Source organism: Diuraphis noxia, unplaced genomic scaffold, assembly GCF_037042655.1.
Source record: "Diuraphis noxia isolate RWA-SAM2 unplaced genomic scaffold, SU_Dnox_SAM2 contig0001, whole genome shotgun sequence".
In the NCBI taxonomy this organism is placed as follows: Eukaryota; Metazoa; Arthropoda; class Insecta; order Hemiptera; family Aphididae; genus Diuraphis; species Diuraphis noxia.
The window spans coordinates 27,516,518-27,642,780 of record NW_028301711.1 but is presented as its reverse complement, the minus strand read 5'-3'; the positions used below and the strand labels follow the sequence as shown (position 1 = coordinate 27,642,780).

General features: G+C 30.9%; 9 protein-coding genes, 1 long non-coding RNA gene and 8 pseudogenes across 11 annotated transcripts; 3 read left to right on the top strand and 15 right to left on the bottom strand.

Annotated features, from left to right (window-relative positions):
- The first annotated feature begins 14,152 nt into the window (after window positions 1–14,152).
- On the top strand, window positions 14,153–16,187 carry LOC149060481 (uncharacterized). The gene is made up of 3 exons (XR_016189554.1): window positions 14,153–14,548; window positions 14,640–14,779; window positions 14,851–16,187. It is a non-coding gene; the product is annotated as an uncharacterized LOC149060481 (long non-coding RNA).
- A 145-nt stretch (window positions 16,188–16,332) lies between these two features.
- On the top strand, window positions 16,333–21,896 carry LOC107172337 (uncharacterized). Its single transcript, XM_089216830.1, has 10 exons — window positions 16,333–18,460; window positions 18,854–19,031; window positions 19,116–19,360; window positions 19,430–19,694; window positions 19,764–19,930; window positions 20,074–20,283; window positions 20,417–20,612; window positions 21,145–21,300; window positions 21,390–21,655; window positions 21,735–21,896. Exons 1-10 carry the CDS (start codon window positions 18,209–18,211, stop codon window positions 21,861–21,863), a joined length of 2,064 nt encoding a protein of 687 aa, XP_089072956.1. The 5' UTR covers window positions 16,333–18,208; the 3' UTR covers window positions 21,864–21,896.
- LOC149060480 (uncharacterized) lies at window positions 16,759–35,291 on the bottom strand. Its single transcript, XM_089216834.1, has 2 exons — window positions 34,913–35,291; window positions 16,759–16,877 (listed from the first exon to the last, which is right to left on the bottom strand). Exons 1-2 carry the CDS (start codon window positions 35,289–35,291, stop codon window positions 16,759–16,761), a joined length of 498 nt encoding a protein of 165 aa, XP_089072960.1.
- LOC107171955 (52 kDa repressor of the inhibitor of the protein kinase-like) lies at window positions 30,914–34,238 on the bottom strand (annotated as a pseudogene).
- A 440-nt stretch (window positions 35,292–35,731) lies between the features above and the next one.
- On the bottom strand, window positions 35,732–36,247 carry LOC149060479 (KRAB domain-containing protein 2-like). The gene has a single exon (XM_089229299.1). It carries the CDS (start codon window positions 36,245–36,247, stop codon window positions 35,732–35,734), a length of 516 nt encoding a protein of 171 aa, XP_089085425.1.
- Window positions 36,248–43,814: 7,567 nt separating this feature from the next.
- LOC107172378 (uncharacterized) lies at window positions 43,815–44,225 on the bottom strand. Its single transcript, XM_015522665.1, has one exon. The coding sequence runs from the start codon at window positions 44,223–44,225 to the stop codon at window positions 43,815–43,817; it is 411 nt and encodes a 136-aa protein (XP_015378151.1).
- A 2,201-nt stretch (window positions 44,226–46,426) lies between these two features.
- Window positions 46,427–48,467, bottom strand: LOC149060478 (uncharacterized; annotated as a pseudogene).
- Window positions 48,200–61,877, bottom strand: LOC149060475 (uncharacterized). Its single transcript, XM_089229270.1, has 10 exons — window positions 61,456–61,877; window positions 60,444–60,636; window positions 60,226–60,348; window positions 59,995–60,150; window positions 59,725–59,919; window positions 59,409–59,528; window positions 59,072–59,307; window positions 58,854–58,995; window positions 58,635–58,778; window positions 48,200–48,494 (listed from the first exon to the last, which is right to left on the bottom strand). Exons 1-9 carry the CDS (start codon window positions 61,474–61,476, stop codon window positions 58,660–58,662), a joined length of 1,305 nt encoding a protein of 434 aa, XP_089085396.1. The 5' UTR covers window positions 61,477–61,877; the 3' UTR covers window positions 48,200–48,494; window positions 58,635–58,659.
- Window positions 51,438–54,275, bottom strand: LOC149060477 (uncharacterized). The gene is made up of 6 exons (XM_089217338.1): window positions 53,796–54,275; window positions 52,858–53,141; window positions 52,257–52,388; window positions 52,105–52,188; window positions 51,945–52,037; window positions 51,438–51,868 (listed from the first exon to the last, which is right to left on the bottom strand). The coding sequence occupies exons 1-6, from the start codon at window positions 53,915–53,917 to the stop codon at window positions 51,585–51,587; spliced, it is 999 nt and encodes a 332-aa protein (XP_089073464.1). The 5' UTR covers window positions 53,918–54,275; the 3' UTR covers window positions 51,438–51,584.
- LOC149060476 (zinc finger MYM-type protein 1-like) lies at window positions 54,730–58,526 on the bottom strand. Its single transcript, XM_089217440.1, has 3 exons — window positions 57,908–58,526; window positions 57,746–57,826; window positions 54,730–57,646 (listed from the first exon to the last, which is right to left on the bottom strand). Exon 3 carries the CDS (start codon window positions 57,103–57,105, stop codon window positions 54,991–54,993), a length of 2,115 nt encoding a protein of 704 aa, XP_089073566.1. The 5' UTR covers window positions 57,106–57,646; window positions 57,746–57,826; window positions 57,908–58,526; the 3' UTR covers window positions 54,730–54,990.
- Window positions 61,878–78,753: 16,876 nt separating the features above from the next.
- LOC149060474 (uncharacterized) lies at window positions 78,754–79,650 on the bottom strand (annotated as a pseudogene).
- A 6,470-nt stretch (window positions 79,651–86,120) lies between these two features.
- Window positions 86,121–87,827, bottom strand: LOC107170788 (uncharacterized). The gene is made up of 6 exons (XM_089217405.1): window positions 87,532–87,827; window positions 87,343–87,475; window positions 87,094–87,273; window positions 86,916–87,019; window positions 86,355–86,852; window positions 86,121–86,294 (listed from the first exon to the last, which is right to left on the bottom strand). Exons 1-5 carry the CDS (start codon window positions 87,817–87,819, stop codon window positions 86,844–86,846), a joined length of 714 nt encoding a protein of 237 aa, XP_089073531.1. The 5' UTR covers window positions 87,820–87,827; the 3' UTR covers window positions 86,121–86,294; window positions 86,355–86,843.
- Window positions 87,823–89,941, bottom strand: LOC107170786 (uncharacterized). Its single transcript, XM_089229254.1, has 4 exons — window positions 89,486–89,941; window positions 88,126–89,341; window positions 87,945–88,055; window positions 87,823–87,842 (listed from the first exon to the last, which is right to left on the bottom strand). Exons 1-4 carry the CDS (start codon window positions 89,939–89,941, stop codon window positions 87,823–87,825), a joined length of 1,803 nt encoding a protein of 600 aa, XP_089085380.1.
- Window positions 89,942–90,469: 528 nt separating this feature from the next.
- Window positions 90,470–104,323, bottom strand: LOC149060472 (uncharacterized; annotated as a pseudogene).
- Window positions 91,315–93,627, top strand: LOC149060473 (uncharacterized; annotated as a pseudogene).
- Window positions 100,488–104,034, bottom strand: LOC107172848 (52 kDa repressor of the inhibitor of the protein kinase-like; annotated as a pseudogene). Its single transcript, XR_016189567.1, has 11 exons — window positions 103,578–104,034; window positions 103,333–103,464; window positions 102,999–103,244; window positions 102,820–102,938; window positions 102,609–102,730; window positions 102,179–102,538; window positions 101,600–102,103; window positions 101,357–101,515; window positions 101,098–101,287; window positions 100,671–100,993; window positions 100,488–100,601 (listed from the first exon to the last, which is right to left on the bottom strand). The product of XR_016189567.1 is annotated as a 52 kDa repressor of the inhibitor of the protein kinase-like (transcript).
- Window positions 104,324–107,208: 2,885 nt separating the features above from the next.
- Window positions 107,209–107,753, bottom strand: LOC149060471 (uncharacterized; annotated as a pseudogene).
- A 7,188-nt stretch (window positions 107,754–114,941) lies between these two features.
- Window positions 114,942–125,928, bottom strand: LOC149060470 (uncharacterized; annotated as a pseudogene).
- Window positions 125,929–126,263: the final 335 nt, after the last annotated feature.

Genomic DNA, 126,263 nt, shown 5'->3' with positions numbered 1-126,263 from the left:
TATACGCTTATTTAGAAATACATATTTATGTTAATATTAAACACGCAGTACATACTTATTGACTTATTATTATAAACAAGTAAAAATAGAAAATAAAAAAAAATTTAAATTGTAATATTTATATTAAAGTTAATATATTTTTTCACATTATAAATTACAAGCTATATATAGCTTCTTGTTCTAAGACGAGCTAGAAAAAAAAATATTAAATTATAGCTTAATTTGAAATTTTCGATAATATGTTAACAATATTGAACTAAAATTATAAAATTCTTACTTCCAAATTGATTGGTTTTCTTCTTGGCGCCCTTGGTTTGCTTTTTTGCTATAAAACATAATTTAAAAAAACATTTAATTAGATTATGTAGGTAGATTCTATGTTATAAACAAGGCAAACTAAAAAACCTACTTTAACTGGCTTAGGCATATTAAAATTCAGGTACCTTGGATTACAACAGTAATTTACAACGAATTTCATCCAGCGTCTGGCTACTTGGGTGGAGGGATAAGATAAGTTTTTATTACGCCATGGTAATATTATTTTAATTGTATCTATATTATTATAAATATACTTGGTGATATCTCAACTCGTGTATAGTGTGTAGATGTGTTCATAAATTAGAAGTAGTACATTTTAAAAATCTGTCTCCACCGACACCACCCACCACCGTCCACCGCTATCACCAACCCAAAAAATCAAAGGAGCCGTGGCGAGTTTTTCGTAATAGTGGTCATTAAACTATTTGCTACGCTTTTTCTAATATTTCGTATTCATATACATTTTTTTTTATTATTCGTTTATAATGTAATCAATATTCTACAATTAATGAAAATAATAATATTACTTACGTATTTTTTTTTTAATTTTCTTATAATGTTCAAATAAATATACAAAAATAATCATCATGAAGCAGTTTCATTGTTCGGACTTCAGATCATTGGTAAACACTTCACCAATCAGCTGATCAAGTTTCGCTTCTATATTATATGCTATAACATCAGTGTGTTACGACCATAGATATAATAGAATGTCTATTATGTCTATGGTCACAATGGATATTATATTTTTGTGTTTTCATCAGTAATCTCTTATCATATAATGGTTTTGCGCATGCGCAATGATGACTTCGGCTGCCATGACTGCCATGCATCAAGATTTTAAATCAGCTCTATCCAGTGTATATGATTTAAGGTATGTGGCAACCGCTATAATCTAAAAAACTTGTATAGATAATAAAAATTGCCTCACAATTGAGTAAACAAAACAAACATCTCGCAATGTGACATCATTGCCGTATACCACGACCATCATACGAATATAATATTCCAGATACCTACGCCATAGATTTCATTGATGTGTACACTCCGCGCACGATAAGATGATGACCAGTCGCGCATCCAAAACCAGTTCCTCCACCGCACCGCTCGCCATGGCGGCCCGATCCACTTTTGTTTACGTAATGCGTGCAGTGGCACGCGTTAAAAGCCGTGCACATGTTTATTAAAACGCACTCCACCACGCTGTATAATTGTTAAATTATTTTACGGCGGCGCGGCGTTGCGAGACACAAGTCTCGCAAACAAATAACAATACAACTCAAACAGCCAAACACCCAACCAAGTTGTAATTATTTTACAAATAATATAATCATTAATAATAATTGTTATAATTATATTATAAAACAATGAATTAGATTAATATTATAATGAAAAAATATTTTAAAATAATTACACAAATTTACAATTTATTGATGAAGTACATAATTTAATTAATCAAATACATTCGTAATCAGACGAATCTGAGGTATCGCCAGTTATTGTTAACCTTTCAATGCGCGATTTTTTATTTTTATTTCTTTATTTTTATTTCTTATATATTTTTAGTGGTAGATTTATGTAAAAATGTTAAAAAAAATCCTACTTCAATATTTTCCCGAGAACTTGAGATTTTCAGATTGTTGCATATTTGCAACATTGCGCATAAGAATAATATAAATTAATAATTATAACACAATGTAATTAATTCAGATTTCACTTTATTTTTATTCTTTTCTTTAAAACATAACATGACATATTTATTATTTATAAAATACCCTTTTAAAATTAAAAACTTAATCATTTAATTTAACAAATTTATAATATATTATATAGGAACAATATAAAGTTAATATTATAATATTTCTCACTGAATTGTTTGATATCATACCTTGAAATTATTATATAAAATTGCACATTAGTTTCAAATTATTAAAATCCATTACACTGTTGGATTATAAAATATATATATAAACGCAAATTGGTTAATTACATAGTATGATAATTTGTAAAACAGTTACAATTTTTTTTTATGCATAAATATACCTCACATTTTTTACATTTAAAATATGTGTAACCACTACAATTAGGATGTTTGCATCGTCCTTTTTTTTCTACTGAATCCGGCCAATGGCCAATACAGTCTTTCCTTACATCTTGAGAAGGCAGAGGGGTTGGTCTTGTTCTATTTTTCTTATTTATATCTTTTTCCAAACACGGCCGTCCTCTAGTCGGAGTCTGGACATTACCAATATTAGTCAAAGTATGAGCTAAAGTTTTTCGCCATTCTACAAGAGTATACTCAATAGGTTATTCAATTTGTATTCTAGCCCTTTTATATAATAACCACGAATTTACTACAGATGTATCGATAAGATGATAAAAAATTCTCATGTACCATTTTCTCGATCGCATTCGAATTTTATATCGGCCAATAAGACTGTCTAATAGGTCCACCCCACGCATGAATCGATTGTATTCTTTTATAATGTTTGGACAGTCGATATCAATTTTTTTTTTAAATTTTTTGTCGAATCTTTTTGCAGATTGCATTGGTAGTATTCCACAGTATGTCGATAATAAGTTCACTTGTTTGTTATCTTTCCAGGAAGTTACAGAAATTGGTGTGTTTTCATATACAGTTAAATATTCATAAGATTTTCCCCGCGGGTCATTTTTTATTGTTCTTTCATCTGGAATTTTATTATTTGGTAAGCGATCTTTCCTGATTGTCCCTAAGCACAATATTCTATTCTGCTTTAGGTACGCAGCTAAAGGAATACTAGTATAAAAATTATCGAAATAAATTCTATGATTTTTATTACGTTCAATATTTCTGGTGAGCCGTACTACTATATTTGAGCTAGCACCAAGATCAGGCTCGTGTGGTAAACGAAATCTACTATCATTTTCTTGGCCTGAATAAATTTCAAAATGGTAAGAAAATCCTTTCGAATCACACAAGACAAAGAATTCAAACCCCCATTTGTGTGGTTTAGCCGGCATATATTTTTTTAAATAACTTCGTGCTTTTGTTGCACATACTCGTATTTGTTCGTCGAGCAATAAGTCCCTTGGATACGGAATTGAATTAAATTTATCATTTAAATAGTCAATAAGTGGACGTATTTTATGTAATCGATCAAAATTTGGATGTTGTTTATCTAAAATTTTACTGTTATCATTGAAATGTAGATATCTACGGATTTCTTCGAAACGTTTTTGACTTAACGATTTATAAATATGAGAAATACCTAAATGGTCGCTCCAATAGTCTCTAACATTTGGGATTACACAAATTGAATTATAAATCAAAATGCCTATATACCTTTTGAGCTCGTTTATTGAATCCGTAAATGCTTTATTTACATTTATCTGTGTAGCGAAGAGTTCAGTTTCATATTTAATATTAGTGAGAAAATCGTCATTGAAAAAATATGTGAAGAATTGATATGGGGTAGTAAGTTCTGTAATATTAATGGGCAACATATTTTCATTATGTGTGATTAATTGAGGTTCGTTTACTAAATTACCATTTTTCCATTTTAGGTTTTGGAATTCTACAGTTTTTTTTGGATTTTTTTGTGTAGGATTCTTGTCAGTCATACATAATTCAGAATTAAGCAAAAAAGTTGGACGAAAAGTTTTAGTTACATGCGATTCTGCTGTAGACTGTATATCAGATGAACATAAATTATAAGACACTGGAGTAGGAAATGTATTTTGTTGAATATTACTTGTAAGATGTACGTTTTGAGGGATAAGAATATACTCACCTTCATCGCCAAATTCAATTGGTAAACTATCTATATCAATTAAGTCTGGGTCAAATAGAGGATGTTCTTTACTAGTATGATCTTCATTGATAAATAATTCATTATCGTCATCAGACAATTCAAAATCGTCTCCGCTTTCATCCCAATTATTAACCAAAAGACAAATTTCTGCGTCATTAAGAATTTTATTCATAGTTTACGCGCAATGTTGCAAATGTGCAACAATCAAAAATATGTAAAAAAAAATATATATAAAAGCAATTTTCAGCGTGAAACAGCACCTTACAGTTATTAAAACACACTTAGTAATATAAAAACATTTTTTTTTTGACGTTCTAGCGTAAAATTCAAGAAATTACGGCATTCGTAAAAACTCGAAAACGGATAATTGGATTATAGCGACATTATCAAAAGTAAACAGTAAATACGGTTGATAACGTAACTATCAGCTGATCCAAACAATTATTTTTTACTAAACAGTTGTTAAGCTATCCACTAGATGTCAGCATAAATCGAATATACAATATATATATATATAAATTATGACAAAAGATTGTTGCAAATGTGCATCACTGCGCATTGAAGGGTTAAAATATGTCGCGAATTGGTCTGGACTTCATCAATCAGCTCGTCGGAAATGAAGTCGACATCCCAAAACTTCTGTTCCTCGCCTTTCACATGTCTTATGAAAGACTGCAAATCTTCTGGTTTCACCCTGTCAATGGCTTGGTGAAGCAGATGTTTGACGTCGGTAATCTTGTAAGTTGTGTTATTAGATTTTACAAACGACTTTACCATTGACCATACCAATACGATTAGGTCTTAAAACCGTCTTTCCGGAATCTTTGGCCATCTCATCGATTACGTACAAGTTGTAGGGGAGAGCGGGGCAAGTTGGCGATGTTAAGATTCAATTTTTTTTTTTATGTAAATATTTGATGTGAAGATGTGAAATTTTGTACACACATTGTATAAAATATTTAGAATCATTAAAAAAAAATATTATGATTTTATACTCAATAGTTTAGAAGTTAATTGAGTTCTATTTTATTTTTTCAATTTCGTCATCTTGCCCCATGGTTGGGGTAAGTTGACTTTGTGCCGGGGCAACTTGACTATATCTATTAGAAATAAGTTTCATTACTTCAAAATAGTTTTTGTAGTTATATTATTTAAATCATTTAATAGTAATTATTTAAATACTTAAAAATATTCTTACCTTTGACTTTTTATTTATGTATCTACGTAATGTTGCCTCCGGTATATTAAATTTCTTTGCTGCAGAATTGCGAGAAATAGATTTAAGCCTTACTTCATTTATTGCTCTATTTAAATTACTTCTGGACCATGAACCTTTAGTAGATTTTTTGACATAGTTTCTGACCATTTTAACAGCCAAGTAAAACTAAACAATTATGTATACTCAATTATAGGTGAAGGTAGATTTTACAAACATTTTAACACATATTTATATAATTTTAATACACATTTAGTAAATAAATAATAATAAAGATAATTCAATTACCTAATAATAACTACAAATTACACATCGATATTGAATTACATAAAAATATGATAAAATGAATATCTCCTTACTATAAAGATTGGAGGCGAGTTGACGAACTCGTCATCTTACCCAAGTCAACTTACCCCAAATGATGATCATACAATAAAAATATTATTTTTGTATTTAAAAAAAGACTGAGTTAAATTGTAAAGCAACTAATACAAAGCTCAGAATATGTACTTAATATAAGTATCAAACAAACTGAATGAATACTTTTTTTTTTGTTCATAAAACCTTATTTTCTGACTAAGAGTTACTAGAGTCCCGTGAATGTAACTAAAATTTTACTACTACATATTCTATGATTCCCTTTATTTGTTATATATTTTGAATATAATTGATACTTATAATGTTTGTTCTAATATTATCTATAGTCCGCGATATGAAAAGTGGCCGATGACTTTCGCGAACCTAGCGGACGATTCGCCTTAGTGGTTCATAATGTAATTAAATTAATTGCCGCGTTTTTTTGAATTAACCATTTCAACGCGTAATGTACGCGGTAACTCCTAAACTCCAAAGCTCCTATACAAATGATTTTATATTTCAATTTTAAAAGTGTTACCAAATAAGTTACAAACCATAACCATTATTTATTATTATTTTATCATTTTGTTATTTATTATCTATTTATAATTACTTTTTTTCACCATTAGGAATTTTTAGATAAAAATCAGGACTGAAAGAGTTAAACAAAATTTACTAAAATTACTGTAAAATATTTTATAACCAATTTTTTTATTCAAACCAAACATTAAAAAAAATTTTTAAATAAAATTACAAATACAACATTTTTTTAGTTAAATATTATTTAAGACATATCTTATCCGTGGTTTTCTTCGTCAATATCTTCGTCATCGCTCCAGTCACTGTCATCTGGTGATATTGTCATAATTATTAGTTCCATCATGGTGTCTCTCATCATTTCTTTTTTGTTGTCCTCGTCCTGAATTTCTTCTGCATGACGAACGCATTTCGTCCAGTCGTCAATTGTTACTGCATCTAATGCCTCGTGTGTTAACCGCTCAATATCAACCATTTTAAAAGTATTATTGAATTTCGCTACTTGGCCCTTAACTTGAGCCCAAATTAATTCGATTGGATTATACTTACAGTGGTATGGTGGAAGATGGATTACCTCATGACCCATTTCAATTGCAATGTCATCCAGCTCATATTTTTTTTCACGTGGTAATAGGTTTTTAACTTTTTGTCGAAGTTCAGGTAATGTTTCCAATGGATGGAACTCGATATTTTTTTTATTTAACCAGTGTTGTACTTCGGCTTTTCTCCAATTACTTTTAGGATATTTGTCTCTGAGGATTGAATGGTAAGGTGCATTATCCATGACTATGACTGATGGCTCTTCAAGATTTTTTAGGAGTTGAATAAACCACTCTTTGAACACTTCACCATTCATCTGATTATGATAATCCGTGGTATTTCCGGTATTGCTTCGAAATACCAATTTTGACCCTTCTATAAACCCGTAGCGAGCACATCCTGCATGGCATACAATAAGTCGGCCTCCTTTACCTCGTCTGAATTATTTTCATTTTGCCAAATAAGGGTCCGTGAATGGTTTTGGTTTACCCACGTTTCGTCGAGATAAACCACTGGCCGATCGTCTTTATTTTCTTGCAGCGTACACATTTGTCGTAAAAATTACGTCCGAAGTGCGGCGATATCATTCCTCTCCATTAAAAACATACGACCATCATTACATCTTTTGTACGTAAATTTTAAATTTTTTAAGAGCCTTTGCATTGATCGAACGCACCCAGTGTAATTTGTTTTTTTTTTACGACATTTAATATTAACTGAGCCGTTGGGTACTCACCCCGGTCGTAAAACTCGTGGACAGTTCTCCTCACAACATCGGAATCGAAATCATCCATCTCTGAAACAGTTTTTGCACGTTCATACCCTTTACGTGGAGAAACAAACGTAGGATCCGCACTTGGTGTTTCTGGATTAATATTATTTTTTCCTTCAGCACAAATCTGTCTTACAGTACGATAACCCACACCACAAGCTTCGGCAGTAACAACTTGTGCATTTTTAAAAAAATCAGCAGTTAAATCTGACTTCTTTGATAATTGTTTTAAAAATAAATACACACTATAAACAATTTTTTTACTCTGTCTGTGAGTATCTGAATCAGAAAACGACATTTTTAAATGGATTACACGGTAACGCAGGAGAAAAAACAGTGTAAAAAATAGTTGTTTACGAGTGCGCAGTACACAAATACAAAAAGATAAACACGAGTGCCATAGAACGTGTTTGTATTATGTGCATTACTGTATTCCCTACCACAATACATTCTGCAGCTGCCCTCCGGCATTCCAGAAGATCCGCTAAGGGTTCACAAAAAAAACCAGTCTACTATAATGTATGGAATACACGTTACGCGCAGATGCGTGGCACTACAATTGCCGGCGCCGGGCAGGAGGTGGTATAGGTTGAGAACCAATGGCTCATAGGTAGGGAAGCCGGAACGGGTCGCGGTACAAATCGGCCATTTTTCATGTCGCGGACTATAATATTTCACCTTTTTTTATAATTAGTTTTTTATTAATTAATTCCTTATGATAATTCTTAATAATATTATGATAACTGTTTACAAATAAATCACATACATTTTTTTTTTTTGTAGATGGCGAAGTTTCTAGATCTAACCAACGTAATTTAAAAAATGGATGAGACGTTGTTGATAAAATTGCTTGATTATTTACTTTAGGAGATAGTTAAAAATAGTTTTTAAAAAATTTCATAAGACTTACTAAAATGTCTGAAATTAAACTGGTTTGGGGTCTGATATTTAATATTTGATCTAGAGAACGGTTTTTAGTTGGATTCATACTTCCCGGCATACATTATAAACCTTGCATTTTTTCGTACTTCATTTTAAGAGCATAAAATGTTGGAATGAGTTTCCCGTAATAACAATTTTGACCTTGGAGTTTATCTAGCGCAATTGATAAAGGTTTTATAATATCTACCTATGTAATCGGATAAATATTATAATTCATTACTTTTGAACTGAGTATTGCTACCAAGGGATTCTAATACAGAATTCAGTTTTTCTTTAGCTTTTAGAAAAGAATCATACAATGAATTTTAGCGTGTTACACAAAGATAGTTTAATTTAAACCCCAATATCGAATAAACTTTAAGCATTGTCAACCTCAACACTTATCACCTTGTCATATTAAGTTTCTTATCATATTTCTATGTTGTAATGAAATACAAAAGTAACCAGTAGTTGTAATCCACTGGTTACAATTTTACTTTTACAATCAGTGTTTTTATTTAATTATTTTATCACAAATTTGTATCTTATTTGAGTCATGAACATATCCACTTTCTTAAATAATTGAGGCAAATATTAAATCAAGTTAAAACAATTGTATGCTTGTTAATTCAAAAGTTGTAGTTTTAAGGTGAACACTTTTGATAACATATTTAATTAATAATTGGAATAAATAACGTATGGTATACTTTGTTTTTGAAATGTAATTTAAAGTTTTGTACATTAATTACATTTAAAATATTTATTTGTAATTCAAATTTTTTAGAAATTTACGTAATTATCATATTACAAATAAACTATTAGTTGTGTATACTTTTAATAGCTATTTATTCTTTGCTTCCACATTTGTGCGTTACATTGATCCAACGTGTTATTTTTTAATAAGAAAAAACAATTATACGTGTTATATTATTGTGTATGATTACTGTGATTTAACTACTGAACATGGATAATTTAGGTATGATAATATATATTATCGACAAATGTATATGTATGAGCCTCTGGCGTGATGTAACCATTCGTAAGCTCATAATTGTAAGTTCAAATGAATGTAATAAATCACAACCAATAATATCAACATAAATGATGAATAATATGAGATTATACAATATAATATGTATATGTATATATGTGATTTACATGTATGCACAATTAGATTTTAGCTTACACGGTTTATTGGCTAATAGATGGTAACAAACTCATAATCAAATGTGTTGGAAAAGAAAACCAAGTAGTTGTTATATTGAATACATAATTATTTTTATCTATAATATATTTTTGATATAATATTGGCTATCAAAATATGTTATACGTAGGATTAAATGTTATTGAGGATTAATTAATCAATTGGTAATTACGTAAACTTCACAACATTGCTAGAAGAATTGATACTTTCAAAAAAAAAAAAACATCATTAAACTGCTTTTGAATTAACAAATACATATACCTATATATATATATATATATATATATATATATATATTAAACATCTTAAACTAAACACTTATTGAGCATAAGATGTTTTCTTATTAGAAATAACGATAAACGATTGATAATTAATTTTTAAAATTTGTTTTATGTAATTATCATGTATTTCTCGTCAAAATGAAGTTATTCGCTTTCGATTAAGTTAATTTTATTGTTTTGTTCATGACTGAATTACTTATTTTTATTTTTTTAGTCTTCCTAAATTTTACCGTATAAACCTAACCTTTACCATTATGCTTAGAATCGATTATGATTTTAAAAATCTAAAAACTTAGATTTTTGTGTTGTGTGCTCCTTTAAAGTTTCTGTCGTTAATGTGTTTTCGTTGCTGTCTATTGACTTGTTATACTCAATATGTCAGGGCTTTTAAACTCCCAAAACCTTTTGATCGTGGTAAGGACAACCGGTGCCCTTTCAAACGAAATTAATATTTCTGTTATTATTGTTGTCTACGATTTCCCATCACTGAAATCACGACACAGCATTTTACGATCGCGGTATAAATATAATGATCAATTGGGTAATGAGAATATTTACAATATATCTGATAATGCTGATATTATATATAATTATTGTCGGTCGATAATGAATTCAAGAAAACTCGACAATATATCTCCAGACATAACGTGTGAAAATTTTGATATTAACCCAGACTTGACAACTCAGCAAAAAGGCAAAATAATACAATTACTAAATAAATATAAAAACAATTTTGCAATCTAAGTAAGATCTTGGTGAAGTAGACGTGGAACCTTTAGAAATAAGACTAACGGATGATACTCCAGCACAATTTTGGTGCGTCTAAATTACAGAGCAATGTTATGGGTGTTCCAACCTTAAAAAGATATGAAGTAGGTATCATTTCATGTATGAAAATTATAAATAATATTATTCAGATTAACTATGTTAGTGTAATAATAAAATATACTACTATGCCTACTTTTAATTTCAACTCATGTGGTGGGAAACCAGGTGGATGAAGAAATTTAGAAGGATTGTTCACAGATTGTTCAGGATCTGGTGTTGTGTCAATTGAAACAATTTCTTTCGTATTAATACAATTTAATATCATATAATTAATTAAAGTGACTTGTGAGTTTATTAGACATAATATAGCACGTTCACACTACCAAGAATGATTATATAAAGTGACATCGGTTAAGTCAGGATAAATACTATTTATTAAATCAGGGATATTCAAAATAATTTTTCCAAAGTCATTGGTCAATTAAATTTGATTATTTTCGTCTATCGGTAATTTCCTCTCCAATATCCAATAAAAACTCATTAAATTCATCTGAAATTAAAATATTTCGCCAATAAATTCATTTGAAATTCACGATTACAATATAATTATTGAAGATAATATTAATAAATATTAATATTTACATTAAGTTTACAGTGATAGGGCGGCAGTCTCAAAATCGTTTTCCCCGCTTCTTTTGCAATATCATCTATTACATAGCTGTTGTATCTAAAAAAAATATAAAAAATATAGGTAATTTATTTTGTTATATAGAATACTTTTTTTGTTTCATAATTACTTGGTTTTAAGACGATTCACGATATCCATTAGATCACTTTTAATCAGCATTGATGGATCCGCTTCTTCACCTTTAGAATGTATCCAATTGACAATATCTGCCTTTTTTCAATTCATTGTTGGAACTCTTCCCGATTTTACCGAATAATACGGTGCATTATCCATCACGACAACCGCATTATCCTTGAGCAATGGCAATATTTCTTCGAACCATTCTTTAAACGTCTGCCCATTCATTTCATCATGGTAATCGGATGTATTTTTCTTTGACTCGAAACATAATAGTCCACCACGTACGAAACCATCAACAGACCCAATGTGAAGTACAATTAGACGTTTACCTTTGCCGGTAGGATTTGGTGCGCCTGTAGATAAACCCTCCAGGAATGCCATTCTATGGAAGGTGGCCGTCTGGTCGACCCATACTTTGTTAGCGCAATCCCCTGTATTTATCCATGTTTCGTCTAAATAATAGATGGGTTTTCCTTCTTCCCGAAACCCACGAATTGATGATAAATAATTTCTGCACCAATTAACAAGGTCACGTCTTTCCGTTAGTATACTGATTATCTTGCGTTTTGTAAACTTAAATTTTAAACTCTTAAGTATGATTCTTAAAGAAGTCTCTTTAAGAATTGGCATGGTTTCGTCTTCATTTATTGCAATTAAAATTTTTTGCAGTGTTGGAATTTCTCTGTTCAACCAAAATGAATGCACCTTTCTTCGAATTGCATTTTTGTCAAAGTCGTCTATTTTATCAACCACACCAGGTTTTTGCCTTTTTCGATTCGGCGATTTCACACATTTCGTAGTTTTTTACTCTGCTATAGTTTTACGCACTGTGTGGTACCCAATTCCAGTAGTCTTAGAAATATTTGTGATCATCTCACGAAACTTCATCCCACTGCCATTTTCTAAGATCGATTTATAGTGGTTGACAATCATTAATTTCTGGCCACTGCAAACAGGATAAAAAATAATTACCATTATTTAACTATTGTTTTTCAGAATTATAATTCTATAATAAAAATTGGTAAATGGAAAAAAAAGATTCGGAAAAAAAGTCTCCGGTGAAAAAGTCCCACGAAAAAAAAAGTCTCCCGTTGCAGTATAAATAAAGCGATATTTGGCGTAGGCTGAAATAGGAGAAATTAACCAGAGAAAAACAAAAGCTGGTAAAAAAATTGAAGTACGATTGAATATTTTATGTCAGCGTTTTGACGAAGACAAATCTGAAGATATTCCTAATTTTTCAAATCAAATCGGTCAAAATATAAGAAAAAAATCATTTTATTAGATTTTTTATTATTTTATGAGGGGCATATATCTGAATAAAAGCATTTTTATATTTTTTAATTAATATTATTATAAATGTTTAAGATATTGAAGTGTAGTCCACCGTCGAATGACGTTCAAAGTTTGGGTATTGGTGTACAATGTAGAAACACGAGGATTGAATAGATGTATACTTATCGATTTATTGAATTAAACACGGTATAGAATATAAATGAATAAAATATTAACACTGATAAATTAATACTATGAGAGGCTCTGATTAAAATATACGTGACGCTCTGTAATAAAACTTAAAAGATGCTTTGCAGAGTAACGCTGGTGTCGTTCACTCTTCTCCTCAGACTTGACTCGACCGACTCTCGGGCACCGCCCGGGCCCGTCGCAACGGTCTGTCCGGGGACTTTGGTATGTGCTGACCCAGCCGAAATGGTCACGTAGGCCATCGTGAGAACCAAAATGGTCACACACTCATTTTCCCCTGAGTCAACACAACTGAGCGTTTATATGCAAGCCTCCATACACACTACGTACATACATGTATACATAATATATATATGTACACACATACATACTTGCCTACATACACACTCACCCATATACAACAATATTAAATTATTATATTATTTTGTACATTTTTGTACATTATTTACATTATTTACATTATTAGCCCAGTCAAATTAGATTTTCAGTTCGGAAAAAATCCCATCAAGCTGAAATTTGGCATACACCTTTATAACGTCGTCATAAACAATGTGTAAAAAGTCGACCACGAAATCACGTGCGCGTCAAAGGTTATTCGTGGTCAAAGGTCATGAAAATAGCCTTTTATTTAATATCTCGCTTGTTGCTGGTCGTACGATAAAATGTTTCACACAAAAGTTGTAGAGGAGGTAATTCCCTACAAAAAAGGAATTATGACATTTTCACGTAAGAGTTAAGTTATTGAGCTATAAAGCCTACAAAATATATACTTTTAAAGAAATTTGTTTTTTTCACTAAAAACAAACAGCCTTTGCGTTATCATCTCGCTTTGAGCTTGTCGTACAAAAAAAAGTTTCAAATAAAAATTGTAAAGGAGAATATTGCCTACAAGTTTCTTTTTTTTAATATTTATAATATGTAATTTCACTTGCAGTATTCACCAATTAGAAAATTACGATTACATAACGATAATAAAAATGCATTCGTTTCCACACCACCATTGAGGTAGAAGCTGGGCGCGTTTTTTTTTACATGGTTTCCCCTATAGGCCCTTTTTTTTTTTTTTTTCTGGTTAAATCACTGCATGGAGGCCGAACTGTTTTCACATTGCTAAACCCCCTTGCAGCATCGTTTATTTATATAAGTCATAAATTTATACACGAAGAAGTAGTCATAACAGTTTTGAGATACCCATTCCTCAGTAACCTGGTATATATGCGAGTGCCCCAATCCTGTTATGACTTTACAAGTACATCAGCGCTGAGTAGAGATAAGCAGGATGCCCGCTACTCCCCACACAGTAAATTACACATTTATTAGTTTGTGTTTTTTTTTCCTTAGTCTGTCTTCTCGGGCCGACCAAGTCCGCCACCCTAGACATCTCGTTCTGTCGCCTATTCTCGGACCGGGCTAAGCCAGCCATCCTAGACATCACGATCTGATATCCTCTTCTCAAGCTGGCCTAAGCCCGCCACTTTGGAGTCCCGTACTGATATTATCCATCATCTTCTGCGGCCTGTCGAGCCCTCTCCTCCTCTTCCTTGACGGTAAGGATGTTTTCTACCATCTTGTAGAAGAGTCTGAGGGTTTCTTCCGCGTCGTAGAGTAAATCGCCCTTTGTTGGCTGTCTGCCGGCAGGTCTTCAACTAGGGGACCACAGAGTATATTCCGGTTTCCTACCCCTAGGATCAGGAGTCCTGAGAGGCATGGAGGCGTCGCACTCGTCGGCGATGTATTTGTCCATCACTTCTGCAGCATACAAGGCCTCGTTAACTCCGGTGGGTGTTCTCGTGAAAGCTAGGCTATTAGAATTGATATGGTTGTGAAAATCGATGTTGAACTTCTTCAGCGCCCATCCTGGGTGTCCCGGGACTGCAGCCGCCACCTGGGGCCAGCCGGGGTGGTGATCAGCGGGAGGAGGGTCGATGGAGAAGGTCACATAAGCGTGGTCGCTCAAGTTCATTTCGTCCAGGACCGACCAACCGTGAATCTCAACGCCTTTGGAAAAGGTGACGTCGATGGCGGAAGTCGCTTCGCCTCTAACGAAAGTTGGAGTATCGCCGGTGTTTGCTAGAGTGAGGCCCAGGCTGGTAACCAAATCGGCGAGAAGCTCGCTTCTCGGGTTTTTGCAACGAGAACCCCACTCTACGTTCCAGGCGTTGAAGTCACCTCCGACTACCAGCTTTTTGGTGTTACAATTTGTATGACACCCATAATGTGAACTGTATTATGCCCATCAATCGTATACACATTGATATCTGCGTTGTCAGCAGAATATTGTATAAAAGCGCCTGTTTCAGGTAATAGAATGTTCGGTTGAGGGTGTTTAACAATATCAGCTTCATATAACATTGCTTCATGATATGTGTTTGAAAATCCTAAGTATGCTGGACGACCATACGCTTCATTTAACAAACCTGTAACCTGGGATTGAGAAATGGTTTTACCATAATTCTGTCTTAACCACTTTTCTTGACTTTGTATGTAGTATAATCCCAATGGTTTGAAAAATGCAACGTCGAGAGGTTGTAAACGATGAGTGGTGTGCCCAGGTAGTTGCAATAAAATGATACCATGTTCCTTAGCAAATATTAATGTCTCCAAATTTTTGCTGTGTGTTGTGTGTCCAGTCCATCCAATAATAATAAAACTGGCTCATCAATTGTAGATTTTACACATGAATGAAAATGTTTTAACCAAGATACAAATAGTTCAGAATTAATGTATCCAGTGTCAGAAATCTCAACTCTTCATATTCGCCTTCAATACTGAAACTTGGAGTTGTAAACATGCTCCAATTCCAATTTTTTGCCAGGCATCCTCTCGCTTGTTTTTATTGTGATACGCCTTTTCTCGCGAATTCCACAAAAAAGGATATTTTTTATATGTTTCAATTAGTTGAATACATTTAATTTGATCCATTTTGATGATGCGCTCAGACAAATAATTCAAACGTTTACACGGCGCGAAACTAAAGCGCGAATAGCGGTACTGATCTCTCGTGGGCCAGAGTATAATTAATAAAAATAAAAATAAAATAATTTATTTTCACATGTACTGCTTGAATGGCATTTTGATGTGAGTACATAGTTTATTTGCTGCTTATCACTTACGTTTTCGTGTTTTTCACTTTTGCATTAGTGTTTAACCAAAGGATAGACGTAGCATATAACTATTTATACTTTATACGAGAAAAAATTATATATAAAAATCATTTGATAAAACATAATATTAATATATTATATTATGTACCTACCTAATATTAATAATTAGCAATAAAAACATAATATATTATGCAGATAATTTTGTGTAAATATTTCACAATTTACATTGTCCGAATTTTCCACATTGCCCGTAACATATACACTAATAGGCAACCTTTGAATTTCATTGCATTGCAATATTGACAAATTACATCCATTACACCGATACAGACATCATCGTTGTCATAATATGGATGCTTAGGTTGGTATAAATAGGCAGACAGGAATTCTACCCACTTGAACGGGGTATCACCTAAACTATATGCATTTATAATAGTAAATGGATAATGTATCGTAAACTTATAACTTCGGTACAACATGACCAACGCATCAAACACTTAAAATGGTACAGATTATACAAAGTGTTTCTAGTAGCAAAAACCAAATTATACTAATTCAAAAAAAAATATTTATTATTATTACTATTAAACTATAAATTATATATTTGAACAATTTTACTATTTACCTAATTAAAATTTAAAAGCGAAATACAATTATTTATTAGAACAATTTGAGTTTGGATGACATTTAGAATTACAAAGTATTCCCCCGGATTTGCATTTACATTTATTTGTTAAGCATTTAGTTTTACATAACAGTGGCGTATTTGAGCCTTCACCTAGGGGGGGGGGGCGATATTAAGAGGAGTAAACTACCCCCACCAATTAATACAATTTTTTTTAGACATAAAAAAACAACGCATTTTTATTATTGATTTAAGCACTTTTATTAAAGAATTTTTAATTTTTATTTACAATACAAAATCTATATTTCTTTTTTTTAGACTTGTGAAACGATTAATAACATCATCAACATTTATTACAATAGATTTATGAATGTTTAATAATGCCAACCCTGTAAATTGAAATATAAATAAAATATAAAATATAAAATATAAAATATAAAAAATAAAATAAAATAAAATATAAAATATAAATACAACTTGCGAGCTGCTGGAACTGGAGCTTTAATCGAACTGATTGTAGCCGAACTGGAACCGTAGCCGAATCCGAACTATCCAAACGATGATAGAACTTATCTTGAGCTGCAGGGGAGGGAATACATTTTTTTTTTTTTTTAACAATTGAACAGCTGTCCGTAACTATACAAAACAAAGTGGCATTTTATAATACAAAAGAATAAACAACATGAGACATATCCTATTAACATAACAAAATGAATATAATAATAAAAAAAAAATGAATAAAATAGCAAACATTGTCCTGGCCCAAGGACGACCGAATTAAGAACCAACCCGAGCCCAAGGAGTCCTAGCACGACATTATATAAACATCATACAAAAAAAGAAAAAAAAAAATATTAATTATGCGGAATTATGTGTATACAAGAAAATTGAATGTGTTATTAATGAGCAATTATAACATTATGCAAGTAAACCTTAATGGTAATAATTTTAGAAAATTTAATTATTGATTAACATAGCACTAAAATATAAATATCTAACTACATATTAAAAAAGGAAAAATAGAAAAGTGAATGTATACTGAAATAAAAACCAGGGCTTGAAACCGGTATTGGATACCGTTTTTGAATACCGGTTAAAACCGTTAAAAAACGAAAACGATATCAAAACCGAAATCGAAAACGAAAAAAATCAATAGCGGTATTCAAAACCGAAATCAAAATCGGAAAAAATAAATACCGTTATCCGAAACCGAAATCGAAAACGGAAAATATAAATACCGTTAACTATAGGGGCCAATACGCCATGACATAATAATATTATTGTACAAATAGTTATTATTGTTATTGGGATAATATCTAGCTGGCGATCATTCGAATTTCGAGTTATTACTTCGTAGTTCGTAGACCGTCACTCGTACGCGTTCGTTCCTCCGATCCTCCGTAATTACTAATTTCTATCGTCTCTCGTTGCCATTGTTTATAAGTTATAAGTATAGACGTATAGTTTAACTTATTAAAATGGGAAGAAATCAAACTAATCCTGTTAGTAAGTTATTCTATACTTATAATATTCAAAAAAATGAATCGACGTGTAATATTAAACAGTGTCGACGACCAATACTAAAAGGTCGCCATAGTTACAATCTCGAAACGCACATAAAATGTAACCATCCTGAAGAATATAAAGTCTTGAAGAGCAAGAAAAATGAAAATACACTCAAAGACAAACGTCCGCTTGATGACGCTACTATAGCACTTCCATCATTAAAGGTAATTATAAATTAAGTGCATATACCTACTAGATATTTAAATATTATTTTAATGAATTTTATTGAGGATTGTATTTGTATGTGTTATATGTGTTTTTTTTATATCAAAAATTATAAAAATATGTAGTATTTATAATCAATGGTTATACCAAACTAAACTTAAAAGATACCTACCTATTTAAAAAATAGTACATTAATACCTACATGCCTAGTATTTGTATTTGAAATCAATTTGAAAAGTATATTTTACTATAGACTTAACTTATAGACTGCCTATTTTTTATACTGTTACTACTAAATAGCTATTAACATATTTATAATAGAAATTACTAATTATTAACCTTGCATATTTTAAATAATATATCTGATCAATAAGAAAAAAATACTTTCATAGAAACGTGGTCCAATAGATGATATGGTTATAAAAAGAAGTTTAAACATTGAGATGGACAAGAGTACATTATTAAATGCCTGTACGGAACTCGTTACTGTAAATGGCCGTCCTTTTACAATATTCAGCGATTCTGGGTTTAAGAAAATTTTAAACCCCTTAACTGAAGCTATCGGTAAAGGTAATTATATAATTTTTATCTAAGTTATAATATTATGTTATAAAATTAATCCTAAACATACTAATTTTTTGTTAACCATTTTAGGGTTTACTATAAATTCACATAATATTAAATCCCATATTTTATCAACTTCGGCTATAATAGTTGATAAAATAAAGTCTGATATTAAAAATCAGTTAATCAGCTTAAAAATAGACTGTGTAAAGCGACATAGTCGTTCAATTATGGGCGTTAATGTTCAGTACATTAAAGACACTGAATTATGTTTGTATACAATAGGAATGGTAGAAGTAAAAGAACAACATTCATCAGAAAATTTAAAAAAATTGGTAAATATAATATTTAAAAGGTTTTAAGTATTTTATACTTGGTAATGTTTAAATTATAATCCATTTTAGCTTCTTGAAATACTAGAAACATATAAATTAAATAAAGAACAAATATACACAATTACTTGTGATAACGCGGCAAATATGGTAAAGTTAGCACGAATAGTAAATGATAGACCAGAAATATTTGTAACGACGACTGAAAATGAACAAGATGATAATGATAGAGATACCATTGATGATGATGAGTCTGATGTTTATGTTAATGAAGGAGAACTCCTTTCATGTACCGATATTGAAAATGAACTTGAAAATGGTGAAGAACCAACAAATGGTAATTCAATATAGATAATTAATTTTATTACAATTTTCATAGTTTAATTATTATTTTAATTTTATACAGATGATATTAATATGAATATTGAAAATTTAGAAAATAATGTTTGTAATGCCCTGAATCCAGTAGCTATTACATCCTGTGTGCGATGTTCAGTGCACACATTACAGCTATGCATACTTCAAGGTTTTAAAACTGCACCAATTATGAATACTATCTCACGGGCTAGGGTTGTAAGTAATAATATCGAATAGTTGATAAAAAAAAATATATATAAATACAAATACTAAAAATATAAAAAAACAAATATAAATACTTACCTACATAAAAACCTTTTTTTTTTTGTAATATTTACATCATTTATTTTGTAAAATAGATTGTAAAAAAACTTAGAACTCCTAAGTATTCTTGTTGGTTGGCAAGGGAAGAGTTTAAATTAGCGATTCTGGATAATGAAACAAGGTGGAATTCATTATATAATATGCTGTTTAGACTATTAGAACTGAAATCGTTTTGTCAAAAATACGATGAAACAAATTTAGAGTTGAAACTTCAAAATAGTGAGTGGGAATGTTTACAAAGCATTGTAAGTTGTTTAATCCAATTAAATAATATTTTTTCTAATTCAATATGGGGAAAATTCTTTTAAAATCATAAATTGGGGCATTTCTTGTTTCCATTAATATTTATATAAATTATTTAATTGTTGCAATATTTAGGTTGATGCTTTGAAACCTGTGAAAATCGCTACAGTAGCTCTGCAGAAACAGGATTTAAATTTAGGAGATTTTTTTGGAATTTGGTGGAAGGCCTCTAATGGTTTGAAATCAAACGGCTCGATACTTTCAAAATCAATTTTAAAGGCTATGGTCGAACGTCAAGCAATTTTGTTAAAAAATGATGTTTTCTTAGCAGGTAATGTATATTGAATAAAAATAATATAAGTGTTTTATAAATTGTAACTGTTACATTAAGAAGCCAAACGAATTCTATTATTTGAGCAGTAATATTATCTATACAAGCGGTTCTTAAACTTTTTAGGACACATACCCCTGGTGAAACACTTAATCACATACCTCCTTAATAAACAAAATATCATGTTATCATAATCAATATATTATATTATAAATTAGTAATTACAGCTTAGATCATATCCTATGGGTATAATTGCTCTTACACCGAATTGTGTTCAACATTATCCCCATCACTTCAAAATTTTATTTAATATTAAAAACCTGTAGAAATGATTTATATTATAGGTACTTACTAGTTACTACATTGTATTATTCATTTTATAATTGGGGTTTTTGTATTGTGCCTAACCTAATTTTTATCTAAATGTTTTGATCACAAGCAGTTATTCTATGATAAATTATAACCTACAATATAAAATAATAAACTTGATAAACTATCTGTATACATTTTATTGGATTTTTTTTCATTTTAGCAATATTCCTTGATCCAAGATATCAATGCTTATTGGACGAATTTGAAATAAGCAATGGAATAAACCATTTAGTGTTAACTTGGAATGCTTTGCTCCAGCTCAGTAAATCTGAAGATGATTTAGATGATGAGATTAATTTTAATGACTCATATCCGGGTAAAAATAATTTAATGTTAATTGTATAAAGAATAATATTCTTGGTACCTAATGATGGCCTTAATGTGATTTAATATTATTTTGTTTAGCGAACAGTATTTCCGAGACTGAAATTACTGATGATGTTAATGATGAAGATGAATTTGAGTTGTTCTTATCTTCACAATCATCTGTATCCACCATACATAGTGATATAGAAAATACTAATAATATAAGATCACTTTTAAACGATTTTAAAAATGTTAAACGTGAACCTTATGCATCAAAAATTATGAACTACTGGGAAACACAAAAGTTAAGCAAACCGGAACTTTACAAGCTAGCCTGCATCGTCCATGCTGTGCCGGCCACTCAGGTTCGTAATGTTTTGTAAACATAACAAATTAATTACATTTGAAATATTACTTGTTATTGATGTCCTAAATATTTTATAGGTGAGTGTTGAAAGAAGTTTTTCGGGATTGAAGTTCATACTTTCTGATTTAAGAACTTCATTGTCTCCTGAACAGTTAAATGCGATCATGATAGTTCGTAGCAATACCAAATTCAATAAATCACTGTAATTTGTTACAATAAATTTGTTTTTAAAATAAAAATATTCTGTATTAATGAATTATAAATGTATAATAAGCAATGCTAATAAATTATATAATATCATAACATGGTCAGTTTCATAGAGTAGAAACTTAGCTGTATACCTACTACCTACTTATTAAAATGTATTTCTGAGTGGACACGCAGTGGTTAATGCTTATAAAAATATAAACTAAAAAAAGGACTGTGTCACACACTCACACTTATGCCTATAATAAGCTGTATACCTATATATTAAACCCTGTTATGCTGAGAATGTATTGACATTTAGGAAATTATTTTATAAGTCATGAACAACATTCTGTTGTTGGATTTTGACTTTTTTCAGAGTTGAGATGTTTTAAACATATTTAATACATCTAAATTAATCAAACATGGTTTTGTTTTAAACATTTAAAACAAATGATTTAAACATCATAAAAAAAAAACAGTTGTTTAAAACAGAAAAATGTATACTTATAAATTAATAATTAGTTTTACTCCATCATTAATGAAAAAAATATATATATAAATTAATATAAACTTGATAGGTAACAAACTATTTAAACATCACAATAGTATTAATTATTTGTTACAACTATTTAAACTTTTAAATACAGAGACTAATTTAGCAGATTTCTCAATACCTAAACGGTTTCTTAGTTTTGTATGAACTATACCATAAGTTGAAAATATTCTCTCGATGCCAGCTGATGAAGCACATGATGTGAACAGTTGCTTAACCATATCATTCATTTCCTTGGTTAAGTTTTTTTCCAATGCTGACCACCATGTCAGTGGTTTAATTTTTAAAACTACATTTTCATTGAACAGATAAAATTTGAAAGGAAATCCCTGTACAGTGTACTTAAAAGGTACAACCACGATTAACATGTCTGAAAACGTGGTTAAATTATACGTGGTTTAACTATAAATTAAAACAACTTTTTTTTTAAAATAAACAACATATTTTGTTTTAAACTCAATGAAATCATGTTTAAAACAGTTGAAAAAATCATTTTTAAAAAATCATGTTTTAAACCAAAAAACCATGTTTTAAACGATTAAAACAGTTTTTTTGATTTTTTTAAAAAAATTATAATTTTTATCAACTCTGATTTTTTACACGAACAACACAAAATATGTTATTGAAATATTTTGCTAAGTTCAAATATTAAAACACTGCTCTAGATTTCTGATTTATTCACAAAAATCTTAGAATAATACCAAATGTATATTATGTATTAATATAATTTAGTGTTGAAGTTTTAGTGGCCATCTCATTAAATGAAGAACTCTCTTTGGGTGCGTGTTGCACCCCCGCACGGTGAAATAGGTAGCTTAATATTTTCAACAAGTGGCGACCACGGTAATCGAAAAAAAATTAAAACCGAAAACGAAAACGGAAAAAAAAAATACCGTTATTCAAAGCCGAAAACGAAATCGAAAAAAATAAATACCGTTATCCGAAACCGAAATCAAAATCGAAAAATATAAATACCGTTATCCAAAAGCGAAATCGAAATCGGAAAATATAAATACCGTTATCCAAAAGCGAAATCGAAAGCGGAAAAAATAAATACCGATATCCAAAACCGAAAACGAAACCGGAAAAAAAAATTTCGGTTTCAAGCCCTGATAAAAACTACTGAGTAGGGAGCGGAACTAATTTCACTACGGGTCTTGTAGTGATACCTTGCTTAGTAAGCAACTTGACTACTCTCACGATCCCGTCTGGACCGGGTAACAGTTCTTGGACTCGACCTAGTCTCCAAACTAACGGCGAGGAACAATTCTCCCTAATTATTACCAACTCGCCAAGTTTTATATTTTCTTCACCTACTAACCACCGCCCTTTGGTCTGTAGAGTATGTAAATACTCATTAGACCAACGGCGCCAAAATGCTTGAAAAACCTGATGGAGGAGCTTCCAACGGTTTCTCAGATTCGTTGAACTGGTAGGGATCTCTGGCTCTGGAACTGCGCACAAGGGTCGACCGATAATGAAATGACCGGGCGAAAGACAATCTAGATCATTCGGGTCATTGGATGACGGTGTGAGTGGCCTAGAATTTAGAACTGATTCTATCCTACACAACACTGTCGTGAACTCCTCATATGACAACACCTGGTTGCCGACCACTCGCACCAACAAGAGCTTTGTGGAGCGAACGGCGGCCTCCCAGAGCCCACCAAAATGGGGCGCACTAGGGGGGTTAAAATGCCACGAGCATGGAACCACCGAACTGAACTGTTCGCGGTTCCTTGGATCATTAACTAGATCAAATAATTTTTTCGACGCACCAACAAAATTAGTGCCGCAGTCTGAGTAAACTGCCGCTGGCATTCCTCGCCGAGCTACGAAGCGGTCGAACGCCGCCAGAAATGCATCTGTCGTCAGATCTGAGACAAGTTCAAGGTGAACTGCCTTGACGCTCATGCAGACGAACACCGCAATGTAGACCTTACATTGTCGTGCCTTTCTCAAACTCGTCTCCTTCACGAGAAGAGGACCAGCATAATCGATACCCACACTAGAAAATGGATGGCATTGTTGAACTCTAACATCAGGTAGATCGGACATGATTGGCTGAATGTTTCGAGCAGATAACTTAACGCAAATGGTGCATTCGCCAATTGCACGACGAATAACATACCGATCACCAACGATCCAATATTGTCGGCATATCAGATCTGACATGAGACGAGGACCTGCGTGACAAGCAAACTTATGCCAATGCCGAGCAACGAGTAACGACAAATGAGAGGACTTGGACAACAGAACTGGATACTTACGCCGATCTGACAACAAGGAATGCCGAAGCCGACCTCCTACTCGAATGACACCATAACTATCAATAAACGGCGACAGTCGAGCTAGTGGGCGAGAAGAAATATCCTTGCCAGAGGAGAGTTCTTGAAGTAAAGTTTTCAAGTATGTAGCCTGAGAACATTTTACAACCGCCAATAGCGCATCGCTATAATCTTGATACGAAAACATACTTGTATCTACTGGCACCTTGCGACACAGTTTTGCAAAACGTTGTAAACGAATAACAACCCTCAACATACGATTCAACGAGGAAAAGCGTGAGAACCACTCAACGGCCTCCCCCGTTGTCTCAACAACACAGGACACAGGTCCGGAGACCTCAGGTAACTGGTCTAACGGAATCAATGTAACCTCTGGCGACCAACTTTCACCGAACTGGCGAAGAAAAGCAGGCCCCGACCAATAGAGATCATGCTGAGCTAATTCCCCAGGACGTAACCCTCTGGAGACACAATCAGCTGGATTCATATCCGTACTGACATGAAACCAACGACAAGACGGTAATAAATCCAAAACCTTGCTAACGCGATTCGATACAAAGATCTTATAAGACTGATGTGGTGTGTTTAACCACGACAACGCTACTGACGAGTCTGACCAAGCGAAAACATTGTCGATAACGAGCTGAGACGACAAGGTGATCTGGATACGACTTAACCAACGAGCAAGTAAACCAGCAGCACATAATTCGAGACGAGGTATGGACATGGGTTTGGTGGGGGCCAACTTGGTCTTACTACCTAGCAAGAACACCGAAACTTGGTGGTGACGATCTGACACACGCAAATAAACAACGGCCGCATAACCTTTAGTCGACGCATCTGCAAAACCACACAACTCATAATGGGAATCTTCGGATGTACCAACGAACCTCGGTACCCGAATCGCGGATAAAAAATGTAGCTCATTGACAAACGACATCCAAGACCTTTCTAACGCTGACGGAAGCTGTTCATCCCACGAAACACCGGCTTGCCAAACGCGCTGCAGCTGATGTTTAGCATAAAAGATCACTGGGGCCAAAAACCCAAGTGGGTCAAAGATCCGAGCGATAACCGATAACATACTGCGTTTAGATGACACAAACTTCGTCGAACTGACGTTGTAGTTGAAGGTGTCCTCATCGGGATTCCACTTCATGCCTAGAACTTGCACTTGTGGCGAGTTGTCGTCGTTAAACGGAAGAGAACCGGCTGCCCTGTCTTCTGACGGTATCTGATCCAATAGTTGAGATGAATTGCTCGCCCACTTCTTTAATTCCAGGCCGAACTGACCAAGAATTTTAACTAGATCTCTTTGAAGAACTTGGGCATCACTAATGCAATCTGCACCAGTACATATGTCATCCATATAGGTTTGATAAAGTAAAGCTGACTGGACCAAAGGAAACTGTTGACCATGGAGTCCTGCTATTTCCTTCAACACCCTTAGAGCTAGATAGGGAGCTGAAGAGACGCCGTATGTGACCGTGTTCAATTCAAATTCTTGAACCTGATCATGTGGAGAAGCCCGCCAAAAGATATGTTGGTACTGACGATACTTTGGAGCCAACGAAATCTGCCTGTACATCTTGCAGATGTCAGCAGCGAAGACAACTGCATGAAGACGGAACCGGAGCAGAATATTCACTATATCCTGTTGAAGCTTGGGGCCCACAAACAGAGTGTCATTGAGAGAGGGGTTAGATGGCGGTCGAGCTGACGCATCGAACACAACTCGGAGCTTGACGTTGTCCCCTTCCATCTTGTGAACTGCATGATGAGGTAGAAAATATGTACCAGGAGACTTAGCAACTGACATGTGGCCAAGTGATTCATAATCAGACATAAACTGCTTATACACCGAATACAAGGCGTCATCCCGCACCAGCTTGCGTTCTAGATGCTCAAACCGAGTAAGAGCCAATTTACGGGAGCCATTGAAAGTATGAGAAGTAGGTGGGGTGCGAAACGGAAGTGGAACAACAAATCGACCGGACCGGTCACGATAGGTCTCCTGAGAAAAAATCTCTTCACATCTCCCTTCTTCTGTGAACGACGATGACACTTCTTCGGGTTCTTCAACTTCCCAAAATCTTTCAACTAAAGACTCAATGGAAGTGACCAATAAAGAAGTCATCACAATCTGTGGAGGAGCTATCGACGGATGATGACCAATTGGACCAAGGATAATCCAACCAAAGATAGTCTCGAAGGCTGTAGGTAAACCGATACCTAAGTCGACCCTTCCGCTACGGAGCACTTGAGCAAACATATCCGCGCCAAGCAGTAATTCGACCGGAGCTGGTGAATCGAACTTAGGGTCTGCCAAGACTAGATGAGAACACTTGTCACGGACAAAGGCAGGTAACTGAACGGACGGCATCGGACCGGTGATTTTGGGCATAGACCACGTGTCCAAATCTATCATACTACTATCTGTAGCCGGCTGGATGCTGATCTGCACCTTACCATCGATAGACTGTACCAACTGACCCGCCAGTCCCTCTACTGGCACCGTCCATTGCTCACGACGTAGGCCAAGACGCTTGACACACGCTGATGTGATGATGCTCACTTGCGAAGCAGGATCAATTAAAGCCCGAACTGGCTGCATACATCCGGCTATATCGCGAACCTTGACCGAAGCGGTACCCAACAACACCGAGCGAAAACGTTGAGAATCCACCAACAATGCAACTGGGCCCTTAGACGACGATTTCTTTGCATGGGTGTTGTCACGATGTAATAAATGGTGATGGCGACCGTGACAAATGGAACACGACGATTTGCACTTGTTTGCCCAGTGACTATTGTCAAAACAAATCATACACAATCGATGCTTACTCACTAGAACGTAGCGATCATCGATGGTCATACCCTTAAATTCAGAACAGGACGCTAACGAATGAGAGCTATTACATTGCCAAAAACGGCGTGGATCCTCCTCTTGTTTGTTGGTAACTAACGCCACAGGAGAACTCTGATGCCCTCGGAAGGCCTTTGCAATTTGCGATTTAGGGTTTGTTGACTTAGGTAGACTTATTATCGCCTTGGTCGGGGGTTTAGCTGAAAAATGGGTCGGAGCTGATCCAGAATTTTCTAGTATTTCTACCCGATCCTTGACAAAACACAATAAACTGTCGACCGTAGGAAAGTCAGCGGAATTACCTTGTTCAAATAAACGACGCGTAGTTGGTGGCAGACAACGAACTGAGACTGCAAATAATAAAAAGGAACCTAAATCGGCGATGTTCAACGATCTAAGGAGCGCTATATTTTCACAAAATAAATTTAAAAACCTTATCAATACCGCCGGAGATTCTTGATGACTGTTCGAAGCATTTAAGATTTCGTTTACCAAGTTAGTAGCCAACTGACGAGGTTTATCATACCTCTGGACTAAGGCAGACCAAGCAAGATCATAGGTGGTCTCCGAAACAGTAATACCCTTCACTACATCAGTAGGGCCAGCCTGCAAACATCCTAATAAATAGTAAAACTTCTCTATATTACTTAGATGAGACCGTTGACCTACCAAGACGGAAAACCTATCCCTAAAATCAGGCCAAGATTGAAGACGACCATCAAAAGTAGGCAGTGGAATCTTTGGCAACTGAACATTAGAACCAGAAGACTCCATGCTGGCAATAACAGGACCCACCTGAGCTGTTGGGTTCACTAATACTCCAGCATTATCATCTATAACTGCCGCATCACCCTTATCACTATTACTAGCCTCACTGACTGAGATATGGCTATCCGAACTGGATTTGAATTTATTCACTAAAGCCTTAGCATTAAGGAAAGTACTATGAACCTCCAACTCCACATTATTTGAAAATTCATCATCCGTTCCCAACTCAATCATAGCCTCCAATAGTGAATCATTTTCAAGGGTAAACTTGGACCAATAGCTCTGAAGATCTTCAGCAGCTAAAAGAAACTTTGATACACTAGAACTGTCCGTTGACGCAGCGATACCTAAAGAGTAAATCGCCTCAATATGGCTAGCAGCCGCATCACGCCTTCTAGAAGCGCGTTGCTTGTCACGGTTCAAGCGATCAGTGTCAGCCATGATAAACCAAAATAAAATAATCAGACAACACCTGTGATAATAGAAGGATATAGAATGATGTTAAGTATTAATCAAGTGAGCCACCCGAATAAATAATATCAAACAAAAAAATAAATAAATAAGATAACAATGAATAGCAACACAAATAAAACAATATGATAAAAGGAAGTATTGACTCTAAATCCAACTAGCTAGATTCAAATAATAGAATAATAGTAAATTAAACAAATTGGTTAAGATCAATAGCAAAAGTACCACAAAAAAAATAGCATAAACCTGCTATCACTCAACAATGGCAAAATAAAGGCTGATAAAATAATAAACAACTAGAACAAATCAACCACTTAAATTAAATTTGAATAGTAAATACTAAACGGTAGTAAATAAACACTAAGAAACTATAACAACCTTAGGAGAAATTAAAGAAATAATAATAACAAATATATCAATCACAGAACTATGACTTGACTGAAATATTAACAAAAGGAACCAACCAAGAATCAAATATAAAAATTATTAAAGAACTATCAATAATAAAAAAATATTACAACAACAATACTATTGTAAACACAACATCAAATATTAATAACTGATGAATAATATAACACCAAAAACAAATTAATAATATAACAACCAAGTTATAACACTTAAGATATACCCAAATAATTATAATATATAAAATAAGACACCCACTCAAGAACCTTAAAAATAATTGAACAATATTAAATAAGGGAGTGCCTAATGAACTATTTAATATTTTGTAAGACACGAGCTGTGCTCACAATTGATTTTATATATTAAAGTAACTATTAACTATTATAAGTGAATATTAAATATTAAAACCTAATAATAAATAATATAATTAGGTGTTAAATATTCAAACTGAATATTAAAATATATTAAATATTGGATATGAGAATCAAATATTGTAATCAACTATCACAATCAAATATCAAATATATTACAACTGAACAGATATAATAATTTGATATTAGATGTCAATCAAACATAAGCCTATGAATATCAGAATTCAATAAAATATTATACTATAGTCAACCACTAACTATTATAGTTGAGTACTAAATATTACCTATAATTAACTATTAATATATAAACATTAAATATTATGTGTAAAAACACCAAGATAATGTTATAATTGCTTATTAAACTAATAACACCTAACTGATGATATTAAAAAAAAAATTGGTAAATAAAGGAATTTAAAACTTGTATGATATTTATAAAATAAAGTACCTTAAATCCGAGGAAGTGCTGCACAATAAACTTCAAACCACGCTCTGCTACCAAATGTTCGCACTAGGAGCTCCTGTCTCTGCGGTTAGCACCTAGAACTCGCACACCCTGGACTAGATACAATGAGCTAATAAATATAATAAATGTACAAGATAATTATAACAACAATATACAAATGGTTTATTACACATGAATAGCAATATTAATTTAACCGAGGTGATCAGTCCCAGTTAAAGAATACAAATTAATAATGACAACAAATATTCTGTCCCATACCAGAATATTGATTTATTTACATATGGCCAATGCCAAAGATAACGAACAACTGAACAGTACAATATATATATATATATATATATATATACAAGGGAGAAGATGTTGAACGTTGTCTTGAGTTGGCCGGAACAAATATTATGTTTTCCACTAGATATGCAAACTGCAACCAATAATGAACAGTGAACTGCTGGAGCGAAGCGAGCTGCTGATGGTCAACAGACCAACAACTAAATATAATAATATTTATTTGTTATGAACTGGTAAAAGAACCACGAGGTTTAGATCCGAGCTGGACGGTGTGAATAGGATCCGCCTTCACGCTGCGAACTGCAGTATGTGCACGAGCGGACTAACACCGAACGTGCGTTATGGTCAACGAGACCGACAACACTTGAACTATAACGAGTTCGCAAGTGGACCTAGCAATTTTGCACGGACCAAAATGACTATTATATCAAAAATGTAATACAAAAGCAGTTGCGAACGGCAACGAGCATAGAGACTTGCGTGCTACAACAGTAAAGAACGACGACGCACACACACCCGGTCGAAAACACACCCGCGACCGTTGCGAGTTGCAGACCGGTGACAGGGGTGGAGAGGAGCGTCTCTCCGGCAGTGTTACCAACCTGGGGCAGAGGGACATAACAGCGTGAACAGGTTGACGAAGTCCGAACACCGATCCTGGCCCATTTTTGATCTTAGCCAAGTTTTTAACCTATTGACAAAATAATATAAAGTAGCAAATATGGTTAATATAAGGATATAAATAATAAGAAGTGGAAAAGCCAAAAAGTGGATGTGTGAAGTCGAGGAGAGTAGTAAACGAAAATAACAAAGAGAGAATGTAACTACTATTACTAAAAACTAAATACAGAGCGATTAAGCATATGCCACATTCCGAATAATTAAAACATTTGTTTAAAGGTTGTTAGTAAGGCTTTATACAGTCGAGATAACTCGAAAAACTTGACAACTTGATTTTTTTTTTTATTCCCCTAGAACCTCGTTTACCCTAAATTCGAGTAAAATATCCCAATTAATACACATTTCGAAGTAAAATTGTATCCCCCTTCAAGTTATCGCGACTTCACTGTATATCAAATATGTAAATATCAAGGCTGGGCATTAATGAGTTAATAAGTTAAAAGTTAAGTTAATTTTAACTTATTAACTTAACTTACTAGTTCTTTGTTTTAATTAACTTAACTTTAACTTAACTCATTTATATCTACGTTAACTCAAAAACAACTTCTACTTTTTTAATATTACCAGTTAAGTTAATTTTGAATTTTCACTTATTTTAAAACCTTTTTAATGCATTTTTTTTTTTTTTTTATTAACTTAACTTATTAATTGAAGTTAAGTTAAGAAAATTTGTTAACTTAACTTTAAACTTAATTGATGTATTAAAAAAATATATTAACTTAACTTTTAATTTAATTGAACAAAAAATATTTAACTTAACTTAACTAAGTTAAAAAAAATCATTAACTTGCCCAGCCTTGGTAAATATTATTGCTTTTTAATTAATACATGCATTCAAACCTTCTAAGAGTAGAGAAGCTGCGTTCAGCAGAAGCCACACTAATAGGCAGAGAAGCGATTATATATAATAATTTGTGCACATTAGGGAATATAATAGAATTGCAGTTATCAATTGATAACAAAGCGTCTTGACAAAGTTCCTGGCCTGAAAAAAAAAATATTCAACAAATTATAGAATATACAAAATCTATCTAGAAATTAATATTGATATTAGGTACCTTCATTTTTTACACTCTGCCATTTTGTTTTCCATAGTTCCAATTCTGTCTGTAGTTCCAATTTATCATCAAGTACTGTTTCATTGAAATTATATAACGTTGTGGCAGCCTCAATTATTTTTTTAAAATCTTCAACAGTAATATCTACAATGTATCGTGGAACTAACAGGCATAGATTCAATAACAACTTATTTTCTTTACTCAAGAACCGTGATTTTAAATCTTCAATAATGCTATCAAGTAATGGAATATAAACAGAAACTCGATAATATTCTTCTGTTGTTTTTGCCGGATGGTTAGCACGGTTGGTTTGTTTTTTTGATAATCTAGGCAATTTAACGTCAATGTCCAATTCAACCATTAACTCTTCGCATTCTTTAAATATCTCTTCAAATATTAATTGGCAATTATTACGTTTATTTTCTAAATTTGAAATAATATTGTCAATACAGTTTTTAGCACATAACACATCATTATTTATGCCTTGAAGAATACGACTCATTGGAGCTGTCACACATAAAATATTCGATAAACATTGAATTGCGATTATAAATTCGCAACTGCACATAGCTGTTAATAAACTTTTAGCTTTAGATGAAGAGACAAGTTCATTCCATTCAGAAATTTTAGTTAAAGCATCAATCGTATAGGGTATAGATTTTTTAAATATCATAACACTGTCATGGCGTTCTATCCAGCGGGTCTCACATAAACTTTGTAAGCGAGGCTGACCATCCAGGACAGTTTTTAAGATAAAATTTCTTTTAGATGAACAATTGAAAAACTCTATTATTTCTTTCATTAATCCTACGCTGTTCCTAATATTTTGGACTGATGATGATTTTGAGATAGAGAGATTCAATGCATGATTTGCACATGGGCAATGAATAGCATTTTTGGCATATGATTGAATTTTTTGCACAGCTCCTCGCACTAACGATACCATAACTGAACAGCCGTCTGTTCCAATGCCCACGCAGTATTTAAGATCTAAATCAAATTTTTGTAATAATGAAATTACTGCGTCACCTAAAACTTCACCATTTAATTTTGGTTCTAAGTTTTTTTCTGTATCTGTATTGTAAACATATGCATGACAATCGATAAACGCAATAAAATTTTCTTTTACAACTGCTTTATGTACGTATCGTATAACTAAACTCATTTGAGATGAATGACTAATGTCAGTAGTTTCATCAAAAATAACGGAATAGAATTTTGATTCTTTTATTTCTTTTAAAATTATTTCTGTTATAATTGTACTACAACAATCAATTAGTTCATTCTGAACAACAGGACTGATATATGTAGCTTTAGAATGTGTAGTTTTCAAATGGTTTTCTAGAATTGAATCCCCAGAATTGATTCCCGTAATGTAGAAGTTCACGAAAGTTACCTTTATTGACTATAGAATTTTTTTCGAGATCATTTTCAAAAAAATTACCGTGATCACGGTGGCCCCGAAAGGGAATATTCTGTCGACCTAAAAATATAATAGACTCCACAATAGGTTTCAAACGATTACGGTTTTCTTCAACCTGTTTTTTTCTCTCGGTATTTATCAAATTTATAACTTCCTTTTTTGGATTATTAAAAGTAGTCATAAAATTATCTGCAACTTCAACACAAGCTACATGATAATGGTTTTTACTATGAACTTCTAGATCTCCGTCTTTACCTAGGAGCTTGGCATATTTTTTAAGCGGCTTAGAAACAAATTTGCATAATTGAATAGTTTTATATCGACCACCTTTATCACTAAACAAAACACAATATTTACAAAACAATCCAGACATCTCTTTAGAATATGTCAACCATTTATATTTCTCAAAATAAATTTTACTTAGGTACCTTTTTTCTTCTTTGCCTTTTTTGGAATGTATAGAAAATGGATAAACAAAATCAATATCAGGTATATTACTCGATTTTATCAATACAGCACGGTCATGGTCAGTTATACTAATGTTAGATTCTTTTAAAAATTTTGCTATATCTAAATTAAATGTGGTAGTGGCACTACCAGATGAAATACTAGTTACTGCTGTATTCAGTGATGATGAACTTGCAGATGTCGGTGCGGTTATCTTTGTCGTAGTGTCATTTTTCATTTTTTTGCTGTTATTGTCAGGATCATTGTCAACATCTTTGCGTTTTAACCATTGACTCAATAAATTGGACATGGTAGTTAAAAGGTAGTTAAAAGGAAAGATTATTATTTAACTGTAACAGCAATTACAACAACTGGTGAATTTCGCACGAGTACAAAATAATACTATACACGACGACCGTGTGAATGTGTGATGAAATTAATGACGGTACAATGGCGATTATATAAAATAGCGTGAACGGGGAAACGGGATAACGAATAACGATTGTATATTTGTATGGCGAACAGGCGAACGGAACGGAACAGTCGAACAGACACAACACATTTTCATAAATATCATAATTAATTATTTCATAGATATAAGTATCTGATAAGTTATCAGTTTATCACAATGACGAAATGACCCATCGTGACCATTTAGGTAACCATTTCGACAGGTGACGTTCCGTTCCATCATTCGTTTGGCAGGACTACGTCACCCAGTCCTCGGGCCAAATGTTCCATCTTTGCGTATCATAGAGCAATCACTAATCAGTAATCCGATTTATCCGATATAATATGTATTATCAATTGACAGTTATCACAAAAATTTCTCATAAAAAAATATTATTTATTTATTAATTAAAATATTTAGATACACTTATAAGTTCAACAATCATAAAATATTATTTTCAAAGATCTCTCGGGGGGGGGGGGGGCGATCGCCCCTATCGCCCCCCCCCTCAAATACGCCACTGTTACATAAACACTTCTTAAAACCTTGACCACCGGAAAAAGATTGTTCATTAGCTATTTCACGCAAAGATTTTTTTGTGGCTAAAACTTCTAAAATATCTATTAATGGTTCAGAGCATACAGTGAATTGATTTCTGGAATAAAGTTGATGAAGAGTGCCATTTTTATTACCGAGTTCGTAATATTGATTATCACTTATAGACACAACCGCAAAGAGTACATTCTGTGGATCACCCTTACTTCTGTCTACTTCTGGGAGTTTGACTCTAACTGTGTCGCCAACATTGCATGGTGGGAATTTGTTGATGGATCTGAACTTCATTTTTTTTGCTTGTTGCTCAAGCGATAATTTTGAATTGCTTCTCTCAATTTCTATGGTGTTCTGAAACATTTTTAATAAAAATAAATAACATTTTTTCCTAAATAAAACTTGTTTTGTAATAATTACTTTTTTATCACATAAACCACAAATAGATGTTTGTTCATTACCAAGAATACAGCCACACGATTCACAGCAATTAGATACAGTACTGTCCTGTTAACAAAAAAAGTAGAAGTGATTAAATCTGGTATAACGACTATATATTGCCAACAATTTACCTCTTTATCGGAAACACTATGATTTTCTCTCTGTTCATAGTTTGACACAACACTTTGCAATATTTCTTCCAATTCTTGTTCAGTGGTTAATTTTTCCACTGTTTCAGCTGGTAGTAAAGATGACAAACCAATTTTCACATCAGTACCAAACATGGCCATGTATGGAGATCTTTTAATGCCATCGTGGTAGGCCCTATTTTTCATTAGCTGTACAAATCGAAGTCCCTCTGATCATGATTTACAGTTATTTGTTTTCATCCATGTTATCAACATGTTTTGTATGTCTTGGTTTGCTCTCTCGACACTTCCTTGTGACTGACTGTGGCGTGGCTTTCCGTGAACGATTTTCAGTGTGTCCCACATTTCTTTTAAGTCTTCTATTATTTTATTTACAAACTCGCGGCCATTGTCAGATTGTAATATCATCGGAGCTCCGAAAATACAAAATATGTCGATAAGGTATTTTGCAAATTCTGCTCTCTTTGTTTTTAAGGGTCTTAGTTGAACGAATTTAGTAAGGTGATCCTGATATACCATAATAAACCGGAACTCTCCATCCCCCTGCGACTGCATATCAATCAGGTCCACTTGGCACCTACGATTCATTTCCGAAAACACCATTGGTTTTATCACTAGACCCTTGTTTTTAGATTTTTGTTTAGATTGACACGATTCGCAAAACTTTAAGTAAATAGACACTGCTTCTTGTGTTATATTTTTATACTTTTTTTTAACTTCAGCATTCATGCGGTGTTTTCCACCATGCCCAATACTCAAATGTACATCGTGTAGCACATCATAGATATTTTCATTAGTAATATAGTAAAAATGTTTGTATTACCTTCCAACAACGGCAATATTAATTTATCTTCTTCTCCAATAGTAATGAGGTCGTATCTTTTCAAAATTCGATATGCCTTGTTACTTTTTATTCCACTTGATCTCACATTTTTAATTTCCGAAACTATTTCGTTATACTTAACTGCCGATAAATAAACTGAATTATTATTTTTTTCATTAACTATTTTATAAAAACATTCATAAATTTTTTCGCGTGAAGTCATTTTAAAAACCTATTATATGTACGACGCGTGTATTAAGACGAACTAGCACTGTACTAAATATTATTGCGTGTGTTTCTTCATAAACATTTATCTACAATCGTTATTTTCTCATATACATTTTATCTGTACATAAGTACATTACCCACTCAGTCGTAGATAATGTGTAAAATACCCGAGTAAAGTACGAAATAAACGTTTTATAAATAGTATTTTTACTTTATCCAATAGGTACAGGTAGTGTACACATTACCCGGATAATGTGAACACTAACCATATTTTGTACTTTACCCGTAACATATATATTATACCACATACCAAATACATGGTGTTCGTCAATTGCGCCGGAACATATGGCAATGACACAGACTGTCATGGTTAGTTTTAATTTTTATAATAATTATATTATATTATAATATATTAAGTAAATATTAATTTATATTATTATTAATATTCATTATATTATTTTTATAATAATTTGTACAACAATAAACAAAATTACACAATATTTAAACAATTTATAATCTAAAAGTCGATGACTGTTAAAGTTTTAAAACATTTGATATAAAAATGACTTATCTGGCAACATCAGCTTCATCATATTGTGAGGCAATTAAAAATATGCCTTATATATTATGGTCAAATATCATATTTCCTTACACACGTAAAAACCATAGTTGCAAAACCTATTTTTAAGTTCCTTATTTATCAAATATACAACATTGCTAATCTTTAAGTTTTGTTTATATAATGATGTATTTAAGAATAGATCGGCGCAATTGACGTACACAATTTATAACATTGAAGATTCGATCGGCGCAATTGATGTATTTGACCTTTTTCCTATCCCATAATTTTTCTTTTTTTACCTGTGATTTACGGCGCAATTGATATGTGCTCAAAAATATTGTGTAGTTCATTTTGATGAAATGAGTCTTGAAAGTAATCTTCAGTATAATGACATTATTGGTTCAATTACTGGGTTCGAAGATAATGGTGTTTCAAGAACTCAAAACTTTGCTGATCACGCACTTGTTTTCATGATAAGAGGAGTTGTAAATAAATATAAACAACCCTTTTCTTATACTTTTTGTAAAAGTATAACCAGCAGCCATGATTTGGCAAATCAAATACGTAATGTACTTAACCCTTTCTCATAATTTTTCTTTTTTTACCTGTGATTTAGGGCGCAATTGATATATGCCTCTTACGCTATGTAGTAAAAAGCATATTGGTTTCAAAGTGACAATTGCGCACTCTTAAGTTTTTATTATTCGTACGAATATTGTTTTCACGTTCTAACAAATCGGTCCTGTTGCAACTATTAAGCCACTGTATTAACCTATAAATATTTAAATCATTAGGTGGGTACACTTTATAGAATTATTAATTACAATTATTAAGTATTAGGGGTTATTAAATACCTCTCTCCTCCATTTGGAATTGCATACGATGAAATTGCTTGATTGCAATTTGAACGATTTTCACAATGGAAAACGATGCACCTCTTATTACTCATAATAATAATAATTATTATTTAAATAATTATATATTTAAATAAAACTTGACAAATAAAAAATGTATAGTATAATGCTGACAAGCAAATGAACGATTGGAGTTGGAGCTGTCGATCTGATCAATCGAATAAATAAGGGAACGCGCATGCGTATTTTTGTACATTATTATTGGTTAATGATTATAAAATAAACAAACAAAAGAAAAAAAAGAAACAACAGATATCGTCATTCGTTATTGGTGAATCTATGAAAATAATTGCTAATTAGTTAATTATTATTATCATTATTATAATGCGGGTTCAAAACCGGTTTCCTTCGTCCACAAAATCAAGTTAGATTCTTATTATATAGATAACGATAAACGATTGATAATTAATATTTAAAATTTGTTTTATGTAATTATCATGTATTTCTCGTCAAAATGAAGTTATTCGCTTTCGATTTAGTGAATTTTATTATTTTGTTCATGGCTGAATTGTTTATTTTTATTTTTTTTAGTATTCCTAAATTTTACCATATAAACCTAAACTTTACCATTATGCTTAGAATCGAACATGTTTTTCAAACTCTACATCTCTCACGTCTCAATCTCTACGTTTGTAGTCGCGCAAACAAACGAGTATTGTACGAATACAATATTCCTACCGTAGTAAACGATACTTGTTTATTTTCATTGATCTTTCGATTTTCGTACCTACTAAAATTTTTAATTACTGTACCCTTGGGTGGGGCTAGGTACGTAATGCTCTAGGTGTATAATAAAGCTATTTATCTAAAAAAGACAAATATTTTATAACAATATCTATTGAACTTAATTTATAAATACCTTTTCTGGCTTTTCTATACTAAATATTTTTCATTATATTTATGTAAATGATTCCTAAAATTATAATATTTTTATTAAATAAATTGGAGGAGGTAGTATTGTTATAATAAAATAAAACACAGCCCATAAATACAGAATATACAAAAACATTATTGTTGCCGCCATAAATTAATATAATATAATATAGTAAAATACTATCGGTTACGGAGGAACAGCCGATCGACACAATCACACACATACACAAACACTCGCGAGCACCAGCCGTTATTTTTATATTTATTTTGTTTTAATTATATTTTGTGTCTTGTGAATTATATAATATTATGCGAATTTAGTATCGGCGCGTTATCTACTGCCGCCGGCTCACCGGTGCTTAACACGGCCGCCGCAGTTTTGTTCTCCTCCGTCCGTCGTCGTGATGCTAGGCCGTTGCGAATAATATATTCTTTTTTATGCACGAATTGCTATTTCTTGTTATTAACTTATAATTATTTTTTGTCATATTATTATGCCTTTTATATTTGTTGCGTGAATTTATATACGCGTAATCGCCATATCTTTTACTTTATATTATATACGTGTGCGACATTACTAGTCATTAATTTCATTGTAATTATATTATATTTATTGGGTGTGAATTTTATTTAGTGTATATAGGCTTAGGTAGCAGCTGGCCAGCAGTGCACCGACAAGCCGTGAGTTATTGTTTATTGTTATTTATTTATTATTATTATATTATTAAGTATTGTAACATCTATTCTGTTGAGCCAAAAGGGCTATGTATTTTTTATATCAATTACCCGAGCTTTCAGCTCTAACAGCTGTTTTTATATATTATAATTGTGTTATTGAGCCAGAAGGGCCTTAACTACTTTTTATTATTTATCATATACCTGTATACTAATATTTTATTCTATTCGGTTATAAGGACCATATAGTTATCACGTTTGTTTTTTTTATACCTTTTAGTGTGATTTTTTATATAATTGCACTTTTTTCATATCTATATACACCTTTTATACCTGGTTTTGCCGAACCGGCATTTTGGTTTATTATATACATTTTTTACTTGTTGGGCCAAAAGGGCCGTAATTTGCTTATTTTATTATTATATCATATTTTATACCATATTTGCATTTGAGTTACCATTATATTTTATTATAGAGTTACTTATTCGTCTTAGATTTAAGTATACACACAAACATATATACACACTTACACACCACCACATTACATAGCTCACTAGTATTTGCGCGGCGAACCCAACCAATTCTAGTTGAGCTATATACAACTAACACAAATTTACAAAGGTCGGTCGGTGTGTTAGTATAATACTTATTAAGCGCGAAGTATTTTGGTAACCGGGCGCACGGCCTATTATTGTCCGTTCCCGGCCCATACAATTATAATTATTTTTATTTAAAAACACAATACAATAAACAAATATAAAATTATATAAATTTTCAATTCATAAGTTTTCTCAGCTTTTGAAGTTTTTGTAATTGTGGGGCGACAATGCAAAACGTACTATTTGCATTTTTGTCAAAATGGAGTTATACATTGAATTATATGTTTGAAATGGCGGCGGATCGATTGGCATCATCAGATTAGGTAAAAACGTACTATTTCCCATTCAATAACCGTTTTTAAAATAGTAAATTGAAGCAAAACGTACTATTTGCACAATATACATTTTGTCAAAACGAACTATTTACTGTTTGATGCAGAACGTACTATTTGCTATAGATTCCGTAATAAAAAGTAAAAAAAAATTTGTCAAAACGTGCTAATTACATCAATTTTTCCAAAACGTACTATTTCCATTCATAATGCAAAATGTACTATTTCCAATGTACACGGTATAGGACTAAAAATGTATTGATGCAAAACGTACTATTTACAAAAACGACTGTGTTTTAAAATTTGTTTTTATTGTTACATTTTATTAAATTATATAGATTTAATATATGATATACGTATTTTGTTTAACATATTATCTACGTGCTAACCTAAATTATAAAAAAAAAAAATCGTTTATAACTTTGAAACATTAATTATTATGCGCGCCAAAACTTAGTGATAAGGTCTAATCAATGAAACTATTTCATTAATTCATTTATGATAACACATATTCTATTTTTAAAGTACCTTACTCTTGCAGCTTGCTATTTAGGTACTTAATGTTTTTTATAATTATTATAATTTATTATAATTTACCATGTCGAAAAGAATAAAATTGATGATGGACAAGGCGAAAAACAAGGTAGGTACATACATCTAGTAAAACAATATATATTATTGTACTATTTAAAAAATAACATGAAAAAACTTTTAATATTTTGTATACTACCAATTCTATAATACAATAATCAATAACTATTTTTTAATTTCTATAACTCATATCTTCAGGTAGTTGATGCTAAGAAGCTGTAGAGCATCAACATTCTTAATACTGCTAGAAATAAGGTAATGCTTACACCTATACAAATTGTTTTCTAACCTATTAGAAAACTACTATTTTATACTAACTTATTAATTTATTATATGTATATTTTGTCTAGAGTAGTAATAGTCATCTACATTTTTGTTCTAATGCAATTATAATAATTACTAATTATTATATTATAGATACCTATTTTAGTTGCCAATGATTCAAATCATGGACCACTGACAGTAAGTTCATTAAAAAAAAAAAAGTTATGATTATGAATCACAACAAGCTGTATCTAATGACAAGATATGTGCACAATGGTTACAGGTATCAGATATTTGTATTTGTATTTTATAATAGTCACCTACTTTATTTAAATTAAATTAAAGTTTATAAATATAAGGTTTTAATTCAGTTAAAAGTTGTATCATTATTTTGTTTATATTCTTAGATATGTATGGTAAACTATTTAAATACAACAGTGCTTTTATTGGATATAACACTAATTCATTATTATTTTAAGAATATATTTTTCTAAGCATATTATTTATACTATTTTTAAACAACCTATTTTTGAAAAGGAATATATTATTATAGATTTTTTACAAATTAACAGTTAACACTAAAATTAAAGATTATGTAATGCACTTAATTACTGCATATTATATTATGTTGAGTTAATTTTTTTTATTTTAATTTATAATTTTCTTCATCACATGTAAGACTAAACTTTAAAATAATACTGATGGATGACGTACATTAAGAACTATATTTTGATTTAATTGTAGATAGGTACAAAATATTATTTTCCTAACAACACTATGTTATCATTAACTTAATAAATAGGTACTTAATAGATATTACTTCTAAATAAAAACTTAATTATACTTCATAACTTAACTAGATGTATTCTATCATAATACAGTACCTATTAGTTGTTTTATTTTTAAAAATTTTCAATTATAAGAACATTGTCTAAATATATTTTACACAATTTTTACATTTTAAATATTTAAAACTTGATATTATATTATTCTTTTTTTTTATTTTTTTAAGTGTTCTTTAATCTTTTATTTACCTTGTTTTAGTTTTTATTAATTAAAAGTTATTAAAAAAGTGTTTTATTAAAATATATTATACCTAACTTGTATTCCTTTCACCTATATGGATGCTACCATCGGTTCCCTATATGTTATATATTTTCTTAATTTAAATAAACTTAATTGAATAAGTATAAGTAACTAGTAAGTGTAATATTATTACACTTAGTTGAGTCAAAGTATTTTAATTTCTTAACATATAATTATATTAAATTATATTTATTGTAAAATGTAATTTATGCAAATAGAACGTTTTGTAAAAATATTGGTCAAAACGTACTATTTTGGTTAATCAAAGCAAAACGTACCATTTGTTGTAAATAGTACGTTTTGATCCAATTCAAAATTTAAAAAGTTATATTTAAGTACAAAAAATACATTTTAAAATACTTTTACCTGCAGAAATTTATTTCATAGTTTTTTATCTATTTTTAAACATTTTCACAACATGTATATCTCAAATATTTAATGCACAGCAGAAAATGACCTTTCCTGAAAAATATGTAAAACGCAAATAGTACGTTTTGCATTGTCGCCCCACAATTGTAATTTTGCTTTCCTTTTTGAAACTAGAATTTGATGATTTTTATTTGCATATTTCATACGAATAAAGATCCTTTGCCTTACAAATGTATGTTTAACTGGTCTATACTTTTCTTCAATATCCATTCTATTCATTATTTTATGTAAAAGTTGTTTTACTACACCTGGTACTTTAGGGGTTTTCTGCTTGGTAATTTTTTTAAAATTCTTTCAGCTCTAAAAATGTGTTTTTTAAAGTTAATACTATGGACTATCAGGCCACTATATGATAAATCATCAATCCACGAAGGAAGTAGATATAGTCTGTTCAAAATAAGAAACGTAGACGGCGGACGACTACTGCGCATGGGCGTGGCCTCACTACGAATGTCGAGCTTTGACACTGTCGCCAGCGAGAGCGTCTCCTCATTCTATTGTTGACTAGTGACGCGAACAAATAACTTAAAATGCTTTGTTTCCTATTTTGTAGCATTCGGCGCGGAACCGGCACGGCGGCGCTGCGTTGGGCCATATTTACCGTTATCAGCGCAGCATACAACCTTTTTATTATTATAATGAAACCATTTTTTTAAACTAATTTTTTTTTCGAGTTATTACCAGGTATATTACGTAAAAACGTAAAATATAAAAGCAAATTTAAACATTATAATTATTTATTACAAGTCATAAAAAGATAAACAGAAATTAAAAAAAAAAAATAGTCAGTCATAAAAAAAATATAAAAACATAAAAAATAAATTAATCAGAATCAGAATCAGTGTCTCCCGTTATTGTTAAAACACAAGGTTCCATTTGACCAATTAATTCGTCCATGATATCGTCGAAATTTTTATCTTTCAAATTTTCTCTTCTTCTTCGATAACATGTTTGATGAAATTTTGCCAATTTTCTGATGTCACCCTTTCAATTGCCGTATGAAGAAGTTGACGAACGTCGTCGATCTTAAACGTTGTGTTTTCGCGTTTCGCGTAACCTTTTACCATAGCCCATGCCAATTTAATTGGATTAAATTCGCAATGATAGGGTGGTAATCGGAGTACGGTGTGACCTGTGTCTTCTGCAATTTTATCGATTACGTAAGATTTATTACGTGGTATTTCGCGTACTTTGGCCATCAGTTCATGCTTCAAAAATGGTCTGTTAAGAATAACACCTTTTGATTGAAGCCACTCCGATAATTGGGCTTTATTCCAACGCGTACTTGGATATTTTTCCAATTTGACGGAATGGTATGGTGCGTTGTCCATTACAATAATGGCATTAGGTTCAAGTCGAGGTAGAGTAGCCTCAAATCATTCCTTGAAATTATCACCATTCATCTCATCGTGATAATCGGCGCTATTTTTTTTTTGATTCAAAGCATAATAATCCACCTGGCAAAAAACCTTTGTCCGAACCAATATGGAGTATTATGAGCCGCTTGCCCTTGCCAGTTGGGTTGGTCGACCCGGTCGTTAGTCCTTTGTTGAACGCATCGTGTTTGGAAAGAACAGTATTGTCCTTCCACACGTGGTCCACACAATTGCCAGCATTCAACCACGTCTCGTCACTCATAAATTGGTCGACCTTCCTGACGATACTTACGACTATTGTACTAATAGTTGCGGCGCCAAACAATCAAATCTTCCCTCTCCGTTAGCACACTGCACCTTTTTCTTTTTTCGAACACGAAATCCAATTTCTTGATGGTACTGTACAAAGTAGTTCGTTTGAAATTAAGAAGCGATGGATCTTCATTTACTGCAATTAATATTTTGTCGATAATAGGTAATTCACGACGCAACCAAAATAAATGAAATTTTTGCCGTAATCCATTGCGATCCAGATCAACAATTTTGTCGAAGAGAGACGACTTAACACGCTTTTTGTTGGGAGATGAAACCGTATTTGTACGTCTGTACTCAGCGATAGTCTTACTAATTGTTTCACGACCTAAACCCAAAGCCTTTGACAAATTAGTAACAAGATCTTCGTACTTGATGTCCGGCGATTTCATCAAAATATCTTTGTACAAATTTATGACCATTATTTTTTGACGGCTGTATATATACTGTAAAAAAAAATTATAAACCTATATGAACAACTGGTGTATAATAATTATTTAATAAGCAAAATGACACATAATACAATTATTATTATTTATGTAATATACATCGACGAAGAATATAAAATATGAAAAATGTTGTACTTACTTTTCCTTAGGATTGTTTCGTTTTGGAGAAATAGTAGACAATTCATCTGGATCAGAAATATCACCCAAATCGTTCATGATGAAAAAAAAATGTCTGTAGAAATAAAATTGTGAACACACGTAACGCTAAAAACAGTCGGAACACAATGAGTCCGAATTCCGAATTAGACCTAATTCTACAGACTACAACGAACGTTAATACGTCGACAACGGTCGTATGTCAGCGGTCGCCGTCGGTAAAATAGATGCACGGTGGTGGAAACATCTCTCCGCCGCCGTCGAAAACTGGTCACCGCCGTCTACGTTTCTTATTTTTAACGGACCATAGTCATGTTCATCTATTGATCTAATCTTTGTTGATTTAATCTCTTGTCATTTGTATTAGAAGAAGTTGAGACAACGCCTGGGTTTTTGCCTAAAATAATCACCCTTAGTCTGTACCCTGTGTGCAAAAATTAGTGCCATAAATATCACATAGACTTCTCTTTTGTAATGTGAAGTTCTAAATTAATGCCTATTTACTTCTTTGAGATGTACCTGGTATGCCAAACGCCAGGTTGATTGATGTTATTAATACAATATTAAGTTATAAGAGGTATTATAAACATCTCTATAAACTCACATAGTAATTATATTTAAGTAACAACAATGGTCAAATAGTAGTTATATTCTACTGTTGAATAAACAACTATGTAAAATCTATTAAATGCTTACATTTATATTCACATGGATATCACATTATTAACCTCTTATGGCCATGCTTTAATTTAGATATATATTATATAAAGTTTATATATGAATAAATAATAATAAAATATTTATTTATTCATTATTTAATAATGAATAACTATTTATATTGTTTGTAATAATTAAACAACTACTTATATAGCATTAAAAATAAATATTGACTTATTTAATTTTTATACCTATGTAAATTTAGTTAAATTTATATAAAAAAAAAATAAACTACCTTTTCACTTTGTTTTAAATTATGATTTATGTTATTTTTAAATCTTCAGTGGCTATAACTATTGATAGGTAAATAAATATATTAACATACAGTAACAAGTGATGATGACCATAACAGAAATTATAGTTTAATAATAAATCATAAATGTAAGAATTCTATATAAGGATCTAGTAAGATTATAAAAAAAATCTACACTAATTATTCCCATTAACATAAAACATTAAAACATAGTATATAGGAATAATAACAAACAACAGTATTTTATTCATGTAAAAGCATAATTTTATTTAATAAAGATCATGTAACAAAGTAATTGCAACTGCTTTTACATTAGAAATATTAAAAAATAAACATTTATGCTTAATATCACACATATTAATAAGAAAACTATTTGTTTCATTAAATGTATCTACATAAAAGTCTCCAATAATATCAGACACTAACAGATTATCAAAAAATGGGATTGTATTATACTGGACAACTTCAAAAATATATACTTCCATTAGCCCTTTTTATAATTTTTTTAATACAAATAATCCCATTGTTTTTCAATAAAAAGTACATATCTTTCTTGTTTACAGAACTCACGGTAAAATGTTCAGTAATTATATTTTCTTAAAGAGTATCTGTAGGATCAGGATGAGATAAAAGATTATAATCAATTTCATTTTTTTAAATTGGGTAACTAACAATTGATGCAACTATCTCAATGTTTTTTTGTTCTATTATTCTATTGTATACATCTTGAAGAGGAAAACGAGAGTTTTTCAACGACATTTTAATATTCTGTAGACAATTTTCAAATTTGAATGCACTAAATTTGTCCAATGATCCATGTATTTTTACAAAATGTGCCATATGAATTAAACCATGAACATTATATGTAATATACTCTTCACCATATAAAAAGGAATACTCTATCACAAATTTTCTTAATAAATCATTGGCAACATCATTGTAAGCCATACATGTTTCATTGGATAACAGGAGTCTAATAGCGCAATGTAATACCATAAAATGTTTGTAGAGTGATTTTTTCAATCTACCTTTTAGTACAATAGGGCCAGAGTATAACAAAAAAGATCTAAACTCAGTCGCCTTCCAAAACTCTAGTTCTTCTAAAGATCGAGGAGAACGACTAAATTCTTTAGGGAAGAATGCTTTAAGAGTAATAAGCTCTGAAGAAATTTCATTTGAAATATTATCATTTATAAAGCGAACTGGTTTTTTGCCTTTTTTCCAAAATAATAATAATCTTTTCATTACCCCTAAACATATATTGTGCATATATTCTAATACCACATTATCTACTATATTTATATTGAATTTGGTTAGAGGACAAAAGCCTTTATGATAGTCTTCATCACTTTGATTACGAAATGAAATATTTGTTCGTAAAGTAGAATTTAAGTCAGGAAAAGCCATTCTATTACTTAGAAAAACACCTTCGACAATACATGAATTACAGCTATGGTAAGCATTGTGTCCCTTTACATTCAAAATAAAAGCCTTTGCTGGGGCATCACAAATTACTTGGCTAATATTTAAAAAAAAAAATTTATTATTGATACTCAAACCATTGGCCATTAATAATTCCATTTCAGAAATGAATGGATTTAAAAAATCAGATATTGAATTTGGTTTTTTATATTTACCATGGTAAATTCCAACTGGTATAACTTCTTTAGATAATTCATGTATATCAACAAATGAAATTAAAATAGGCCAAAAATTGGATTTTGAACTCTTTGTTGTAGGAAGACCATCAATATTTAAACTTAATTTAATTATCGAAGTATTTTTTAATTTATCAAAATATTTAGTTAAAATTGGAGTGATCATGAACTCAATACCTATATGAATATAGGATCCTGGTTCTATACTAATAATATCATGTCTTTTTGGAGTTTTTAATAAAGTTCTTGAATTTTTGGGCAATTTAAGACCTTCTGATCTTAAAATAATTAAAAGGTCATTTACAAAGTTATGCAATACATGGTATTTAGAAATTAAATTTTGTAATTTATTTTCTAGTGAAATATTTTTGTCACAATCTTTATTACATAATGGGAAATTTTCATCAACACATACAGTAGTAGGATGTATTTCTGTAGAATTAGTTGAGGTAGATTTTGAAAGGCTAATTGAACATACGGTCACTGCTGTATCTTCAAACAATGTTGGTACTGGAATGGAAGAGAAGTTCTTTGAAAATTCCTCTTCTGGTAGTTTTACTTCTATGTTTAAACAACTTGAGTCCTTTTCAAGTGTATTAGAACATTTAATTTTTTTTGTGAGAATAGTACGTTGAAATTGTCTTCTCGACATAACATGAATTTCTTTTCTTTTTTTCAACTATAATTAAACAGTAGATTATATAATTAATAATCAAGAAGGATGTATAGTAATTATGGTATAATATAAGTAGGGATCAAGCTAAATATATGTAATAATACTTGAATATTAAATATAACTATCTACTAACTAATGTATTTGAACCTACTAATAAATCATATAATAATTGAATATAACTTGATCGGTATCTATATCATAATTTACATGTAAATATAAAAATATTTAAATATAATTTTTTGTTCTTTATGTTGGTTAAGTAAATTTCACACTTCATAGGTTGCCAAAGATAGTAATAGTATATAAATATATGGTTCATATTAAAATAAATAGGGAAGTGCGCCCGCAGGATGAAATCCCACCAGGGGCAAGATCAAAATTGTAAAACCAAATCAAAATTGTTATTTTAAGGCCCGGTATTACAATCATTGGTTATGTGTTGGTTACGATTTAACGCTCCGTTAGCTGTTCCGGCCTGTATTACAAACGTCCGTAAGGCAAAAAAGGGTTGATTATGTTTCTGTTAACTTATCGACCGATGCCGGGCGGTTAAACATAATACTACATTCCGTTAGAGCTTTTGATTGGTGATTGGATTTTTGTTTTTTGGTTTATCAATATTTTTACGTTATCAATTTGATAATTTGTATTCCTGTAAATTGTAATTTGTATTTACTTCAGCTGTCTTCCTGTTCCTACTCACATCTTGTTCTTTACTCTTATTAGATATTTTGAATATTTTTATCGTATAAAATTATAAGTTTATTGTATTTTATTTATTCACTTTCATGGATCATTAGGATTATGATGAAGTCGTCAATGATAATTATGAAAGTGATACAGATACCAGTTTATTTGAACTTGCTTGTATAGTAGGTTTCCCTCGACAGGCAAAAACTATTCGTGATCGACCAGATCATTTTCAGGTTTGGAGGGATAACGAATTTTTACAAAGATTTCGTTTGACAAAAACTACCGTGAAGTTTATCCTTGATGTCATAGAGACAAAGATTGCATCACCTACTGATAGGTTTGTATATTTTTCAAGGATCGAAACTGTAAAGGTGGGCAGTTAATGTATTTTGTTTTCAACTTAATAACTTATTCAGTAAAAATTGTTTTTGTCTAAACTTAACTTTTTAATTTTTATAGTTAATTATCATTATCGTGTAATGAAGTTAATTTGTATTTAAACAAAACTAATTCTTTTGATTTTAACCATTACACTACTTTTGTATAATATTCATATTATTTATTGTGCAGTAATAACTTAAATTATTAATTTTTAATCATGTATAGACTGTAGATTATAGATGTTGCCGACTAGTTTCTGGTCACAATGTACTATAATAACAATTTAATGGTTTATTTTTGCACATTGTTAAATATTTTTGATTAATGTTTGTGTGAATAAAAAACACTATTGCAATTTATGGTTTATACGAATATTCAGACTTGAAAAAAAATTAACTTGTCACAGTTAATTATATTCACTAACTTGCCTACCTTTGTTGAAATCCTTTCAACATTTTACAGTTTCGGTTTTGAGAATGATTTTCTAAATTTTCTGGTTTTGAGATCGATGTCTTAAATTCTTAGGTTCAGGTTATAGGGTTTTAAAGCTTTTGGTTTTGGTTGAACCTAACCTATTTGTTAATAAATGAAAAAACGAGATTTTTTAGAAAACCAGTTTAACCAATTTGATTCCTATTTTTTTTGATTATTATTAACAATTAATATGCATGATTTAAAATGATTGGAAATATATTTAATGAATTTGTAGAAATAATGCAGTGACACCTGGTCAAAAACTATTAGTGACGTTACGGTACTATGCCACTGGATCATTTATAGCTGCTTGTGGTGATTTTGCTGGTATACACAAAACAACTGCTGGAAAAATAATAAAGGTTGTATCAGAAGCAATAGCCGAACTTCGACCAGAGTTTATATATTTTCCTTCGAATGATTCAGAAATACAAAAGGTTCGACAAGATTTCTATAATATAGCTAAATTTCCATCATGTGTTGGAGCCATAGACTGTACACACATTAAAATTAGATCTCCTGGTGGAAATGATGCTGAAATATTTCGCAACAGAAAGCAATTTTTCTCTATAAATGTTCAAACAATATGTGATGCCCAGCTACGTATACAAGATATTGTTGTAAGATGGCCTGGAAGTACACATGATGCAAATATTTTTCGGAATTCCACTATTAAGAACCGATTTGAAGATGGAGAATTTAACGATTGCGTTTTAGTTGCTGACAGTGGTTATGCTGTCCAACGTTATGTTATTACACCTCTTTTAAATCCACTTACACATGTCGAAACTCTATTCAATGAATCACAAATACGTACACGAAATCCTGTAGAACGCTCATATGGTGTCTGGAAACGTAGATTTCCGATTTTAAGTCTCGGTATAAATATAAAAAATTTAAACACAGTTCAAGCAATTATAGTGGCAACAGCAGTTCTTCATAACATTGCTAGACAGTTTGGCGATAATGAACCTAAGATATCAAACGAATTGGAGCATTCAATTAATCTGACGTTAATTGATCCGCAACTAGGTAATGCCAATGAAGGGGGAAATAGATCAGTACATAGAAAAAGATTTTTAAACTACTTTTCTACTATGGAATGAAAATAAAATAAATATATACAAAATTAATTAATAATAGTAATAAGTTAAGTAAATATAAAGAGAACGATTGTTTTTATAAAATGTATTATAATTATAAATATATAAATAAATAATTACTACAAAATATATCATAACAAAAAAGTATTCAAACTATTATAAATTTAAAAAAATTAGAGGCTAAACTAATGTTCAGTCTTTAGCTAAGTATTAACATATAATTATAAAACAATGTACTTAATAACAATATAGAACATAACAAAAAAGTATTCAAACTATTATAAATTTAAAAAAATTAGAGGCTAAACTAATGTTCAGTCTTTAGCTAAGTATTAACATATAATTATAAAACAATGTACTTAATAACAATATAGAACATAACAAAAAAGTATTCAAACTATTATAAATAAAAAAAAAATAATAGAATTTCATTGCAACCTAATTATGTCAAAGCATCTTTCAATAAAACAGTCTTCTGTATTTTTAACAACTCTGTTTCTGCCTGAAACTTTGCCATTTTAGCAGCATGTTCTTCTGCTGAAAATTTTATACGATTTTCAACTTCTTTATTTAGCAAATCTTCTCTTAGCAATTTCTTCTTCCAAGATTCTTGATGAAATTCCAATTGATATTTTTCAAATTCACTACGCTGGTTTGTTAAAGTCACCTTATCCTTAGCCCATAATGTCAATTTGTCTTGTAATTGTTTACGTTTTTTGGTGTGACCTATAGATATTACAATCAATTACATTAAGAAAGTACATTGAATTCAAATTACTAGTATAGTAATACAATAACAAACCTTCATTATTAGTAATCTCATTTTGAGTGGTTGCACATAAAGCATTTGCTTTGGGTTGCTTCAACATTGAAGGTGTATACTTAGCCCAAGATACTAAAAAAAACATGGGAAAATCAAAAATTTAATTAAGATATCATTAAAATCATATACTTAGTAGTACCAGATGCTGCAGATAAATTATTATCATCAATCAAACTTTGATTTTCAGTTTTACTGCCCATACACTTATCTGTATCTCGGTCCTCTAAAGTTTAATTTGTTATAATTAATATATGATTAAAATATTATACTAATGAAATAAAAATAATATACCATTTTCAGTGTAATACTCTTGGTAATAGTCTTCCGGGCCTACTACTAGGACATCTGACTCTGCTATATTAATAGTTTTTTCTATCGGGACATCTTCAAGTTCTTCTATTCCTACCATATTACAACTTCCAACTAAAAAAATCAAATCTTCATCAATTCATTTATTACAAAAAGGATGGTGTTTTAACACATAAAACAAAAAAATGTATTTATATACTGTGTAAAAACTGTATCTTGTTCTTTCTTGTTAATTAATTGTTAATACTTTAATTAATTAATTTGTTTTAAGCAAAATTGTTGATACTAAATAATACCAACATACAAACATGATTTTAACTCAACCTAGATACCTATTACTTTAAAAATCAAATGAAAAAAACTTACTAATAATTAGTAATTACGATAAATTCTTTTACTAGTGAAGTAATGGAGTTAATTAATTTAAAAAGGTCAAGAAAAACATCTCTTTCCCTAGTTATTACTAGTTACTATCATAGGCAGTCCCAACATTTTACTTCAGATGCAGCACATTTAATTTACTTAATACATTTTACTTTAACACCCTTAGGACTGCCTATGATTTCTACCCTATACTACTAACCTATATCACTACACCAACTTTTATCTTGAATGAATCCAGTGCCTCGTCTACCAATTTGAGATAAAATTCTCTCATCAATTGCAGTCATTTCAACAATTTTTGAAGCTCCACCACCTGTACTACTCAATGAAGCTTTATTAGAACTTTGTTTCTTCTGAGCTCTTCTCATCATATTCTCAAATTTGCATTTCAGAACAGTGGATGGTCTGAAGCACTCAGTAGATCCAGATACTGCATTATTATTAAATTCATTTTCTATTATTTTCCAATATTCTTTCTTCTTCCTGTGGATTGTGCAGGACAAGAACAATTTTTTTATTTTAATGTGATCTACATAGGTGTGCGCACAGGGGGGGCATGCCCCCCCTGCGGCCTCTGGCTTTTTCTTTAATAAATGCATATATATCTGTACTATATTAGATAGTGAACATTTTTACATTTGACATGAAAAAAGTGAAGCCAGTTTTAAATAGTGTAAATATCATCTGTATTAAAATTATTTATCAATCAGTTATCATCGATCAAATGATTTATGTTACCTACTGATTTATACTGATATATGTTACTTTACTGTATTTTTCATTTACAACAATTAGCCCATTGGGTTACAAGTTATTATTTACATCAACATATTTAAATGTGGATTTAGGGGCACCTTGTTTAGAACTAACAAGTACCACGTTTAATGTTTATAAAAATAAGGATACACCACTACCATAGGCCAGGGGGGATATAATTTGAGAGACATATTGATCTATAATTAATCTATAACATTTAGTAATACTAATAGTCATAAGTACAAGAATCTTTTGTTGAGACCTTTTAAAGGGCCTCTCCTGCGGACAAAGTCTGCGCACGCCTATGGTGATCTATATCTGTATTCTATTATGTAATTTGGTATATACTAGGTATTATGATTTATTATCCAAAGTACTTACAAGTTGTTGGAATGATCAGTTACTTTGCATTGAACAATTGACCAATATTTAATTACTAATGTTACGAGCAGTTCCTCTTCTTGAAGGGTAAAGTTTTTACTTTTCAACCTTTTATCCTCCATTTCAATTTAAAAAAAAACAATTGTATATAATTATTATAATTTAACAGTTAACTAATGAGCACGATTTAAGATCGTAAAATATAGATAGTTAAATCGTGCTAATAAGTAATAAGTAATAGACAATTTACTATTTAGTAAATTAACACTGATTACTGATAGACATTAGACAATCAGAATTTTAACAATTTTCGCGCTGCTTATCAACTTAGTGGTTTTATCACTTAAAACTTTACGTTATCAGTTGGTTATGTAATATAACATTTACGGAAGATTGTAATACTATAATCAGTTTAACGGATCGTAAATGTTTTAACAGACCGTCACGTTACCGAAGACGTAACCGATGATTGTAATACCGGGCCTAAATCTTAATATATTTCTAGTGTTTTTATTCTAAAATAACTTAACTACGGAGATGAAAAAAAAAATAATATTTTACATCTATAATACCTACCCAAAATATACTATAAATAATAAATTTCTGATATGAAAAATTACGTAGCTTGTAATGTAATACCATATTGTAACTAACATCTTCTATATACTGAGTCATTATATATTTATTTTATTTTCAGTTAAATTCAATAAATAAAATTATTGTGCAAAACATAAATTATTTAAGCATTTTAGCATATTAATAATTAAATAATAATATAATTGTACATCATTTTTCAGTAATATTTTAGTAGGTTTTCGTATACTCAAATATATTTATATTATATTAAAAAAAACCTCGCAAAACAATCTGTTTAGTAGGTATAAGATAAGTACCTATCAACCTAATAGATTATATTATAATTATTAATATTTGTTCTAATCATCTTTTTAGAAGAAATGTATGTGCTATTGCTACCTATACTACCTACATAATAAGTATACAATCAGTGGCGTAAATTGGCCTCAATTTCTGGTGGTGCAAAGACATATTTTATTTTCTAACCCACCAATACTTATTTCCATTAAAAATCCCCGCCCAAAAAACATTTTTTTTTTTTTTTGTAAAACTAATCAATAAGAATTATTTTAACAGTAAAACCTTTATTATTTGTAATTATATAACAATAAAAAATGTTTTATTTTAAACTGAGTCGACGTCCTCTTTCAAGACATGTTGCATCAAACTCATCAATTACTTGGTCGAAATCAATGCAATAATTTTTTTCAATTTGTAAATTAGCTAAACTACTTAAACGCTCTTGCCCCATCGTCGTTCTAAGATATGTTTTCAACCTCTTTAGACAGGAAAATGAACGTTCGCAACTTGCTGTGTTAGTTGGTATGGTTAAAAATATTTTTAAAGACTCTGTTATTAATGGAAAACCTTTTTGAATATCATTTTGCCTTATATAATCTATTTTTGCTTCCAATTTTTCAGATACTGAAGTATTGTCATATTTTTGGTTAAACATTCTATTAAAAATTGTCAACTCTGTCTTTAAGTCATGTGTATTGAAGTTATATGTGTCACTAACTAATTTTAATAGATCCTCAGTTGGTTCTTCTGACATAAATATTTCACTTAATCCACTTATAATATCCATATGATTTTCTTTAAATCTATTTTCCATTTCTTGTATTATTACATCTAAAACTTTAAAGTAAATGGTAATGCGGTAATTGTCCTTAACTAGGATACTATTTGACTGTTTTTCACCACCACCTAGTTTGAGAGGAATGCTTTTTTTTCTTTTCAATTTAGGATGTTTAACTTGATATTTATCAGCCATTTCAATAACTTCATTCCACTTATATTCAAATTTCACATCTGATCTTAGTTCTTTTAATACATCTAAAGTACTGTTACACATATTTTTTGCTGTAGAAAAGTTAATGCTAGGCGACTGCAAATATTTTGATAAAATATGAGTTTGTTCAAAAACATTTTTTAAAAATAATAAACAAAATATAAATTCAAAGTTTAATATATTATTAATTAAACTTTTGGCTTCACCTCCTGACACTATATCATTCTCATATATGTGTTCTAGTGTTTCAATGATCTCACTAAAATTTAAATATACAGCTTTCAAAGCATCAGTGCGACAACTCCATCTCGTTTCACATAACTTTTTTAAGCTTTTCGGTCCATTTACCTTAGATGCATTTAAGCACATATTTTCATATATTTCGTTACGTTTAGACGATGCTTTGATAAAATTATACAATGACTGTAAGGTACCAAAAATATTTCTTACACAAGCCACTTGTTTTGTAAGATCAACCAGGCATAAATTTAATATATGAGCATGGCAGTGCACATAGAATGCCAGAGGATTTAGTTCACGAATTCTAGCTTGTACTCCATTATATGTACCACGCATGGCAGCTGCCCCATCATAACATTGGCCACGTATATCTTCAACTTTTAAACCATTTTGCAAAAGTATTTTTTGAATTAAATTTGCCAATGTTTTACTGTCAGTCCTATCAGTTTTATAAAAACCATAAAACACTTCATGAATTTTAAACGTTTTATCTACATAGCGTATAACTATAGACACTTGTTCGTGGCAAGAAAGATCTTGGGTTTCATCAACTAAAATACTGAATACTTTTGCATTTTTTATATCACCTGTTATGTTTTTAAATACTTGATTTGACATTATATTAATGAAATTATTTGTATAAAGTGCATTTGTATAAGTATAATTATGTTCTTTCTCAATAAAATATTCTTTTAGAACGTTGTTATATTTAGCTACTTGATGTAATAACTCAATAAAATTACCTTTGTTTGATGATTCAATGGATTCATCATGGCCACGGATAGGTATCCCTTGTCTACAACAGAATAATAAATTGTCTAACAAAATTGTGATGTACTGTCTATTTTTTTTGACTGATTCTTTATATTTGGTATCAATTATTGTTGCTATGCTTCCGACCTGATTGCTTGAATGAAATCCAGCCATTTTTGCACAAGATTCTTTGTGAGAAATACTTTTTTCGTGATTGGAAAAAGCTTTATTAGCTCTATGCCAAGATTTAAAACCAATTAATGTAAATGAGTCTTCAGCATTTTTATTTGTTGGTGGAAAACATCGACAATAAAAACAGTAAGCTGAATTATTTATTACACTATATTCTAACCAATTATATAAACTATACCACTCAACTCTGAATACCCTACCATTAACCTTAGGAAATTTACAGTCTCTTGGTTGATATGGTCCAAAATTTTTTTTCATGAAACTATAGGCATGTTTATTCAATGCTGGATCACGGTCATCACTAGAGTTCAATTCAGATTCTATGAAAAATTAAGAAATATAACATTAAGATATTATATACCTTTAACTTTAATATAATATATTATTTGAATCCATCTTAGGTAGGTAAATGCATTTAAACATCTAAACCATAAAGCATCCAGTTTTTTTTAAATACACATAAACATATAATTCATGCAACAACAATCTTTACATTTTCAAGCTTTAAAATAAATGACTAATTTAAACATTTTAAACCGAATTGACTTGATTTTGCATTATATACCATAGTAAGATTGACTGTGTTCACAGAATACTTTTAATTTTACTGTTAGTTATTCTAAAAAAAAAAACAAATTCACTATACACAAATAAAAATAATAAAGTACATGTAAAATTAATCAGATTAATTTAATCTCTACATTAAATATTTGGTTTTAAGACTATTAAACTTAAACATAAGGATAAATAAATTTCAACAGCACCAATTGTTAATCACACATAGTTAGCTTTATAACATCTAAAACATAAAATGTACATATAAATAGTAACACACACAAATAAAAATTAAATTATTTGGCTTTTAAAACACATGAGAATAGAGAATAATACTATTTACCCAATTTGGTATCATTTTCAGAACTTGGACCAGGAAAGAGATTCTGATTATTCTGAGACAAGTCTTGGTTGATTATAGCACCTATATTTTATACAAATGGAATTTTTAAATGTTTTTCTATAATTGACTATAATATAATACTTTGAAGTACAGTTAACTTACTATTAACAGATTCGTTTTTAAAAAAATCTTTAAGTGTCTTCATTTTTTTCGGTTCACTCATTTTTAGACAAAAAAAAAAAACCAACAGATTACAGATACAAAATTAAAATCTTTCAGTGAAAAATGAAAGTAGAAACACTAAACTGTCATGAGTTTGTGAACTTGAATCGTGTAAGTGTAAAATACTAAAATAGTAAAATATTAAAAAGATTTAAGAAAGTACTATGCAAATAATGCAATCTAATGCGATTACTGATAACACAATATAGTCTGTATTGGCGGTAAAACGTTAATAACAAACATGAACTATGGTTAATTCATGATAAATTGATAACAATTGATAATAATCACGGTAGATACGACATACTAGGTCACGGTCTTCTAAGACCGCGTACTAGGTAGTGGATGGGACAAGATAATAGGTTTTTATATTGATAATATGGATACGGGAATTTGTTTTTGTACGATATCTAATGAAATAACCGCGAAATAATATGGTAATATTATGAAATATAGGTATAAAATTTCAATGATTTTCTGGTGGTGCAAAAACATACCTTTGCACCACCACATTTTAGATGTGGTGGTGCATGTGCCACATTTGCACCACCCAGTTTACGCCACTGTATACAATCAATATATATTTATGAATAGTAAGTACATACATAACTATTGTTAATAGAGTGTAAAATTTATAAAATGTATTGGACTATAATTTTATACACACCATGAGTACTATAGAGTATTGAATATTATTTAGATATATTTATTGTTTTCTCTCTAATGAATCTTTGATTACCATGTCGAAACCATTCTTTGACATGTTCTTCAAAAACCACATCAGTACAACTAAAGTTAACTCTACCTATTTCTGTGAAAAACAAACAATATTTTGGAAATAAGATAAAATTATTTTTGGATTTAAACACCAACTTTAGGTACCTACCTTTCATAATATTAATTATTTTAAGACGGAAATTGTTTCGAAATCCAGTCCATGAGCATTTTGATGAAAGCTCGTTTGTAAATAAACGTTGTAAAATACGTTTGACAAAGTTTTTTATGTTCTTACCCACTAATAGCAGATACAAAATTTACCTATGAAACAAACATATGTATTTATGAGAAAAATTAAAAAAAAAAAAAAAGAAACTATTAAGATACCATTTTCTTTTCAAACTGCTCTTCATTTTTGACTATTTCATCAATTTTCAATAAATGTTGGAAGTCATTAATAGGGAATATGGAAAAAAGAGTATCATCCAATGGTTGTTTATTAAGTGGACCAACTGGAGATTCTACCAAAAGTTTTTCGATCCTATCCATTCGTCCATCAAGTCTTTTAATATAACTGAAAATATTCTTTAGGAGAATCGTTTCATCGGTTTCTACTAAAACAGCTAACCAAAATAAAATTTTAATAAATAATTTAAATTTCTGATATGGTTATATTTAAATTGATTTAAAATAGGAATAGAAATATTTATGTAGTATTCATTACAAAGTTTATCTGAAACTGTGTTATGGTTTGCAATATTTGATGAATCTCGCATTGATTGAGTATTTAAAGTTTCTTGTTGGGAAGTTTCATTCAAGTTTAATTGTTCACTATAACTTTGATCTACAGAAAAAAATTATAATAATATTATTGAAAAGTTAGTTATGTAAAAGATTTTATGATTTATTTGATACTTGAATACATAATAATATGAAAAAATGTAATGGAAAAATTTAGCAATATAAAAATAAATTGATGAATAGGTATTTAAAAAAAAACAGTTATCATATTATTAAATTAAAAAATATAGATAATTAACAAATATACTTTCCAGGATTATCAAAAATAGAAACCAATTCCTTATCAATTGTATCAAAACATTGTGACGTAGATGGAAAAACATTTGATGTACTGGTACTTTCATATAAGTTTGCATTACTCATATGTGTTTGGGACAATTCTAACTTAGACATATGACAATTTTCATCAATTTCATTCAGTGAGTTAATTGCATCTGCAAATAATAGATTTTTATCTAATTGAAAAATAAATTAATCTACATTTTGTATTACTTAAAGATAATACATACATGGTATGCTGCAACTAGTTGTGTTTATCTGGCTATATGATACAGTTGGCTCATTAGAGATCAAATTTGAGTTCAATACACTGAGGTCTTTATTAGGAATAATACTTTTACTTGAAAATGTTGATGGAATAATTTTTATGGGAGAATCAGAACTGTCTAAAAATTAAATTGCATGTGTTAACCTATTTCATTAAATTCATAGGTAGGTACTAAACAATAAATCATTCATACCACTGTCAGTATCTTCATGATGATTTTTAACTTCTTTTCTCTTTCTTTTTCCTCGTCCTAGACTTCTTTCTGATTCTGATAAAAATATTTCTTTTTCTTTAAGTGCTGCTTTTTCATAAGAGTCTATATATTATATATTTAAGAACCATGATGAATAATATAAAACAATTAAGTTTAGGTGGATACCTATATACAACCTTAAACATACTAAAACATACCATAACTTTCACCAATTATATTGACGGGAAAAGATAACCAATCCATACTTGGCTCATCTGCTTTTATTAGCATTAAATCTGTAACTCTCTGTTTCCTTGGCCATCTACAAAAATCACCTTTTTGTGTACTATATATCCAATTTTTTGGTAAAACTGAATATTTGTTCTCATCTTCAAAAAATCCTATTTGCCACTAAACGTTTTATAATTAAAATTATTAATTATATGTTTAGTTAGCATGTACATTAAGGTATATCTAAACATGAATTAATGTACCTAACAGTTAAAGCCTGGAGTCAACTACTATTTATTTGAGTACCTATTCTTTGTTAAAATTAAATATTTTAGATATTGGTATATCACAATTTCAATATCCTATAACCAGTATATCGTATACCCATCACTGTATATATTATAGTATTATATAATAACGTAGACCTAGATAAGTTGCAATACCTAACAACCCTACATTATTCCTTAAAAAACTACATAACTTAAAAACTAATTGTTTCAGCAGGTTAATTGTTGTGCCATCATTTTTAAAACGCTGATATGCTAAGATTTAAAAAAAAATTATATTTGCTTGAGCACCAAAACCAAACTAGATTTGTAAATTTATTCCATAAGTTTTATTTGCATCGTACCTATTTGAAAAGGTTTATATGTAACATTGTAAAGTACATAATATTAAATGCTTCTTTAAATAGGTACCTACTTAACGACAAATATCATACCAAGCCAACTGATTTAGTAAAATAATCAGTAGGTAGGACAGTAGAAGAACTAAGTATACATTTATTAGATATTAGGTAATATTTAAAAAGATTTTAGTTATAACAGCTGGCACAATTCAGTAGAAGAGTTAAATTTTTTTACATTAATTCATTTTTAAATATATATAATTTTATCTCTCTATGTTGAGGTGCAAAAATCACCTGCAAAATGAGGGACCCAACTTATTATGCACTCGCCGGATTTTAAATATAGCTATTATTATGGTTATTAATATTACCTGTTTCTTTACTGGGTCCATTGAAATGCTGCTTCTTGTATTGATGAACAAATGTGTTTGACAGTTGACGGATAGTCAATAAAGAAATTAAACAGTAAAAAAATCGTAATACGCACTTAGGCACTCTGCATTTACGGGATGCAAGGTACAAATAGTATAATTTGCAAAATACAAATTGGTATAACGAACAACAACTGTAAAATATTACTCACGTCGTCACACGAATAAGTACACGATAAGTATACATAAACAAATAAAATATATAATATATTATGTATGTATATTATGGTTGTGACTTGAGACACGTATGTCGTATAAAATCAGAATGCTGCAGCCTAGCAAGTAGAAACCTGCAATTATGCACTATGCGCCTATGCAACGACAAAATATGACAAAACAACTGATAACAGCGCCACAGCGGTAATGACAATAAATGATTAATCTTAATAAATTAAATATGTATAAAAATAAATACTTCAAATTTAAACCCGCTCATTTATAAATATAGCTATACATATATTTATAAACTATATATGAATATAAATAGTAAATACCACGCAAAATTTCCATACGTTATTATATTGTACCGTGATGATGCAGTACATGTGACTTCCAAAAGAAGTTGAAAAATTAATATCAATTGAAATTATTTTTATAATTTATAAATATATAACATATAGTTATTTATATAGTTTTAAAATACCCAGTTCAATAAATTATAATACTTGCACCTACCTGGAGACGTTGGAACTAAATGTTCCTACGCGTAACTAGTATACGAGATTAATTTTGAAACCTATTATAGCTTATGCTTATGTGATATTAATTATATGTTAAGAAATTAACATTGAATAATTAAACCTCTCTATAACTATACAATTTAAAATTATATCAAACATTTATTTAGCGCACATTATTAACTACATGGAGAAGTTAAATTTCAAATAAATATAATTTGTACATGTATGCGAGATATATTTTGGGACTTCCTATGGTTTACATAATTAAAATGTCTCTTAGACCAAACGTTATTAATAATTATTTTAAAATGTATCCTTAATATACTATAGAAGTCTAATTGCGAGGTTACGATTTAGAGTTAAAACGACCATCGCCGAGAACTAATGTTCATCATTCTGCACACAGGGTATAATACATTTAGTGATGATGGGTGATCATTTAGACCTCTTCTTGACCAAATAGAAGTTTATTAGAAGCCAAAGAACTAAAAATTGTTCAAAGTTGATTATATGTAAGATATCTTGTTTGGAAATAAACCGTGTAAAAGCAAACTTTGGAGTGAAACAGGATTAATTAGACATAAAGAAATATGTATTAAAAATAAATTAGGAAGACATATAATGTTTGAAAAAGGAGATGACGATTTCATATATTTCAAAAACTTTAAAAATACTCAACGAATCTCAATTGTTATATACGCTGAATTCGAATGTATTTTAAACCCTAAACAACCTGATAAATTCTCTCAGAATGGTAAAAAATCAAAAACTCATATTACACAATAACATAAACTTATGAGTTACGGGTTTTATGTAAAAGTTGACTATAATATTATTCCGAAAAAAATAAATTAAAAAATAAACATTAAAAGAAGAAAAACATTTTCAAAAAGCTAAGGTTTGTGAAAAATGTTTATTATCTTTTAAAAATAATAATTTGTTAAAAGTTCGAGATCACTGTCATATAACTGGAAATTACAGACGATGTATTTGTGTTAGACGTAATTTTCAGCTAACTAGTCCATCATTTGTACCAATTTTCTTTCATAATCTGACATATGACAGTCACTTCATAATTCGAGAACTTGGGTGTAACGACGATAAAGATATTCATGTTATACCTAATTCTTTTGAAAAATATATATCATTTAGTAAAGAAATCGCACCAAAATTTAACATAAAGTTTGTTGATACATACCGTTTTATGGCTGAAAAATTAAGTAAACTTGCAAAAAATTTATCCGAAGATAAGTTAAGGTTTAGAGAAACTAGCAAAGTATTTTCTATTAAAGTATTAGATCTAGTTACTCAAAAAGGAGTTTTCCCGTATGAATATGTTGATAGTTAGGAGTAAACTAGATGATATTTTTTAACCTTTAAAGCTTGAATTTTATAACTCTTTAACCGATGAAAATGATACTGGAGATGATTATATACATGCGAAAAATATATGGGACGTGTTTAATATAAAGACATTAGGTGAATATAGCGATCATTATTTGAAAACTGGTGTTGCTATAATAGTTGAAGTGTTTGAAGATTTCAGAGACTTATGTTTATCTACTCTCAAGTTAGATCCTGCTCATTATATGACGCTCCAGGATTTGCGTATGATTGTATGCTGAAATATACTAAGATCGAATTAGAAAGGTTAAAATGTCTTAATATGCTTTTTTTATTGAGAATTCAATTCGTGGTGGGATAACTCAATTTACTAAAAGGTTGTTTGCCAAAGCGAACATACCAAATTGTTGTTGCATAGTCACGGAGCTTTTGAAATAAATCTCTAGCTGGCCGCGTAATACTTGCGGCGTGCGGTTACTAAGTGGGTGGAGGGTAAGGAAAGGATATATTATCAACTATAATAAAACAAATTAAACCACAGATAATGATTATCCAACGAACAAGTTGTGTTATTGATATTGAATCACAAAACAATTATTATACAGACTTTATGATTGATGATCATCCCTATAAATACAAATAAATACACGGCACAAGATGCTAAACAAATGCAATATAAAAAATATTCATAAAAAGGTGATAAAAGCTTATCTGATGAAGAGGGGATCGCGGGAGCAACGTGAGCTCTTTTTTCGGAGCTTGTTATCATGGTTTTCTTATCATCGTAAGATTTTTATCACTAAATATAATATTAATTTCACTAAAAATGATATTAATTATTTAATTATAAACAGCTCCTTTAGTTCAAAAATTACAGTGAATTGACCTATTATGAAATTTAATGGTAGTACATTAAAAATGCTCATAACTCACTTAAAAATTGAATTATCGTAAAAACCAACGTACAAACACAGATAATGTTCTTACCTGTGTGCGCCACTGTTTCCATCTATTGACTTATTTAGTTCTATCTTAATGGAATATCAATAGCATCATCAACTAGGTTAGGTAGTTAGTAGATAAGATCTTGTAGGTGTCTTGTTTATTGTTGAGGTCAGAAAATAATCGCCACATTACCACCAACATTTAATAATTTACTATCTACCTGATAGCGAGGAAAAACTTTAGGATCAAATTTAATCAACTTATTATAAGCTATTATTTTTATTTTTTGAATATAATTCTTGAAGCCAAACGTGTGGGCTAAATATAATAAATTGTTAAAATTACAAAATAGAAAATGTATAACTTTTATACTTTTATATAATTTTTAACATGAAAATAAAACAAAAACTTAAAAAATAAGTAATATCTACTAGGTAGTTCTATTAGTACATAGAATTAGTAAATGAAAAACTTAACAAATAGGTAACTATACTTGTTTAAAATAAAGGTTACTTGAAAATAAAACAAATAAGCAAATAAAAAGTACTTGAAACATTAATTATATGTACTTATGGTCAAAATTGGTATGAATATTCTCTATATTCTCACTGGCGTGCAAGAGTCCTTGCACAATATTAATCTTTTCATTTGATGTAGGAAGAGACATGTTTAATGTAGTTACTGGACGGCAGTTTTTCTTTGTTGAATAAAATCGTACCTGTTTCGTAATTTTTTTGTTTCCCGGTTCCTTGATAGCTTCAAGGCTAATATTTTGTTTCAAACCCTGCTTTTTAGAATCAATATCTTCTAGCATTTGATTAAGGTTTCTGGACCAGGAACGTAACTTTTCATCAGTGAAATCTGCATCCACTAGAGACCCTTTTGATAAGTAACCAAGGAAGGCTTCTGCTTTTAATTTAATATAAGATAGTGGATAGTTTATCATTTGAAGGTGAATGATTGACAGGTGTAATTAAGTTCTCTAACTTGGCAATGTTGTCTATATTTACTTCTACAGAATTATTATGCATAAAAAAATCTGGCTTCATTCTTGTTTGTACACAGAAATGTATATGTTTACAAATATTATTTTTAATAATATAGTCAACACATTCACATGAATATGTATGAATACAAATCTTACATGGAATACAAGTAGAGAAACAATTGTCACTATCAGGGCAGGCTTCCTTTTCATCTATGATTTTTACCACTTCATAATTAATGTGTGCATTAGTAAAAGATGTGACAAACCAAACCCTATCAGATACTTGAGTTAATTTTGTCACTACTTCATTCATTGCCTTGCGATGACTTAGTAAAATTGCTTCCTGAATTTTAGAAGGCTTACTTTTGCATAATTTCCTTACCATTTTAAAATATTGGTCCCGGATGAGTTTTAAAAGTGAATCAATACATGTATCAAGACGTTTATTTTTCCGACCTTCTAAATAATAATATTTGAAAACCTTATGAAAGCTTTCTAAATACATGTTTGTATTTATAAAGCTAGATTTTCTGTAGCAATAAGCCCATTCACTAACACGTTTCACATAGAAGTTGTCAAAATATGAAGCAAATTCTTTAGTATCATCATCACTATAAGTATGTACTAAAAAACCTTCCACAAGTTGAACAAGTTTGTCTCTTACAATAAGACTCGTAGTCCTTTATAAACCATGCCTCTCTTCTCTTGTATTTTAATTTTCTCTTGAAGGTTTGTTCTCCAAGCTTTATCAACGTGCCACGTACACAACAATCTCTTCTCAGCAGATTTCATGACAGTCTTCCATGCATTATAAAACGAGTCATCAATATCGGACATAAAAACTTTTGGCTGGTGAAAAATACTGCGATCACGTAGTTTTTCAAAAAAAGTAATCCAAGTAGCAGTATTTTTCTTATTCGATATACAAAATGCTGTTGGAATTCCATTCCCAAACTCATCTACTACAAGAAGAGTAGTTAAATGAAAATCATACATATTTGTTCCATGAGTTGAATATAATTTAATATAATTTCATTACCAAACTTTTCCAACATACTTAATTGAAATTCATTTGCTATAACCAACATAATGTTACTATCTTCTTGTAATTTATTTACTGAATGTTCAATTTTTTCTTGGCCTTGTTCTTTGTAATAAAGAACAGGGTTCTTCTCATTTAAACATCGAACTTTTTCAACCCATAATTTAACACTGATGAAATCATTTGAATGTTACGGCCTTTGTGTAACTGGAAATCTCGTTGTATATTCCAAATGTCTCGTTTTTCTAAACATACCAATGCATTGTCTACATATAAATCATTGATCGAATCTCGAATTTGATCAAGAATCGTATCAAAAGGAACGCCTTCCTTTACTTTTCCTATAATGATAAAATTACATATTGCACTTCCCTGCCAAGCACTTTTAAATTATTCAACACTGTCAGGCCAAGCTTTTTTTATTGTGGAATTTTCACTTTGTTTTTATTCTATTTAATGAATTCCCTGAATTAATAATTATCAGCAAATAAAAAATTAATTAATTAATTTCCTAATTAGTTGTAAGTATTTTTTCATTGACCAGCCAAGGTTACTCAACATTTATCATTAACCGGTAATTAATAACGCATATATTACAAATTGCAAAAATTAAGTATTTATTAAAAAAAAAAAAATACATTTATCAGAATTTAAAAATAACATGTAATTATACTTGTATTATGCTACAGTTTATAATAAAATATTTAAAAAATATTAGTCAACATTTTTTTGTGTGGTATATATTAAAACAAGGTGCTGCGCATAAGCCCACATCACATTCTGTACACATGTATCTGGTGTCAGTTTGCTTATTATTCTTTTTGCATAGTTGGCATCTTCTTCTGGCAAGCCTTCCAGATTGTGTTGATGGAACTTCTGATGGAAAATGCCTATCGATTAGTTTTGATGGTTGGTCTTTAGTCGGTGGTCTTGATTTTGCTACACGATCGGTTTGATATTTTTCTATTATTTGTCTTATTAGTTCTAACTGAAACTGAGCAATTGGTATATGGTTTCCAGAAACAGTCTTATATGACGAGTAGGCATTTAATAATGATAAATCTATCAAATGAAAAAATATTTTTTTGTACCATTTTATTGTTTTTCTTACACACTCCACACTACATAGTAACATATCAGTTTTATCAACAGATCCCATATTTTCATTATATTCTTTAACACACTTAGGTTTCATTGTAATTTTACCATGTTTTTGAATAGGTATTTGTTCATTCTTATGTATTGTGGTCAGCATATGCACCTCTCTCCGATCCATCCATTTTATTGTCAACATTTTATTAGTATGTTTACATTCAGTTTGACCTTGTTGAAATTTATTTTTTTTGAATTGTGGCATTCCACGACGATTGCATCTAACAGTTCCACAAGTATTGGTTTTTTTTTTATGCAAGTACATTGAAAGTATTGGTGATGTATACCAGTTGTCAGTATATAGAGTATGACCTTTATTCAAATATCTTTTCATCAATGTTATTACAACAGCACCTGATTGGCCTAAATTAGCATCACATGAAACAAGACGTGTAGTTTTCCTAGTGTATATTATGAAATCTAATATATAGTCTGTTTCAACATCACACGAAATAAAAAATTTGACTCCAAACCGATGACGTTTAGTTCTTATAAACTGCTTGAATGAAAGTCTTCCTTTCCATAGCACCAAACTCTCATCTATAACTAGATTTTGAAATGGCACCATAGCAGATCTGAAATTGCTCTTTATATCTTGTAATACCATATCAATTTTAAATAGGTGGTCATTTGTGACTTGATAGTTATTATTACAAAAATGAATATAACGCAAAAGTAATTGAAACCGATTTCTGCTCATAATTTTTCCAAAAATAGGAGAATAAAGTAGTGGATCTGTAGACCAATAGTCTGAAATGTTAAGTTTTTTATTTCTTGCCATAAGCATTTGTACTGCAATAAATAAATATAATTCTTCTGATGTAGTGTCATACCAACTTGCATCGCGGCATGACATAATATGTGACTCGGTGATAACGGGTAGAATAATACAGAACAACAAAATAATACACAAGTATAACAAAACTGAATACAAACTTAGTAACTCACGACAGGTGTACAGTAAATATCAAATACGTGAATACGTGATGAACATCTAACGATCAAAACATTCAAAACATCAAACATTGATATCAAATTAACAAAACATAACAACTGATAACAATATTTTGGGAAACCTGGGACATTGTAAAATTTTAAAATGCATGTATTCTTTGATAAAAATGGTACTATGTTTGTCTTTACATAGTTTAATTCGTCTTTGAAAATACTACAGTTAAGCATTTATCATTTTTTCTATCAGATTATTAGATAACATAATAAACGAGTGAACGCACATATGCGTCAATGGCCTATCAATGTAGTTTGTCATTGACGCATATGTGCGTCAATGGCATTGAAAGGGTTAACATAATTAAGTAGTCACTTTTCTGACAGTAGAATTTGTTTGAAATATCAATACATAAAAAATTCCACTATTTTGTTTACCATTCAAGTAACAAGTGTACCATGTACAATATAACATTTTACAATATAACTGTTTTAGTATAGGTAGGGTTACCAGATCCTTTTTCTTCAAAAAGGGTTTATTTTTTTTTACCCTGAAGGCTTAAAAGTAAAAGAATTCAACCTTTAACACTCATTTATTTTTTATTTTTTATTTATTTCAGGTTCTGAGGGTAGTTTTTCTAAAGTATTTAATTCTTGTAAGCTATGTGTAAATTCAGTTAGATCTTTTATGATTTGTACATTAACAATACTCTGGGGTATAAGTAAATTTAACAATTTTGTAAAGGAATGTTTGAAATTAAGTTTTGGATTTTCTGGAATTAAATCAGCATAAGTGTTTGCTCTTATGTGATTGGAGGGTAACAATAATATTTTATCGGTATGAATGTTACATGCTGTGATAATAGTCAGTCGACCGATACCATAAATCTCAAAAGTAAATGTTCTGGCTGGATTTTCGCAGTATATCGTTATTATTTCAGATTGTGTGTAGAATAACCAAGAATTTGAGTGTGGAAGTCGGTTCCACACAGATGCATTTGTTGTCACAAATTTAATATTACAAGTATCGGTGAATTTCTGTGGTTTTGGCATGAGCGAAATTTCGCATATGTTTGACTTAGATTTATGATGGTTCGGTTGACTATTTTTACATAGTGTATATGATTGCACCTCCCTGCACATTTCCCATTGCTTATTTGTCAACGAGAAAAATTTTTGCGTATCATAGCTAGTTGCTATAATCTCCATACTAGGGTCAATTAAGATAAGGCTCTGGCTGTCGTATTTAATAGGTAACGGAATTACTTTATAGGCATTGAAATCAATGGTTTGTACTAGCGGAATACAAATACAAATATAAGGTATTGACCTTTATGACAAATTGTTATTTCCGAAATTTTTATGAAGTCAGAAATAGATTCTGTTTTAATCTCAAGTGGGAAAGCCGTCCCTATTGGAATGTTTGTCTTAATTTCACGAAGTTCTGTTAACCAACGCTGGGTGTGTAATACACTGGTGTGTAATTTCCCGTGTAAGGCAGAATAGGCCAGGCAAAGAAGAAAAAATGGCGGAAAAAAATCCCAACCAAGATTTTTTTTTTTTTAAGTTTTAATAATATATGTCCTATAACATACTAAAAGTCCCCATTGATCGGACTGGTGCTTTTTTTTTATAAGCTCATGAAAGTTTAAAAATATGAGCTTTTTTGAATATCTCAAAAAATATTACAAATATCAAAAAAAGTTTCAAATAAAAGTTATTTATTAGACAATTTACAAAAAAAAAGTTTACTTATATTTTTTCATTTCAACAAATATTTGGCAAGATATATTTGTATAAAAATTGACAGTAAAAAAAGTATTAATACATTTCTCTCTCTTTCCGTGTTAAATAGGTTTTACACTGTATTGAATATATTTGTGTGTTCTACAAACTATAAACATGAACGATTGAATTATAATAACATAGTAGAAATTGATGTTTTTAAAACTTATTATAGCATACAAATAATTTGTATAATAAAAAAAAAATTGTTATAATTTAAAGTTAATTACACTACATTCAGTGCAGGCAGATTATACTTTTATGTTTCGCATTCTCCTTCATCTTCTGCGATTCCATCTAATAATTCTGAAAGTGTACAATCTTCTGTACAATCAACCTCTATTTCTATAGAATTAGTGCACCATTGGCCTTTGCAATGTCCACATATAATTGAGCACTTAAGACCTGCTTTTCGACAACCACAGTTTTTACCACAACCTTTTTTACAACTACATGATATACATTTAAGTAACTGATCGGGTGCTGGAGCTTTTAGTGTAGTAACTGGTAACAAAATATTATTTTGAAATGTCCATCCCCAATCCTCCGGGTTTTTTATATGACCTAGCCACAGCTGCACTTGCAAGTAAACTCTATAAGAATGTTGTCTGACAGCTTCTTCTGTTGGAGGAAGTGACGCAAGATTAATTTTGTTTTTTGTAGCACATTTTTTAAACAGTTTATAACGTTGTTGGTTCAAAGACATCTCATTTTCTGATGCACCATATAAATATAAAAAACATTTAACACCATTTGTTGCTATTTCTTCATGAGATGAATTAGGATTATTAAAAATTGAAATTATTGAGTTTATATCCTTCTGTTTATCTAGTATTTGTACGCATTTTTTTTTTCCTTTTTGGAATAAAGCTGACGTTGTATCACAACCACTTAGCGCATGATAAAGCAATATTTTATTTATCATTGGTTTATCGTGGTTTTGTATGAATTCAGTACTATACATTTTTTTTTCTATTTTTCCTGAGCTAGGTTTTAGAAAATAAATATTATTTTCTCTAGGAGTTAAAGCAATTAGAAGTACTAACAAGTCAATGTCCTCACCAACCAAGATAGTTTTAGGATGATAACTTGATACATTAATTGCAGTGCTAACAATTAATGTATCGGCATCATCATTCGCTATTTTAACAATAAACCCATGATTAATTAATTTTATTTTAAGCATTTCAATAAATCGCATTTTATTATTATCGTTTGATAAAAAGTTCTCTTTTGAAACAGGAACTATCATATGGCTTTCAAAAAACACATCACTACACTTTTTTTTCAACCTTCGGCGTTGACGCTCTGAACTTTTTATACTTTTTGCGTTGTTTTCATAACCATCAAACACAACAATTGCATCAGTACCAAAATGTTTTTCTACATAAGTAATATAAGACTCACAAATTAATTCAAATGTTTGGTTCATTTGCCAAACAACTCTATGTAGGAGAAATCCTCCATCAATAACATATTTTCCGTTAGTTATATTAATATTTTCTAAAGGTATTGGTTGTAAGATATCATACAATGCTGATTTTTTGGTTTTTCGTAGACCTTGTTCATCAAATAATGCTAACGGGAAAGGTGCAAGCTCAAATTGAAGGTATGATACAAGTTAATCATCATTTTTTTTTAAGATTGCAATTCGTTGAAACAGTAGTAACGGGTTAATTTTAATTATTTCCTCATTAATCTTAACACCAGAAGTTATTGAAGCTAGAGTTGTAACTTTACTTGACCTCTTCAGTTTTATATCATGGAAATTATTACCCACCATTGAGTTTACTAGATCAAGACCAACTTCATATGCTTTGTGACAATTAACATTATCGTCACCAGAAATTCCACTAGCGATTGACATAACACAGTTGGTATTTTGAAAAGGATAATTAAACGAAAACCATTGAGAAATTTTTTCAACATCACTGTCATCTCTAGATATTCTAGAATCCTGTAGCTCAACATGCTGTTCGCTTACATTGGAAGTAAGATTTACGAACTGTTCAATATTGGTACAAATATTATTTAAAACAGGCATGCCCAAAATCCATTTAGTCTTAACACTATCCGTCATACCTCTACCATGAGTAAGACCACCAACCGTTTTCATCGTCCTCATAAGAGTTTGTTCGATCGTCATGTCAGTCCATAAACCAGACCAAGTTTTATCTGTGCGGCGGATAGTAAAGTAACCTTTAGTTACAAATTTTGAATACTCGTCAGCATTCATTTTTTGTTCTAATGTTAGCATTTCTTGTAGATACAAATAGGTTGCCTTAGCGTACGGGATATGACCAGATGCTTGAAAATAAGGTAGCATTTCCCTACAACAAGATAAATGTAAATACCAGTCACCTAATCTTTCAGCTTGAATAAATTTTTTCATTAATGTAACCATTTCAAAATACTGTACCCATAATTCAGCTGTTGGCCCCAGATTTTTAATTGAATTTATTTCGGTTATAAACTTATTAGTCATTAAATTAAAATTTGGATCTTGGTTTACAACTTCCATACTTGTTGGTTGCTCAAAGTATACACTGAAATATTCGTTGGCTTTAACACGTTCATCTTCAGTTAATTTAATTCTTTCAAAAATAAGTTTTGATAAAGCTAAGTGTGTTAATGAGTGTGCTCGGACGGCTCTAGAATAGGCATGACCAGTTAAAAGTTTTTCTACAGAATTTGGTGCGTATATGGTGTTTAACATTTCCTGAAGTCCACTATTCGTCATTAAATATCCAATGCAGCCCAGAAAAGACATAAGTAGATGAAAACCACCAAGTCGAACAAGGACGTTTGAAAGTTCTTTGCCATGAGTATGAACAATATCTTTTGCTTTCATGTACAATGGCAAATCGAAAGTAACAAACGTAGTCTTTTGATTAATTTCGTTTGATTTTGTTACTGCAAAATGAAGTACTGTTGAAATTGCATCATAACTATGAGCGGGTAAATCTACAAAAGGTAAAAATATTATTTGCGAAAGTGAATAGTCTATTGGGGAAAGCTGACATATATTTTCCATGTATCCATTCCAACCACTTAAATTGTTTATTTTCAAATACTTTCCACAGGCCCATAGAACGTCAATAGGTTGGAGGTGTTGCGTAGTTCTTTGAAATGTAGTTAACTGGTTAAGATCTCGAATTTCAATATTCTTTAACCCACTTTCGATACTCTTTTCATAATAGTAGATGGGCACTTGACCATACTTGCTAATATCTTTAGCCGATGGCAGTGTTTTTACAATAAGTAAAGGCTCGTCTGAAATAACTGATGTAGCTGGTGTAGCACAGCATATACCACCCATTATATGTGTAGTATTTAAACCATCGATAGTGCACGAGTTAAAATCAGCATTGTCAAATACAAATTGGCTAAAAGAATTTTCTAAAACCCGAGTTTGTGGGTAAATGAAAGAAGATGTTTCAAATTTAATTATATCATGGTATGTCGAGCAAAGCCCAAGACTTGATAAAATATTTATTAAATATCTTGATTCAAATTTTCTATGTAAGTATATACCGACACTCATTTGTATTGTAGACCGAAATGAACGAGGTCTTGTCGCTGACATAATAGCATGAGCAATAGAAGTACATTTTTTTGATACATGTGTTCTATCACCTTTCTTATTACTTAATATTACGCTATTTAAAAATAAACTCAATGTTTTAGGAATGACACTATCTACATTTGTTAAAAAGTCATTGGGTGCTGGGTAAGAACTTGTATCATTTATCTGCGAGCGAATGTCTTCCCGAATAATTATTGCTGCTGCCTCAACGATTCTTTGTCTCTCTTCCTCTTTGTTTACTTTTCGATTTCCATACCAGTTTTTAGTCAAAATATTTTGACTTGTGCCTCTAAAACATACAGTGCTGGTCTTTTTGTTGGCAGAACTTATTACGATATTTTCACCATATTTTTCGAGCAATTTCGCGCGAATAGTTTTGACATCGGGCACATATTCATAATCAATACAAGACAATATATCATTTTCAATCGAAAATTGACATTCCTCACTGTTTTCTAAAATAGAGTATATTTTGTCCATAACTATCATAATACTCTCATTTAGCGGCCTACCTCTTTTTAAATTGCCACTGGAGGTTGATTTGAAAAAATTAACAAAACAGTGTTTGTGATAAATAACATCAGCTGCTACAACATCAATGACATTAGCTAAACGTTTTTCAACCTCTTTACCCCATACATCATTTCGTTTTTTTGCTTGTTCAACTATAGAATGACCTACGTTTAAAGTACTTACTGTACATACAATCTGTCTATTCTCAACAGGCTTTTTCTTTTGAATATCCGAAAAATTGTCTGGTATAATTTCAAAACAAAAAAGACACTTACATTTTAGTTGAAGCGACTGATGAGATGACCGTACTTTATTTTTGATAGGTGTAGGAGGCGCTGACTTATTAGACGCAGTTGAAGCACTAGCTTGTTTTAAGTCACTTACGATGCTACTTTTACGCGTGTACGATTTTCTACATTCAATATGTACCATTATCGTACCACAGACATTATTAAACTTATTGTCATCACGCATTTGACTAGCTTTTACGAGACTTATTAAACCCTTTTGTTTAACTTCAACAAAGTTACCTTGAGTCTTCTTACAAATATAACACTTTATTAATGACATTTTTTGTAATATTATAATTATAAAATAAAAAATTGAACTAATAATGTTGAAACAACGTAATATTCACTAAATCGCACAAGACGTTAAGATTGTCAACTGACTCGTTACGACTACGATACGTACACTACTGCCATCAGTACCTACCATCCGTATATGACGGGAAACTATTGTAAGAATAGATTACAATATAACAATATTATTTGGCACAAAACTAGTTTCTTATCGCTTATAAATACTATGAGTTTATGACGTGCCGTACAGAAGTTCAGATAAAAGTATGTACATCGCGAATTCGCGACTGACCAATTACCTATTCTTTAGCTTATATTTTACTATTTTTATTTGTAGTATGTTTTGTTATGTTATTATAATTGAATCGTTCACCTTTAGTTTGTAGAACACATAAATATATTTAATACAGTGTAAAAAAAATTTAACACGGAAAGAGAGAGAAATGTATTAATAATTTTTTAACTGTCAATATTTATACAAATATATCTTGCCAAATATTTGTTGAAATGAAAAAATATAAGTAAACTTTTTTTTTGTAAATTGTCTAATAAATAACTTTTATTTGAAACTTTTTTTGATATTTGTAATATTTTTTGAGATATTTAAAAAAGCTCATATTTTAAACTTTCATGAGCTTATAAAAAAAAAAGCTCCAGTCCGATCAATGGGGACTTTGAGTATGTTATAGGGCATATTTTATTAAAACTTTAAAAAAAAAAAATCTTGGTTGGGATTTTTTTCCGCTATTTTCAAAAATGTTATCTCTATTGCCTGGCCTAGAATCAATTATTGCCAAAAGATTTTGTGTCTCATATGCGTATTGGTTCAGTAGGACTTCGAAAAAGAGAGTCTGTTCTAATAGCGCTGTTCTGATCTTTATTTGATCAATGTCCTTTGCGTTTTTCTTAGCTTGTTCACTTAGTAGCTGAATGGTCTGTTCAAGTTTCTGCTGGTTCGTTAATATCTGATTTAGTGTGCTATTATTTTCATTGGTTTCAAATTCAATGATTCGAGTTTGCTCCGGTTATTTTTTATTTTTATTTATTTTTTTTATTTAATATAATATAAATTTACAATCTGTAATAAAAATAAAACAATAAGTAAATGTGAGATTTTTTTTATTTACAAGGTTAGGAGGCTTGACTGAAGGGAGCGTCCATTGACACTACTTCAAATGCACTCATTTATTAAAAATAAATTATATATTATGATTATAAAACTGCTGTCATATAGTATATTTTTGTTTCTAATGAAATATGAAAAAAGATTGAAATACCAGATACCGGATATATTATTTTAACTGTTTTTTTAATGCTCTGTTATGATTTGATTATAGTATTATCACTATTATCTTTGGGGCTTAGAATCAAAAATTCAAATATAATATGTTGTAAAATAGTGCATATATTACATCCTCAACGAAAAAATCAAGAGTATAATATTTTAAAGCTTAAAAGAGTTTATTACATTGTGACTCTAATTACATATTTACATAGTAAAGAAATTCCTTTTATTATTGAAATATGCCCCCTCCCCAAATTTAGAGTGATTAATTAATGGTATAATTAAATCAAAGTTATTTTTAATATTTGTATTAATATAATGTGTAAGTTGAGATTTACTAAATATTAACTTTATACATACATAATAAAATCTGTTACCTATTCATAATTAAGTTAAAAAAATATAATTCAAGCTTATTAAGAATAATTTATTTATTTGACTTATCTAACTTATTTAAGTTATTTAGATGTGAACATATATGGGCAAGAGTTAAATAAATAATTTCAATAGTTTTAGAATATAACATTTTTTTTCAGCAAATAGAACTTATAAAATAATTCATTAATAATAATTATTTTTGTTGTGGACAATGATTGTTGTTTAGAACCAGGGCCCCTATAAGGGAGGGATTAGAAGGATCCATGGAACTGAAATCCGGTGTTGATGCAAATAATTACTTCAATATACATATACTAGAAAAATGTTTCAAAATTAATATTGTTATTTAAGAGGGGCCCGGATTTAGTTCTATACCAGGGCAAAAAATATGAGGTTGGGGCATGTAATTATAGTCTGTATGTTCTGATTAGAGTATACAGGGTGATTATTTTATCAAATAACACTCCCTTAGTGTAAATACCACCTAACATACACCTATAACACACAAACACCACCCAAAACCACCCAAATTTGGGAGGCTATATCTTGAAAACGAATTAACGAAAAATGAAAATTTAAACGTGAAAATTCATTGAAAAAATAGTTTTTTTTAATTTATGAAATTTTAAGTATAGGTTGTCATTTGAAAATCAAAAGTTGATAATGATTTACCTGATAAATATAAGGGTGAAAATATTTAAAAAATATATAGTTCTAGAACAAGATGAATCCAGCATTAAGACATATGAATTATGAATATATTATAGAACAATAAGAATGGAGACACAGAGTACAGCAATCAGTATTTAGAGGGGTCACAGAAACAATCAAGCTATGAAGTAAAGATACACCTTTGATGTCTGTTATTTGTATTATTGAAGATTAATAGTTGAATATTATATTGTGAACTATAACAATATTTGTTTAAAGTAAATAAAAGTAATAGTGATATATTAACAACTTGGAACGCAACAAGTTACTTTAGCTAGGAATCTCTATTAAGTAGTCTAGAAATGTACACAACATAATATATAGTTATCTAGCGGTTGCCTCTGTATCGCTCTAGACAATGTGTACACTTTTAGAATAAATACAAAGAGCCCTAGATTGAGTGACTACGAGAAAAAAATCTACAGTAGGTATATTGATACTTTAACTACACTCAGTCGCGATAGAAGCTCGTTCTTCCTTGGTACCTGTACACTGTAGAGATAAATACAGCTAGATTTAGATCGCTCTAGCTAGGCTGCACTAGAAGTGTGTTTACACTAGAGTGAAATGTACTCTAATTAGAGCAGTCATAGAGAGCCCATAGATCAAATCTACCTAGATAAGTCTACAGCCCATGTACATTAGTCAAACTTGATAGTCTAGATAGTTCTTTTATTGAGACAGCATTTTAGCTGTTTGCATTTTGGCATTTTGGCTTGCATTTTGTTCGTTAGTTCGTTTTTTTTGGACGGAAAATGTCGGACCGCAAACGCGTTGCAGCTGCAATTATAGTGTGTAGTTTGATTAAAAAAATACAGGAAATAAAATCGAAAAAAACGAAGAAGTTGTGGGTGAGAAATTGGATATCAAAAAGAGATGACGAAGGAGTGCACGCAAAGTTACTGAAAGAAATGAGTGTAGAAGATACCACTTCGTATGAAAATTTCATACGAATGTCCAAAAATGATTACAAGAATCTTTTAGAAATAATTACACCGAAAATTATAAAAAAAGATACTCACCTCCGAAAAGCGATTTCACCTTCAGAACGACTAACATTGACGTTGAGGTTTCTTGCCACAGGTAAACGGTTTGATAAATATAATTTGATAATTTATGTATATATTTTATTTTGCTTATTTTTGTATCTTTTTATTATAGAATAATTTTAACATAAATTAATAAAATAACATTATAACATTGTATTAAGCTTTCAATACATTTTATATTAGAAATAAGCTTAAAATAAATATTAAAATAAAATAAAATTTATATCATATTTAATTTATGAAGTATGCTACTTGTTTTAACGTAGGTGACAGTTACCAGTCTTTAAGTTTTTTGTTTCGGATTCCTCCGACAACTATTAGCCGAATTGTTCCAGAAGTTTGTCAGGCGTTGTTTGAAGAACTGAAATGTGACTATCTGAAGGTTAGTAATTTTACTGAGGATTATAGTTTTCATAGAAAGTTGACAAATTAGAACTGTCACTCGCTATTGGTTGAGGCATTGATGATAGATTAGAAAGAGTTATTAAGTTGTCATGTGGATTTTGATTAGAAAAACCACTAGATGATGCCCAGTCAGAGACAGTATCAGAATAATTTTCAGATGAACATGTAGAACCAATTTTTTCACATCTGTCTTCCTCTTCTCCCATATTAATGATAGCTCTCTGTATTATGCGCTTTAATCGTCTTCTTCGTTCTTCAGAACGGAGTTGTCGTAACTCCACAGCAACGTAATTTCCAAAAACATCAAATTCATCACTTGGAGCTCTTAACACGGACATAGCTTCTTTAAATAACTCTTCGTCATCTTCGTTTATAGATTTTGGTTCATTTCCCTTATTTAGTTTTTTTTTCTTTGTTTTCTTTGAAGAATTGTCAGCAGTAATCGAAGTCGTAAATGTCTCGTGTGATGATATTCTCCTTCAGCTTGAGACTTAACGACTTCACTAGCTTCCTCATTATCACTAACCTAAAAATGTTTATACGAGTATTTACTGACTGTAAAATAATAACTAACAGATAGAACAAACTTTTGGTATATTTTTTGTATTTATAATTTATAGACCTTAGCGCTACATGTATAGTTTGTTTTAATTTATTATAATATCATATACTATTTGTTTCGCTCGGTGTTATTATATTATACATAATTAAAAATATAATTAAAAGATATAAGTTACAAACATTTAACTCAAAAATTACTTATACTAATTGCAGATTCCGTCTACATCTGATGAGTGGGAAAAGGAAACACACCGTTTTTATGAAAATTGGAATTTCCCTTACTGTATCGGGGCACTCGATGGTAAACATGTAGTGATGAAAGCACCAATGAATAGTGGAAGCCTTTACTTTAATTACAAAGGGACACACAGCATTGTATTAATGGCTCTTGTTGGTGCCGATTATAAATTTTGTATGTTGATGTGGGATGTAACGGCCGTATTTCAGATGGTGGCGTATTTGCAAATTGTTCATTGTCAAAAGCTCTCGAAAATAATACTTTAAATATACCTCAACCAAAACCGTTACGTGGACAGTCAAATTCAGTACCATTTGTTATCGTTGCTGGCGATGCTTTTCCTTTAAAATCATATTTAATGAAACCATTTCCTTTTCGAAACCAACCCGGGCCAAATCGAATTTTTAATTTTAGACTTTCTCGTGCTCGCAGAGTTGTAGAAAACGCGTTTTGTTTGCTTTCTGTTCGTTTTCGTGTACTAAGGAAACCTATAGAGTTGGATCCAGAAAAAACCACAAAGATTGTGCTTGCCACTTGTTGTTTACACAATTATTTACCATCTCGGAAAGCCTATAGTTACGCACCCCCCGGAACATTTGATAGAGAAGAGCAAAGTGGTTTGATTCCTGGTAGTTGGAGAGAAGAAGGAACTCCACAAAACTCATTACACTCAATGCAACAAATTAATGTACAAAGAAATGCAAGTTCTACTGCTAAGGAAGTACGTGAAAAGTTCAAAACTTACTTTATGTCTACAGAAGGAGAACTGACATGGCAATATCAATATATTTAAATAATTAAAAAAAAAAACTAAATAATTTTTTAACAAAAAGTTTTCAATTTTTTAAAGTTTAAGTCTTTTTTTTAATAGATCTATGTTTAATATTTGTTTAACATGAATCTGGCAGTGAAGAACAGAACTTATTGTATAATATAGACAATGAGGTATTCAAAAAATGTAATAGTATTTATTATTTTAATTTTAAATATTATAAAATGCTAAATAAAAATACTAAATTGTATATATAACATCGTATATTGTAATTGTATATATACAATCTATTAATAGTCAACTATCAACTAGTTATCATTTATGTACTTATATATAAATATAAATATTGATATCGCGTCGCCACCGGCCGATAATATAATATTATATAATTATAATAATAATATTATAAACAAATCTATTATTAGTTTTTAATTTTAAAATAATTATGATATCGATTCAGTACATTACCAAGTAATAAACCTATTTTAATAATAAAATAAGTAACTTACCAATGCATTTGGTACTGTGCCGATAGTCTTCACACATTCAGAAATGCCAGTCATGAATTTCAGTGAATCGAAAAACTCCCAAGAACTTTTCACGGTCTCATCTGCACCTGCTCCACTCTTCTTATTTTTTATCTTTCGTAGTTCACTATTCATTTGGCACCGAAGATTGTGTAACTTACTACTAGTTAAAGTGAGACGGCCTATGTTACAACCATGCTCACAGCGGGTACTTGTATTATCTGAGGTTGGATATATATTAGATGTCAATATCGACTACTGTTCAATATAAAAACTTAAAACAAGTGATTGCTCACGGTCTTAAACTTGTAAAAATCCATCGAGCTATCCGTTTTTCTCAAAAAAAAATTGGATGCCATCGTACATTGAATTCTGTACTAAAATGAGAACAGAAGCTAAAAACGAGTTTGAAAAAGAATTCTCGAAGCTTTTAATTAATAGTGTTTTTGGAAAATGTTTGAACTAGAACTTTATAAAATTGATTTCATCAGAAAAAAGCTAATAAATTAATGGCAAAAACTAATTTTAAGGATAGAACAATTTTTTCTAAGAATCTTATGGCTATTCATCAGCATAAGGAAACTATTAAATTCGACAAGGTGATTTATGTAGGATATGCGATTTTAGACGTTTCGAAAACTTTTAGTTATGATTTTCATTATAATGTAATGAAAAAGAAATATGGTAAAAAAATTAGACTATCCACCAAGAAATAAAATTCTGCTAAATATATCGTAGGAACGTAACCGTTACGCAGTTCGTACAACATTAAATCTAAATTATAATTCGCTTCGTATTATATAATTTTTGGATACGTAAATACATTTCTCGTATATTGTTTTAGGTTCTCGCCTATACCAGATCGCTGTATAACGAGTGGTTTATTATCTTTATTGTGTTTGGGAAGACATTCTGAAATTTTTACATAAGACGACGGGCGGGCGAATTCGTTAATTTGTTGTTTGTATTGTTCGATAGTTAAGAAATCGTTTGTATAATTTTTCAACGAATTTTAACAAAAACCTATTATCCGAAATCACAGAAAACGTTTTTGCTTTACTGCGTACTTTTCAAAAAAAACTTGATCGTTTACCGTAGCCCCCACATGCGTAATAGGTAAAATCGCTAGTTTCGGTTGAGTATAGTCAGCATTAAAGTTGTATTTACCATCCACCAATTCTATAACTTTCGCTGTTTCATCGATTTTTCTATTGTTTTCCGCTGCACTCAGAGTAGGTAAATCACGAAAAAACGTTTCTAAATTACTGTTCAACCTAGTAGATCGTTTATTTGCGTTTGGAACGGTATGATGTAATTTATGAAAAAATTTAGTTACCTATACGTTTGTCTTCACAAGTTTGGTCTTCCGATTCCGAATCACTACAACTACTACAACAACTAATACTAACTCTCTCTCCATTACAGTTATGAATATAATTAAAGGTGGAATCCATGATCCATTAGCACATACACATTCTAAAAGTGTATGTATTTCTCCACGATCAGCATAAGTTATTTTATAAACATAACGTTTACCTATAGCATTTACTGCTTTACCACATAAGATTGTCCAGTTTCATCACAATTCCAAAGACGGTCATATGCCCTATAAGCAGCAAGATTTTCAGGAACTGTAAGTGTAAGACTATACCTCTTTTTGAAATTCACCCTACTTGCTAGCAGATTCATTATCTTCATTGAAATAAGATCCACGTCCAGCTGCAGTGGCTAATTGGTGTGCTATTTTTCTTACCTGTAACACAGTCAACCCCAAGCCAAATCCTTGCATCTTTATGATATAGTTTAATATTTGTTATTCAAGGTCTGATGTAAGTGCATATGGTCTTCCCATTTTTGGAACTAATTCAACATCATCACGTTCCTAAAAATCTTTAAGTGAACTCCATGGAACTCCATTGATTTTTGCTGCTTTGTAAATGGACATGTTTTGTTCATTGACCATTTTAGCTGCAGCTCTTAATTCAAAATTGGCATATTTCCGGTATGAGCCTTTTTTTGGCATTATACTTTAAGATCTAAATACCACAAAATATTTTTTAAATAATTAATAAAGTATATGTATATAATAAAATAGGAAACATTTTAGAAACATATTATCTTCATTTAACTATATAAGTATATAGCACTTAAAACAATTTTTAATGTCATTATATTTAATAAAAGAAACATGATTAAAAATGTAAATTCATTTGAGGTGAAAACCTTAAGAAAATGTGTATCTGCGATAAGGAATCATTAGTTACAGCAAGTCAATAAAAAACAAAAGTTGTACCATTAATTCAAGCATGTTTTCTAGTTTGATATTTATTAAAAATAATACACTTACCTAAAACACAATTATGGAAATAAAACAATTGGACAAGTACTCCAAAACAAATGTGCTGAACGTATGTAAAATAATGATAAAGAATGTACAAACTACTAGTAAAAAATTTACGTATCACACGCACCCAACGACTGTCTCTTTGTCAACGACAGTGTATCCAGGGTACCATTTGACGCAATTTCGGTATGTTCGTTACAAATGCTGAACGAAATTACATATATCACGAAAATACCTTCCTTTACCCTACATCGCATTAAATCGTCATTTAATTTAGTCAACTTAGGCAATAAATTTAAGAGAAAAAATATTGAACCATTTTCTTTTTCGGTATCAATGGACAATGCCAATTTAGGGTCCATCAACTTAGTAGCTCATTATTTTTGAAAAATCCGCCTGTATATACCGATAATGATTTGAAAATATATAAATCGGTATTAATTCAAACATCAGCACATTTAACCGCAAACGGATCAACTATTAAAAAGACGGGTAATAAATATTCTAATATTATTAGTAAATTATTCCCCTCAGGCGGTGGACTGTCTATGAAATTGCAGAAAAATAACTTAGTGTATTGGGACGATCCAAACGAGTTAGTCGATCGATTACGTTTACTTATCGCGTCCAAAGCAGCCGGTAATACAAGTGTTTCAAACGAAATAATATCGATTTTTGAGGAATTACGTGAGGCTGGACTAATAAAACGAATTCCAAATGTCTAAACGTGAAATCGCTTTAGAACTTCACAAGCCAGCGAGGAAAAATTTCGTTAGACGTAGAGTTAACGTGTATGGAAAAAATGATTTATGGCAAGCTGACTTGGTTGAAATGATTCCATATTCCAATAAAAATAAAAATAACAAGTACATTTTGACCGTAATAGACTGTTTTACGAAGCGTGCCTGGGCATCGCCATTAAAGTCCAAAACTGGGAAAGAAGTCACTAGCGCAATGTCTAAAATATTTCTTGAAGGCTCACCAAAACTTTTACAAGTCGATAGCGGAAAAGAATTTTATAACACCACTTTCGACGCATTAATGACCGAGTATAACATATTCAAATATTCGACTTTTAGCACCATGAAAGCTTGTATTGTAGAAAGGTTTAATAGGACATTAAAGGAAAAAATGTTCAGAGAGTTCACAGCACGCGGCTCGCACGAGTGGATTTCGATTTTACCAATGTTGCTTGACGAATACAACAGTTCGCGACATAGGACTATAGGAATGACACCAATGCAAGCAGATGCCAACCCCATGTCAGTGAAAATAAAACACCGTGAAATAAATAATGTAAAAATTAAATTCAAAGTTGGCGATAACGTTCGTATCAGTACACAAAAAGGCGTGTTTACAAAAGGTTATCTGGCAAACTGGTCTACGGAAATATTCGAGATCATCAAAATAAATAAAACATTACCCGTTACTTATCAATTACAATATTATATGGGCAAACCTATTGCAGGTTGTTTTTATTCTGAAGAAATATTCAAAACTAAACTTCCAAACGAATATTTAATCGAAAAATAATACGTAAGAAGGGGAAGCAAGTATTTGTCAAGTGGTTAGGATTTGATAATACACACAATAGTTGGATAAATACGTGTGATGTAAAAAAATAGAGTCAGTCGTACTTTAACTATGAACGTGTTTGGTAGCTCACAAGCCAGTGATACTAAAAATATTATTACAAATATCGAACAGTCTTTTAAAACATATACACATAAATTTGATAAAATCGAACATTTGCTCGAAGAAAACAACAGATCTATCTATGCGCAGGAAGAACAAACAAAAAGCTTACTATTAAAGTGTGTAAATATAGCAGAATGTTTAAGTAAAATTGAAACTTCATTACAAATTATCAGAGAAAATACTGACGGGTTGAACAAATTATTTCCTACTATACTTAGTGCACTATTTACTATTGATACTCATTATAAAAATAAGACATAATGTCTTCGGGCATCTTGGACGTTCAATGCATTCTTGGAGCAAACAATAAGTATCTTATTAAAGAAATGTCTATAGTCGACACAGAAACATGGGCAGTACAACATTCGATTTTTAAAAATTCAAAATCTATGCAGGGCAACAAGAGTCGAAAAATTAACAAATGGCTGGAACGTCATTATCATAAACTAACTATAGATTATGGTGATGATGATGTTGAGTATGAGGAGCTAAGTAGAATATTGAACTCATTAAAGTTCACCTGCATATACGTTAAAGGTGAACAGAAAAAACAAATTATCATTGGATTTATACCTCATGTCACACTCATCAACATTGAAGACCTCAGGTGTCCACGCTTGGAGCAAATATGTGATGAAGAAACTCTACCATGCTGTATTTTTCATATGGAATTTAATCCAAAACAATGTACATTCTATAAAGTATTTGTTATAAGGAAATGGTTTATAAATAATTCTTAAAAATGTATGCACTTTTTATATAATAAAAATAATTATATTTTAACATTGTTTTTTTATTTATTTACATGCTAAAATACATTTATATGTCAGCATTTACAAGGTTAATTAAATATGTATGGGCTTATATCTATCTGAAACAGAAAAAAACATGATGAATTAATACAATATATCTTAAAAATATAACAATTACATCTAAACATTGCATTTACATGAATATTTACAAAGTATACAAATAGTATAAAAATAATACAAGCTATATAATAATCTATCTTATATAACAATTACATTTACAAAGTATTTACATAAATAAATTAGTCGAGTAATATTTACAAGTTAACAGAATATACAATAATAAAAAATATATACAAAGTATTTACAATTTATATATAAAATTATTTAGACATATGACAAAGAAGTTCTCTCATCAGATCTTTTTCTTCATCGTTCCATTTTCGTCCTTCTGCATCTACCTCATCATCAAGCTCCGGCCAATCAAGTTCATCTTCCCTATAAAATTATAAATATTAGTAAAATATTAAAAATATATTTATGATTGTAATAACTTACTCTATACTGTAGTGACCATGGGCTAATGTGCTTATTTTATCTTCTAATACTATCCTCTTTTCGTCATAGCTGTTGTACGTCAATTTCCTAGTTTTTATTGTCATAATCTGGTGCTTGAATGACCGTATCGACACATTATCTTTATACAACTCCAGTCAAACTTCTCCAAACAAACACTTCTTGTGGTCCTCTACCGTCATATGGTTTTTAATCACATGAGCTCTGATACCCTTTGCCTTGATTTTTTCCACTCCAACTCTGTCCTCCGGTCCAGTATACACGTTGAAAGCGTACGACTTGGCTCTCAACGCACAAAACTCTGTAATAATATTGGAGTCAACTTCATCAGAAAAGAGTCCCGGTTCCTTCTTTCTCTCTGCTATGTAACACTGGCATGGTCACTAGGCAGGTTAGCAGTGTCCATCCGGTCCAACAAGTTATGGTTGGCAGCCAAGTCTGCATAAAAGTCCTTAGTACTAATATGATATATCAACGAATCTGTAAAAATAATGATATTAAATTAATATATTATATACATGAGATTAGTTTAAGTAAATTTACCCGTATCAGTATACATAAGTTTGATTCTGTCCCCATAGTGGCGCTGCTCACATTATAATGATAGACATGCATCATTGTTTTTGATATGTCCAGTACTGCAAATCCTATTAACATGGTTTAAAAATGTTTATTAAAATATAATAAAATAAACTGAGTTGTACATGAGTAAAATACTTACCAATATAGATTGGTTTAAAGAAATCTATGATTTTATTCTCCAATGTTACAGCAGTTATATTTTTATGTTCATAATTGGTACAGTATTTAAATGTTGATTTGTTCATTAATTTCTGCAATCGCTGTTCGTTCGAAACAAGTTCCATTTTAATCCTAGATCTCATCGATTCCATAATTTTTCCTAGAAAGTTAAGAGAAAATTATAGTAAAAATGTTTTAACAGTATAATAATTAGTATAAAGTAACATACCAAATACACTATTGTTCATCAGTTTGTAGAAATCAATTTCAAACTGGTTCATCGCCTTCTTCCTCATCTCAGAATTTAAATTAATATATTTAGCCAACCATTTAGACTGTTTGAACTGCAATACTCTGTGAACCTAAAACAAAATTAGTGTTAATATATATTTTATATTTATATAATCAATATATTTACCTTTTTCACTTTCAAACCATTTGCCATCGCCTGTTTCAAATGACGGTAGTGTACAATATACCGTTCTTTAGATTCTAGTGTTGCCATGAGTTTCCTTATTTTAGATTCAGGTGGTATATCGCTGTTCAGCAAGAATGGTAGATCGTTGTGCTCATCATGTAGGTGTTGTGGATACTCTATATCGACCTCATACATCCGTCCTATCTCAGATGTATCGTTTAAATTTTCTAATCCATCAAGTGTAGGTTCTACCCATTCAAAGCCACCATATGGCATGCACTCGGCCATTGCTTAGCCATACAAGTTATTACCTTCAAAAATAAAAATAATTAATACATTTATCGAGTTTTGAGAAAAAAATAAAAAATAAAAAAAAAATATATATAATATGTATATATGACGTATATACTTACAGTCTTGATAAATTATCCAAGAGTCTGGTTTATTCACATCATATTCAGGTGTTTTCCGATTATTCGCCTTACCATAACTCATGCTCGCTTGTGTAAGACCCCCGCGTATACCTAAAGCAAAATCGATAATTTATTGATAATTGCAATGTTTTATTTTTATTTTATTTTTAAAAATCCTTACCTTTTTCACACATCAATAACATGTCATAATCGGCCAAAATTTGAAGTTTTATGGAGGTGAATTTCAAGCACGCATTGAAGCTTAATCCAGGAGCCGTGTAATAAAAAGCCGCATCAAGTCTATACGTTGACAGACAAATATCTCTAAAGTTTTCGAATATATCCGCCAGCAGTAATACATCTATTTTCAAATATAGATCGCTATATTCTCCCAGCGTTTTGCAGTTGAAATGGTTCCATACTGTGACTGCGTGTTCGTATTCCTTTTCTTTAATATTTTCCTCGGTTAGCGTGCTGTAGAATGACTCTTTTGGTGGTAGTGATGCTTCATTCAATTTCCTCCAAAAATCTGTATACTCGTACGGGTACACCCCCTTCCGCGTCGCTAGAGCCATATCATCACGGGAAAAATGTTTTGAAGTTTCTCTAAACTTGTTTAATCCAGGTGTCATTAAATTTTTCGAGAGAGAGGATAAGCTTGAAGCCATGAATCTAAAAGTGTCTATAAATCGAAGGGTAAATTTGTTTGAAATATATTTACTAAATGAGATAAATTTCTCCTCGCTGTTAGGAATCAGTGTTGTACTGCGTTCATCATATCCCAGCTCCACGGTAATGAAGTGTGCGTCATAATTACTTAAATTGTGTAGGAAACAAGGTACAAAATTTGGTGTTTGTAATGTTAGGTTACATCTGTTGCAAATAGTTTGACGATACTGACCGGATAAGTGACAGTGGTCTCGTACTTTTCTATTTAATATTGTATACTCTTTTTTACACAAATCGCATGCTGTACTCCTATTATACTCGTTTTGTTGTTCCTCACTCATTATTATAATTTTTCTGGATAAATCTACAACTGTCTCAACAAAATGTTTTGCCACCTCCGTATGCGTCTCTGAACCTCGATGAATAATTACTGATGTAGGTATGCTATGTTTTTCAAGCAGTTCGCGAGGTACATTTTCCGCCGCTTTCACATATACACCGTAGCTCATAGGTTTATGCCTATGTATTACTGTCGTGCTTTTTCCCTTCTTTTCATCCGTCTTCATCAGGATTGCTTCAAAATCCGCGTAAATTACTATGGGATGACGTTGTGTCTTACCCCAACCTTCAAACTCCAAAATACTCCTCTCTGCCGGCATCACTGGTAATATTGGTTTGTGTTCACCGCATATCTTCTTATGCTGATCCAAAGCCTCCTGTCCACTCAACTTTTATTTATGACTCCTGTCATCATAACTAGTAAAACATCTTTTACAAAATACTAATCTCTCGGTATGTGCAGTTTTCTATTTACGTATAAGTCTTGAAAAATTCGAAATGTAGGTATAATGCGAGTTGTCACCGTCCGTTACCAACAACAGATCGAAATGGTCCGGTTTCTCTTCATTCACCACACGCAACGGGTAGACCTCATAGGTTGGATATTTTCTAGGAGGTTGAAACTTTTTTTCTAAGCCGTAAAAGTTAGGATTATTTTTTTCAAATTTCGATATATCCGATATAGGCGTTGGGAACGAAATGCCATCGAAGTTATATTTGTTCTCGTGTTGAGTATAATTTTGCCCGACACGATATAACGGTGGTCCTGTCACATGTCTCACTAGTATTGCCCACTTAAAACATTCTTGATCACTGTTTTGGGGGTTTATTGTAGCCCGCTTTCTGTCAATAAATTCCCGCAATTGTATATATGATGACTCGCCCATGGGTATATATTTATATACCCCCACCAACAGCCCGTCTATGGACTCCATAGTAAGTCCACTACCACGGGATTTATACTCTTCCGCCTCGGTCATTAGCTTCATATCTTATATCTAAATATCTGTGTGCGTGTGCGTGTGTATGTGTACAAAATCTTATCGTTAATAATAATTATTATAATCGATTTATGATATATTTTACATTTAAAAAAAGATATGATGGCTTAAGCGCAAATCATTACATCCATCCTAGCCTTTTTGTGATGCGTCCTCGCATCAAAAGTTAAGGATATCATATAATTTCTAAACCATAAAAGCATGAAAGTTAAACAATGAAAATTATAAAATTAGATACATAATGTTTTTTTTTTTTTTTGTTAAACATATTTGGGAAAAGATATAAATTAAGATGAAATAATTCTAAAAATTACAATATAAGTTATATAATGAAATATTTACAAATGTGTATATGTTTTCAAAATGATAATGAATATGCAACATTACTAGGAATTTATTACATTTTTTTTTTTTTTTTTAAATCATTCGGTTGAGACTTGAGTTGATTATATTTCTTGGCATTTATATGGATTACGCATATGACTGTGTAATTGGAGTTCAAACGTTTCAACTTGTTCATATAGATAATTTTCTGATGTTTGAGTATATAGTTTTTTTGTTTTGAATTTGTGATTGATTTATTGATTTTGCCTTGTGAATTGTGATTTTGATTTAAAATTAATAGTGGTTGATCTTGTTGTTTATGCTGTTTTTGTTGTTCTTCTTCTTTCCTTGCGTTGTGCAAATGAAGTGAGTGACGCTTGTAAATATTCCTGCTATTAGTTTTATGCTTAAACCGAATGTTTTATATAAAAGAGAAATGTTAATTCTTGTGTTAATGCAGTTTAGAATTATTTTCCATATAAAAAATATTCCTAGTAGACCGGATATAAATTCGCCAAAAACGGTAAACCAGCCCCACATTTTTTTTAGTTTATTGTCTACCATATTGCTAATGGTATTTTTGTAAATTAATGAATTATGATTTAATCTGTGATCCATTATCGTAAAACCCATGGTTTGTTTTGCTAAATTTTTTTGAGAAGCTTCTATTTCTTGGGGTAGTACTAGATATTGTTGAAATTGTTTCATGGTGTCATAATTATAAATTCCTGCAGTCATTAAATGTTCAATGCTTTTATATGTCCATGTCCATTTTGTAGAGGGTTTAAGAGATTGTGGTCTTTTTATTTCTCTAATATTTTGTGACGAGGTATTCTCCGTCAAGTAAAAATGCCGATGGTAATATATGATTACAATCTAATGGTGGCTACACATGATCAGTTTTAACTGACAGTTGAAACTGTTCAGTAAAAATTGTCAGTTAAAACTGACGTCCCTTGTGTACACACACGTTCATTTTTAACTGAAAATAAACATCATTTTTTCATTTGCTTGTGTTGTGTAGTTGTGATTACAAGATGTCATCTGATGATGATGTTTTAGCCGTGTTTTCACTATTATTAATTTTGAAAAATAAAAAAACAAAACAAAATAAACGTAAAGAGTGGTGCAAAGAGTGGTTGAAAAAAGGAATGTTTATTCTCATGTAAATTTATTAACAGAACTAAAATTTGTTCCAAAGGATTGGCACAACTATCTCAGAATGAGTGAAGAAACCTATCTCAATCTACTCTCTCTAGTAGCTCCACTCATTAGAAAAAATGATACGGTTATGAGAAAAGCCATTTCGCCAGAGAGAGAAATTAACAGCGACGTTACGATTTCTAGCAACTGGCAGTAGCTACGAGGATTTGAAATTTTCTACTATTATTTCACCTCAAGCTCTCAGCAGCATAATCCCGGAAACATGTGAAGCCATATATTCCAAAATATATATATATATATTTCCAAAAAATATTTAAAGGTAATAAAAACTTTGAACATTTGTAATGCATATTTTTATTATGATTAAACTTAAATATATACTTATAGGTACATTATATATACTTTTTAAATAAATTACTAATTAAATTGTATAGGGTCTTCAGCTTTCAGATTATTATCTTACTTCATAGAATCATCTTGCCCAAACTGAGATAAATATAATGCTTCAGTAGTTGTATTTTGTGCTTCACAAGTTCTGGGTACTTCTTTCATTGTTAGTTTTACAGATAATGCATTATTTTCTGAATTGTATGGTTGAAATACAGTTTCTGACGCTTCAGTGTTTGAATTTAAATAATTTATATGTGAGAGTGTGGCATATTGTTGTTGCATTGGTGCTTGGTTAGCCATAGTTATGGGTGGAGGTTTATTATATGAAGGGTTCGATATTTTGCGGCCTCTAGTGTTTATATGTTGTGAAGTTATAGGTATTTCAGTCATTGAAAGTTGTCCAGGTGTTACATTGTTTTCTAAATTGTATGGTTGAAATATGGTTTCTGACGCTTCAGTGTTAGAATTTAAATAATTTATATGTGAGAGTGTGGCATATTGTTGTTGCATTGGTGCTCGGTTAGCCATAGTTAAGGGTTGAGGTTCATTATTCAAAGGATCCGATATTTTGTGGCCTATAGTCAGTGTATCCATTTCAGCTAAGAATAGTGCTTCGTTGATAATGTTTTCGGCTAAAATACGCTGTTCTCTTGTCAGATCACGCAACTTCATTGCCACATTTTTCCCAAAAATATCGAAACGATCGTCGGGCTGTATAGGACGTTTGAAATGATCATTGACACTTAATAGAACTTCGTTTGTTAAATTTGGATCAACTGCATTAGAATTTCTTTTTTTTGGTCTCGAACGTTGAGCTGTAGTCGATGATGATGTGATGATGATGTTGCTACATTTGGTTCATAAGATCCAATTTGACTTAAATTACAATCACCTGTCAGTGATGAACCTGGTCTAGAGTCATTCTGTAACAATAATACACACACAATTAAATGTTAATACATACCTATATTTTATTTTCAGTTTCCAAAAACAGAACAAGATTGGAAAAATATAGCTCAACATTTTGAAAAAAGATGGAACTTTCCTCATTGCTTAGGAGCCATTGATGGAAAGCACATTTCAATTGCTCTACCACCTGGTTGTGGATCAGAGTTTTATAATTATAAAAACCGACATAGCATGGTTTTATTGGCTATTGTGGATGCCCAATATAAGTTTATTTTATGTGATTTTGGTACTAATGGGAGGATTTCAGATGGTGGTGTATTATGAAATACTGTATTTTTCGATAAACTCGAACACAATAAATTAAACATCCCGGCCGACGAAATTGTCAGAAATAGCAACAAAAGTTTACCTTATGTATTTGTAGCTGATGATGCATTTCCTCTAAGAACTGATATGATTAAACCATTCAGACAAGCAGACCTAAATACTTATGAGAAAAAAATATACAATTATCGAGTATCAAGAGCAAGAAGGATTGTAGAGAATGCATTTGGTATTTTAGCGTCTCGATTCCGGATATTCCATACAGACATAAATATTGATTTAAAAAATATTGAATCTGTTGTTATGGCAAGCTGTGCTTTACACAATTACTTGACTGAAAGAAATCAAGCTTCTTACAGTCCTCCTGAAACTCATGATACGGAAATGTTTGATGATGGAACAATTATACTGGGTTCAACTTCGACAGGTTCATACATGATAGATTTAGATAGAAGACAACAAGGAAATGTAACAAATGCAGCAAAGAGAATAAGGTGAAAGTTTTATGGACTATTTTGTGAATGAAGGACAAGTTCCATGGCAGTGTAACTTTGTTAGTTAATTTTTTTATATAACACTATATACTAATATACTATATATTAATATAAATTATGTAATAATTTTATGTATACATATATTTATTAAGTTATTAAATTATACAATAACCATTTATTTAAAAATGTATAAATACAAAATACAAACCAAAACAATAGATGGATAAAGATTTATTTATGTTAGTATTATCATGTAACTTCCAACAGCTTACTGCTTTACTTAACACATCACCAGATAGGACATAGGTATTAGAGTATTTATATTTATATTTTTTTAATATCAATAAACTATAAAATTATTTACTCACGTCTTCGATTATTGTTTCTTCATCATCCCCACTTATATCGACTGGTATAAGGCAAAAGGGGCCAAGCGACATTTTTACAACTTTTCAGGAGAGCAAAAACAAAATTTTCATGTGTTCTCAACTTTGGCGTTGGGGCTTCGGTGTTTAATTAAGCTCCAAGAATGAGGTTAATGTAAATTTGTATTTCATTTTATGTTACCTTGATGGCTTGATATTAGTTATACTGAAATGTCTCGTTAATTTTTATACACAATGGATTTTGTTAAAATTTACCTTTTTTTTGGCGCTTAGCTCTTATTTTTTTGTTTTTTCATATATGATAAAGGGCGCTTGTACCCTTATTTAAATATTATGCTAAAAAGTAAAAATATTTTTATTTTGAATAAATACCTACTTTTGTTTCAAATCGGCGATGTATTTTTTTCTCATAATGTTATAAATGTTATTATTAGGTATAAAAAAAATGTAATTGAAGATGACGTCTTTAATGGGAAAAATATTTAAAATTTTGAATAACAAATAATAAATTTTAAAATAAATGTATACTAGTACCTTAAACAAATAAAATAAATACTTATAAAATAAAATTGCAGCTTCACTTTGCTTTAAAAAAAAATCATACTTATAAAATAAAATTGCAGCTTCACTATGCTTTAAAAAAAAATCATACTTATAAAATAATATTGCAGCTTCACTTTGCTCTAAAAAAAAATCATACTTATAAAAACTGGTACATAATAATATTGTATAGTTCAACTTGTTATTTCTGACCTAATTATTTTCTTAAACTGTCGGTAATTGGAGAGCTTCTTCTTGATTTGGTTCTCCTTGATTGGAAGTGGCTTCTTCTTGATTTGGTTCTCCTTGATTGGGAGTGGCTTCTTCATTTTCACTTTGTTCGTCTTCTTCATCTGTTTCAACCAAATGATCTGGGAGATTGCTATCAGTACTGTGCATTCTAAAATATTCTTCATGGAACTCATAAGGTATTATACCATCGTTGCACAACTTAAATAAATCATTTCTTTTTTGTAATGATATCATTAGAGGTCTTTTATAAGCATTGTGTCAGTACTGACTTTTTTTTTTTAGATTTTTTTTTAAGTGAGAGCAATGTCGACTCTTCTGTAGAACTATATGAAAAATAAGTATGAACTTCAACCGATCCATTATCTAATTTTTTATAGACAAGATATCGAAATTTAGAGGTTTGAATAATACTTCCATTTGTTGATTTTAAATTTGATGAATAAGTTGAATCAGCCAACTCCTTCCAGTTTAAAAATTCTGAATACTGTAAATTTATCACTTCAATTTGTCCAGGATTTGTTCGAGCATTTCGAATTAAAGTTCCCCATTCACTTGGTGCCCACACAGATTTATTTTTTGTGTAATGCTCAATGGTTGCGTGTATTGAATCGACGGGCATGTATGTATGCCCGGGTAACAAAAAACACAATTTAATTTCTTTTATAAACTTTAATTTTTTTTCAAGAGTATATTGGATCATTGCCATCATTGCTCTATTTTTATTTTGGCCACTACATGAATCACAGTATAAAGCAATTGAACTATAAGTATTTCTCTTATCCAAATCACACAAATACTTGAAAATACATGTAACTATTTCATTTGCTCCTCGCTGACCAGTTGATTCACCCCAAAGGTACGCATACGAATTTTGGGTTCCCGATTCATACACAGTGCAATTAAATACACTGAATTTGCGACTATAATAAAGGTTCATGTTTTGTCCTTGAGGAGTATTAAGTACCTTCTGTAAATCAAAACTTATGCATAAGAAGTTACCGTGGGCCTTTGATAAGTTTTGGTCAAAAAGAAACATTTCTTTACACTCATTTTTTTCAATTTCATGAAGTGCTTGTAACTGTTTTTCATTTTCATTTAACTCTCTCATCAATTCCGTATTTTCAAATTTCGAACACATTCGGCATTTATCTTTTTTCGGAACATGAAACCCAATATTATACTTTGTATTAAAAATATTTCGAAATTTATGTAGACTTACAAAATTTAAATCATTTTGAGTGCAATACGATTTGTAAACCAAATACAGTCTTTTTATATTTTCAAATTCACAAGGCAAGTACTTTTTGGTAGTTGATGCTCTACAGTAATGTGATTTCATGGCTGGTAATTTTTGTATGAAAGTGTCCAAATCTGATAAAATCTTATCTGAAGTTTTATTTTTTGGCCGCCCTTTACCTCTCCCATCTTTTTTTGCCGTTCCAACCGGTGAAGAATTTTCAATTGTATACTGCAAACGTTTTCTACTAATGTCTAATGTACTTAAAATAAACTGACGACATACTTGTATTGAATCTGATCCCTTCGGTAAAAAGTATTCTCTAGTTAAGTTTCTTCGGCTTTCATGTTGAACCCTTTGTCTTTTAACGGCAACTTCTCTAACACATTTTAACAAAAAATCTTTTTGTCTCGAATCAATTAATGCCCAATATTCATTGAAAACATTTTGTCTCTCGTTTTCTGTAAATTTAGCTGCGCATTTATTTTGACACTTCTTATTGATACAAGGATTCGGTTTTAGTTTGTTATTTTTCCCATTATTTTTATTATATTTTTTCATCATTCGAATGTTCGTTTTCTTGGGAGGTCTTAACCCATCTTTTCCAACTTGAGTTGTTTCATCGACTATGTTTTCAATTGGTGCATCAACATTTGTAGTTTGATTTAAATATTGTGGTTCTTCTTCCATTTCTGTATCATGTTGAAAATCGTGAGCTTCAAATAAGTTTCTTGAACAACTAGGAAATTTACTACCCAAAAAAGTTGAATCAGAATTATAGTCCTCTACTATTTTTGAAACAGGTGGTAGCCACTCTTTTGTGTCACGGCTACAACATGTGGATGATGTTAATGATGTTAGAATTTCTAAAACTTCTGGTGTAACAATATTTTCCCTATTTTCTATACTATGCTTTTGCTTCATTATTTGTTGGAACACTTTATTATTAATTTCAGTAATAATATTATGACTATCATAATTGTCATCTGAAACAACTTTAGAGTGAACACCTGGATCTATCTGGATATTATTATCTTTAATATTATTTGCAGCTGCAGCTGCTAAGACCATCTTATTACTCCTGGAGCTACTTGCCATTTTAACCTATTAAAAGCCAAATAGGTATTTATTTAAGGTATTTTTTTGAGAAAATAAAACATAAAAATGTATATTATGATAAATGTATTAGGGTAAAATAATGATAAATCCAAATTTTAAGAGATAATTACAAAAGTAATAACATTTTAATTTTAAATTTGGATTACAGTAACATAGTAATTATTTACAAATATTTTTAATTTTTCAGTATAATTTGCTTTTTATTATGATAAAAGAAAAGCCCAAAATAATAATAATATGACTGATGATAAAATGTTGTAAAATATTGAATTAAAATACCTTTCTTTTTTTTTTTAATCATAACAATAATATTATGTAGGTACAGTTTCAGCAAATACAATTACAAAAGAGCATTGATAGATTCTAAAGGGATTTGGCCACTGAAAATATTATATCAATAAGTTGTTTTAACTTTTAACATTTAATACAAATTAATTTAATGTAATACATTTATAAAAATCCCTTTTTTCTGTATTTGTTTAAAGCTATGTAAAAGAATTACAAAATTATTTATGAAAATCATTATACTTAGGTAATAATTATTAATTATTTGATAATAAATCTAAATATTTAAACAAATATTTACAAGCATTTTAATATAAGTACTTTTCAATAAATTATTTAAAACACTTCTTCAAATAGGTACATAACAGTATCTATTAGAGTAAATACATTTATAACACTGGCTAGTACCCTATAATAATAATAATATTGTTATTATAATTTTATACTGGAAATAATATTGTTATAATAAGTGCATAAAATAAGTTTCTAGTTGTGTTTTATAATAAAGTTTGTTTGGAAGCATTAAATATTTGTATTGAATGCCATAATATAGTTACAGTGTGTACTTTAATTAATAACTACCGACTACAGTGTACAACCATTGATATGTGTCACAAACGTCACAACGTGTACCTAACAATCTATGTAAAATGTGCTGGTATAAAAACATTAAACTTCAATAATACTAATGATTAATATAAAATATTATGTTTACCTTCTGTTGTTGTTTCATTCTTTAGTGTAGAACCATAAAAAACCACGACAAATGAATAAATTAAACTTTAAAGTGAGTAAATCAAAAATACTACACAATACACTGCGATTGATTTTGATAAATCTCATACCTAATATTAATATCAATATTATAAAAGGTGATAAGCGATAATAGAGGGGTCCAAGCACCACGTGTTTGTCGCTTGGTGATAACAATTTTCATTAGTGTCGCTTATACCCTAAAAAAGGCGCTTGGCCCCTACACTTTTATCAATAAATGTCGCTTAACCAAAAAATACCGAAAAATAAAAATCAATTATCTCATTACTAAATTGTCATAGGAACACTAGCGCTCGTGCGTTCGATTGCTTTAACTGTCGGTTGTCCCGTAGTATACACCATGTCGCTTAGCCCCAAAATGTCGCTTAGCCCCTTTTGCCTTATACCAGTCGATATTTGATCGTGATTCTCTTGGTACTTCTTGGTCTTTAAGAAATTGTAATGAATCATAGTACCATAATTTTGGTATGTAAATTTAATCAGTACCAGATTCAGATTTTTGTGAAGCTTTTATTTTTCCAAGTTCTTTTCTGAATGTGCAACGAATAGTATTAATTTTACTTTTAACTGTATTTATAGTTGCCTTGGGGTCCACTTCTTTAAATTTTTCTTCTAGAATCTTATAAGCTGCTAATTTTAAATCCCGATCATGGTACTCTTTACTTTTATGCTGCCATAAACAATGCTCATTTTTATATATTTCTATAAATTCAGTCAACCACTGTTTTTGCGACATTTTTCACGGATGTATCACAGATAACTGATCACTTTTTAAATAATTTAATAAAATAATTGATAATAATCTTATAATAATTGATTATAATCTGATAATAATAACTGATAACTGATGCGATTGTCCTACACACGCAAAGTTTAAACTGAAAAGTTATGTCATTTCAGTTTAAAAATATGTGAAATCATATTTCAATCAGTTTTAACTGATAACAAGAAAACTGTCAGTTTTCAATCTACATACGCTCAGTTTTAACTGACAATTTTTACTGAACAGTTTCAACTGTCAGTTAAAACTGATCGTGTGTAGCCACCATAATTCTGTTCCAAATTTTTGTAAAGTTCTTGTTTTAGGTGCCATGAAGTATGATTGATTATTGTAAATAACTAGTAGTTCGTCATAACAAATTGTATTTTTTTGTGAGATTTCTACTTCTACTGGTTTACATTTCAGTAGGTAGGTATATGATTTCTCCAGCCTTTAATGCAGTATAGCCCGGACCTTCGCCCATGGAATATGCAAACTCGGATAAGCTATACGTGGCTAATGTTAGCCTGTATAGTAGTACTTAACGTTCTAATTCACATTGTTTTTGGATTAGGTCTGTATATAAAGTTGTTACTGATGCTTTGAAACGATTGTCAATGTAAACCAATTTAGTATTTATATAGGCCATTAAATCTATATTTTGTGGATGTATATTTTTGGTTTTAAAGTAATGAAAAAATATAATTATAGTTAATTGAGAATGATCAGTTTGTGTAGCTGGTATATTGCATATGTATGTTGATTTTATGTGTTGTAGCGCAAAAACAATTTGGACCGATTCTACTAGATATGTTCGAGTGGTTTTATAATTACTCGAAGTTATTAATGTTGCAGGTCCGTCATATAAAATGGTGAATTCATGGGTTTCACAATCATAAGTATTTGCGTCCCATACTACTTCCCCTTTATAATTATCCAAACCGTATTGGTTGGATAATTTTAAAGTTGAACCGGTTGGGAGGGTTAATGTGTTTTGTTTGTGGTTTACTATGGCCAACCCTTCAGTAAGAGTGATTTTATAGTTAGCTTGAACTATAGCTTCTTGCCATGTACCTTTCTCAGATGAAAATTTAGTGCCTTTGCAATTTCCATGTCTGTCTACAAAACCGGCCACTGTAACTGACGATAACGTAGTTTCGTTAATTTTTAAGCCCGTAATTATCCCTCCGTTTGGTAGGTGGTATGTTAGTTTTTGGTGTATTTCAGAGCATCGAGCACTACCTAATTCAAGTATTTCTGTGAAGAATCCATTATCAACCATTTGAGCATCTTCTAAAAGTGAACATCTATTTATAAAGTAGTTTATTATTATTGAGCATGTTTTATAGGGTGTTCAGTGGCGTATTTAGGTTTTTGTCATGGGGGGGGGGGATATGACTTTTTACCGTTATCACTAACTTGAGGGGGGCTACGCCCCCCCCCCCCCCAAGTTTCCAGGAATTATAAAAGCTTATTAATATTAAATATACTTTCTATGTTTGCCAAAATTATAATACACAACACATTACTTGAGATTAAATGTTTTATTAAACCAAAATCAAATACTTGTTAGTTATTACAATACAAAATCTAATTTTCTTGCTTTTTTTGATAATTCATCTATAACTTCTTCCACTGATAAGTTTATGTCTCGATGAATTGACAACAATGTTAATCCATTTAAACGTGTCTAAAACAAATAATGTTATTTATTTATAAATGTAAACAATTATTATTCTATAATTTTATTATATTAAACCTCTTTCATTGTATTACGCAGATAGGTCTTCAGGCGTTTTAAACTAGAGAAACTTCTCTCCGGAGTTGCCGTTGAAACAGGCAAACTAACAAATATTTTTAATAAAAAATGGATATTTGGATATACTTCTTCATCGCAATTGTCTAAAGCTTCTAATCCATTTTTAGTTAGGTTTAAGTCACTAGAGGCCAATTTCAATTTCCACATCTTGAGTTCAGCAATAATATTGTTTTTATCAATTGCGGGGGAATATAAATCAACCAAATGTTTAATTTCATTCCTGTCTTCGTCAGAAAATTTTGAATGAAATAAGCATTCGAAACCTAGTAACAAACAATTTAAATTATGAATAAGAAAAATAGATAACATTTAGATGTTTACTTAGATGTTTAATTATTAACTGAATGTTGAAGTATCTTTAACATACCCCTTAAAACATTTTTATGGTTTAAAAAACGATCATTAACTTCAGATATAAGATTGTCCAAGAAAGGTAAAAATATAGTCACTCTAAAGTACTGTTCATCAGATGTCATATTTTGAGGGTTCGCTCGATTTGTTAGCTTAGTTGTAATTCTTTTACGAGTAATTGTATTTCCAACCAAATCAGCTGATCTCTACAGAAATAAATATTATTTCACAAATATTATTATTATTATTACTATAATCTTAAAGACTTAAAATACCTGTGCTTCTTCAAAAATTAATTTAAATTCATTTTCTGCATCCTCCCTTATATGTGTTATTGCTTCTACCATATTTTCAACAATTTCTACAGTTTTTTTTAAATCGATTCTCTCTTTCTGTAATTGTTTACATACCGGTAAGCCATAAGAAAATAATACCTATGATGTGTAAGACATAAAAATGAATATTTTAATATGAATTTAAATTATTAATTCTATACTTAATACTAATGTATTACTTACCTTTGTAACATAAAGAGAAACTAAAAATTCAGAATCTTGAATACATTTCAATAACATACCAGCATCAGTTGCTGACGAATCATTCCATTCAGCAGTTATAAAACTTAATGCTTGGTGGACAAAACTATATAATTCGCAAAAATCGTTAAGTGCGTCATATCTTTGTACCCACCTGGTGGCACAAAGTCTTTTTAAAGTTTTAACATTAGGGGTGGAATCATTTTTCTCAATTTCATTTAATAGAACGTGATGCCTTTTAGGTGTATTAAAAAAAACATGAAGTTTTTCTACAATACCAAGACAATTTCTAATGGGTTTGATGTTGCAAGATGAGGAAACTGCTAGGTTAAAAGAATGTGCCGAGCAATGGACATACGTATAGTGCATTCGGATATTTATTTCTTATAATTGCTTGAACTCCCTTAAATTGACCAGCCATGTTACTAGCTCCATCGTAGCCTTGCCCATACATATATTCACAATTTATTCCACAGTCACTTAATCCTATTAAATCAATTAATAAAAATTAATACCATCACCATTTAAAATAAATTAAAAAAATAATAGTAGATTTAAAACCTTGTAAAATTGATGCCGCTAAATCAGATCCTGTTAAACTATGAATAGGTACAAACTGAAGAAAATCTTCATTTAACCTGTTGTTGATATCAACATATCTAACACAGAGTGATAATTGCTCTATATTTGATATGTCTGTTGTTTCATCCGCCAAAATGGAGAAACATTTAGATTCATTTACGTTGGCTACAATTTGTTTTAAAATAAGTTTATTGCAGGCTTCTATTATTTGATTTTGTACACCTGGACTTGTGTATTTGTTTCTTTTGCCTGAACCTTCAAGTATTGATTTAAGATATTCGTCTCCATTAGCTCGATATTTTAATATAGCACGGAAGTTGCCTTCATTATATTGATCATCTAAATGTATTCAATAAATAATTGTAATTTATTTTTAAGAATTTTAAAATAAAAAAAAAATTTTATTAACCATCAATATTAAATGATCCAAAGTCTCTGTGTCCCCTTAAAGGAATGTTTTCTCGGCCACATAATATAATACACTGTATTATGGGAATCAGTCTCTTTCTGTTTTCTTTTACTTGTATTAATCTATAAATTTTAAAATATAAAATTAAACTGATATGTCAACTAAATATATCTATCTGTATAATGTATAATATTTAAAATATATAATATACCTATCATTATCAATTTGTTGAATAATGGGAACTTTTCTGTTTTCAAAGACATCTAAAAAGTTTTCTGCATCTAGTACAGCTTTAACATGATAATCATTTGCAGAGTGAGCACGAAACACCTTAAGAGATATAAATTAACTAGAAATTAAAAGCTTTGGAAAAAAGTTTCAAATGTTTACTTTTAATGCATCCTTAAAGTTCATAAATGGTTCAACTACAAGCTTGCCAAGTTTCTGGTTTCCTACACCTCCATATTTAGCAAAGACTATGCAGTATTTATAAAAGCCACCAAGCTTAATTTTAGAATATGTGAGCCAAGGAAATGAATGCAACCATGATATTTGGAACTTTAATTTTCTTTTTTTATTACTTTCCAACATTGGAAATTCATAATTATTAGAAGGAACCCAAATGTTTTTCAAAACCTAATAAGTAATAAAACAAATAAGCATATTGTGTATAGGTTCGATTCGATTGCTAACATATACAAATATTAGAAATCAAAATTCTTACCAATACTTTTTCCTCATTTGTTAATGGACGGTTTAAATAAAAAGCAATATCTAAAATGTCACTAATTTCAGAAATATTTTTTTTTTCATTATCAATACTAGCACAAGGATCAACAGCATAAGCATTCTCCATCTATAATAATTATGGAGATAAAATAAATTAAATAAGCAAAAATAAATAAATCATAACAATGTCATGTTCATGTAAATAGTAAATAAACTAATTTATTATAAAACTATACCCACCTCGATGTCATGTCCAATTAGAGTATTTTGTTCATTCGTTGTGTCCAGAGTTTTATCTTGATGTTGAAGCAGTGGTTCATCGTCATGGAAATATTTAGTTATTTTTGAAGATTTCATGGTTTTAATATTTTAAATCTAATACTTTTTTAAAAATTGTTATAGTCATCAAAATTCAGATTAAAATCTCAAAACTGTAATTTATTAAATAAAATAATGATAATGATAAGACAATTGTGATTACATGCATCGAAACGACAGAGCGCATAGACCATAATACCATATGATACTAGAGTATGACCCGCCACCCGGTATAATCACTGACCACAGACCAGTGACCAGCGATACCAATGAGAATACTGTACAATAATATAATATTTTAATTCTTGCAAATGTAATCAATTATTGATAAAAAAAAAAAAAAAAATCATATTATTTTAAATAATAATCGTCAAATTATAACGAGTAACGACTATAATTAATTGTGTGTATACAGTCTATGGGGGGGGGGGATTGATCCCCTTGATCCCCCCCCGTAAATACGCCACTGAGGGTGTTAGATAGGTATCTGTTTTTTGTAGTAGTTGAATTCTTGGAATTAATTGGGTGTTGATTTCTGATGGTGGTTCGCATGGTTCCATAAAGAGGCTATTAAATGATATATTGATTTTTGGTCCATTACAGTCATATGCGATAAAACCATGTGCCATGTGTAATAGCAAGAGAAATAGTAGATGTGTGAACTTCATTTTGATTTTGTTTAATGTTGAATGTGAAATTCTGTTTTAAAATTTATAAATATGTAGAGTAGGATACAATGGTTTCTAAAACATATGTAATATAATATAGATAGTTTTAATACTAATAAATAATTATACGAGTATATAATTTATGTTACGTGCTATGATTGTTGTAAATTGTTATTAAGTTAAAATTAAAGTTCTTCTTTTTTTTTTTTTATATACTTTTATAAGGAGTATTATATTTATTTTTTATATAGACTTATTTGTATACAATAGTATCTTTTGAATAATTTTTTTTTACATCTATATTATTTTTTACAAAAATATATAATGTTTTTGCTCATTTAGGCTAGTTTATCTTCAATAATTTATGTGATCTTTGCACATTTTTATTTTAATATTTTATTTTATTTATTTATTTGTTTGTTTTTATTCTTCTTATTCTTATTTTTATTTTATTTTTTTTTGTTTTTGCCTTTATTTTAGGCTGTTGTAACTCAAATCATTAATTATTTATATTTTTATATTATGAACATTTAAACAAAAATCTTATTTATTTAGGTTCAATATATTTAAACATATTCATTAGGTATATAATTTTGTACCTTTAATTGTTCCATTTTTATTAATTAACTTTATTTACTTTATTAATAATCTATATATTATTTACTTAAGAAAGATTGATTTCTTTATTGTTACATTTTTTTTATTTATTTTTTTTATTTTTATTTTTTTATTTACTTGTTATTTGCATATTTCATTGTGATTTAATTTATTATTATTTTCTTATTATTTGTTTATTTATTATTATTATTATATATGTATATTTTTTTAACTATTACTTTTACATATCTATTATTTGTTTTTAATCTTTGTTTATTAATGAATAGGTATATTATTATTTTTACCTATGATATTTTATTAATGTTATTTAAAATAATCTTTCACTTTTTATTTTTATAATCACCTATAGTGACATGTTTTTAAATAAGTGCCTCTTTTTTTTTATTATTATTTGTTTTAGTATTATTTTATAACTTATTATCTTTCATTTTTTATTTATTTTTATTTTTATTTTTTATTTTTATGATGTTTCTCAAATTTGTTCTTACATGTTTGATATTTTATTAATTGTTATTATTATTATTTTTTATTTTTATTTTATTTTATTTTTATTTTTAGGCAGTGATAGTTAATTATCTGTATCTTCTCTTGAGTGATATGGTTTAAGGCGCCTAACGTGGATTATATCTTCAGTTACTTTGTTATCTAAAATTAGTTTGACTTTATAATTTAGGTCATTGATTTTCTCTAAAATTTTGAAAGGACCTCTATATTTTGTACCTAATTTTGGAGATTTCCCTACTTCTGAAAATGGAAATTTAATAAGAACTAAGTTTCCCGGATTAAAACTAATTATTTTATGTGATTTGTCATGATATTTTTTTTGATTTTGTTGAGCTACTGACACTATACTGGGAATTTTATTACGTATTTCATTTAATTCAATTAACGACTTTTTTATATCATATGGTAGATTATTTGGAATTAGTTTATTGTCAATTGGAAAATATGGTTCAAAACCATGCATTAAATAAAAAGGACTGTATTTTGTAATAGTTTGTGGGGTAGCATTATAGCTTAACGTTACGTATTGTAAATAGTAAGACCATCTATATTGATTATTATCTTCTATATAATTTTTTAGTGAAGTAGTAAGAACACCATTAATTTTTTCGACCAGCCCCTGTGATTGGGGGAGTAACTTGTTGATAAGACTTGTTTTATTCCTAAATTGTTACATATATCATTTACGAGTTTATTTTTGAAATGAGTACCTCTATCAGAAGAAAATATTTGAAAACATCCCCAATGAGATACTATTTGAATGATGAATTTAACTGTTGATTCGGCAGAGGCTGAAGCAACAGCTTTAGTAAAAATAAATTTAGTATTATTACATGCAGCCACTAATACGTATTTCTTTTTATTGCTGGTAGTTAAAGGACCTAAATAGTCAAACGTTAGCCTATCCAATGGTCTATTTGATAATTGTATAGGTTGTAATTGACCTATTGGTTTGCCTTCTGATTTTTTATTTATTTGGCATTTATGGCACGTTTTTATAAATTCAGTGGCACGACATTTTTAGGGGGGGGGGGGTAAATTTTTTGTAGTATAATATTGCATTTAATAGTGTAAATCTTCGTGTTTTTCTTTTTATATTTTTAGAAATATTTTTATTATTTGGTTCTATTATTGCTTTAATTATATCAGAGCAAAATTTGTCTTTAGTTTGTTCATATTTTATATTCTCTAAATCTAAATTTATTTCTGTATGTTCATCTTCAACTATTACATCAATTTTATTAACTGCATTTCTAGATAAAGCATCTGCTATTAAATTCTCTTTACCTTTTTTGTAAATTATATCAAAATCGAAATCTAATAATTTAAGTGTTAATCTAGCTATTCGAGCAGAAGGAATTTTTAAATTTTTGTAGTATTGAAGACTTATGTTGTCGCAGAAAACAGTAAAATGTCTTCCCCATAAATATTCTCGAAAATAAGTTATTCCAAAACACAACCCTAAAAGTTCTATAGTAGTTGATGAATTTTTTTTTGTCATTAGCGTATAACTTATGCGATGCATATCCTACTGGATGTAATATATTATTATCATCGGGTTGTTGAATATACCCGTTATTGAAGCATCTGTTGTTAGAAAAACATGTTTATCGTCATCAAAGTGTTTTAGAAGTGGTTCAGAGATTAAATATTGTTTTAATTTTTTAAAAGATTCTTCATGTTCTATTTGCCAGTCTATTTTTTTGTTATCTCCCTTTATAAGTTCAGTGAGGGAGTGTTCTATTTTTGGTATATAATACTTGTTAGGTATTAGATTCAATACAAGTTTTAATAGTATTTTGTCATCATCTGAGTATTCTTTTCCCCAGACAAATCTTTCCAGTGCTTCAAGACAAGTATCATCAGCTTCTTCACAGCCCCAAAAGTCGATATCATTTTGTTTATCTATGATAGTACATATTTTGTATACTCAATGCATAAAACAATAATAAAATTAACATACCATTTGTTTGCTGTTGATCAACACAATCATCAGATTTATGCTTATCGTTGTTTCTAGTCTATAACAGCATAATATAACGTTGGTAAGTACTAAGTGCTACAATATTATACAATATTATGTCATACTAACTTCGACAACAGAAATGTTTTCTTCCTGGCTTAATAAATCGTTATAATAGACAGATCTCGGTGTATTTGATAGCTACAAAATGTATTATTTTTAATTATATATATATGTAATTAAACATACCATTTCGTCAAATTCTCTATTTGTTAAAAAGTAAATGAAGCCTGTTGAAATGTCAGGTGTATTTATATCAGATGCTTGTCTGTTGTTATACTACATTTTTTTAAAAAGAAAATTATAAAATGATTTTTTTAAATGATAAAACAGTAACTGCGTTCAGAAAATGTACTAACAGTACATTGAGATTTATCATGGGTATTATGTTTAAGAGGAAAAAAAATATAACCATAATACGATTTGTTTGGTAAAGGCCCTGTATAATTTTGGTTTTCTGTAGTATTGAAAAAATGTGGAAAGTATCCTTTTTTCGCTTCTGTAAGTCCAAATGTTTTTGGGAAGTCAGATAGTTTAGACTGTATAAAGTTGTGACTACCAATAAATTTTATGTTCAAACCCCCTTATTTTTTTTCAAGCATCATAATTTTTGTCCCGTTACGAATTATTTCGTACTTTACTGTTGGCATATGTTTTAAAATATATTGTATTATAAAATATGTATCACATGCTTTTGAATTGTGCGCCATGTATGTTTTTCCTTTCATTTCTTTACTCAGTGCCCATTTACAAAATTTGTCATTAGCCGTGGCTCCGTCATCTGTATAAAACACATATTTTGTGCCTTCAAAATTGTGAGCAATAACCATATTTGGTATGTGTGTTCCTGTGTTTTGTTGTGCTTCGTAATCAAAAAATATATAATTCATTGTGAACGTACAGTCTTTTCGTTTTTCTGATGACGAGTTATTACAAACGCAGGCTTCCACACAATATCCTTCTTTTCCTTTTGTTCGTTGCATAAAACATTGAAGTTCCCCGAAACTTCCAAATTTTCTGCGGAATTCCAACGTAATTTCTTTATTCATTTTCAGGTCTTCGGAAACACAAAGAGCTAAAGGCATTTCTGACGGCGTTTCGAATACGTCTCCTGTGATTTCCGTAAGATTTGGGGTTGGTGCTATTTGTTCTGACTTAGATGTGGAATTTCTGATATTCGTTTTTTGTATGTGAGTCCTCAGCACTAGTGGACGGCTTATGGATCTGAAATGATCCTTGGTCCCCCTGAGTTTCTGAAATGTTATGGTTCGAGGTATCCGGATGTGTTCCACTTCTTTCTGCGCTTTGGATTCTGGTTGTAACTTGGTGAATCCGGCTCAGCGCATCGGCGTTTGTGTTGTTTACTCCTGGCTTGAAATGTATTGTATATTGATACTCTTCTAACTTGAGACGCCAACGAGTGAGTCTGGATCCTGGATCAGTAATATTAAACAACCATACTAATGCTCGATGATCGGTGATTATGTTAAACTTTTGTCCGAATAAGTAAGGTCTATATGTCTTGATTCCCCATACTATACTGGTTAGATCCTTCTCGGTTGTGTTGTAGTTGACTTCTGCTTTATTCAAGGTACGAGATAGGCAAATCTTTTCCTATCGGTCCTTGTGACAGCACACATCTGATTGCGTAGTCACTTGCATCACAAGTCAAGTTAAATGTTTTCGAGAAGTCCGGATACTGTAAAATTGGAGCTTAAGTTAAGAGGTCTTTTAACTGTTCGAAGGATTTCTGGCAAAGGTCGCTCCACCTGAACTTAACCTCTTTCACATTTCTTGGAATTGGGAATTGTTTCACACAACTTATCTTCTGAACATCTGGCTTGCCTCCTTCGTCAGTGATTTGATGCCCGAGATAATTAACTTCTTTGCGGAGAAATTCGCACTTCAGTGGTTGAAGTTTGAGATTGTATTGACGGAGTCTCTGAAAGATCTCGGTAATTTTCTGCGAATGATCAGGTAGATCTTTTGTGTAGATGATAATATCATCGAGATACACGAATGCCTTGATCCCATTTATACCGATTAGAACTTTATTCATAAGCCTCTGAAAAGTTCCTGGGGCTCCTTTTAAGCCGAATGGCATTCGTTCAAATTCGAAATGTCCTCGATCTGTAGAGAACGCCGTTTTGCTTCGGTCGGAAGGGTCCATCGGTATCTGATGGTACCCATGAGCCAAATCCTGGGTACTGTAGTATTTCGACCTTCCCAATTCATCCAATATGTCCACGATGTTTGGGAGTGGATAAGCATATCCAATCGTGACTTCATTCAGTCGTCGAAATTCCACGCAGACACGGTATTTAACCTGGACGTTGGGTTTCTTCGGGACTACTAGGAGTGGAGCGTTCCTAGGCGATTCACTAGCTGTAATCACACCTTCCCGTTCAAGGGTCTCCATTTGGTGCGCAATTTCCTGTCTTTGCCTTTGTGGTAAACGGTAGGGCTTCACGTGAGTTGGCGATACCACTTCTGAGGTTTTGATTCCGTGTGTCACTGCTGTAGTTGCTGCCACCCGATCTCCTTCTAAGAAGAATATGTCAGAGTAATCTTGACAGATGGCCACTAATGATCCCTTTTCATCTGAATTTAGATGATCGGTTCTAAGTGCTTCTTCCAATCGTTTTAGTCGACTACTGTTTGCATGAGGTTCTTCTTGTTGATCCATGACTTGTACCGAATGGATCAGAGCTTCACTGAACTCCTCGTGGACCAATTCCTTTAAATTGGGTGTCTATAGCCTTATCGTTTCTTCGGTTGGGTTGATAAGTGTGGCTAACACCCTTTTGTTTTGTACTCTGGTTACAGCGTTACTGCACATGACTGATTTCGTGATTTATTGACATTCAATGATGATGAATTTGTCTTCCGCGTGATTCCCTGCTTTTATTCCTATGAGGGTTTCAGTGCGAGGTTGTAACACTATTTCAGCCCCGTCAGGAATAATGACTTTATTAGTCTGATAATTCAGAATGATTTTGTTTTCCACCATAAATGACCGTCCAAGGATACCATCGTTTGGGATGGGGAATGCAGAATGAACTACTTGGAACATAGCAACTATAGTTTTATCCTCGATAAATAGTTCCAATTGTGTTTGTCCCATTGTGTGTACTATCTGGTCATTAATGCCCTTCAGCTGATATATGACGTCTTCATACACGATAGTCTGATCTGCGAGGGAAGATATTTTTATTAAATTAAGCTCACTCCCAGAATCTAAGAGTAGCTTCGATTTTTTGCTGATGGTCTGTTGAATGTGGCAGGTTAGATGATCTTGATCTAATTCTGCTTTGAAGTAGAGGATCTGTCGTTGCCGGTGTTTTTTAACTCGCTCACCGGGCGCCCACCGATGGCGGCCGGTTGCTGCTGGTTTTCCTGCTGGTTGCCTTCCTTTTTGGAGTTTACATAATTCCTTTTACGGCAATCTTTCAGCATGTGCCCTGGTTTTTTACAGTAGTTACATTGAATACTTCTAACTGGTGCCGTTGCGGGAGAAGGTTTTAAGTTTGTCGTCGTCGGTTTGCTCCACCATTTAAGATATACTGGTTACACATCGAAATGTGATAAGGAGACGGTCAAACTGAGTCTCAAAATCAGCTGTGGAATTGCTAACAGGCGCCATCTAGCGATTAAATGTGTTAAATCTTTATGAGCCACTGATTATTTATATAATCTCATATCTGAATATCACCCACGATCTATTCTATTTGCATAAATTCACTGTAGTGTAATTATTAAGTTTGATTCGATTCAAGTAATTCAACATGCGGTGTTGTGTACTAAATTGTAATTCATCAATTTGTAGTACTTTTTGTGTACCAAAAAATGCTATTCATTTGCGGCAAAATGCTCTTGGTATAGAGCTGAAATCTAATTATAGAGTCTGTGAATTATATTTTAAAACTGATGACATAATTAGAACATGGGTGTCGGGACAAAGTCAATTTTCGGTTAGTGAATATTAATCTAATACTTGATAATTAAGATAGGATCAACAATAGTTCAATATTGATCTATGGGTTCACTTTAAGGGTTTTAGTAATTTTAAATATTATTAAATTATCTCTTAGATATGTTACAAAAGACCTAAATTACGAGAAGGAGCCATACCTATTGACCAAAATTTATTTAATAATGCATCTACTTCTAAAGTTATGGTATGCATTATTTAGTCTTATTTTACAATAATAATAAAACTGTTTTATTACATTGAAATCATTGAATAAACAGGTAGATGGTACAGACAATTTAGACATGGCATATTATAATACCGAAAATAATGATTTATATAATATGAATATGCGTATATCATATAGTAACTGTAGTGACAGTATAAACTCATTATCAGCTGATTGTGCTATTGCACCAAAAAAAAGAAAGGTTTGTACCTATATTTTAAAATAAATGTATATAGGTACCTACTAGGTGTAATATTTTGTTTTTTTTTTTAAATATATATTTGAAAAGGCAAATGAAGATGTACAGTTAGATCACTCATATTACAAAATTGTTGGAAATGAGTTTCCTAAAGTTTCATCAGTGTTGACTGAAATGCCATGTAAAAAAATAAAAATAGAAAATAGGAAAAAAGTAATAGTAATAGATATAAGCTTTTTATTTTAATAATACAAAAAAAAATTATCTTTTATAAACCTTAAATCTACTTAATAATTACTTTAGGAACCAAAAATGGCATTCATAGATACCAAACAAATAGAACCAAGCAAATAAAAAACTAAACAAAACAAAGAAAAAAATGTCAAAACTGGATAAAACATAATAATTTAATGTTAAACATTAATAAAACTGTTAATAGTTAAGGTAATACAAAATAAATAAAGTATTTTTACCTGAAGTACTTCTCATTTCTTGCTACATAATATAAAATATTAACACCTACTTGTATGAAATTCTTAAATTATAATTTAGTAAACCAAGCAAGGTGGTATTATTTAACATTACCTATACATATTATATAACTAGAATAAGTGAGTAAATGCTACATTATGATTTACGAGTTTACTAATTACTAATAAATTACTATACGACCGTTCACGTTACTACTTCATACGTGCAATACTACGTGCTATAATAACAATAATAATTTATTATTTATTATTATTATTACTATTATTATTAATATTTTAAATAGTACGTTTTGGTTTGTTGAGTTTCCACCTAAATGCCGCTAGATGGTGCCAGTCAGTAGTTCCACAGCTGATTTAGAGACTCAGTTAGACGGCATAAAATAATACATTATATCATAGGCCGATGTTTAACCTGTATATCTTAAATCGTGGTTTGCTTCTACAGTTGTTCGCCATATGACCAACTTAATTGCAGTAAAAACAAGTGGGTTTCTTCGTGGATTGGTGAGGCGCCCCATATAACTTCTTTGTTGCCTCTTGCGAGTTTCTGACCCGTTTTTCTTCCCTTGATGCTTGTATGGCCCTGTCTAGCGTTAATGGATTCCTTGCCTTTATGAAGTCCTTTAAAGGTCCTAGTCCCTCTACAAATACTTGGATGCTTTGCTTCTTGATGCTTGTTCCTAGCACTTGAGCTACCTCCCAACTGTGCCCACTTGTCTCTTGCTCTATGTTAAGTGTTTGGAGTTGCTCAATTCTATTGGCGTAGTTAGTTACGTCTTCTCCGATTTTCTGTCTCGTCGAATACAACTCTAGAGAATAGATAGGTGGTCGTCCTCTGCGGTTCCAATGCAGATTTCAACGCTTCCTTTAGTTCAGCCAAATGTCTTATTTCCTTAAACTTGACTGCCTGACGGGCTTTCCCAGTCAGTCTAACTTGTATTCCTTGGAGTAGTCGAGTCTGTACGTGGTCATGTGCGCATGCTAACGCAAACTCGCATTTTTTCAAAAATATCTCTAACTCCTCCTGCTTGTCTCCACTGAACGAGCCTGGCAAGAGTTTTAGAGCAGCCTCCAATCCTATTGTCTCTCCTCTGGGTCTGAATGAATATCGGACACCTGATTGATCCGGGTTTCCTTCAATTATTGGAGGATTTGATATTGCTTGAGTGTCTGCATTCGATTGTCCTTCAGAATTTACCATGATGCTTTGGCGATTATTATCGTTAATACCCGTTGTCTGAACTGCTTCCTGAGTGTCTTGATTCATGTTTTGGTAACTAGAGTTAAGAGGAGGGGAGAGTATATTCCGATTTAAAAGATTTTCTTCAATGGTTTGGTCTAGGATATTAAGGTTGAGTTGATTTTCTGCTACCCCCAAAACAGTATCTACTTCCCCCAAAATTACGGAGACGTTATGTATTAACTCTGAATTATGGTCTATTAGTACGCCAGTTCTGATGAAGATGTTATCAGTACTGATATTCCCAATAGAACGTTCGGATGTCGGATTTTCTGGATTTGAGAATCGTACTGGTAAACTTACACGAGGGGTAGGACTTGGCGGTGTTATAAGATCACTTGATTCGTTATCTGGATTTGGGGACGATCTATCCGACCAGTTTTCCCTTTTTCCGCTCATCTTATCTAGTTGGCTGATACTTAACGAATTGCTAATTTATATATATATATATATATATATATGCTACATATATAGCATATGTGTATGTTTACATGCAATTATACATTAATGCTAATGTTAACTACGATATTAATATTATATTAAAGGCTGATTTACACGATGCCAGTTGTTGGCATGCCAGCTGGCATGCTAGCTGGAAGGTCACTGGCGCCTGCCAACTGGAATTGGCAACCGACTGGCGCCCATCGTTTACATGATGCTAGTTACTGGAAGACACTAGTAGCAACTAGTAGTGTATTATCAATTCAAGTTATCACGTTATCACGTCTTGTATAAAATATAAACATTGACTTATAATGATATTTTAATATAGTTATGGCAGAAACAACATACAGCGATACATTAAAAAAAGCAGTGTGTTCTATTACTACACTATTGTGTGACGAACTGTTGGAGATATGTGAAGAAGAATCGAAGAAGAGAAAAGGAAAAGTTTGGGTTAGAAATTGGATGGATAAAAAGAAATGTGGAGCATCAGAAACAATTATAAGAGAACTTAGAGACAATAATCCACTTGAATTTAAGTCTGTTATCAGGCTAACACCCGAACAGTTTGAAGAGTTGTTGTTTAAGATAAGTCCGATCATAAGCCGTGCTGACACTTTTATGCGCCCAGCTTTATCTGCCAGGCTAAAGTTAGAATTAACCCTAGCATTCTTGGCCTCAGGAACAAACTCTAGAATACTGTCAGTAATGTTCCGCGTTTTCAAAGCATCAATTTCAAATATGATACCTGAAGTATGTGATGCTATCTATTCAGTTTTGAACGATTACATAAAAGTAAGTATTTATTTACAAAAAAAAAACAATATACTTTTACTGTAATGTCATTTACATAATTATTACACATTCATAATTCATTCAACATAATAAAAAAAAACAATTTTAATTAAGATATTGTACATCAGATCCTAAGAAATCACTATTGATATCAGAGTTAACCAAAGCTGCATGTATGATATCTGTTGTTGTAACACTACTAGGGCGGCTACTACTTTCTTCACTGGTTGTTGTTTGTGGTGTATATGGATTGAATTGAAAATTAGATGCAACACTACTAGGGCGGCTACTACTTTCTTCACTGGTTGTTGTTTGTGGTGTATATGGATTGAATTGAAAATTAGATGCAACGCTACTAGGGCGGCTATATGAAGTTGATGGTGATACCCCTCTCATATTTTTTAACCGGTAATCCATCAGAACTTTTTGTAGATCAAAGTTTGCTAATAATCTATCGTATGATGGTAACTCCCGTAGTTGAATCGCAATATGCTTTCCCATTACATCACACTCATCATCCTGAATAGCTGTTTTTGTAGTATTCATTGTTTTATTTAAATTTTTTAATTCATGGACGGCATCGGTTATGGCATCCAACCTTCGTTTTTTACCTTTATTTTTTGAGCGTGAGGGGATTTTATAACTCGACTTATCACTTCCAGGGGTACTTTCTAACTGTTCTCTTGCATTAGTCAAATCCTCATCAGGAACAGCTTCGTCATCTTGTTCATTAATAGTGTCTTGGGTCAAAGTGTCTTGGGTTATGGTTCCCTAAAAAGTTAAATATTTCAGACTGTTACAAGTTATTACAATTTCTACTGTTTTTCAGGTGCCAAATTTAAAGGAATGGGAAGAAATTCAATTTGGATTTAATGAAAAGTGGAACTTCCCTGGATGTTGCGGAGCCATAGACGAAAAACATGCAGTAATTAAAGCACCCCCAAGCGCAGGGAGTGAATACTATAACTACAAAGGTATAAACAGTATTGTACTTCTTGGTGTAGTCGACCACAACTATTGCTTCAGATACATTGACAGGGTTGCTACAGAATTTAGATTTCAAAATTCCCTGATTTTCCAGTCATTTTCCAGAACATTTTCTATAAAATAGTTACTAAATGTATATGTTTTTTTTTTTTATAACACCTATAGCTGTGATAATAGGAAACATAGATTTGTTTATTTTAAAAATCACAGATTAATTATTATTATTATTATTATTATTATTATTAATTTTTTATTTATTATTATTTATCGTAGGAAAATTGTATAATACAAGAGCATGAATATAAACAACATAATATTAAATTAATAATAAATAATACAATTTGAATACATTTAATTATTGTAAGAAATCAAACCAAAACTTAACAACTTCAGACTTATGGGTTGTATAAATAGTTACTGAATAGTTTTTTTAATAAACTATTATTGTATAATATAAAATACATTTAATAATTATAAGAAATCAAACAAAAACTTAACAACTTCAGACTTATGGGTTGTATAAATAGTTACTGAATAGTTTTTGTAATTAACTATTATTATATAATATAAAATACATTTAATTATTATAAGAAATCAAACAAAAACTTAACAACTTCAGACTTATGGGTTGTATAAATAGTTACTGAATAGTTTTCTTAATTAACTATTATTATATAATATAAAATACATTTAATTATTATAAGAAATCAAACAAAAACTTAACAACCTCAGACTTATGGGTTGTACTTGTATACATAATAACTGAATAGTTTTTTTTTAATAAACTACATTTAATTATTATAAGAAATTAAACAAAAACTTAACAACTTCAAACTTATAGGTTGTATAAATAATAACTGAATAGTTTTTTGAATAAACTATTATTAAATAACATTAATACATTTAATTATTATAAGAAATTAAACAAAAACTTAACAACTTCAAACTTATAGGTTGTATAAATAATAACTGAATAGTTGTTTGAATAAACTATTATTAAATAACATTAATACATTTAATTATTATAAGAAATCAAACAAAAACTTAACAACCTCAGACTTATGGGTTGTACTTGTATACATAATAACTGAATAGTTTTTTTTTAATAAACTATATTTAATTATTATAAGAAATTAAACAAAAACTTAACAACTTCCAACTTATAGGTTGTATAAATAATAACTGAATAGTTTTTTGAATAAACTATTATTAAATAACATTAATACATTTAATTATTATAAGAAATCAAACAAAAACTTAACATTTTATACAAAATGATAAGAAATTATTTTTGAAGTTTTGACATCTCTTCGTCAATAGCTTCAGTTTCTTTCATAGCACTTTCAAGTAATCGTCGTCTTTTTTCTTTGAGTTCTTTAAGCTGTTCATTAGCTCTTTTTTGGTTTTCAGCAAATCTCTGCTTTTCTTGATCTTCTTTTTTTGCTTGTTCTAATGCTTCATGGTAATAAGATCTAGCATTTCGAACTGCATGAATCATAGTTTTTGATATATTTACTTCTTTAGTACCACCAGCAGCATTAATGGCTGACCAAACATGTCTTTGCCCAATTAACGAATCTTCCTTCATATTTTCAGATATACACTCTTTATTTATAGAGAATCTTCGTTCAACAGCTGCATTCCCATGGAATAAAATGAAAATTGTTTTCAGAAAACGCATTGTTTCAACAGACAAATTGCACATACTTGGCAAGTTTGTCCAAAATTCATCCAGACGATCAGTCTTTAAATAATTGTTACACCGTTCAATAAATTGAGAATTATTAAAAAGCTTTATAAACTCTCTTTCAACTCTATCAGCTGCACAACCAGAGATCAAATTATTGTCAACGAAAATTTCCAAAGTATTTTTTAGTCGACGTAAAGATATTTTAAAATTACTTGCAATAATATTAGGATCACAGAATGTAATGCTTCTCACTATGGGGTATTTTAGTGGAGACTTGTCAAGTAATTTGGAACAAAATTTTTGAAAAATCAATGAACAGTCAAGTCTGAATTTTAACATGTCTTTATCATTTATCTGTTCAGTATTCCTTAGAGCTTGACGAGTTGTATAGCCCAAGTCAATATATTTGGCTAAACGAATGTTATTCTTATCAGTAACATCAATACTAGTGATAGAAGTTGATTCAAAAATTTCCTTTTTTATAAATTGTTGCATTACTGTTTCCATAATAGTTTTTAAATCGGTGTACAAAAATGGAGCCATTGGGGCATCTGATTGATAATTCCGTAAAAAAGGTTCAACTTCATTTGCCAATGATTTAAAGAAAGCAAGTTTGGGTTTTAATAATTTATCATTTAAGCAATTGATCATTATTTTATAACTTAGAGAAGTTGGTTCTCTAGGTGTATTTTTAACAAAATTTACATACTTTTCCAAATTTGGTAAAATTTCTTCAGCTCTTTCAGCTACTTGTATATTTTGAAGCCATCTTACTGGACAAAACTTGAGAGGGAATTTGTATGATCCAGAGCATTTAGTATAGTCGGATCTGCGAGCAGTACATTTTTAAAATTATTATAAATAGCTCTTAAAAACTCAATGATTTCCCACTTGCTCGTCTGCATAGCAACTTTAAACGAATTGTGTAATGTGTGAATTCCACAAGTACCCAAGTCCAACATTACTGTATTGATGTTAGGCATGTTAGCTAATTCCATCTGCAATGTCTTTAAAACTTTAATGTTGACATAAGGCCCATCCATCGATAAATGTATCATTTTATTAAGATCAAAATTCTTGAGGGCACTCTTCAAGGCTTCTAATAAATCAATAGCAGTCGTGTGTCCTAAAAACATGATGTCAAATAACGAGAAATTACTTTATTAGATGACTTGCACCAAAATCTCACGATTATATCCATTTGTTCTTTTTGAGATATTTTGTTAAGTGATTCGTCAAATGATATAGAAAAAAAATCGGAATCTAGAACTTCTGAGATTAAACTCTCAGAAAAATACTTTCCTAATCCATAAATGATTACATAGGTTAATTTAGCTCTTTGAAGTTGTATATTTGAAGCAATTTCAGAATCTGGATACATATATTTCATAATTTCCACACATCTCCCACCAGCCGACATTGATAAATGATTTTCAATACATCTTAAAGCCCATATTATTTCAGCCCTTGTAACATTATCTCGCTCAAGAAAAGTAGAAATATTTTGTTTTTTGGTAGACACTGTACAATTATTCTTAACCGTAGATTGATTAGCGTTAACATCGTTAGGCGCCGTTAACATATCATTAACATTATAACTCTCTTTTTGAGCATTAGTAATAGTTGTGTGTTTTTTACCTTTCATATGACTAAGAATTGCTGTAATACCCATGTTGCTTAATGAAAATGACTTCAGACAGAGTTTGCAAAACGCAGAATTTTTATTGCCAACATCTTCCTTTATCCAAGAATATTTGTCAATCCAATTACTTTGAAAATACGTTTTAGCCATAGTAGATACAATTTAAATAAAATATAAATTAATAAATGATATTTTAACAGACAAAAACTTAACAAGTATGTAGTATATAATATTTAACGTTTTTGAAAATGAATGGCCAGCATTATTATCATATATAATAAATGATTAGATATAAATGGTTAAATAATGTTATCACAGAAGAATATCAAAGACATTAAACATTTATATTTTACATATTGGGTGATAAAGATTGGTCTTTATTATCTATATTTTATTAACTGCCTATACAGATTAAACATACTATTGAATCAATAGTATTGATACCTATTATGTTATGAAATATCGTCGAAATAAAGCGATATATTGATTCAAGTTTTTGTTCCTAATATATTAATTATCTATCAGACATAATTTAAAAATAATTTTTGTATGAATATATAAAACTAAATAATGAATAAAGTTTGGAATACATAGTTTAATAGTTATATATGTATCGGAAACCATGCTTTAATATTATAAATATTTTTCCATAATTTTTCCTTATTTCCCTGAGTTTCCCTGAATTTCACTGACAAATAAAAAAATCCCTGACAATTCCAGGTTTTCCCGGTTTTCCAGGTAGCGTAGCAACCCTGATTGATGTCGGATCTTATGGGCGAAATGCTGATGGTGGTGTTTTCCAGTCCCGGCTGGCCGTTCCCTTTTAGTCGCCTTTTACGACAAGCAAGGAATACTGTGGCGGTATTCTGTCCTCGGCCCCAGCCACAGGGCTAAGCTCCTCGTCGTCCCTAGACGTATGAGACACGCTCCTGTAAGGTATAAACGCCTTATCGTTTCTTTGACAGTTGCTGTTTTCATAATATGATCCATATCATCGAACCACGGCAATAAAGACTTGTACACAAGATTAGTGCCTGAACCACTAGATTTACTTTTTGCTATTTTAGCCAACTCTAAATAATACGTTGAACGCAGAGCCTTAATTTTTTTGGTTACCTCTTTTTTTTTTTTTTTTCTTTATTATTATTACATACACAATCTGTACCTCGTGGGTACAATAAGAGTATTAGCTAAAATATAAAAACAATACATGAATATCTTGATAAAAGCAGCCACCCATTGATGACACTTATAAATTGAAGTTATACATTAAGTTTTCTCATAGATACATCTATGTTTATTGATTGCTTTTTTTTTTTTTTTTTTTTTTAATTATGATATTAAGTCAGCATATCTCTGCACCAGTTGCGTTTTAATCGCCTGGAGGATTTCCCGGAATAGCATATGATGAGAGTGTTTTGACTAAAGGATTTGAGTGAGTTGCAAGCCTTTTATGAAATCTTTTATAATAAATAGCAGCTTCTTCTTTAATAGTTTTAATTTTTAGGTCTGCATGGAGAGTATGATTGGAAACATACGGGGGGGGGGGAGTTTGTTAATATTCTTAATGTTATATTTTGAAAAGTCTGAATACGATTTGTATTTGATTTTTTGGCATTTCCCCACAGTTGGATACCGTAGGTCCAAATGGGTTTAATGAGGGATTTATACATTAGTAGTTTTATATTAAGGTTGGTGTGTTTGTTATTCACTAGTAAAGATTTAAGCATACGAAGTCGGAGATTTAGTTGGAGTCTTTTAGCACGTGTATGTTGGGCCCATGTTAGTATACGGTCAAGGGTTAAGCCAAGATACTTAACTGTAGGAGTGGACGGAATTTGCGTACCAAAGAGAGTGACTGGCGGGCAGTGTCCTAGCTTAAGAGTAAAAGTAGTGTGATTAGATTTGGTTTGATTTACCTTAATCCTCCAATTATTGTACCAGGTTTCCATAAGGGAAAGATGATTTTGTAGATTAAGCGATGCTACAATGGGGTTTTCGTTTATAGATATGATGAGTTTATCATCTGCATAGTCTGCCACAATGGTGTTGGCGGAGGTTGGTTGATCAGAAGCATATAAGTTGTATAGTAATGGAGAAAGGATACCCCCTTGCGGAACACCAGCTCTGATGTTTGCTATGTTTGAGTATGCAGATTTAAAATGAACTTGAAAATAACGATCAGTTAGATATGATTTAAGTAGCGTGAAGTATGTTGGGGGCAAAAAGGTCTTTACCTTGTAAAGCAGCCCTTCATGCCATACACGGTCAAAGGCCTGTTGAATGTCAAGTAATACACAAGAACAATACATTTTTTTTTCAAGTGCGAAAGAAACCGAATCAACTAGCCTGTGTACTTGATGGATTGTAGAATGATGTGCGCGAAAACCGAATTGATAGTTAGGTAATATATTTTTTTCACTAATTATGGGAAGAATGCGATTCAGAATTAGTCTTTCTAACACTTTTCCGAAGAAAGGTAATAGACTAATTGGTCTATATGACGTTACCAGGTCAGGGGGCTTGTTTGGTTTTGGGAAAAGTATGATTTTGGAGAATTTCCATAAAAGTGGGAAGTATGACAATCTGAGTATGGCATTATATATATGAGTTAGAAATACGATTGCGCGTTTAGGAAGGCATCTGGCTACTTCAGCCGTTATTAGGTCAAAACCCGGAGACTTCCTAAGAGTGTGCTTTTGAATTGCAAATTTAATATCGCTTGATGAAAAATGTTTAATTGGGGAAGATAGAGTTAAAGGCATATCAAGACCACTAAGAATTGTATCAGAGTTGGCAGGTAAAATATCTTGATGAGGTTGAAAAACATTAAAGAGGTGATTTTTAAAAAGTTCTGCTTTCTCTGTGTCAGACACAGCGAAGCTCCCATCAGTTTTTTTAATAGGTGGAGTGGTTATTTTCAAATGTAGAGCTTGTTTGGACGCTTTCCAAAGGCTACCATTATTTGTAGATAATTTTCTCACGAAATTTTCGTAGTTAAGATTTTTGATTTTTGCTAAGACTTTTTTAAGATGATTGCCTAAGTTATTGTATGTTTGTTTGTGGGAGGGTAAACGAGTACGTTGGTAGAGGGCTCTAGCTCTTCTCTTTTCTGATATTAGGATACGGATATTAATCGGCAGCGAATTAGAGTTGGTTTTATGTACATTTTTAGCTGTGTTGGCCGCCCAGGCTGCTGATTGAATAACATTCGTTAGGTTATTTACAGCTGCATCTATGTCATCATTGGATTTCAATCTGACATTTAGTTGAAGGTTCTGGTTTACCAGGTCGTGGAATTTGTAACGATCAGTAGTGGTGTGAAATAATTTTAGTGGTTCCGTATTAATTGAAGGATAGTCGTTAAGTGTGAGAATAACCGATGAGTGATCAGAATTTAAGTCTAGAATATTATCAATGACATAGTGCACATTTGAAGGGGTTTTTGTTATAAAAATATCTAATATGTCTGGATTTTTGTGTCGGGACGAAGGCCAATAGGTGGGTCCTGGAGGCGCAAGCACCTTGAATTTTCTTGTATTTACAAAATTTAAGAGAACATTACCGCGTGGGTTGTTCACTCGACAGCCCCAACTCTGATGCTTCGCGCTATAATCCCCACCTATGATGAAGTTATTGTTTATTGTGTTGAAGTAATTTGAAAAGTTCTCATAGGAAACATTATGCTTGGGAGGTGAATAAATTGCTGCAACTGTGATTGGAACATTATTTACATAGATTTGAATAGCACAAGATTGGAAAATATCTTCGCAGACACTTGGAAGAGATTGATATAGGATTGAATATTTAACAAAAATCGCGACACCACCATGAGCTGTATTGTCGGGATGATTGGCTTTATGGAGCCTATAACCGGGTATATGTACGTGTGAGTATGAGGTAAAGTGCGTTTCTGTAATTAAAGCAATATCAATGCGTCTATTATTTAGTACTGATTGAAGTTCCGATAAATGATTTTTTAGTCCATTAGCATTGAATAATAAAACAAGTAGAGATTTATTTGTAGCGGTATTAGTCATTTTTTTTATCCAGTAACGAGAAGATTACTTTAGTAAGTAGTGCTATAAGTGGATTTATCAAAGATTTAAATTCCTCTAGAAAAAGAGTCATTGCATTATTAATGTTAGATTCAGAGGAAGGAGAAGGATGTGATGTGCGTTGGCTAGAGGTAGCCTGCGCATATGTCCGAGCATTATTTGAGGGAGCGTCATTTTCTGGGTGGCTAGTTTGTACATTGTATTTCTTAAATCTAGGATTATCCGAGAGAAAGGCATTGTTTGGTGAAGGTTTCTTGCGCCGTTGAATTTCTTTATAAATAGAGCATCCTCTATAGCTGGCTGGGTGGTTGCCTAGGCAGAGCGCACATTTAGGTGGGGCATCCCGGGAAATGGTGCAGTCGGATGACTGGTGATGGCCGCCGCATCGTACGCAGCGTGATAAGTAGTTACAGTAGGATTACGTGTGACCGTATTCTTGACAATTTAAGCACTGGCTAATTATCTTTGGTTTATATGGCTCCTCTACTTTAATTTTAGTGTGGAGCATGGAGGTCAGTTTATAGATGTCATTTGATTGAGGGGAAGGTTCCAGGTCAACGAAAAAGAGTGGTAATTGATGTTTGTGCACCTTATGAAGAACATTTGTAACGGTACGTACCTCAAAATCACGGAGTTCCAATTCAGATTTGATTAGGCTGGTATTAGTTGTTGGGTGTAGATTTCTGATCACTACACGTGTGGGTTTGTCTTGTTGAAGTTGGTATGTATGATATTCGGCATCTCGATCCTTGAGAAAGTGTATAAGCGTTCTATATGCTTCCGGAGTACTTGTTTGAATTTTTAGACGATCCGTAGAGGATTTACAAATTAAGTTTTCAACGCCAAGAAACGCCAAATAAGACTTGTGCAAAGTCCTGGAAAATCATCAACACCTTTTACAAAAATAGGTGGAGGGGATTTGATTTGCGATTCTGCGTTAGATTGACCTAAGTTATTAGTGGTATTGGTAGCGTGTTGAGTGTCATCATTATTGTCTTGTTGGGTGAAAACTTCGAATCTATTTCTAGACGCGAATAATTTTTTTTTAGTTGGTTGAGTTGGTGTTTTAGGTGAGTTTTGAGATTCTGAAGTCGAGGAGGTTGAGTGATTTCTTTTATTAGTAGACTTGACGATCCACTCACCATTTGGTGAGGTGTCTAAGCCATTCGATTGAGATGGTGAGATGTGAGTAGTTGTGTTAATGATTGTAATTGGTGGCACCGTTTTCTTCGGATTATTGCTTTGGTTTCTGTTGTTACTCATTATTACGTGAGTATATAGACATGCGTGTGTGTATTATAAATATATATATATATTATTTAGCTTGTTGCGGTTGCGATAGCGAGAATTGAGAGTCGCGATAAGAAACTATAATAAAAACCAAGGCCGCCGCGGCGACGGCCGAGTTAAGTATACACTGTTAATGACCACTATAATAGAGAAAATGGTACACATGAACACATAGGTTGCATTAAAAACATAAGAAATGTTAAGAACAACAAAAAAATAAAATAAAATACTGCAATTAATACATTTTGATATTTATTGAAAGAGTAATAGTTTAACAATTATTAAACACACCGGGTGCGAATACGTGCGCGCCGGACGACTGCTATCGCAGAACTGGGTACCTGAGGTACCTCTTTAATAGTTAAATTTAATTCGGACGCGATAGCCAGAGCCCAATTTAGGAATTTTGGGGCCCGGGTCAAATTTTTTAATGGGGCCCCAAAATTAATTATTATCTAAATTTTAAATAATCAACTTAAGTTATAAATGTAGTCTTTATGCTATATAGATTGGTTATATTCAATTTATTTAAGATTATAAATCAATTATACCATAATAATAATATATTCCTAATTTTAAAACTGAAGATCGACATATATTTATTTATTTGCATTTTTTTATACTAGAACATAAAGTTTATACAATATAATGTATCGTGTATACTACATTTTTATTGCGATCGACCTACAGTCCTATAAAGATCGACTGATTGGTGACGCTTCTTAATTCCTGATTTTGATTTGTAAAAGTTTTTTAACAATTTAGAAAAAAAGTTGACAATAAATTTGGTTTTGGTTATTTTCGATTGAATATTTGTAAAAAATTTGGAACGGTCGCGACGTTTAGACGCTGTTTGTAAAACCGTTTTGACGCAGCGTTTGAATGCCGCGTCTAGTGTCGACTAACCGCAAGGTCCGAACGCCGCGTCCGGACGCTGTAAGGAAAACGTACCTTAATTATTTAATAAATATTAATAAAAATGAAACGATGAAATTAAAAATATGAATATAAATAAAGAAATGTCAGTACATAAATTGTAATCATAACGATATAAAGTGCTTTTGACCAACTTTATCTTAAAACTTATTAGCTTATGTTATCGATTAGAAAATAATTTATCATAAATTCCATTACGATACCTACGTGACTAACGAAACTACGTAACCAATAATATCATACAATTATTTCAAAATGCCACTTTAATAATTAAATATCAACAGAGGTTCGGGGCCCCAAATAATATCGGGGCCCGGGGCTGCAGCCCCCCCCCCCTAAGTTGGGCTCTGGCGATAGCTTCCATAGATGAACTCCTTGTATTGCATTACGATTACGATACTCCGGGATAAACATATTCCACAGATTTTCGTGCTCCCGGTATAATTGCACGAATTTTAATGTGGTTTCCTCACTCTAACGACTAGCCATAGCCATTTCGATTTTCAGTTTCACACACGTGTACGATGTACTGTTAACATTGATAATTAAAATATTATATCACTGTTATAATCCAGTAGTTGGCGCGTGAATGTTGCTGTTTACACGATGCCAGTTAGCTGTTGTCGTTGTGGTGATGTAGTGGAGGGGGGAAGTTGTCGCGCCAGCAAAACAAAATAATTTGTTTTACTGGCAATGCCATCTGCTGGCACGACAGTGCCCACTGGCTTTCTCCAGTTGCTGGCAGATTATGTATAAACGTTGCCAGCCACTGGCAATCAGTAACTGGCGACTTCGACTGGTACGCCGACTGGCATCGTGTAAAT

Coding starts and splice junctions, on each gene's coding strand:
- LOC107172337 (XM_089216830.1), top strand. CDS start 18,209: ATGGGAAGAAATCAAACTAATCCTGTTAGTAAGTTATTCTATACTTAT. Junction 18,461..18,853: donor TAGCACTTCCATCATTAAAG/GTAATTATAAAT, acceptor ATACTTTCATAG/AAACGTGGTCCAATAGATGA. Junction 19,695..19,763: donor TGGTGAAGAACCAACAAATG/GTAATTCAATAT, acceptor AATTTTATACAG/ATGATATTAATATGAATATT.
- LOC149060480 (XM_089216834.1), bottom strand. CDS start 35,291: ATGTTTCAGAACACCATAGAAATTGAGAGAAGCAATTCAAAATTATCG. Junction 16,878..34,912: donor TGGTCAAGGTTTTAAGAAGT/GTTTATGTAACA, acceptor CCCTAGGTGAAG/GCTCAAATACGCCACTGTTA.
- LOC149060479 (XM_089229299.1), bottom strand. CDS start 36,247: ATGAATGCTGAAGTTAAAAAAAAGTATAAAAATATAACACAAGAAGCA.
- LOC107172378 (XM_015522665.1), bottom strand. CDS start 44,225: ATGGACAACGCACCATACCATTCCGTCAAATTGGAAAAATATCCAAGT.
- LOC149060477 (XM_089217338.1), bottom strand. CDS start 53,917: ATGGAGGATAAAAGGTTGAAAAGTAAAAACTTTACCCTTCAAGAAGAG. Junction 52,189..52,256: donor AGAGTATTACACTGAAAATG/GTATATTATTTT, acceptor ATTAAACTTTAG/AGGACCGAGATACAGATAAG. Junction 51,869..51,944: donor TGAGATTACTAATAATGAAG/GTTTGTTATTGT, acceptor TAATATCTATAG/GTCACACCAAAAAACGTAAA.
- LOC149060476 (XM_089217440.1), bottom strand. CDS start 57,105: ATGAAAAAAAATTTTGGACCATATCAACCAAGAGACTGTAAATTTCCT.
- LOC149060475 (XM_089229270.1), bottom strand. CDS start 61,476: ATGGACCCAGTAAAGAAACAG. Junction 59,920..59,994: donor AACTAGTTGCAGCATACCAT/GTATGTATTATC, acceptor TATTATTTGCAG/ATGCAATTAACTCACTGAAT. Junction 58,779..58,853: donor AATAATTAATATTATGAAAG/GTAGGTACCTAA, acceptor TGTTTTTCACAG/AAATAGGTAGAGTTAACTTT.
- LOC107170788 (XM_089217405.1), bottom strand. CDS start 87,819: ATGGCCGAGTGCATGCCATATGGTGGCTTTGAATGGGTAGAACCTACA. Junction 87,274..87,342: donor GATGAACAATAGTGTATTTG/GTATGTTACTTT, acceptor TTAACTTTCTAG/GAAAAATTATGGAATCGATG. Junction 87,020..87,093: donor CTTTAAACCAATCTATATTG/GTAAGTATTTTA, acceptor CCATGTTAATAG/GATTTGCAGTACTGGACATA.
- LOC107170786 (XM_089229254.1), bottom strand. CDS start 89,941: ATGAAGCTAATGACCGAGGCGGAAGAGTATAAATCCCGTGGTAGTGGA. Junction 89,342..89,485: donor ACCATTTCGATCTGTTGTTG/GTAACGGACGGT, acceptor CATAAATAAAAG/TTGAGTGGACAGGAGGCTTT. Junction 88,056..88,125: donor GTTATTGATGTGTGAAAAAG/GTAAGGATTTTT, acceptor ATTTTGCTTTAG/GTATACGCGGGGGTCTTACA.